The sequence below is a fragment of the Solanum dulcamara genome, chromosome 12, assembly GCF_947179165.1.
Source record: "Solanum dulcamara chromosome 12, daSolDulc1.2, whole genome shotgun sequence".
NCBI classification, from domain to species: domain Eukaryota; kingdom Viridiplantae; phylum Streptophyta; class Magnoliopsida; order Solanales; family Solanaceae; genus Solanum; species Solanum dulcamara.
Window position 1 is genome coordinate 1,374,261 of NC_077248.1, and position 139,916 is coordinate 1,514,176.

The following is a 139,916-nucleotide window of genomic DNA, read 5'->3' on the forward strand; positions in this document are numbered from 1 at the left end:
CCAATGAGTTGCAACAACACCAAAACAGCAGTGAACAAGTGATCAATCAAGTGCAGAATATCAGAGATATGGTACCTTCAACTCAATATAATACTGACATTCAGTTGTCGCGATTAGAAGACTATAATGATGAATGTGATATAAGGTCTAGTTTCCAATCAACATTGACTGATGAGATGATGAACAACATGGCAACACAACCCCAATGGCCTATCTGCACTGATGAATCTGGATATGCTTATCAACTTTCTCAGCAAATCGTCACGTGGGGAATGAAGGAAATAGTAATGCTGAATTATTTATGGCTAATCAGTACTGGTCAACATATTGTGAAGAGCAGGTGAACCAAATGCAGAATATTGAGTCTGGATATGGTTATCAACTTCCTCAACAGATCGTCATGTGTTCAATGGATCAAGGAAGTAGTGCTATATAGTGAATGAAGTATATACTAATGCTGAATTATTTGTGCCTGATCAGTTGTCAATGTATCGCGAAGAACAAGTGCAGAATGTTGAAGAGACAGCACCTAGTATGTTACAATCATCATCAGATTATCACGCTGAGCCAACATCAACTGCTGTTATAAACAACGACGAGTGCTTCTCAATAGATCAATTAGTTGATTTTGAAGGTTTTATGGCAGCAAACGCGAGTTGTTTATCTGACTTGTTGTATTGACTAGAAAGCAGTAGTTGACAGTAGTCTTAGTCTGTTTTGTATAGTCTACTTCTTGTGTTTTTGTCAAAATATATAGGTAGTTTTGATTACACAGATATGTAGGTGAAATTCTATCATATAATGAAGTCAATAAATATGCTTTTATTTCTTACAAGATTAAATTAATTTTCCTTGCTATTAAGCAGAATAAATTAAACAAAGCAGCATCCACGGCAAAGAACTAATTAGTCCAAATCACAATATTTGGCAAGGAAAACTGAAAATTTGAGGCAAATGTATGTATATTCAAGAATCTATATATACCATTAGTTGCCTACATCTTAGTTAAAAGTATCTGTTTAATCTTTTTCCATTATGGCTGCATTACTTGATATGAAGCTCCTAGTTCTGTTTTTATCAATTCTTGGAATATGGGTGTCTCAAACTACAGCGCGTACTCTTCCTGATGCATCCATGACTCAAAAGTATGATTCAATATGGACGTGTATACAGAACCAACGCTGAAAAACAGAGACGTTTCAAGATATTCAAGGAGAATGCAGAGCGTGTCGAAGCTTTCAATGATGCAGGAAACCAACCTTACAGGTTGGGAATCAATGCAAGCAGATTTGACTAATGAGGAATTTAGAGCTGCTCGAAATGGATTGAAGATTCCATTTGTGAACCTAAAATTACATCATTCAGATATGAAAATGTGACTGCAGTTCCAACAACTATGGATTGGAGAGCTAAAGGTGCAGTCACACCTATTAAGGATCAAGGACAATGTGGTAAGTTATATATACTGACAGTGTAAAGATTCTACACGTTATCAATGTTATTTGACATGTAGATACTATTTTTACCAAGTTATCAATTAAACCGCTCTTGTCATAGAAATGAATCAGTAATTAATTTATTCATGACCTTCAATGCGTATAACTTAAACTCTTCTTGAATGGCTTACTATTGGTTTTCGTGTTCTACTCTTTAACATTTCGATGCTAGTGACTTTTCCTTCCAATTCTATACTAGTGGAGCTTTTACAGGCACGTGTGGGACTAAGTTGGATCACGGGGTTACAGCAATTGGATACGGAAAAGCTGAAGACAGGACTAAGTATTGGTTGATCAAGAACTCTTAGGGTACTAGTTGGGGCGAAAACAGATACATAAGGATGGAAAGGGAGATTGATGCTAAAGAAGTACTATGTGGGATTGCCATAGATGCTTCTAATCTAACTGCTTAAGTATATAGAATATGTATAGCCAAATCAAAGGCTTACCGTTTATTATTTCACTTCATTATGTAAATGTGCTAAAGAAACATGTCTAATTGTGTGTACATAACTTATGTTAAAACTACAATATGAAGTACATAGTTTTGTTTGTGACACTGTAGATGAACTAGCCTTGTTTTTATTTATTATAGAAATTCCTAAATTATATATTATAAAAAAAAGGTTGTGAAAAAATGGTTTCAAATTCGGAATTGAGAATAGGCTCAAATATGTCACGACATTTAATGAAATGTCCCACATATGACACTCCTAAAATGGGGTGAGAAGGGTGAAGATCGATAAGTAATGAAATATTTAGATAATGACACGGCATAAGTAATAAAAGGTTGGTAGAGTCGGTCAGTCAGAATTTGACTTTCACTAAATAAATACAAAAAAATCAAAAAATTTCAACATATAATATGTAATTATGTATACATGTATAATTTTTAGCGTGAATGGACAAAGGTGACTCCGCCACAGATCCTACTTCATATGTCTCCGTCAATATCAGAGCCAGTCAGATTGTCCAACACATGGGACTTGTATCCACCATCCACTTGGCCATAGTCAACAATAAATGGATTTGGCTTAATTTTTACCTTTTTCTTCTCCATACGACAACAACTACCCATGAAACAGATCTTCAAAAGTCATGTTCAAAAATTTCAGCCACAAGGATCTCAAAAAACAAGAAACTTCAATTCTCACTGGTAAAGCTCCAAATTTCAACAAATTTATTTAAGAGACATATTCAAAATTTAAATTTTAATAGGTTCAATTTTTGAGATTTTTACTATTGAACGCATTATATTTTAACGTTATATCAAAAATGATACATCCTCGCCCTCACTTATCTTCACCTTAAAGAGTCTAATATCACACATGAGTCAGTAAACTTTACCTATTGAATCACCAAAGTTCACAAAACTATTTTTTGTCTCATTAAAGTCATTGAGCTAAGTGTTAGTTGCTCAAAGAGTTATTGGGGTCAATTTTGAAGAAATTCTTAACGTAACTGGTAAAATTATTGTCATATAACTAGGAGGACATGAGTTCGGATTATAATTGCTATAATAGATCTTTGTTGTCCTCCTTCTCTGCAGGATTTAAAATTTGAATAAGTAGACACACGAACTAGTAAAAAAATATGTTAATTATATATAAATAATAGTAGCTCTGCCACTACTTTTTTGGACCCTATACATAACGAAAATTTAGCACAACGGATTATTTTTTTCATGCTTAAGTCGGTCATTATATATACGTGTTAAAGCACTTGATCGTCATCATATATGACGTTCCTTCAAAAAAAGGAAAAAACGAAGTTATATACACTTATTGTACCGTTTATTCTACGTTATCAATTAATTGCGTAAAATTCATTTAAACTGTCAGTAAATAATCATTAAAGTAAAGAATATTATAAATAAAAGAACATGTTAGTTGTGACGCACTCAACGTCACAAAAACGTCAAGAATCTTATAAGAATTTATGTGAGAGAGAAGTGTCATTGAAATTTACTATATTCAGCATCTAGAAGATTATAAATCACTTTCAATTTTTTTTCTTAATTTCCATTTTGGTTTTAAAATCACGTGGTTCTTGAAGAAGTGATAATTTAACGCAAATAATTAAGATCCTGTTTTTCAGCTATCAATAATGAATCGAAAATATACAATGTGAAATGCTACATTATTTATGTGTTGTACCTTCCTTTTAACCCGATTTTAAAAAGAATAACATCAATTTAATTTATATTTGAGTTTATGATCAAATATTTATATATATTTGGTGAACTTTTTAATGTTATAGTGTTTAATCGTAAATACTAGTTTAGGAGATTTTGAGGGTTTGTTCTTAGCGGAAGCAGATCTACAATGACACAACTTGTATCATCGATCATCGGATATTCTTGCGAAGCCAACCTAGATTTCCTTTAGAAGATGCAGAGTATTTTCTTTATAAATCCTAGCCATTATATTATGGAGGAAAACTTGTTTTCAACATCCTTTATATGGTGTATTTAATCATAAATTGATTTAGGAGGAGGACAAGTTATTAGACTAACGAACTAATTAACACTTTTTATGAATGGATCCAACCAAATAGTTATTTCTAACAAATATATATATATAGAGAGAGAGTGTCTGAGTAAAAACTACTAAGTTCTCATATTTATACATATTAAATGAAGAATTTGAGCAAAAACTACTTAATCCTGGTGAATCTATAGGTTAAACTCTAGATCTACTAGTAACATATGCCGAACTATAATTTAAAATACATGTCACGATAATAACAACAAAAATATCAATATCATATTCCGTGAATTCAAAAAATGGGATCTATGCAATGAAGTAGCCACTTATATAACGAACGGTGGTTAGTCGAACACAAATTATTTTTCATGCATATTATTAACAAAAAATTTGATTTTGACCACGAAATTTGGGAGGTACGTATGTAGATGTAAACACTACCTTCCGTGAGGCAGGAAGGCTAGTTGTATTAATTGTATTTTTAATACAATAACCAAAATCCTGAATTATATCTTTAAGTGAAAAGGTGATAAGGTTAGGAACTATTGATTTCCATTTCATATTTTTCCATAATTGAACTAAGGAAATTGCACACTTGTTTGGCTACATTTTAAACTAATTAGACGCGTGGAAAGTTAACGGTCGCTGTCACAGAGACCCGTGAAATGTTGTCTATCTTAATACAAACGCTCTTATTGGTAAACGTTTGCCACCTAATTTCCCGACAAGACAAACGTGAAGGCACTTAACGGCGTTGCGCCGTTATATTGACTGTTTGAGTCAGGAAAGCCGTACACACGCGGCAATTTTTGTGGAAATTGTGGGGCTAAAAGTTAAAGAATTCCACTATTTGGAAAGGACACGTTTGCGCACTTTCTAATATTGGAATTATCAATATTTTGCCATTATTGATTTTTACTATTTTGACCCCTTTTTTTGGCTTTTACATGTTTAACCATGGTAACCTATATTGAAACATTTTGTTGAGAAAATAAGGATGGACTTAGTTTATCTATTAAAGCATTGTACTTTTTCGTTTTAATTTATGTCATATAATTTAATTTAATATATTTTTTTTAAAAAAATGTAGTTTATAATAAGTTGTAATTATTTGTTTGACTATAAATCATCTTATTAAAAATAAAATAAATATTATAAAGTTAAGTTTGTTAATAAAAAGAGAATTGTGTCATTCTTTTTGAAATTGATTAAAAAGAAAAATGAGTTATATAAATTGGAATAGAGACAGTATTCATCATCTATTTTAATTTACATGTCATTTTTTTTAAATCTATTTCAAAAAGATGTCATTATTTATATTTAGTAATTCATAAATTTCAATAACCTACCTGACAAATTTAAAATCACAAGATTTAAGAATTGGTACACATTATACACATCTTTAAATTTAATACTGTACCACAAGACTCAAAGATCTTTATTTTTTAAAAAAACTACATCTCCGAACTAACTAAGATACATAAAATGAAACAAACTTAATTATATATCACCCAACTACATGGTGGAATAGAAAAAATTTCAAGTTCAAGGTCAGATAAAATAATTTTTTTTGTAAGAAACATTTCACTATTAATGATTACGCAAGAAGAACATGAATTAACCGTTCAAGTGAATTTTGAATATCAAACAGTTATATAAGAAATATAACTTAATTAGATTTCCAAAGTATTATCTTAATCATAATTCAAAGATTCTGAAGCGAATATGGAGCCAAGGTAAAGATGATCATTTTCGTTTAATCAATAATTTAGGAGTTTGACTCATAGAACCAGTCATTAATATTTATAAAAATATTATATACACAGGGTACTTCTGTTTTTCTTACAAAATTCAAATATTTTAGTTGAAATTTTGAACTAATTAGATTGAAGTATTTTTTTTTCAATCTATTATCTGATATCCGCATTAAAATATAATTAATAAGATTCATTTTTATCATATGATAAAAGAAGATTTCATATAGATAATAACCTCTAATATAATTGTTAGTTCACTTTTGATGATCTACCACTTACCCATTTAGGTATAATTCTCAAAAAATCTAACAAAATGACCTTAGCTTGTACCTAGTCATGTTTCTTGTAATTTTATATTCATATGCTCTTAAAAAAAAACAATTTAATCTTCTCATACGAAGAGAACATATATTATATTAGGCACAAAAATAGAGAAGAAGAATATTAAACAAGTGCCTTTTAGTCATTTACTAATAGAATAATGGACACATCATTGTCTTACAGTGATAATCCTAGATTGTGTTTTTATATTTAAGTATTCACACATCACTTTCTTATCTTCTCTTCTTTGATTCTCTCTTTCTATTATTTTATTATTTTTATTTTTATAACTCAGCATGCACAATTATGAATAGACCAAATTAAACCCCATATATATTTAATTTTTATATGGTTGATTCAATAGTTCCACAAAGAGAAAGCTTATCACTAAGATATATTGTCTCTCCCAATCAATTATATCTCATGTGAGTCTTCTTTAATTTTCCTCTTATTTTTCTTGCTTGATCAGGAAAGTTTTGGGAATTTTACTATACGTCCAAATTTTGCTTGATTCATTTTTTTTGTTGGCATAAGGGGGGGAAATTATATTCTTCTTAATTATTTCTTTTCCATGACTTATTATATATTTTTTGGTTGATCTAGCTAGGAAGAATTGCTTGTTAATTTATACTCTACGATGTTAATTTGTGATGATATATCACTAGTGATGAGGATTCATATAATTGATTAGTTCTTCTTCTTCGTATATAGTTGAAAATTTTGGTGATTCGTCAGAATTTATGATCAATTTTTAATGATTACTATAAATGATGTGATGATGAGTTTTGTACATAATATGTTATGATAATCACCGTAACTTGTTGTTAAGATAAATTACCTGATAATTCACTGAAATTTTACTTGTGATTCTTGTAAAATGGTTATTTTTTGCATAATTTTTTCGATGAGGTCAAAATTTAAATAATGATATCGAAAGATCCCCATTTGTGCAAATCAACCTAGTAATAAGGTTCTGTTTTAAATTTTGGTTATTTTGCTTACTCTTGGGGATCATTTGAGGAACTTTAATTTTTAATTATTTTTTTAAAAAAAAAGTATGGGTGGTATAATGAAATTTGTTTGAGTTTAACTTAGGTACGTCAATAAATTAAAAAATATCACCTAAATATTTGTGCATATATTTTTTCGTAAAAGATTAAATGTATAATCCTAAAAATTAAATAACTTATCCCTACAATAAATAAAGAAAAATTTAATAAATAACGTCCTAAATAATTAGAAGGCGGCACTAAACAACAATTATATGGCTAGTGCATCCATATAATAATAATTAAGGACATGTTTTATGGATGAATATATTAATATCCAGCAAAGATAATATTATAAATTACTCCCCTTATAGTAAATATATTGTTGTACCATTTTTCTTACATTTTAGTGTCTAACTAAGACTGAAAATGGACATAAAAAGATTCATAATATGGAAAATAGAGTAATTTATAATATTATCTCATATGTGATTTTAATTTGCTGTAAAAATAGAGTTATATATTCTTCAATTTATAAGTTTTTCATTTATGATCAGAAATGGGAGCTGGTTCTTATGGTGAAGTGGAACGTACAATGTTTCAAAAATCAGGTTTATTATTGCAACTTTCTGTATATTTTTTTCATTATTTTAATTTCTAGTGCACCTTCCATTCCAGAATAAATGTCATTTTTCTTTCTTGAAAATTAATTTCACTAATCTTTGAAGTTAAATTAGATTAAAATAAATAGTAAATATTATATGAATGATACTATAATTGCAATTCTTCTTATGATCTCAATACGATGAACGACCAACATATCCAATGTAATTCCACAAGTGGACTCTGAGAAGAGTAGTGAGTACGCAACCACTACTAAAAATCACTATTTTTCCACTGAAAAATGTTCAGTGGCTATTTCCACATATGATTTAATTGAATCGGTAAGAAAAAAAATAGTAATGTTTTCATATGGAAAAATTAGAAAGTTTTTCACTATTTCAATAAAAATATGTTTTCCGTCATGCATTTCCCAGTGAGCTCGTACGGTGTGGAAAATGAGTGAAAAATCATATTTTATAGCATAAATTTTTGCACTGATTTGCAATGAAAAAAGATAAATAAATGTTTTTTTTCTTTTTCAATTAGCAGATAGTGATTCCAAGAGAGAAGGCAAACACGTAGAATTTATGCCTCCAATCATGGATGAAACTTTAAGAGCAGCAAATCAATTTGAACTGATGGCCCCCTCCTCAATTGTGAGCAATATTCTCCTAATTTTTTTTTAATTATGTGCAATAGGATTGGAATTAATTATTTACTAATACTTATATTTATAATATTCAGGCATTTAAATCATATCCCTATTCAGAAGTACCAAAATATTCTGGTAGCAATGTGACTCTTGCTTGCGGTGAGCCTATGGTATGTCCTCCTCTCTTTTATGTGATTTCATGTTCTCCGTATCGATGAGGTAAAAAATATTTAAATAATCAGATCATTTTTATACGATAATTAGGTAATATTTTATACTAAACATTAATCAGTAACCTGGTAAATATGGTAATTCATAGTCATAACATAATTGATATTCTACACGATCTTAGAATATCTTAGCTTTACGTTTACTTTAATGAACCAAGTTGCCTAACATGTTTCAACTGAAAAGGTAAAAGCAGTAAAGTAAGAACACAATAGTTAATGTGGAAACACCCGGCTCAAAAGGTATAAAAATCAAGACCTGTTGGGGAACAAGAATTTTCTCCCAACTTCACTAAATGAAAATGAGCTTTACCACAAAACGATTACAAACTATGTAACCTAAGGAATAATAAATTAAACCTTATGCTAGCACGCACTTCCTAAGGTATGTGTTCCCAAGTCTTCGAGTTGCCCACAATTTGAAAATTATAATTCTACTTCAGTTTATAATTCACTGAACTATCAATACATCAAATCACAAACTCAAAGAAAAAACTTTCTAAAACATAAGCTTCGTAAAAGGACCCGTTTCTTCAATGAGTCACTTCAAGGTTCAACAGCACCTTCTCAAAGTCAATTCGCCAATTTTCTTTTTGCTATTGTAAGTGCTTGAGTCTTCAGATGTTGTTTTCTTCTATTTAAGTACTATGCCCACGTAATTTTATTTCACACAGAACTCCTTGTTGAAAATAACTCCGATGTCAAAACAAACTCTTGTTACTCTTTGAGTTCTACTTTGAGTTGGACTATTCTTTCCAACTGACTTCTTTTTTTAGTGTTGTTATAGGACTCGAGCTCCTTCAGGTTTGACTTTGTTGGTGTAATATACCACAAATACAATAAATTACAGTTGAAAATAAAATGATAAAAATGAATAAAAATATATTCAGGCTGAGACGCAGATAGTTCGCTCTCTTTAAGGAGATTCAAGCCCACTGCGGCACAGTCTACACTGATCCAGCAGTAATACTCTTGACTTGTCCCCTCCAGAATACAATAGCCCAACAACATAGTGTGACTCAAACAACTCCGAATGAGTTGAAGAGTCCAAAGCTCCACAAAAAGAACACCTTTCTTCAACGTATAGTGAATATAGTTGAAGACTTAGACTATTTTCTTGTCTCGACTCTCTCTTTCACTACTTCATACTACAATATTTTTTCACACTTAAAACATTTTATCTCATCTTATTTGACATATACTAGATGAGAATTTTTTTCTAGTCTTGAATAGGAGTAAAACGGATAATAATGTAGGTAAATGAATGGAGGAATTATGCCTTGGAAGTTACATATGTTACAAGGTATAATGAGGTAGAACATGGTTTAGTGGTTACATAAGTTATACTAAGAATAATTGACCACATTCTTGTCAATTTAGTGGTTACCATATTTTATTTTAATAATAAAATGCATATACACCAACAGACTTATTCACCTTGAATAACAGTTATCCTTTTTTAAATTTCTGCACGTCTGTCTTGATTTTACACTCCAGACTTGAAAGTATACTCATTTTTTTTCATTTTCCCCCTAGAACATGCTGACTGACATGTTTCATCTTCTCGCTTCATTCATCAAACCTCCATGAATCCTAACAATATTTCTCTTTATTACATGTTCCAATAATTTGGAATTAAGTTTCACAAGGAACTTGATCAATTTTTTTCTAGTTCTTTCTTTAACTACTTGTTTCCTTAGAAGACATAATGTAAAAAATAAACATCTTCTCTCTATAATAATTTAAACTTATAATGAATGTGACCGTCACACACTTCAATACAATATCAAAGCGATGAAATTTTCTCTTTTATAAACAGGTAAATCAAAATATGGAGAGATCATCATCAGTTCATCATAATGGTAGAATGATTTTGCCAGTTGAAGTGAAGGAAGAGCCAATGTATGTAAATGCAAAACAGTACCATGGAATTCTAAGACGAAGGCAACTTCGTGCTAAGGCTGTGTTGCAGCAAAAAGTGGTCAAATCTAGAAAGGTATTCTCTCCGTTTCAATTCGTATGTCTTAGTGACTATGTGGACAGTCAAAAAAGTTTATTTTTCTTGATTGTTAAGACTAAATATGTTGCTCGGACTCTCAAAAAATATTGTCACACCTATATTGGATCTTTTAAAAATTCACTACTCATGTGTCTTAATTTTGTCAATTTATCAACAACTATCTTAATTAGAGAAGTGTTCTTTTATGATAATTTGTGTGGATTTTATGAATTGGTTAATTAAGCTCCATCGATAGCCTAGATTAACACGTGTTACTATTAGGCATACTGATGAATGGTTTGATGCAGGTGAATTCAGGATGTAGAGTATGTTTGTCGTTCAACAAATAAGTACTGTTAATTGTCTTATGACATGCGTACATTTAAATATTTTCTTTTCTACATATGTATGTATGCATAGTTTAAGTCGAAAGTAATAGAATAATATAAGTTGAACACACAGACATCCACGACCCTAAAATCGCCTCTAATTGCTTACTCATGAGATACAAAATGTGATTAATGACGTTATTTTGTTTGTTCAAATGTATATCATCAGTATATACATACATATATAGTTTGAGTCGCAAGTAATGGAACCAATTGAACGCACAGAGATGACAGGTAAATTAATGATGTTGTTTTGTCTGTTCAAATGTATATTTGCCCTATCTTCATATGCATATACATAACATAATGAAATCAGTTGAACGCACAGAAATGACAGAAAAGTAATGATGTTTTGTTTGTTCAAAATGTATGTATGTAAATCAGCCTTATCTTCACGAATCGCGTCACCGACACGCGATGAGAAGAGCTAGAGATGGTGGAGGTAGATTTCTCAACACAAAGAAGAAGATCCAATCTACTACTACAACTAATAATAGCAATGCAACTCCAAGTAGTAAAGGCAAAAGTTCATTGGACTGTGATTCTTCTCAGAATTACCTACTCAATTATGAACATGATATTGGATCATCCAATAACAGTAATTCTGTTGAAGGATTTCAGTTCCAAGCTGGAATACATGATACTAAAAATCTTCAATTGGGTTGTCATTATCAGTGGAACCTCAATGACAACAATCATTGCAATTGCATGCACTCGGAACATTTCTAAAGAGAGTTGCTCTGTGAGATATCTAGTAGTTTTTCACTTGGTCTTCGTGTCCCAAGTACCACTTATTTATTTTTCCATCTGAATGATCTATACTATAGTTTAATTTAAACTTTTGGGAGTAATGTAAAAATCCAATATCCCTGCAGTTGTAACTTTTATCTGTAATAAACAATACTTGTAGTATATGTTTTAGGTTTTCAGTGAGGCATGTATGCTTTTAAGGTACTGTCTAACTTTGAGAGGAATTTCAATCATAGATGTAAAAATGTAATAACAACATTAAAAAGAGAAGGGAAAGCAATATCATGGTGTTTGTCTTTGCTTACATATTTTACGTCTTGAAGTTTCACTCGTAGAATTTAAAACTTCATGGTAATGACTATGTTTAAATGAATAAACTTTTAGAAGAAATGAACAAAATAGATAAAAGGCTGAAAAGTATCCTAGCCAACACATGTTTTCTTTGAATGGTCCTCCTGAATAAAGGATGGGAAGGTGACATTGGGAAACTAGCGTGGATCTCCGAATTATAGTTGCAATCCAAGAATGTAATCGGGAAGTCAAAATTATGTTTCTTTCAAAGGGGCTCGAGCCCTCTGCATCGACCTAAAGAAGAAAAGAAGTGTTCAATCAAAATTGGATGTTAAGCTCAGCTGGTTGTCACCGTTTACATCATCAGTCATAGGATGAATGACATACATGCTTAGTCCTCTTGTCCGTCCTGGGGCTCCTCCTTTGAGCAAAGACAAGTCCAGAACGTACCTGCAACAGACGTGCCCCAGATTCTAAAATTCTCATATGGAATGGATAATCGACTATCAAGAAAAAAAGATCACATACGTGTTATTTGATGCATTTTCATGTTCTGCAGCACTACAGTTAATCAGAAGCTTTTGATCGATCTTTGACACTGAATGTTCAATGGACAAGTTGAATAATTCTGGAGCTGCAGTTCAGAAAAGATCAAGAAACCAAATAGTGGTGCACAATTTGATGTTTAATAAAGACAAGAACTATAGCGTCAAACTATTAGCGCTTACATGTCTTACAAGCAGATTTCACACCTTCTCTTAGACACACAGTTTTCTACATCAATTGAAAGATATACTATGCCGTGTTAGTAGATGTCATTATATTCTTTTCATAATAATTATTCTGTTAGATAAGACGTTTACATATAAAATAGGAATATGAGATTTTTAACTAGAATCACCTTAAGTTTCTCATAACAAGTTTCAAGGTCATCGTTTACCAAAATATGATCAAACAGACCAGATGATTTTCCTTGTTCAATTTCTGCCCTAGCATTCCGGAGACGCTTTTGGATATGTTCCTCAGTCTCAGTTGCCCTGTTCAAAATATGGACAATTATTCTTATAACTAAACAGCATGCAAGATGAGAAACTTTGAATTTCTTGACTAGCCCACCTTGCACGAAGACGCTTCTCAAGCTCTTCAAAAGAAGGAGGAGAGATGAAAATGAAAATGGCTTCAAGAGCGCTAGCCCTCACAGACCTTGCTCCTTGAACATCGATATCAAGGATACATCTCTACACAATCACACAGAACTAAACCATTTTTGAAGGTTGCAGAGGAAACATCTAATGTAATGCACATGCAAAAATTGATCCTGGATGTGATGCCATTTGTAGATATCTAAGAACTGATCAAAATGTTCATCTTTTAAAAGAACTGATAGGTAAATTATCAAAATCCTCATCCGCTGCAGTGTAAAACTACTTTTTTCCTTTTTTTTAGACATTGGGGATGGAAAGAGGAAGGTAGGCTGAGGAGGGCAGTGTCCCCGGGGAAAGGTAGACAAAAATAACAATGAGGAACCTTAGCCATTTCCATAGAAAATTCGAGTTGAGTGGTAAAATGAAAAGCCGCCAAGTAGAGTCGAGCTATATCCTCAAAAGAACAATGAAATGGGTTAGTTTTCCAGTTCCTACATTAAATTAGAAAAGATACTTTTCACAGTGCCAGCTTCGAGAACCTAACTTGAATGAAATGTCACAGCAAATTTATAATAAGAAATAAATAATCTACTCTTAAAATATAGTACAAAAGCACGACTATGGTGGCTGGTGTACATAGGTGTGAAAGTACCCAATCATGTGGCTCTCTAGGGCTTTAGGATCTATCGGTTTGACAGAATCCAAAACTTACAGATGTTAGTCATCTTATTTACCAAACTATCATAATGCTGACCATCTATTCTCTGTGGGGATAGAATTAAAAATTTGGGCATTTATTCTCGGGGAGAATCTGAAAAGCAAAATGAAGCGATAGCTATAGGAGCTATCCATCAAAGAGAGAATTTCCCTTCTTTCTTTAAGGTATACTTAAGTGCTCTAAACCTTCAAAAAGAATACCATTAACTAAATTATAAAACAGTTGAAGTTTATGCATTGATAACGATAAAGAGGACCAATATTTAATGGAATAAATAACATGGAAGCACAAATACCTTGCCAGCATCAGCAACCACCTCAACAGCTTCTACACTTGTTCCATAGAGATTACCATGAACAGAAGCAAACTCAAGGAACTTGCCATCCTTTATCTCTCTCTCCATCACATTGCGGTCGGTAAAATGGTAATGAATCCCATTCTGCTCCCTCTCTCTTGGTGATCGGGTTGAGTGGCTCACAGAAAATCCAAACATGGATGGAAATTCTTTCATTAGCTTTGATATCAAGGTACCCTTACCCACACCAGAAGGGCCACTAATGACAATAGGCTTCCCAACATTGCCTAAAACTCCTTTGCTCCAGGCAGCCACTTCATTCCCTAAAGTATTTTCATGTTCTCTAACAAATGGAGTGTCCACCTACAAAAGCATGACAGAGCTTTTGGCAAAACACGGAGAAGAGGTTCTAGAATTTATTCATTAACTCGAATTATTGTACTCATTATTTCATCTTGACATTATTCAACAAATAAAATGATATAATAATCAATATATAAGCAGTTCTCCGATCAAACCATTTCACGCAGAGCAAAAATGAATCATCAGCAAACTCAGCGAGAGATTTTGACATTACAAATCAAAAAGTTAAAGAGATTAGCATTTGGAACATGTGAGCCTGAGATTTACCAACCTCAAGAAACCAAAAGCATTCACTAGAACCGGAGTCCCCTCTAATAACTAACACGCGATCATCATTTAAAAGCACAGCCGAGTGGTGCTTAGACGACTTGGGTTTTGTTCCCAGCACGGTGGGGTTTATCCTGCAAAATCCATTCATACATTTTTCATCCTATCTAATAGCTGCAGAGCAATTGTAAGCAGTTCAAGCGTAACCAGCTACAACAGAAAACTCACCATTCCCCACTAGATTTATCAAAGATTCGAACTCCAATCGTTGACCCCGATTCATGATCAACCCCATCAATCACATACTGATGAAAATAAGGAAAGAAAACACTTCATTGATAGTTAATAAAACGAATAAAATTGCATTAAATCAGTATGTTGAATCATCATACTATTTTACTCCCAACGGCGATAGCCGTTTCATTGCCATTCGATTTCGAATCAACTTTCTTTGGAAAATCTCCCAGAAGATTATCAGCAAAGAAAGCTGGAGCTTCTCCCTGAATACCACCAAACTTGATCAGAACAATCCATTAAGCACATTTTTACCATTGAACTCAAGAACAGCTAAAGTAAAGATTCAATCTTTAGGTACTCACCATAGAGATAATACAAAAAAAATCCCTTCAATCAAAAATTTGAACCTGATAATGGAAAAACACAAATCAAACAAGAAACCCCAGATCAAAAAATCATGTCTTTCACGTAAAACTTCAACATTAACCGACAAATACACAACTTAAACAAGAACTTACAAAATCACAAAAAAATTGCTTCACAAAGTAATAATAACAAAATTGAATCAGGGATCGTTCAAATTAGACATAAACTAAAAACCCCAAATCAAAAAGGGGTCCATAGAAATCAATATGAACTAGAAACATATGAAAAAGTACCTGACAAATCGGCAAATTACGGTGATCCAGAACACTATTTTTCCTTCTTTTTTTAAAATTTTTGCTAATATCTTTTGGTCTTTGTTGCTTCTATGAAGAAATAAACAACCCCAGAAGTTGCATTGCACGAGAAATCCTTGAGGTTTTAGAGCAGAAGAGAAGAAAAAACAGCAACTTTGAATAAGAAGCCGCAAGAAAGGTTAACAATGCCAACGGATCGGTGGAGGCAAACGGTGCAAATGACCAAAATAGTCCCTTGATTTTTGTAATAGCATCAAAATAGTTCCTTTTAAGTATCATCCGAGCAGTTTTGGTTCTTTTAAGTTTCTTAAAAGTGAGCATTTTTAAAATATCGTGTTTTATGAGGGCGTAATTTTAAATAGAAAGATGTGAAAGTTACGTATTACGGTGGAAAGTTATTTTTTCTATTTCATATTAATTAAATTTGTGAGGTAATGTGCATATATTAAGAAAAATATTCAAGGACATAATTTGAATCATATTTTTCACTATTGTCTTTTGGAAAATCATAAATATAACTTTTCAAATAGTATGATTTATGTCCTAGAAAATATAAAACTTCAATAAATGAAAGGACAAATATGAAAAAAGTTTCAAACATTCATCTTGAACTTTGAGCAATTCAATTATTTTGAACAATGAAAAATCCCTCAAAAAATCAATTAATATGGAATAGAAGGAGTAACAAGTAGTAGATGGTTATTTTGCTTTTTGAGGATGTTGGTGTTTGTAGTTGTAGTTGTACTAGTCGTATTATTGTAATTCTACACTGGTTTTTTTCTTTTTTATATTTGAATTTGTTGCATTTTAGTCGAGCGTCTTTAGGAAGCACGCTCTTTATTTCAATAAAATAGTGATAAAATCTTCGTATAGTCTACCTTCCCAAAATCCTTCTCGTGGAATTTTATTGAACATGTAGTTGTCTTAAAAGTGAGGAGTTTTGACATTTACCAAGCTCTAACAATTAAATTTAATCGGAACTTTGACAAAAATGTAACCAGAGACATCAAAACTTTTGTCAAAATTGCAACATAAAAAAGTGTACCAGACTCTTAAAATAAATCAAAAATAAGGTAAACTACAAATTTGTACTTCCAAATATGATACAATTATGATTAAATTTAATAATCTGAGTTTGGTAAATATTTGACGGAAATTAAAAATGTTCATTTTTCGTAAATTTACAAAATCAAAATTGCTCGAATGATATTAAGGGGCTATTTTAAGCCTATTATCAAAGAATATATTTTATTATTTAGATAGACGTGATTGAACTCTTCTCTGATATGAAATATATTATGATTAACTCAATCATCTGACTATAAAATTATAATACTAGTCCATTTCCATCTTAGATATAACCTATACATCTACTAGTTCATCCAATATGTTTAAGAGATCCTACTTGTATGTTTGATAAATATTTGGACAGAAAATCTTTTCTCTTGTTTGATTCATGTTAGCAAATTCCATTTATTGTGCTACCTATGTGAAGTGATTCCTAACAACTTCATATAGCATCAAACTTTTAAAGCTCCTCCGAAATTCCCATCAAAAGTTTGCTTGTTTTTAATAATAAAAAAGGGCAGCCCGGTGCACTAAAGCTCCCGCTATGCGCGGGGTCCGGGGAAGGGCCTGACCACAAGGGTCTATTGTACGCAGCCTTGCCTTGCATTTCTGCCAGAGGCTGTTTCCAAGGCTTGAACCCGTGACCTCCTGGTTTAATAATAACTAGCCAATATATAAAAGTTTCAAAAAAAGTTGGACACAAATGTTAAAACATTATTAAACGGGGGCATGATGCAAAATTTCTACAAGAAATGAGTTTTTTTCATAGCAACTCCGTTAGTCATCACAAAACATAGAAAAAAAGGTAAGATATCGTTGCATCACATAAAAGTCGTTATACAAAGTAACAATTTTAATAACGACCACATTTGTAGTCCCCATAATAAATAATATTGTAAGGATGATTGCATGTAGATCGCCACGAATAAGAACTAGAAGTTTTATTTGGGAAAATATTGAAGAAAAAGACATGGAAATTTCTTTCAAGAACAAGAGTAAAGGACAGTCCGATGCACTAAAACTCCCGCTATGTGCAGGTTCGGAGAAGGGTTCCAAGAACAAGAGTATACACACAAATTCATTTTTTAACCACTTCAATTTTGATCTGCTTCAATGATTGCATTTTCCCCACAATCAAGATTGGAATAGACTTTGACCTAATTTACTTATTTTTCTAACAAAGGGATACCCCACATTTCCATTCCTTTTTATTTGACTTACGGAATTATACTGAATATATTATATATTATCATTGTTGTTACAAAGAATCATACAAGGGAAAATTCCTTTACCTATCCAATGTTTATGCAAGAGTGACATGATAAATTTATCATTTGAATTGAGAAGCTGTGTTAGTGTTTTTTAGATGGTAACTTATATAATTAAATTATTTACTTTGATGTGCGAAAAATATTTTCCTTACAACTTTGTGACCATGTGGCTGCAAAATATCTGGGCCTGATGAGGCATGGAATGGACCTCTATGTCTCATTTTGGCCCAACAAAGCCCAATTTACCCTCCCAAAAAAGCCCTATTGGTTATTTTGGGTTTTTAGATGTCAGAATTTTTTGCGGGCTATGAAATTGGATGTTATTAATGGAAGTTCACAGAAAAGGCATTCTAGCTCAATCATATACTATTTCTTTTAGGAAAAATTAGTGAACTAGTCAAAATTCTCAACTTATTTAATGAAAAGGACTATAATTTAAAAAAATTATTAATAATAACTATATTATAGTTCTATAGCAAATTAATAGTATCCCAATTTAGTTTCTATTTTTTCTCAACTTGTTATGCACACGTTTCTAGAAAAATAAAACAAAATATTAGTATGTATTCAATCCAAATGTATACCACTTATATTTGGAATTTTATCTACATTATTAGGATGTATTCAACCCCAATGTATATCATTTAATTAGTTATCGTAATTTGATGTCTTTTAAATCTATATTTTTTGTTAAGAGTAATTGTATACTTTAATTATATTTATAGTTTAAATAAAAATGATATCCTTTATCTATCATTTATTTCGTATTTATCATTTAGTATTGTATATTTTTCATGCAAATTGTATTTCATTGAATTTTTGTATCCTTTGTGAATATTTATAGGCAAGTAGATCTGTATTTTATTATACATGATTTGTATTTCATTACATTTTTGTATCATTTCTGAATATTTATAGGCTAGTAGATCTGTATTCTATTCAACCTGATTTGTATTTCATTTTATTTTTACATCTTTTCTCAACTATGGTCCAATTTTTTATTATCAGACTATCTTTTTGTTTTATGTATCATTTCTCAACTTATATTCATTTTCAGTAAGCATGTTTGTTGTATTTTTCGATTTATCTCTTTTTTAACAAATAAATTGCATTTACACAAGAATTGAAGAACATTAATGGAGGATGAGGAAGAAGATTGAAGTGCCTTAATGGAGGAAGAGAGAAAACTGATAATTGAATTTGCCTATTTGGATCTCCTAATAAGTAAGGTAATTAGCATTTACCATATTTGAAAGATACTCTTCCATAATTTTCTCCAATCTGTTTTCAATTACTTGTATTCTATTAAATAAAAAACAAAAAAAAAATACAAAACGTGTCTAAATAGCAAGTCAAATTATTGTCATTTTCAATAAATATTAAAATATAGCTAGAGAGTCCTATTAAATATTAAAATATTGTTGTTTTAAAAATTTCCTCTTTGTTTTATGGTAAAAAAATATGAAATTCCTCTATGTTTAAACATGTAGTTAATAATCATCAATAGCTATTTCATTCCACTTCTACTATGGTATTTGAACTCGTTGTAAGGGTCTTGATAGTCTTTGATACTTCTGATTCCGCGTATTCCTAATCGTAAATGAAATGAGACAGAGTAATTCTTACTCCGGTCTGATTCAAGTTAGCAAATTCCATTTATTGCTCATGCAGTGGTCCTTGCATAGCCCATTAGAATACAGTGTGGATGATGGTTAAAATTAATGCTGGTTGCCATGTTGTAATTTCTTGCAACGTGTGCACCACGACGAGTTAATTGACATCCCTTCATCAAAAAATAATATTGTATATAAAAACAAGCGAATTTCGGAGGAAGACTCGTCGAAAATATGAAAATTCTATTGAAAAATCTTTCGACGTGTATATTTCTTACGAAGATTCCTCGGAAATTTCCATCAAAAATTCGCTTGGTGTCTGTATTTACAGAATAATAATAAAACTAAAAATTTAATATGAAAAAAAAAAAATGTTGCGCACAAATGTTAAAACATTATTAAATCAGGGCATGATGCAAAATCTCTATAAGAAATGTTTTTTTTTTTTTTTTGTAGCTATTCTTTTAATCGACCAAAATGTAGTGTTTTATGGCATCTCATAAAACTAGTTGCAAAAAATTATAGTTTTAATAACAACGACATCTATATTATCCCCACAAAAATTAATATTGCACGTAAATCACCACAAAGAAGTACTAAACTTTTCATTTGGGAAGATATTGAAGAAAAAGTGTACACACACAAATTTATTCTTTAACAGATTCAATTTTGACGTTCTTCAAAGATTGTGTTCTCCCGTCAATCAAGATTGCAATGAACTTTGATCTAATTAATTTTCTTATTTTTTCTAGAAAAAGAATGAAATTTAACCACTAGGCTAAAGAATTAGTCAATAAGCCAATTGGATGGGAATCATTCAATTATTTTAGTAGAGTATTGTTTAAGACATTTCTTTGTATTTTTTTTGTGGTATTAAAGAGGAAAAAAGATTCCACAGCATGCCAATGTTTTGACTTAATCACCAAATTAAACAGCTTAATATATGAAATTAGTAAGTGACGTTAATCCAAATTAATCTATATAAAACTAACTATTTGTTTAGCAAGAAATTAAAGATAAACGCACACTAAACTCATTATTCAAACCTTAACTTTGTTTATAATTAAATATATACTTTGTTTTTTTCTTTTTGTTTTTGGGCTTGAGAGAATTGTTGTCATATTATCTACTCGACAAATTCAAAAAATTTGCTTATATCAAACAATATTATTTTTCTCATTTGGTGTTCGACAACAACATTGAGATATTACATATTAAGTTCTATAAAGAGGCAGAAGTGAGTTTTACCATTTTTTTTTCATATTCAGATCTTGAAATCGTAATCTCTGATCTACTTAAGATAAAAGAATTATATTCATCTTATTGCAATTCTTGATGATGTATCACTACTGATGTCAAGAGTTCGAATCGAAGAACAATTACAAACAAGTTGTGGTATGGTATCATACTTTAATTTTGTTATGTATTCTCTTAGAAAAGATCAATATTTAATAACCTAAATTATAATAATATTAATCTAAACTACTCTTTATCTCTCTTTAAATATTTCACTTAATCAAAGATCAACTAATTGGAACAGGAATGATAGATTTGCAAATAACAATAATGAGCCCGTTTGGATGGGCTTAAAAAATGTAATTTTTATGTATGAACTGCTTTTAGAACTTTGAAGTGCTGAAAGTTATTTTTATAAATAAGCAGTTGAGTGTTTGGATAAAAGTGCTTATGTTGAAAATAAGTGTTTGAATTTTAGGGTTAAAAGAATAAAAAGGGTAGTTTGGGAATTTAGTTAAAATATAAGGGATATAAAAATAATTTCCATGGTCAAACAAAATGGCTTTAATCATTTAGAAAAAAAAAGTTAGAAATTCTAACTTTTCATTTTTGACTGACTTTAAGAACTTTATGGCTTAAAGTTAGCATTAGAAAAACACGTCCAAAAGTTAAAAATGAACTTTAAATTTGTTTTGACCAACTTAAAGTCTATCCAAACGGGCTCAATAATTGATAATGAGTGACTTTTTGTGAATTTAAAATATGAAATAATTAATACAAAATTTGGCTTATTGCTGCATTTTTTTTAATTTTTTTTTTAAAAATAAAAAATAGTAAACGATTCATAGTCCAATTCATGTGGACTAGAGTCAGCAAAATATCACTTTTTGTTGTATATTTATTATTATATGTATTGTTTGTAGTAAGTATTATTTTATTTAATATTTTGGAATTATATATGATTGAAAATGTTGTATTCAAAGTCAAATCCCCCAAGTTTGACCAAATCAATGCAACCTACAGCAAACGGAAGGAAATAACTAAAGTACCCTTTCACTTTAAAAATGGCAATCATAAAAGTATAACTACATATTAACAACAGGAGTCAGAAAAAAAAACGCATTTTTATATAATTTAATTATTTTATATTTATGACATACTTTATTTTATAATTGAAATTTTTTGACATTCATAAATTGTAAAGATATTTTTTGTATGTGGTAAGTCTTTTATAAAAAAATAAAAATAAAATTGTGCTGAATAAAAAACAACTCTATAAAATGAAACAGATATAGAGCCCGTTTGGATTGGCTTTAAGTTGGTCAAAACCAACTCAAAGCCCCTTTTAAGCTTTTGGACGTGTTTGTCTAATGCTGACTTTAAGTCATAAAGTTCTTAAAGTCAGTCAGAAATGAAAAGTTAGGATTTCTAACTTTTTTTTCCAAAGTGCTTAAAGTCATTTTCTTTGACCATGAAAATTACTTTTATATTCTTTATATTTTAACTAAATTCTCAAACTACCTTTTTTTATTCTTTTAACCCTAAAATTCACATCATAAGCACTTTTATCCAAACACTCAACTGCTTATTTATAAAAATAACTTTCAGCACTTCAAAGTTTTAAAAGCACTTTATACATAAAAGTTACTTTTTTTAAGCCTATCCAAATGGGCTCATAGTAACAAACAAAGTTATAATTGGGTATCATATATAATAGGACAAAAAGAGTATTAACTAATGAAGAGTAGGAAAACAATATCATAAGTGGTAATTTGGACATTAAATAAAATTGTGAAATTTGAAAAAAAAAAGTAATAATATTGTTTTTAAGTTGAAAATAGTATTGAAAATTAGAGTTGTATTTGGACATGAATATAATTGAAATTGATTCTGAATTTTTATGCGTGATTTAAAGTGAAAGTTGTGAAGATTATTTTTATGGAGTTTTTTTTTTTGAATTTTTAAAATTGGATTTCAGAAAATTATAACAATTTTATGTCTAAATTAATTTTTGAAATAAAATTATCCATGGACAAGAGGGATGTGTTCTTATACTTAAGAAAGGGTTAACAACTAAAATGAAGTTTAAAACATAAAGAGGAAAAAAAATCTGTTATTTCCTTCTACAAAGGGATGTAAGCAATATTATGATTTTATCCCATGAGTAGATAATCTATAATTTTGTTTTCAATCCACAAACAGAATGATACCTAAAGCATGTAAATAAAAAATGACAAAACAACTTTTTTTGATAGAATATAATAAAAATAATGCACATGTTGCATTGGTTTTCACATGTTTTTTACACCATAAATAAAAGAAAACAAAAATAATAATTTGGAAACAGCAGAGACTCTATACTTCATCTAATGGAGGAATCACAAAGTGAATATTTTTTTTCACAAAAAAGGCAACATACTTTACTACTACTATTAATAGAAAATAATAGTAAACTTTTATAGTCTGTTCTAGAAACATATATAATTGTCAACATGCATTTGCTACACTCATTATCTTTTCTGGAATATGGATATACTTAAAAATTAAAAATTGTTTATAAGTTTTAAACAAAATAAATAGATGCAACTCAATTTATTTTTTTAACTTATAAGTTATTTTTAACTTATAAATTGGTTAAAATAAATCTATCCAAACAAATTCAATTATTTATTGAAACTTATTTTAAGCAAAAAATGTTTTTAAGTTGATCAGTGAAACACTCAAAAAGCTAAAAATCACTTATAAGTCAATTTAAAAAGGCATAATTTCTTCATTGAAATTAAAATTTTCATTTTAGTTTTTGTGTTTTGCCACTATTTTCAACCCATGGACATGACTTTTAGATGGAGAGAAACAAGAAAATGCTACAATTTTGTACAAGTGTGACCACAACAAAAGCTCATGCTATACAAAGAAATTAAATTATGAAAAAAAGTTAAAATTCAAAATAATAATAATTTCACTTTATCTCATTTCTAGTCTAATAAACCAGACAACTAGCAATAAGAATATATTCATTTGATAATATCTGAATAACTTAGTCACCAATTAAATAAATTCATAAGGATCATTTTGACAACTGATTGAAGTTATGCAAATATTAATAATATATGTACCTAAATAAATAAAACATAGATTCTCTCATATTCTGTATTTATATTGAATTGAAAATTAAATACATATTAATTTTATACATCAATCATTTATTTATTAATCAACTATCAAACATAATATATTACTTATACATAATTTAATATCGATATAATTCAACTGTACATAATTTAATACCAACATAATTCACTGCCAAACAATATAACAAATCAAACATTATTGGGGTTTGGGGGGGGGGGGGCGGGGATAGGACTCTTGGTGATGACAAAAGAGATGAGATGGAGCACGTTTGTAAACAAATAATTACAATCCCTAGCCAATACTTTTTCACCAATATGCATTTGTAACAAAAGATGACATTTTATAATATGCAAAATATTTTTAAAAAATCCCATTTTGTTTATTCCGAAGTGGGTTCTTGATTTTGGACAATTTGGGAAAACAAGAAGAGGTCAAAAAAAATACACATTCACAAGAGTAATGTTGCAGCCCCAGTAAGGGAAGTTTCCATGAAAGCAATTTTGACCTTTGCTTCTCTCGCTGCTCTTCTCTTGTTTATAATATAAATTGGGTTTCTTCACGCGTTAAATTTCTGTTCAGATCCACTTTTTCATTTACATAAACACTTCGATTTTCATTTCTTAAGATCACCCTTTTACAAAAACCTCTGGGTTTATTGTTCTTTTTTTACCTCAAAAGTTTGAAAATCAAATTGGGTTTTGTGAGATCTGAGATTTTTCTTAGGTAGTATTGGAGTTTTCAAGGATTTAAGCTAACCCACTTGCTTGTTTTCTTGATTTCCTGGATAAATCATTTATAAAAATTGGATCTTGGTTGAAGTTTGACTTAGTGTATAGTTGGAATCTTGAAAACCCCTTTTGGGAGTGAAAATTGCTGCTCTAGCTGTGAAAGTTAAGATTTTGTTGTATTGATTTGGTGGAGAAAACTACGATTTTGAGACCCTTTTAGTTTTAGGTGAGAATTGAAGCTTTCTGTTGTATTAGTTTGTTGGGAAAGTTAAGATCTTGAGACCCTTTTAGCTGAAAGTATTGAAGAACTTGGGTTTTGAGGATCTGCTTCAATGGGTAATTGTTGTGCAGTGCCAAAAACTTCAGAGACAGAGGAGAAGAAAAGGGGGAAGAATAAGCCAAATCCATTTTCTGTCGATTATGCTCATGGAAATGGACATAAGTCCTATGTGTTGGATAATCCAACTGGGCCTGATATCGAGGCAACGTATGAGCTAGGGCGTGAGCTTGGCCGAGGTGAATTTGGGGTTACATATTTGTCTACTGACAAAGTAACTGGAGATGTGTATGCTTGTAAATCAATATCAAAGAAGAAGCTTAGGACTCGAGTGGATATCGAGGATGTAAGGAGAGAAGTTGAGATCATGAAACATTTGCCTAAGCATCCTAATATTGTCACTTTAAAGGATACTTATGAGGATGATAATGCAGTCCATATAGTTATGGAGCTGTGTGAGGGTGGTGAGCTATTTGATCGGATTGTTGCAAGGGGGCATTATACTGAGAGGGCAGCGGCTGCTGTGACTCGCACAATTGTTGAAGTGATTCAGGTGAAGATTTGTTTTTTCTTGTTTTTAATGTTGTGTTCTACCTTTAGTTATTTAATGATATACTATAGTTAACATTGTTATTTAGATTTGAATTTTATGTTAGTAATGTAGAATGGGAGAATTCTCGCAACACCTTAACGAATTGCCATGATTGCTTAATATGCTTTTAGGGTGCTAAATGATATAAGAATGTGTTGAATCATGTAGAGGAATGAGAATACCAATGTCATGCTAAGTAGATCAGCTTTCTATAAAGGGAACTAGCTTGTTGGCAATCAGGATTTGTAAAATTAATAAAGGAGTGAGATAGCACGGGCATTTCCTCATAGATCTTTTTGGACTCATATCAAGTAAGCTCTAAACTTATCATTTCCCAGTCAGTTGGATGGTGTGACATGCTACATTGTCCAATTCAACATGGGAAAACAACCTTTTTGTGGAGTAATTGGTGTGTGATATCTTTGCACCATTTGTCTCGGAGATTTTGTGTCACTTTTCAATAAACTGAGATCAACTCTCTGAGACCTTTAAAGGAAAGATATTAACTGCTTGACAAGATGCAAAATCACCTATATGTTTGAATTATTTCCAATCATGACTGGTTTGTTATTCGATATTTAATTACTTCTCTTTTTGTTTGGGTTACAGATGTGCCATAAGCATGGAGTCATGCATCGTGACCTCAAACCTGAAAACTTCTTGTTTGAAAACAAGAAAGAGACAGCACCATTGAAGGCAATTGATTTTGGTCTCTCAGTATTCTTTAAGCCTGGTAAATTTCCTAATATTTTTGTATCTCGCTGCATTTGAATAATTGAACGTTATATTCACTGTTTAGCTTGTCATTTTGTTTTTTCAGGCGAGAGATTTAACGAAATTGTGGGAAGTCCTTACTACATGGCTCCTGAGGTGCTGAAGAGAGACTATGGTCCAGAAGTAGATGTCTGGAGTGCTGGAGTAATTCTCTACATCTTGCTGTGTGGTGTTCCACCATTTTGGGCAGGTTAGTGTCCTTACCCTTGAAGGGCTAGTTATTGGTGATTCACATTACAAATACCTTGCATGTTGCTATTCTACTGCTGGAAAGATTAATATATTCTCCACCAAATGGCAGCCTGCATCTTATTCTCGTTCCCTTTTCGTTCTCTATATTTCAGTATTAGGATCATCAACTCTTTTACTGGGTGGCCACTAAAGGGAACTTGCTACTCCCTATTAGGGCCAAATTGTTGAAACAGAATGCCCAATAATTGTTACATCTTAGAAAGAAGAATGCACTTTTACTGTCATTTCAAGAACACAAAGGAAATCTACTTCACCAGACTATTTGGTGATGCAAACTCTTTATCCATATTCTCTTGCTGCGTCTAATATTTATCAAGGGAAAGTAATTTTTGCGCACCTACAATCTTGTCTCTGAGGAGCAGTTGTCTTAAAATGAGATTCTTAGAGTAAAAGAGACAAGACTATTATTAGTAATGATTAAAATTTTTGGACCAGGATGCATGGTATTTTTGAATTGACAATGACTTGGGTAAATGCATCTTGGCTTTGCTCTGATATGTCCACATTGATCCTTTCCCTATAAATTGATACTCTGAACTTCCAAAATAGCCTGCCCCAATCTTATAGCATTCTTAAATAAGAATTGCTGGTAAAAGAAATTCTCATTGAAGTTTCTTTTGGTATATCAATTGGTGCTCCTAATAATCTGTTTCCAAGCAAACTGTGATTGACAAATCAATTATACTAGCTCCTTTAGTTTATACTCCATAATAACCTTCAGAAAGAGAAGTTTATCTAGTGGTTATAGTATTCTATGAATCTACTGTTAAATACTAGTATTGATTTTTATTATGGTCAGCATGGTGTTTATATTAAAACATATTCTATCATTGCAGAAACTGAACAAGGAGTTGCTCAAGCGATCATTCGTTCTGTTGTGAATTTTAAAAGGGACCCTTGGCCTAAGGTTTCCGACAATGCAAAAGACCTTGTGAAGAAGATGCTTAACCCTGACCCTAGCAAGAGGCTTACTGCTCAAGAAGTTCTAGGTAAAGCACTGGCTAAAGGAGTTCTCTTCAATTACTTCGTAAGCCATGTGAAAATTCATTATTCCTTGTCAAAGCTTAACATTTTTGCTCTGACTGCTTATAGATCATCCCTGGATACAAAATGCAAAGAAGGCTCCAAATGTTTCTTTGGGTGAAACAGTGAAAGCAAGGCTCAAACAATTCTCTATGATGAACAAGCTAAAGAAAAGAGCTTTAAGGGTGAGATTCCAACTCTGTGTAAATTGAGGAAGAGATTGATGTTTCTTCTTTCCTTTACTGTGAATGTTTTTCTCGTAACAGCTGCTAGTGTTGGGTTGAATTTTCTTTAATTAATTGCCTTTGTACCTCACAGGTGATTGCTGAGCATTTGACGGTAGACGAAGTGGCTGGAATAAAGGAGGGATTCCAATTGATGGATATAGGTAACAAAGGGAAGATTGACATTAACGAGTTGAGAGTTGGGTTGCTGAAACTTGGCCATCAAATTCCCGAATCTGATGTACAAATTCTTATGGATGTTGTAAGTGTTGAATTCTGTGTTTTTTTTATTTGAATTGTGGTCCTCTTATATTACTTAGTTGAATGCTTGAACCGTATCCAAACAATGAAATAGACGAAATAAATCAATATTCTACTGCTGCTGTTTGGTTTCCCGCACCCAGTCAAAGTAGTTAAATGGCATATTCCTTTGATCAAACTTCCCCTCCATGCCCCATTGTCAGGCATCTTGATCTTTGCTAAAAAATGACTTTTATAACTACATAATAGTATTAGACAAGGCATTATAATGTTACTTGGGAGGAACAAAGGAAACTAATCAGTATTAATTTCACAGGGTGATGTTGATAAAGATGGATTTTTGGACTACGGAGAGTTTGTAGCAATTTCAGTCCATCTAAGAAAGATGGCAAATGAGGAGCACCTGAAGAAGGCGTTTGATTTTTTTGATAAGAACCAAAATGGATATATAGAGATTGAGGAATTAAGGGAGGCCTTAGATGACGAGATTGAAACCAACAGCGAAGAAGTTATCAATGCTATTATGCAAGATGTAGACACTGACAAGGTCAGTAATTTACTTATATTCTCTGCGTTCTCTGATCTGTTTCCTTGTGTATATTTCTTATCCCGTTGATTCTATGAACCTGGGATTGGAAAAAAGAAAACGACGTCGTGGATGATTATATGCTTACGTTTCATTCTCTTGCAGGACGGACGGATAAGTTACGATGAATTCTCTACAATGATGAAGGCTGGAACAGATTGGAGGAAGGCGTCAAGACAGTATTCACGAGAACGATATAATAGTCTCAGTTTGAAACTAATGAAGGATGGATCCTTACAAAGCTAGTTAAGTAAAGCCAGAATATGACCATCTCGAGGACTAGAACTCAGCTTTTGGCTTTCTTAATTCGTCTCTTCTTTCCTGTTCAACTATCCATTATTTTCTTAGTCTCTGTTATTTTTCTTCTGGGGGTGGATCAATTAACTTGGGGACTACAACATTCATGTGTTCTTTGAGTTGTAATCATGTTGTGTTTTTTTTTCTTTCTTTTTCGTTTGGACGATCTGAGGAAATATGTGAAGGATGGAAAGGTGATTATTGTGGTTGTATATAGGTTGGCATCGTATGCTTCAATTGTTCAGTTATGTAAACCAATTATTTAATGATAGAACATTTCAGATTCAAAGTTGTACTCTTCATTCATTCTTTTTATTTGTTAAGGTCTGTGTATACTCAACCATCTCTGATATGGTTAGTGTTACACATATATGTGGCCGTTTAATTGAAAACAAAACAATTGTCAGTCGTACAGTTCGGTAAGAAGCTCCTTTTCTTTAGCACATTTACATAATCAAGTGAAATATTATACACCATCGAACATATCTTGATCAGAAATAATAAACATTAAGCCTTTGAATTTGGCTATACATAGTATACATACTCAAGCAGTTGGATAAGAAGCATCCATGGCAATTCCACATAGTCCTTCTTTAGCATCAATCTCCCTTTCCATCCTTATGTATCCGTTTTCGCCCCAACTAGTACCCCAAGAGTTCTTGATCAACCAATACTTGGTCTCATCTTCAGCTTTTCCGTATCCAATTGCTGTAACACCATGGTCTAACTCAGTTCCACACGCGCCTGTAAAAACTCCACTCGTGTAGAATTGGAATGAGAAGTCACTAGCATCGATGGACACTGAAACGGGCTGATGTGCCACAGCGTTGAGGAGTGCTTTCTCGTTGTTTTTGGGTACTTTTTCGTAGCCTTTGATATCTGCTGCAGGGGAAGATTCCTTTTTCATGTTGCAACTTCCATCAGCAGCTTTGTATGGATAAGTTTTTTCAGATGTTATGCCTTTGTTTTTCACTATGAATTCGAACGCGTCTTCCATGTAACCACCTTCACATCCTTGATCTTCATTCGTTCTGTCACAATCCACCAATTCTTGTTCTGATAGAGAGATCAACTTTCCTGTTGAGAGTTTAGTAATCCCCTCTGTTGCTGCTATTGCAGAAAATGCCCAACAACTCCCTGTTTGTAATAGAAATGTTAAAGAGTAGAACACGAAAACCAATAGTAAGCCCTTCAAGAAGAGTTTTAAGTTATATGAATTGAAGGTCACGTAAAAATTAATTACTGATCCATTTCTATGACAAGTGCGGTTATATTGATAACTTGGTAAAAATAGTATCTACATTTCAAATAACATTGATAACGTGTAGAATCTTACACTATCAGTACATATAACTTACCACATTGTCCTTGATCCTTAATAGGTGTGACTGCACCTTTAGCTCTCCAATCCATAGTTGTTGGAACTGCAGTCACATTTTCATATCTGAATGATGTAATTTTAGGTTCACAAAATGGAATCTTCAATCCATTTCGAGCAGCTCTAAATTCTTCATTAGTCAAATCTGCAAATGCATTGATTCCCAACTTGTAAGGCTGGTTTCCTGCATCATTGAAAGCTTCGATACGCTCTGCATTCTCCTTGAATATCTTGAAACGTCTCTGTTTATCAGCGTTGGTTCTGTATACACGTCCATATTGAATCATCCATCGCTCATACATTTGCATCATGGATGCATCAGCAAGAGTACGCGCTGTAGTTTGAGACGCCCATATTCCAAGAATCGACAAAAACAGAATTAGAAACTTCATATCAAGTAATGCAGCCATAATGAAAAAGATTAAACAGATACTTTTAACTAAGATATAGGCAACTAATGGTATATATAGATTCTTGAATACACATACATTTGCCTCAATTTTCAGTTTGCCTTGCCAAATATTGTGATTTGGACTAATTAGTTCTTTGCCGTGGATGCTGCTTTGTTTAATTTATTCTGCTTAATAGCAAGAAAAATCAACTTAATCTTGTCTAAAGACAAATGACATTATTTTCTTCTCTCCGTTATTATTTTCTATATGTTTCAATTAAGGCGAGGTCTATCGAAAACAATCTATCTACCTTCACAATGTAGGGCTAAAATATGCATACATCCTACCCTTCTCAGATCCCACTTGAAGAATTATACGGATATGTTATTGTTCTATGCGTTTGTCTCTTGGGTAGATACCAATCTAACCGCCAATAATTCCAGCTTTGATTTCTTGAACTTTTGAGTAATGTCTATTTGTCTTTTTTTATGTGTGTTGAATTAAACCTTGGGCTAATTAACTAGAGTAAAACTACTTTACTAGACATACATTCATATCATATATATTAATTCTATTTATACTTTTAAATAATTATGTATTTTACCACTAGTTAAGAGTTTATATTGAGAAAGATACATCTAGATACATGTATTTTTGTTACTATACACTAAAATAGGGAGAGAGGTGAGCAAGATGGGGAGGGAGGCGAGCGAGATAGTCATGTATCCTAGATAAATGCGAGTCACACTAGACACACTAAATACATGAAAAGGAGGCGAGTGAGATTTGTCTATGTATCCCCGAAATATGCGAATTCACTTAGATACATTATATCTAGAACAAATAACGTCTAATTTTGACTCCATGTATTCCGAAATACATGTATCTGAATACACCAAAATCTGGTAAGATTCATAATATTGCAAACTAGAGTGTATCTAAGTAATTAGCTCCTACTAGTGAATTTTTGTAAGTTCCCCAAAAGAATATGTATGATTGAGGAAGCCACAACCGCCCCCCCCCCCCAACCAACACACCAAAAAAAAAAAAAACTTAATTCAAAAAATATGAGTTGATATCTCAAATGATTACTCAACTTAAAATAATTCACATAAAAAGTCACTCAAATTTGCTTCATAACTAAAAAATCACAGAAGCGGAAAGTAACGGTAAGCCTATTTCAATATGACTTAGGGATATGTAGGATTTGGAACTTAATTATAATGTCACTTATCATCTATTTATATCTATAATTGACATTTAACATTTTACTCAAATAATTATTATTTAATTATTATCCTAATATTTAAAAATTTAAAATTAATTAAAATTCTTATTGCCTAATATTTATAATTTTGAAATTAATTAAAATCTTTATTTAATCTAAATAAAAAAGTAATAATATTTAATACTTATAAATCAATTAGAATTTTTATCTTGTATAAAAATATAATATATTTAAAATTTGATATATATCTTTATCTTTCTACAACTCAACAACACGATGAGTTGCAACAAGACCAAAACACTGATCAATTAAGTGCATAATATCAAGGAGATGGTACCTTCAGCTCAATATAATATTGGCATTCAATCGCAATTAGAAGACTATAATATTGAATGTTATATAAAGACGGGGTGGTTCAAAGGCAAGACTAGTAAAACGGCTACTTTAGACCCCCAAAATTTTGAGGGCTCAATAAATTTTAATAATAAATTTTATGATTTTAATTTCACTTGAAACAATATTGAACATTATAAAAAAAATTAAAATTAAAAATAAAAAAATGTACTTTTTACCAATAATATTTTAGAACATTGAATTAAACAACTCAAACCTTCGTATTAATAAATAAAGTTTTTACATCAATATCTAACATGATGTATTGCAAACAAATGTCTAACCTCTGATTACCTAGAACTAATCATTATTTTTATAAATAATAATATTGCTATGTGAAGTTATAGATTTAACGTCTTATTATAATTTGACCTAAGTCCACTAATTTTATTGAGATGTACTTCGTTGCAAGTCATCATATTGTTGTGTTATTGAAAACATGCATCAGTAACAACATCAACAACGTTTCCAATAGCAATTCTCGTAGGCATGCGATTTTCTAATTCCTTAATGTAGCACAAAACAATATCCGCGCTTAGAGATGTTACTTTTACAATGGAGGTTTTATGGGTTTAAGGAGATTACTGGAGGGATGACACTGATGGCATGTTTTTCGATGACGGAGTCCGGTTTCTGGCGAGCTTTTGTTTCTTCAGAAACTGGGGAAGACAACGATAACTAAATTATTAAATTTTTAGCCATTTTATAGTTTTGAAAGAGTTGAAATTGACCCAAATACTTTTTAAAACGTCCGTTAAGTCCCCTTTTAAAGTTGTGTGATTATTCGTGTTTTAAAATCTTGAATTTGTGTTAATAAATTACACGACGCCTTTTCGATTATCAAGTTTGGTTTGTGCATTTTTTTTTATCTATTTTTTTATTATTGATTTAAATGTTAGCAAGGAAAAAAAATCTTGAATATGTATTGATTTCTCACGAACTACAATAAAGTTTTTCTTATGATGAAAATCGACTATCAAATTTTGTTTGTGCATTCTTTATATTTTTCTATTTTACTATTAATTTTAAATTTTCGCTAAATACTTAAAGTGATTAGTCTCTCCGTTATAGTAATTTGTGTCATTATTTCACATCACAAAATATTCCTAAATAAAGTATAAGAATTTCCAAAATATACAACAATGTTTAATACATTCCCAAAGGCCTAAAGTATATATTTTTTTTCTCAGCTTCTTTTAATATCTCTGTTTCTAACTTCTTCAATAACTCCATTCAATCACTTCATCATTATAAACAAAATAGTGAGGTTGCATCCCAATTATACACTCCCTTCGTTTGACAAACCCTTACTGATTTTGAACTTAGTTTTTGTGAACTGGACTTTTCAAGGTAAAGTAACCGAGCAATAGAATGTGGCTGCCTAGACACCGAAATATTATTGAGGATGGGATAGATTTGGAAAGATAAGGTTGGGTTTGAATAAAGGGCAAATTACACCCAGTGGCCATTCGGCCAAAAGTAATAACCAAAAAAATGGCCATTCACTATATAAGCATGTATAGTCAATGTATATTTCATATATAGTCAAACTATATTCAATTTTTGAGTGTATCATAATGTATATTTAGTGTATAGCTCATGTATAAGCAATTTATATTTTATAATCAGTATATAATCACTTTATATTTTCTATGATTTTGACTAATTTTTATGTAAATAAAATATGACTATAGTTGTTGCAAACTAATTAGTTTATCGTATATATATTTGAAATTGCCCCTCGAATAAATGCAGTATCGCCATGCTCTACTTCCTCTTTCAGTTCTTTCAACATTGTATTCACCTCTTCGGGTAGCTCAGCATCTTCCTCAACACATCCTTCTTTTCAACAATCTCTTCAGTGTTTACAGTTCCCCGTGCCAATCGAACTGTAATTGATCTTCTTTCTGTACTCTTTATCTGAAAAGGTTAACATGAACACTAGTATCAGTTTTGATGCTATATTTGCAACAACTAGCAACACTAATGGTAGGCAGCTCGTGCTAGATTCTCATGGTCTAATGTTGAACAGTTATCAGCAAAGCTGAAATCTAAACTCAGCCACTAAAATCAAGCACTTTACAACAACAACATACCCAGTGAACTCAAGCAGCTTGAAGAAGAGAAACTCAATAGCATTATAAAGATTCTATCTTCTTAATAAGGTGTTGTGAATTATCGTTTGCTTCATTTTTATGCCCAACTACCCTGAAACTGCACTGGCGGCATTTCAAAAATCCTACTTCTGGCTCGCTATGCTACGCTCTTTAATAGCTTTGCAACACGGACATCATTGAGATTTGATGTATTGCTGATTTCTGTACCACAAAGAGGAGAGGAAAAGATCATTGAGATTTGATGTATTGCTGATTTCTGTACCACAAAGAGGAGAGGAAAAGAGTGCGCGCACAAACTAATTAGCAAGATGAATAGTAAACTTGCACCACTATAAGAATAAATAAGAGCAAGCATTTCATTCACCAAAGCCACCAATAGTGAACTTAACCAGCCCAGTCTATTCATTCGAAACCGAACTTTTCATCCCAGGTCAACCAAAACATTTCATCATGCTGCTATTTCTAGTTGTTAAAATCTCAAAGGCCACCAAAAAGTGGTTGAGAGCAGAAAATTATTTTTTATTCTACAACATTTCGAGCAAAACATAAATAATTAAGAAGTCAGTATTACCATATTATTGATTATTCATCTAAGTTACTCAGACTCTTCATTTTAGGTGTCTCACCCATGTCGAAACGAATGGGTGTGGGTTGGGGTGTGGGACCCGTACAGGATTTGGTCAACCAATTTGGGTTCTGTAATAAAAACAAAAGCTAAGGTGATATTGAAGAAAATGGAATAGCTTGTATAAAAATTTCTATGACAGTCCTTTTTGTTTTTGTCTCCTTCTGAGATTCTCCTCTTGATCAATAATTTCTCCACGAAATACCTTGTATAATGTCTCATAATTTAGACATATAAGTTTATTTTTAGACATTTGAATTAATTTTAGCCGAATCCCCGCACTCATATGTGTACCCCTGAATCTTACCGTATAGATCACGAAGGATGTACACCCGTATCGGACACGTGCATCCGAGTCCGAGCAATTTAATTATTATTCAACAACATTGTGCAATTGTCCTCACAATTTTTTTTTAAAAAAGAGGAAAGTTGGTGACCTGTGGAAAACGAGGAATGCAGGAGGAGAACTTCACAGTACTCCACTGATGATCGAGCACATGCAGCTAAAATGGTCTTCATATGAGTGCCAGAAAATGTCCTTGAAGGTATTGTAGACTGCATCAGAGGACATAATATATTCAGAAATTAATATGTCACAGCTGTAACTTTGAGAAAAAAAGAAGAAGAGATAAACTAGAAAGGTGTAAAAGAGAATATACCTAAGTCATCAATATTCATGGTCACTCAGTTTATCTGTAATACAAATTTTTGAGAGGAGAATTAGATTTAGATTTGTTCACTGTAATCAATCAAACAATATGAAAAAAGATTTTTTTAAAAAATAGCATAGTTATCTGGTTCTTCAATATTTGACAGATGAAACAAAGATCTAAACTTTACAGAAATCCCTAGTTTATGCAGACATGTAATAATTCCGTGGAGTAATGTATCAATAGATAGAGGGATCATCCTAGTGCAATGTAGCCTGCATAATCTAGTATGTAAGCTATATCCTAATTTTTCAAGTACTTCAAGGAAATGGCCTGAACTTTGGAGTTACTGGAGTAATTTAAACTGTGTAGCCCGTATAAAGATCGAGCAAAAAATGAAACCATATTAAAGGATTAAATTCAACGCAAATGGAGTATCGAGAGAAAATTCAGGACTTACCTCAGTATATAGCCACAGATTGAAGGTTTATTTTAATAATGGCAGAAGGAGATATCTGAATATTTACTTAAATAATCACACTGAAGTCTAGGCAAGGTCGTGCAGGACAACAATGGTTTTAAAAAAAGAACATATCGCAAAAGTCATACTAAAAGCTAATTCCAAGGGGAATGGGTTGTTCCCTTGGAAGATCTCATCTTTAGTGAAAGACATTATTCGATTAGGAAATGAGATGCAATTAGTTCCGTTTATAAATTCTGACAAGGCAATGCACTAGAAGATGTTCTAGCTAACAATGTCGTTGATGCTCAATAATATGTTTCAATTATGTCATTTTGCCACTCAGGCGGCAAAACTGAAGTTGCCATTATATCAGATTTAGAATATTGAAATGAAGCCAGACTTTCATTTGGGTAATCTTCTGTCCTTATAGGAGTCTTATGTAACACAAAAGTAGAGTGGTTATCTCTTCTGCATGCTAGATGCTACATATAGGTAGGATATACATGTATCACCAAGGTTGGAAAATGGTGAAGGTATATCATCGGGTACTGCAATTAAAAGAATGAGAAGATAATTACTTACGACATGGCGAATGGAACTCTTAAGGATCATCTATATGGCTCAGACCTTCCAAATTTGAATTTGGACACAGAGGCTTGAGATTCGCATAGGATCAGAGGACTTCATTATCTTCATACTTTTCAGAAGGCAATTATCCACTTTGATGTCAAATCTCCAAACTTATTGCTTGATAAAAATCTCAGAGCTAAAGTTTTTGATTTTGGACTATCAAGAATTGGTCCAGAAATTGATCAAACATGTGTCAGTCTAGCTTACTGCAGTGAAAGGATGTTTCTTATTACTTGATCCGGAGTATTTCACAAGACAACAATTAACTGAGAAATCTGTGGCAGGCCTGTTATTGATCCATCTCTTCCCAAAGGAATGGTAAATTTGGTTGAATTGGTGTCCTATTGGGTAAGGATAGGACAGGACAGTTGCGTATAGTTGTCGATCCTCATATTGTAGGCAAGATAAGACTAGAGTTTTTGCTAAATTTTGTAAAGACTGCCAAAAAAAATGCTTGTTCTGGTGTAAATTGACCCACCATGCGAGAAGTTTTGTGTCACTGGGAATATGCATTGGAATTTCGTGAAAAAGATAAAAGAACAAGGCAGCCCCCAAACAAAGAAACAAGTTCAAAATATACTGAAAAGGAATTAATGCAGCATCTGAAAAGCCGGTAGAACATCAACCTTATAACTTGGCCATAGAGCAGAACATTGGTTAATAAGATAAATGCTAACCTTTCTCAGTAAAACAACTAAACAAGAAGATCCAAGTACGAACATCACTCATCTGGAACACTGAGAAATAATTCATTAAAACGTTATAAAATGATATTTACTCCAAAATCTCGTGCATATTGAGATTTTCATTTCTTTTATCCAAAATGATATGATGAAGTTGTAGAATTGTTCTCCTGGCGAGCTGCGAGGGGATTGATCCTGACGGCTGAGAATTTGAGGGGAGAGGAAGATTAAATGTGTCAGTTGGTGCTTTATCTGTAATGTTCGGGAGAAGACGTGAATCAGCTTCTTATACATTGTCAGGTAACTTCTTGTTTGCGGTGGGAAGTTCCAGGATGGTTTGGTCTTCAAGGTGTCATGCCGGGCTTGGTTTAAGAAGTTACATACAGCTGGACCTTTAGAAGACGGAAAAGACGACGCAGGGGATGAACGTTGCTCCACTTGCAATTACGTGGACCATATGGAAAGAGAAAAATGGGAAAGCTTTTGAGGGAATAGGGAAGGGACTTTGTACACCTGAGGCATAGTCTTTTATCCCTTATATCTTTTTTGGTGCACCCATGAGGTCCCTATAAGCATAGGAGACTGGGTGTTGTTTGTAGAAAAAAACCATATTGTTTTGGTAAGATTTTCTCTTTTTTGGGGTATACTTCTTTGCATACGGGCGAAAGATGCCTTCTTTAAATAAAATTTGTTTACTTCATCAAAAATTGATATGACGAAGCTGTGAAACGAGCTTATAAGGAAATATAGCAAGTCTATTAACCAGTTCTGTCAAATTGTATCTAGTTGAAACAGTTATGTCAAAGAGAGAGAAAGGCAAAAAAATGTGATCTAAATGTTCACATACGGGTTAAAAGTGGCAGAAAACCATGTCAGAATCTTCATTTGTTAGAGACTGTCAAACAACATACCAAGGCCCAAAGCTTTTAACGGAGTGACTGCAATACTGCTGGTTTCTAATAATATTTTTTTTTCACCCCGGTATTAGAACATGCTGCATAATCTGGGAACCATCAACTACTATAAGAAGTCCATCTCACTTTGTTTTTCTTCTTCTTCCTAGTGAGGGTAACTAACCTTAAATCAGATGACCACCGTAAAAAAGTGAATCTCCATATTAACACACTTCTTTTGTTCTGGTTCTTCCATTTTCAAGAGAATAATGTACTGGACGACCTAGGAAGCAATACTGCTTTAAGAACAAACATGTAGAGGAACATTTTGAACCAAATGCCTCAAAAGTTGAAATTACAAACTAAGCAAGTGATGTTCCCATCATGACTTCATAATGAACAACATTTATCTTTAAAGACCACAGTTATTTAATCTCATGGTTGATATTTCATGTTGATTCAAATATTTATTTATATTTTGATAAAGGTAACAGTAAATTGATTCAAATAATAGGAAGTTGCTATATTCTAATGTCATCTGAATACTTACAGATGTCATAGGGCTATATATCTCCAGTCTTCTCAGATCATTGTCTAAATGAAGGAAATCAAGCAGCTTAAATCTGAGCAGCAGTTTTGCTCTTTCTTGGGTCTCAAAGCGATATCAACTTGAGTTTATGGCAGACAATGTCCATCGACAACACTTAGATCTGCAGTAACAAGCTAGGCACACTGAATTTCTGCAGGATGTCCTGCACCATATAATTCATTTTGCTCAAGTAAAACATCATGAAGAAGTGCTAAACAATCTGTATGCCTCCAATTAGCTAAATCTGACTTACATGAAGTTAACGACTTACAAGTTAGTATATCCACAAGTGCAGGGTATGTAAGAACACCGAGTGTTAGACCTGCCTCTATCATCTGATTGTAATATCTGAAGGCTTCATTTGATCAGCCCTCTTTTGATAGGCGAGAATCATCGTTGTGTAATTCACCACATCCAGAACTAAACCCATTGTAGGAATCTCGATGAAAAGCTTCAAAGCAGCATCTACCTTTCCTGATATGCATTCCCGATGTATATAAGAGGTGCATGTATAGACATCTCGGACATCATGACAATCCTTAAACCTTCTTTCATCGTACCTTTCTCACAATAACCATCTTCAGGGCATTGTAAATAATTGTGTTAAGCTTAAATCCCTTAGTTTCCATCTCAATAAGTACCTTTATTGCTTTAGCAATACTTCCCACCTTGCAACAACCATCTATCAGGGCAGTGTACGTTACCGTGTTAGGTTTAACTCCCTTAGTTTCCATCTCAATAAGTACCTTTTCTGCTTTAGCAGGATTTCGCAACTTGCAATAACCATCTATCAGGGCAGTGTACGTTACTGTGTTAGGCTTAAATCCCTTAGTTTCCATCTCAATAAATACCTTTATTGCTTTAGCAATACTTCCCACCTTGCAACAACCATCTATCAGGGCAGTGTACGTTACCGTGTTAGGCTTAACCCCCTTAGTTTCCATCTCAATAAGTACCTTTTCTGCTTTAGCAGGATTTCGCAACTTGCAATAACCATCTATCAGGGCAGTGTACGTTACTGTGTTAGGCTTAACTCCCTTAGTTCCAATCTCACTAAATACCCTTTTTGCTTCAATGAAATTTCCCTGCTTGCAATAACCGTCTATCAGGGCACATGCATTGCATTCTGTTGCGTTAGGCTTAACTCCCTTAGCTTCCATCACTCTAAGTATCCTTTCTGCATCAACGATTTTTCCCAGCTTGCAATAACCATCTACCAGTGTAGTGTACGTTGTCGTGTTAGGCTTAATTCCCTTAGTTTCCATCTCAATAAGTGCCCTTTTTGCTTCGGCAAAATTTCCCTGCTTGCAATAAATATCGATCAAAGTTGTATAACTAACTGTATCTGGGGCTACACCTCGATCCACCATCGAGAGCAACAACCTTTTTGCTTCATCATGCAAATCTAGCTTACGCAGGCCCGTAGCAATTATATTGTAAGCATTTGCATCAGGCTGATGTCCTTTGCCCTCCATAATTCTCTGAAGCCTCAGTGCTTCATCCACATTACCCTGCTTACAGTAACCATCCATCATTGTATTAAACATGACTCGGTCTATGTCAATTCCCTTGCTTTGCATCTCATTAAGCAAAACTTCAGCTTTTTGCATTAGTCCAGTCTTGCAGAAGCCATTTATCAAAGCTCCATATGCGTGACCATCAGGAATGAGGCCTCTCTCCACCATTTCTACAAACGTTGAAAATGCCTTCATAACATTACCTAACTTACTATAACCACTAATCATGGAGGTGCATAAATGAACATTTGGCTCTATGCCCTTCTCTTCTATTTCCCTAAGCAACCTCTCAATCTCTTCAAGATCGCCAAAAGTTGAATATCCTTTAATCAAAAGAGTATAACTTGTCAAATTGAGATTGAAACCATCCTTCTCCATTTTCCTCAAAATCTCATTTACAGCCACAAAATCTTGTGTCTTCATATATGCTTGTAATAGTATGTTATAAGTGTAATCACTTGGTTTCACCCCTTTAATAGCCATTTCATCCATGAGCTTTCTTGCCTCACAAACCTCCCCCATTTTACACAATCCATCAATTACCACCGTCATCGAATAAACTGTAATTTTCACATCAAACTCAACCATCTTGTGGAAAAATTCTAACAACGAGTCATGTCGCCTTTGCCTCTTCATAGCAAGCAAGTAAACCATACAAGCTCTATCATCAATTTTAAAGCCCCCCCTTTTTATATAATCAAAAACCTCTAGAGCATCCTTAAACCTCATATTGACAACATAAACACTAAATAACATATTAAACATCTTCCCCATAAGATTATGTTTTACATGATTCTCACTCAACAAAGAAGCTATTTCTGAAACTGGTTTCCTCAGACCATTAGCAACAACAACAGCATTCAATATATTCTCAGCTTCATCAAACTCCCTGGATTTTAACAAGTGTAAAACCAAGGCTAAATGGGTTTCAAGATTGAAACTTTGCGGGAGTTTGAAGAAATTTGACCGAGAAGGGGGAAATGGGAAGATTAATTTGGCAATTTCTTTAATGGGTCTCTTGGAAAAACATTGTTTTACAGGTTTGTAAAACTTTTGAGTCGACATTTAAAGACAACTCAAATTTTTACAATGAAAATTTCATTTCTAAACTTCAGGAATATAGATTACCTCAATTAACGACGAGTGGAGATAGATGCCATATTTTCCGGCGAGGTCTCTGCTTAGCTGAACAAATTAATAAAGGGTTGGGTGATTTGTTAACCCAGAGTCCCCTTCACCTACAATCCCATTTAAGCATTCAAATCTATTAGCTTGACCCTCCAACAGGATGGTGTGATGCCTGACATTAGAGCCTGGAATAGTAGTGCCCTTCGTGGGTGGTAGACAAAACGGATGTGCTTATAACTAGGTCAATTTAAGTCATAAAGTTGAAAATCTAAGTCATTAAATTTTTAAATAGGTCCAAATATGAAAACTTAGAAAATTCTAACTTTTGTTAGAGGGCCATTTTCATTCATCATAGAAATAATTTTTATATTCTTATATTTTAATTTTCAAAGTATTCTCTCAGCTAAAGCTCTGCATATCTTTATTTTTTTATTTTGCATTTCTATTATTTGATACTCTAATTAATTTTTTCTAATATTGTTGAGTTTTCGAGCAATTTTAGGGAGAGATAGATAGCAAGATGAAGACGGTGAAGGTGAATTTGAAGACGACGAAGTCTGACTTCATTTGAGAGCTTTCACTTACAAACAAATTACGATAATCTTTGAACAAATTTCAATGAGTGAGAAAAACGTAAAAACTGTGATAACGCAATTTTTTTTTAGCTTTGAAAAATTCAACCGGTTAGTTTTTGAATTTTTTAACTAAATAACGGTGGCAGGCAAATGCGATTCCAGATAAGGCCATGAAAGCAAAAGGTACTAATCTGGCATTTGAAAGTTAGTGGTTCAACGAGAAACCACCGCTGCTGCTGCTGCTGCTGCTTCCGTCGTCGGTTGAATCGACTTTATTGTGGTGTTAACATCTTTAAGTGTATTTCAGTCATTTTGACAGAAAATAAGTGCTTAACAACACTTATTTGTCAAACACATCAATAACTTATTTTCAGCATAAGCACTTTTATCCAAACACTTAACTGCTTATTTATAAAAATAACTTTCAGCACTTAAAAGTTCTAAAAACACTTCATACATAAAAGTTACTTTTTAAGTCCATCCAAACGAGCTCGTAATTTGGTGCTTTTACTGGAACTTGGAGAAGACAAATTGGTATATTTTGTTCCCGTTTGTACCTACAATTAAGAAATTAAATCAGTTTTGAATACGTAATTTGATATCGTGATTTAGCTTATTTGTTTATATTATGTGAAAAGATTATATCTAATAATAATTAATTATTACTATTATTGATTAGTGGATTTTATATTAATGAGTTTTTATGAAATTACTAATATACGAAAGTTTGTAATCACAAATATCTAGTTATATAAGGAACATGAAAATAATATGTGATTTATCTATGTTATGTATTATTTTAAGGTATATTGATACTCTAGTTGTTCTATATTAGATGGACATCTTACTAAAAATATTTATTTTATATTATTTGATTACTTATTAAATCATGATAAAATTAATTAAATTTTCTCCATATTACCCCTTCAATTAATATGCTTTGGAAGTTTAAAATTTTTTTGAAGATCCAAAAAATTTCATTTTCAAGAGGCTAATTAATATGAGTAAAAGGTAAAATAGTAAACCTAATTAATAAAAAAGACAACTAACTGAGTAGAATTAATTCGTATAAGTAAATTTTAATCCCAAAGTAAATCCTACAGGGTTTTAGTTTTTTCAATAAAATAAGTTATTGTGTATAATTAGGATTGCTATAAGTTGATAATATTTAATTGACTATTATTTGAGGAAAAGGGTGAAAAGACGATTTTGCATTGACGATTTTGTCTAATGCAAAATCTTTTAATGAAGAACAAAAAGTTTAATCAACATTTTAAAAGTCTTCGTACTTTTAATATAGTATAAATGTTGGTAAATATAGGGAAATAATAATTGTTGAGAAACAATAAAAATTTCACAATAATAATATAATTTATTATTTAGCAAAATAGAAGTACTGAAAATTAAATAGATCTTTCTATTTAATTTATTTTAATATCAAAATAATAATATGAATATTTAGATAAATACTACTACAATAATATTATAAGTAATATATACATAAATAATACTTGAATCGTGCTAGACACTATCCTAAGAAACTATTTTAACGGTGTGAAATATTTTTCCAGAATTAAAAAAGTCTTCTCTAATTAATCACTACACTATAAAATTTGGAGCCAAAGGAAATTAGAACATGTGGACAAAGGAAAATCATATACTTAATCATTAAGTAGAAACTTGAGTGTATTTGTTATCTTGATGACATAAGCGCTTAAATCATAATTAATATGTCTCAAATTATTTTAAAATATCCAATAATAGATAGATTAATAAAAAAAAAATAGATAACAAAACTTACAAGTCCTTGCTTCCAAATCTTACCAAAAGTCTATTTTTTTTCGATTTAATTGTGTTAGCGAAAATTTGGATTAGTAAATCATTCCTTATTGAAGTAGATAGCAAATTCTAATATTTAGAACTTTAGACTCAATTATAATTTTATATAAAAAAAAAAAAGAACTTTCTAGCTATTCTAAATAACGTGTCCATGAAGAAATATATCATTTTCTTTATTTTTTTCCTACAACTAATATTGTTCTCTCCTTTTATATTATAGCATCTTAAAAATGAGGCGGGGGTGGGGTGGGGGGTGGCGGTAGGGGTGCTTATCGGGCGGATCGGACGGATTATTATGCTTAACGGTTTGACTTAACGGTTATCGGCTTTTAAAAGTACTAATCCACTAGCCAACCTATAAGATATCGGTTGGTTCGGTATCGGATTAGCAATTATCGGACGATTATCGGGCGGTGTATCGGTGGTATGGTAACATGTAAAGGAAAGACAAACAACAAAAAGTAGTCAAATGAAAATGACATACACAAGGGTTGCCAACAAATTCTTAAACAGTGAATGAAATCAATTCAAATAAATTAAGGAAAATTAACTGTGAACCAAGTGGAGCAGCAATACAAATCCAACGTTGTTAAAAAAAATATCACATATATTCATATATCTTAAATGCAGAAACAAAAGCTAATCTAAATAGATCACCAACACGTGATTTTTAGAAGATGAAATGATAGAAAATAATATCATGAAATAATGGAGGACAAGATGAGTGAGAAACCAATAATAAAAACTGGTACAAGGAGGAGGCACGATAGCGAAGATGGGAGGTTTAGCCTAGCCTTCAGGTCCTATAAAAAAAATGAGAATAAAGACAATTTAACAATGCATAACTTATTTGAAGATTAAAAAAAATTAGTAAACTAGTCACTGAAAATAGACTTGGACAAAAATAATAAAATTAAACTATAACAAATATAATCCAGAATATCTAGATAAACACAAATCTTAGAAAATAAATACATATTTATAATATCTACCAAACGAAAAAAAAAGAATTTAGAAAGAAGATACCTGACCCATCTGGTTGTTTTGTGGTGTAACAGGCACGGGTGGGCAGAAACGGCGCATAGCCTGTTGTTAGCCGGAGTTTGGAGCCACAACGTTTCTGTTGACATCTTGGAGACCAATCAATGCTCAAGCAACATCAAACTAGTTTAAATTATTTCAAGCCACCATGGCAGTCAAGAAGAGTACACAGTATACACAACTTAACACTACACTGAGCTTTGAGAGAGAATGAGAGAATAGAGATGAGACAGAGGGCAACTGGCAAAGTGGCACTCTGAATCTCTTATACTCTTATTTAGGTTTAGGAAAAATTATGTTTAGTAATTAGTTGCTGAGTATACTTTAAATGGGCTTGGCCTGTTTAATTAAATGAGTTTGGTCTATTGAGGCTTATTTTAGATTTATAAATTATAATTATCATACATATTTTATATGTTTAGGGATAAAAATATAGTAAAATATAATAAATTCTTAACGGGTTAACGGTTTACCCAATAACAAAATTGAGTAATCCGTTCCCCACACCGATAAGCCGTTAATTATAAAATTTAAATCCATTCCCCACCCGTTAATCCGATAACTCAATACCAATAAGCCAATAAGCCAATTTTGCTGTTGGGTTATCGGTAGCGGACGGTTTTGAACAGCCCTAGGTGGCGGGGGGGGGGGTGTATATGAGAGTCCTAAATATTGATTTATAGTACGAATGTAGTCAAAATTTTGTGTTGTTTCGAAGTATTTTTATAATTTTTTATTTGACTAAAAGTCTGCAAGTTAATTATTTAAAAAAATGCATCGGATGAAAATGAGATTTCTTGGATATTTATAAATTAAATAGAAGAAGCTAATTTTTTTTAAATCTTTTATATATAAAAATGTAAATATCCTATAAAAAGGCCATAAAATTAATTTTAAAAATAGTAAGTAGCCTATAAAATCAATTCTTATTCATCTTATTCGAACAAATATTTTATACGTCAAACTTTTTCTTTCTTTTCAAAAGTACTTGTTTTAGAAAATTCAATTGTTTGGCCAAGTTTTTTGGAGAAAAAAGTAATTTTGAGTGTCGTAGAAATTATTTTTCAAAAGCTAAATAAATTAGCTTTTTCCAAAAGTACTTTAGAACATTGGTCAATCACAAGGTACACCTCTTATATTGACGTATTTTTTAAATTATTTAGTCCAATAGAGTCACTCAACAAAAATACTTTTGTAAAAGCACTTCTCACAAAAACACTTTTTAAAATAAATAAAATTTAGACGTTGGTTAAATAAAAAAAAATACACATTTTCTTGAGTGATTGTTCAATTGAATTTTGTTTACATGAGATCTTCGTGCAAAGCACGAACATAAATATTAGTATTATTAAAAGTGATAAACTTCAAAATAAAAAATTGAATTATCATTGTGCTTACTTTAAAATAAAATATTGTATGAGCCCGTTTGGATGGGCTTTAAGTTGGTCAAAACCAACTTAAAGCCCCTTTTTAGCTTTTGGACGTGTTTGCCTAATGCTAACTTTAAGCCATAAAGTTCTTAAAGTCAGTCAAAAATGAAAAGTTAGGATTCCTAACTTTTTTTTCTAAGTGCTTAAAGTCATTTTATTTGACCATGAAAATTACTTTTATATTCCTTATATTTTAACTAAATTCCCAAATTACCCTTTTTATTCTTTTAATCCTAAAATTCACATCATTTTCCTCATTTAAGCACTTTTATCCAAACACTTAACTGCTTATTTATAAAAATAACTTTCAGCACTTCAAAGTTCTAAAAGCACTTCATACATAAAAGTTACTTATTTTAAGCTCATCCAAACGGGCTCTATATCTACTTAAAGTAAATTTCTTCTATTAAATATTAATAATTTGAACGTTTCAATGTTAACATATATACTACTTAATTTGAAGAACTTTTAGTCTTCTTATAGTTAATGCCAACATTCTCAGAATCTCATTTATTATATCATGTAGTCTTTTCATTTTCTTTGTGAATTTTATCTCATTCTATTTATTAACTCGTATGTTGGTTCGCGAAAAGGTTAAATATATTTTTAATTGATTAATATATTATTTGATAAATATTCTAATAAAGATTGTAATAAAAAGAAAAAATACAAAATAAGTTGCAATTCTGAGATTGCCTACTTAGAAAATTTTCTAAAGAGACATTTTCAAGCTACAATTCAAATTTAAAGTTGTTGATAAAAAAAAAGAGAGGAAAATATAATAGTTGATGTGAAAAGTGTCAATTTATTGACAATCTAATCATCATAGCTTCATAGTAATTTCACTAATTATTATAGAAATACGTGGTTCAATCAACAATATCATAACTTACATGACTTTCTTATCATAAGTTACATGACTTTCTTATGTATAAATGACGTTGTAATAAAAATAAATAAACAAAGATATATTGCGGTAAATTAGGTGGAGAAAAATATTTAAATTATATTCCAAAATAATTATGCACAAAATACAAAATTTAGAGAGGTTTTATTTTGTTTACCTCTGAAATTTGCTAGAAGAATCTACTATACCCTTACATGGATTTTTCTTAAATAAAAAATTTAAAATTAATTTTTTCATTTCCCATTAAATAAAAAGGGTAATTCTGGCCTATTTGTGCAATGATAAAAGTATATATGAGCCATCTGTGTAATGGGTATATGTGAGTCACTTAAATAACGAAAGGTATATCCGTTCTAAATCGCAAAATTGAGGATATATCATGCCTTTTTCCTTTTATGCAATTGAAACTAGGGTTGTGGTGGAGTGGTAAATACTCCTTCATCCTTGACTAAAGGTCTCTGGTTTGAGTCTTCCTGGTTACGAAGTCGCCTTTGTTAGGGAGCACTTTCTCCCCCACTATGAAATTTTTCGGCGCGAATTCAAATTTAATCGAGCTTCAATATGAGTGTCAAAAAATGGAAAACAAAAAAAAATTAGTAGTAGAAAACATTGTAAACACAATAATAATAAGATCTACACCACATCATGAAGAAACGAGTAAAAATTAGTCATGATCATAGACAGAGTTAGAGTTCTGGCAAGTAACTTTACCCAAAATTTTATATAAAATTATTAAGAAATTCACTTAATATATACTAATAATTTCTTTAAAACCCAATAAAATATCCTTTTTAAAATTCAGAATCTATAAACTCAAACCTATGAATCTACTATAACTGTAATGTTGAAAAGAAGTGTCGGTGGAGTGTTTGTGCAACGAGTTCAATCGAACCCGTATTTAATTTCTAACATGGAGTACATATATATATGTGTGTCTGTCTGCATGTGAAAAATCACTAAAATTTCAACAAATATTAACTCTAAATTCATAATTTCAAAAGTATAATAACTTCAATGCAGAGAGTTGTAAAGATTAAACGAAACAAGTTTAAATCTTGAATTCGCTGCGAAAATATACCTAGGACGGAACTAACTGGCCCATTAAAAAAAGAGTCCAGCCCAGTGTTCCTTTTGCTCTCTTAGGCTTCCTCGCCTTCCTCAGCTTTGTCATTATACATTGTCGTGTGCCGCAAAATCCACCGGTGACCGGTAAGTTCGACAATTTTTTTATTTTTTTGTGTGTGTTTTCTTTATTTGAGAGTTGATATTTGGATTTTGAGATTCTGATTGGTCACCCTGAAAAATCGAGTAATAAATAGAGTAAGCATAGAAGAAGTAGCTAATTCTTGTTTCGATAAATTTAGTGTCTTTGATCTTGGATTGATGGTTTTAGATTTTTTTTCTGACTGTCTGTGAACTGGGTTTAAAGCTTACGCTATGTAATGGTAAATCTTGTTTCATAAAGTTTGTGTCTTTTAGTTGGTTATTGACCTAAAATTGATGATTTTGGGTTCTTTCTGACTTTTTGTGGATTGGGTTTCTGTTTCTTAGTAGAAATGTGGAATGAGCATTTAAACATTGAGGAATTGTGTAATGTTATACTGGGAAATTCTTAGTGTGTGTACTATAGGAGTAGCTTAGGCTATGCAATGGTAAATCTTGTTTCATAAAGTTTGTCTTTTAGTTGTTTTTTTAGCTTCCATTGATGGTTTTGGATTATTTTTTATGAATTTTAATGGAGTGGAGTTTTGTTTCTTAGTAGTTAGCATTTGAACATTGAGGAATTGTATGATATTATACTAAAAAATCATAGAATATGGAGTACATTTTATGGCATGCAATGGTAAATCTTGTTTCATAAAGTTTGTGCCTTTTAGTTGGTTTTTGAGCTTCCATTGATGGTTTTAGATTGGTTCTTGGATTTTCTATATTGGGTTTCTGTTTCTCAATAGCTGGCATTTGGAATCGGAAGTTGTGATATTCTAGTTGAAAATTCTTTGTACATCAGGGTACAATCTCTATTCCTGATCAATTGGCGCTTCAAACATGTTAGAATTGATTCTTTTGTACTTAGAAAATATTCCTCCAAACAATAGCCTCATGTTGGGTAATTTGTTCAGGTTCTTTTGCCTCTCAGTAGATAAACGTATGGGTTGTTCAGCCATTGCCATATTTCAAGCTCATCAAAAAGAAGTATAGGTGCAAAAAGGTGAGGCAGACAGTATAATATAGTGGCGTCTAAAAGTCCAGATGATCAGTAAAGTGCATTAACCAGCTATCTGTTAGCTTGCCGCAAACAGCAAAGATGATTGATGCTTTCCTGCTCGTCTAAACTGCGTATTCTTAGTAGTTTTGGGCTCAGAGCACAGGCCAAGAGCAAAGTATATATAACTCAGTGTGTGTTTATTTTCTAGTGAATATCAACCTGCTGCCTCTCGCAAGACCTGAAAAGCCACAGTCGAACAACACGGAAACACATAAAGAAGTTGATGACAATGATCGTCAGGAGAAGCAAGAAGTGTGTATGTCTCTTGCATGAAGTCCTCTTTTCCAGCCACCCACTCCCTTGTGCATACACCCAGAGGCAGAACTATGTAGATGTGTACATGAAATGGAAGAAAGACTCTTTCTTTGACTCCATCGATACCATTCACAGATCAGTTCAACTCAAGCCTTTAATTGCTCTCAAGAACTGCATAGTCTCCTCTTCGCCTGATGATTATTGCATCCCTATATCAACTATTTCAAAGAAAGGCTTAGAGTTAGGAATATCCATTAAGGTTGCCAGGTTCTTAAGGTTGTACCCATCTGTTTTCGAGGAATTTACTGGCCCTAACTACAATTTGCCTTGGTTTAAGTTGACCCAGAGGGCTATTGAGCTTGATAGAGAGGAGAGAGAGGTGTATGTAAAATTTAAGGATGATATCATTATGAGGCTGAAGAAGTTGATACTGATGAGTGGCAGGGAACAGATGCTTCCTGTAAAGATAATTCAGGGTCTGCAATGGTATTTGGGGTTACCCGACGAATTCTTAAGGAAACCGGAAGATAATCTTGATGGGTGTTTCAGAGTTGTAGAAATGGAAGATGGATTAAAAGGACTGGCTGTTAATATTGATGGGAGTGAAAGGTTTTTATCTGTGATGCAGAGGAATGCGATGAGGAGGGGAGTGTATACTGGTGTGGAGGGTGAGGCAATAGAGTTTCCACTGTATCCATCAAAGGGATTGAGGCTTAAAAGAAAGATCGCAGACTGGTTTGATGAGTTTCAGAAGTTTCCATATGTTTCACCCTATGAGGATTATTCAGGTTTGGATCCAAATAGTGATATAGCAGAAAAACGAGTGGTGGGTGTGCTTCATGAATTGCTTAGTTTGTTTGTTGAGCATGCTGCAGAAAGGAAGAAACTTTTGTTTCTTAGGAAATACTTGGGGTTGCCGCAAAAAGTTCACAAGGCATTTGAGAGGCATCCTCATATCTTCAATTTGTCATTGATGAATAAGACTTGCACTGCAATACTAAAAGAAGCTTACTGTGATAGAGGGGCTATCGAGGAACATCCATTAGCAAAAGTTAGAAAAAGGTACATCAAATTGATGAAGGAGTCGGAGGGTATACTGAAAAGTAGAAGGTTAAACAACAGGCCAATTGATCGGGGTGATTCAAATATCAAGGACTTGGATTGTACAGATGACGAGGATAAGAAATTTACAACTTAACTCTGCTCTTTATGCTTGAGCCACTATAATCAGGTGTGTGATTGAAAAGAGATTATAAATGAGAAGGAAAAGAGAAGTAAAAGAATTGTTCAATCAGGATTTGTACGCATTTGGAATGAAATGAAAAGACTCTTTAATCTGTATAGCCTCAGAGGTATGTTTCTCTCATTCATTCTGCAGTTCTGCACTGGCCACAATCGTACGAAGGAATAGTCATACTATTACCAATGGACCCTCAAACTCTTGATCAATGGTACATGATTAGCTTATGTGATGTATTATTAGCTGACTGATGCCCCCCTCTCATATATTCTATATATGAAAAGCATGGCACTGGTATGTAACAATATTGGATAGTTTTATGTAGTTTTTCCTCTACATATAATTGCTATTCCATGTGACCTATATCTTACTTTTTTTTCTTATTTTCATGCTTTCTTTTATTGTTTCTTCATACGTACCTTCCCACCTGACTATGTGCCATTGCTTTCTGCTCGGTTTTCTCAAGTTTGAAATTATTGAAGTGGGAGCATCATTGAGTCTGTGCTCTTTCAAGTACCCAACACCACATGGAACTAAAATGTCCTTGTTGATGCTTTCATGTTTAGTTCCAAGAGTCGATGCTTTGTCTAGTGTGGGAGTGAACTGTGGATTGTGCATGTTTAATCGTGCTCATTACAATCCCCTATCAGGAACCTCCTGTGACTTTTTTGGTGTAGTTCAAAACAGATAAGCGTCCATTGCAGACTGCAGAAACTATGATGGATGGCTTTCATGATTAAGAAGAAATCTTTCTGACTGGAAGATAGAAGAATATGCACGAACAATTCAGGATCATCAAAAGCAGCAATACAGAGCTGGCATGATAAGGAAACTACTTAAAGAGTTTAAAATTAAGCATAGATCAATATATGTAATGAAATAAAGTGTCTTATAATTGCCGTATTCCTGGTTTGAATTGTGCTTTACAACCAAGATGTAAAATATTGTGTACTTTTTGGTTTCCCTACATGTTTAAGGGAACATAAAGTCCTCTTTTTCTGTACATTTTTGGCACCTTCTTTGTGCAATCAATGAATTTATATCAGTAATAAATAAAATTGTGATCATTATGATTCTCAGTATATCAAGCATGCATGCAGACAATATTTTAGATTTTTTGATTTGAAAAGTTGTTATCATGAGGTGGTCGTAAGGTCTGCAGACCTCACTTGTGGGATTTCACGGGATATGTTGTGGAGTTATCATTAAATTCCCAGGTTGGGCCCATTGTTACTTATTAGACTGGGTGAGTGGTGACACCTCAATTCCAAGCAAGTTGGAGTCGACTATGTGAGTCTCCACTTTACTTTACATGTTGTACCATTTAAGCCAATGAAGCAAAAACAGTAACTATAGATTTACAGTAACAAATTAAAGCTGAAATAGTCTTTTCCGACAACTTATCAGCTCGTGAAGCATCAGCTTCATTGTACGAAATCTCAGATTTAACCAGAGATATATAGGAGTATAGTATATGTGTATAACATCGAAGAAGCCAGAAGAACTGTTGTTTCCATAATCTATATACACCAGAAGCAGCAGCAGGATGAATAACCTCTCAATATCTTCCCTAGGATAAAGGTCTTGCCCTTCCTAATATAAAGGGAAGTAAAATACAATTGAGAACCCTCTCTATAGAAGGCGAAGTTAGAATTTTCACCAAGAGGGTTCAACATCTACTATATATATAAGGAGGTTCGGATGAACTCCCTTTTGCCCCTCAAGCTACTTGCAAACATACCACTCCAGTAAGAAAATGCCAAACCTCCATTTACACATGGACAAGAAAAAGAACTATATATGATTGAAGGCCTAGTACAAAATGGTACATATCACAAACCATATTAAGAACTGCTTCTGGCTTTTAAACTTTCCCATCTAACCTCCTGACTCTCTAATGTGAAAATCGAATACAAACTTGGAGCTGATCATCAGAGAAGAACAGCAACCTCAGACAATATACATAGTTTAACTATTTTGACCACTAGTCTAGGCTAAGAACAGTGAATTTCATACGGTTTTTGTATTTCTACAGGGGTTTTCATGATCTGAAGTTCTGAGATTGAGCAGAGACTTTTGGATGATAGGAGTTTTGATTCAACTTTGTGTAACCTCTTGAAGCATTTCTACCACCTTCTTCATTCTTGGTCGTTTTGCTGGAATGGTATCGGTGCACATCAATGCGACTTTTAGAGCTGCAAGCATTTCTTTCCTCCAAGCAAAAGAAATGGTGCTAAGTCTCGCATCGAGTATCTGCTCTGGTGTTTCTCCTCTTGCGGATGCACCGTGAACCCACCTGACCAAATCAACTCCTTCACCAAAAGCTTCATCAACAGGTAGTCGGGTGGTAAGGATCTCGAGCAAAACAACTCCATAGCTATAAACATTTCCGGGAGCTGTTACTTGCATTGTATATGCATACTCTGTTGAAGAAAAAGGAATTAGTCAGACACCAGAATTACAATTTCAACATAAAGAAAATACTCCCTCTGTTTCAATTTGTTTGCCCAATTTTGACTTGAGACGGAGTTTAAGAAAATAATGAAGACTTTTTAATTTTGTGATCTTATACCAAAATGCCCTCCAATCTTGTGGTTTTAAAAATGTCCCGTGGAAAGTTAAAATCAAAGAGTTACTATAAAAGGAAAGAGACTTTTCTTTGGTACTAATAAGGAAAATAAGATAAACAAATTGAAACAAGGGGGAGTAAAATGATTAGCCAAGTCTTTCAAGTCATAGAATATACCTGGTGGAATGTATCCAAATGAGCCAGCAACAGCACTAATACTTGCAGTCCCTCTAGATGGATCAAGAAGTCTGGATATTTCAACTTCAGCAACCAAAGGGGTGAATTTAGAATCAAGAAACACATTCCCTGAAGAAACATCAAGATGGATTATGGCCACGTGATGAAGGAACGCTAATCCTTCTGCAACTCCAATGGCAATGGAAAGTCTTGTAGGCCAGTCAGATTCATATTCAGGTTTCTGGCTAAACTCATGAAGAAACTGAGCTAATGTCCCATTGGGATAGTATTGATGTAAGAGTAGAACAACATCCTCATAGATTGCAAACCCAATAGGCCTAGTCAGATTATCATGACACAGTTTACTTAGCTTTTCAAGCTCTCTGATCATCTTGCTCTGGTGATGAATTATAGTCTTGTCCATCGACTTCAGACTCTTAACTGACAAAATCATCCCAGAAGGCATGTCTGCTCTATACACATTGCTGAAAGTGCCAGTGCTAATCTTATTTGTATCTTTCCTGACTGCCTTTACAACTGCATCAAAATCTATTGCTTGCTTGAGATTTTCATCGAAAACATTCCCTGCTATGATCACTGGTTTGGTACAGTTTTCATCGATGGTATTTCCAGCTTCCATGGTGGTTTTCTCTTGTTTCTCCCTCATCATGTACAGTAAAACAACCACTGTCACAGATATAAAAATTGCCAAACCAGAACCAACAACAGCCAAGATGAGCCGGTAGGAAATTCGGTGATGATTACTGTTGTGCTCAAAACCATATCCACAATCACTACTCAAAGGCTCACCACAGAGCCCTTTGTTTCCAAGAAAACTTGAATTTAAGCTCTTCTCAAATGGAGCAAAAGCAGGTATTGGTCCTGTGAATTGATTGTTCGAAAAGTTAACCTCTATCAAACTCAACATGCCTTTCAATTCCAATGGAATATTCCCTGACAGCTGATTATTAGATACATCTAAAGAAACCAACTTGTCGAGTTTCCCAAGATCCTTAGGCAACTGTCCATGGAGATGATTATGACTCAAATTCAATGAAATCTGTAAGTTCTTCATATGACCAATCTCAGAAGGGATGCTTCCAGTAAGATAATTACTCCCCATTTGCAACTCAAGAAGTTTTACACAGTTCCCAATCCCATGAGGTATTTCCCCTTTCAAGGAGTTCTGTCCCAGCAGCAAGAACTGTAATTTGGTTGTGTTGCATATATCTCCTGGTATGGTTCCATTGAACTTGTTGTTACTTAAATCAAGCTTGTTGAGATTCTTGCACCTCAGAACTGAAGTTGGAATCTCTCCATAGAGGTTATTCCCCGGAACAATAAACTCCTGTAGATTATTGAGATCGCCAAACTCCGGAGGGATAGTTCCAGAAAATCCATTTGAAGCTAAATTAAGAAGAGTAAGATTAGTGCATTTTGCAAATCCTGAGACAATTTCCCCGGAAAGTGTGTTATTATCTGCTTCAAAATAAGTAAGACTACTTATATTTCCAATTGCTTTGGGGATGCCACCTATCAGCTTGTTATTCCCAATTCTAATGTTTGAAAGGCCTTTGCAATTCCCAATTGAATCAGGAATAGTGCCAGTCAACTTATTATTAGTCAGAACTAAAAATTCAAGCTTTTCCATAGCAAAAATACTCTCAGGAATTGTCCCTTCAAGCTGATTTGAATGAAGATTCAACAACAAAAGCTCAGAATGTAAGCCTAAGTTAACTGGAATATCACCACTAAACTCATTCTCATAGGCTGCAAACACTCTAAGATTAGTCAAATTACCAATCCACATTGGAATAAAACCACTCAATTTATTGGTAAATATTTGGAAATAGTGCAAACTCTCCATCCCTTCAAGCTCATCAGGTACTGAACCAGTGAGCAAATTGTTTGAAAGATTCAATGCTCTAAGGTTCTTGAGCTTACCCAATTCACTAGGTATAGAGTTTCTAAACATATTAAAAGACAAATCAAGAAACTGAAGCTCAGACAAATTCCCAAATGCTTGTGGGATTGAACCTTGGAAATTGTTATTAGAAAGGTCCAGCCACTTCAATGCTTTGAGCTCAGATATTAGAGTCAAATTACCTTGTAATCGAAAACCTGAAAGATTCAGCCTTTCCACCATTGAACTGTTTGAGCTGCTGCAACTAATGCTATGCCAAGAACAGAAATCAGTGCTATTCAGATCCCAACCAGGTATTGCTAGCTCTTTACCAATTGCTTCCAAAATGACTTGTTCATGAATAGCCTGTACAGTCCCAAATTGAGACCTTAACAACAACCCCACCAGCAAAACAGTGAACAACCTCAAAATTACCATTTTTAGGTTGTTTTCCAAGAAAATCTTTAATTTCTTCCCTTTTTTTTCCCTAAAAAGAAAAAAACCCAAATGGTACAATCAAGAAACCATAAGGAACAAAATGCTAGAACCCAAGAAAACCCAAAAAACAAAAGAACCAAGGAAACTTGAACAGCTTAAAGAAAATGACCCATTTCAAGAATCTTGAAAATGGAACAGAACAATAAAGGTGCAATCTTTAATACTTAAGAATGAACCCCATGTACCAAAAGCAACAAATAAGTTGCAGAAACAAACTTTTAAGTGAAAAAATTTCAGTTTCAAGGACAAATAGAAGAAAGATGATGAAAATGGGGGTACTTATTTTGATTTTAGGAAACTGCTTACATGGGCCAGGTGTTTGGAGTTTCTGAAAAGAGAAAAGGGAGTTTGGGAGAGAGAATCTATGCTACTAATGACTACTACTTATTTGAGTACTCAACTCAAAACTGACAGTGTCACGAGAAAAGAGCAGTGTGAGTGAATGAAACTCTGTATATGAATCTCTGCAACTGCTACTTATGAATACTTCCAATAAATTGTATTATTTACGCTGTGCAAAATTAGTTGTATCAGTAAATTTACGAATAAAATATTTTAATGGTTTGATTTGATGTTGCAATTCAAATAATCTTATGTTATGAAATATTTTAAATAGTTTTTCTTTGTTTATTTAACACTTTTTTTTTTAATTCGTTCAAAACAAATTACTGAAGTAATTTTCATCTCATGTTGTCCAAAGATGAAAGTAAAAGACGGCGATATTAATAAGTTAATTAGGATTGTGATGAAGTGGTTGATAATTATTCTTTCATTCTTAATTAAAGATTTCGAATTTAAGTCTTTTTGAGTACGGAACCGTCTTTATTAAAAAATGCTTTATTCTCAATATGTGACTTTCTGATGCAAATTTAAATTTAGTTTGTCTTTAATACTTGTACCGGACATGAGATTGAAAACTAAAAAAGAAGAAGAAAGAAAGACCCATGATAATGACAATATCTTTTAAATAATTGTCTCATTTGCCAAGTAGAGTCTCTTAAAATCTTCTCTCGTTACCTTTTGTTACATCAAAAATGACTTGTAAGCTTTATTTTGATTGTCCTTCATTAGTTATTCATGAATTTTATTATTAAGATGTGTACTCATAATTTCTTGTACTAAATTCTCCCGATACATATATATTCAACAACCAAGCTAGAAATTTTGATAAAGAAATTTTAAAATAAATAAATTATGCTAATAAAAGCGGTTCAACTCCCCCTCCGATGTATATCTACTTGTTGTTAATAGATCTATAATAATACTATTCTTATAGATAATTCTTCTAAAAAGTTCATTAATACGTGAACTCATTAGTCTATGTCATCTAATTATAAGGTTTTTAATTCTAAATTTCTCATTTAATAGTATGCTCTTATCTTCTGACCAATATATCACAATATATTTGACATCATAAATTTTACAACTTTTAGTATGTGTCATAAATTTGCATATAATTACATATGCCTAGGATTCCGTCCCATGTGAGAAATGTCATGTTGCTCTTCTGCCATGTCATTCTTGAAATGACATAACACACCAGGAGAAATGGGGATGATGTTTTTTTTTTGTTATAAAATAATGGGAAAAAACTCAAATATGCAATCGAATTTTGAGAAAAGGCTCATTTATATCATCCGTTAAAAGTTTAGTTTATTTATGCTATTTTCATTTTAAAAAAAAGCTCATTCATGCCATTATTTGTTAACTGGAATAGCATAGATGAGCCAAATTTTTAACTGATGAGCCTTTTCTCAAAGTTCGATGACATATTTGAACCATTTTCATTTTAAAAAATAATTTAGTTAACGACATGACCGAATCATAATTGACCACGTGTACAAAATAGTTTTGCAAAAAGAAAAATATTTTTAGTTTACAAATAATGGCATAAATGAGTCTTTTCTTAAACGAAAATGACATAAATGAGCCAAACTTTTAACGGATGACATAAATAAACTTTTTTTTCAAAGCTCAATGACATATTTGAGTATTTTCCCTAAAATAATTAATATTTCATATGTTATAATATTACGATCCGTATCGAAATCGTATTTTACCCCCTTCAATGTCTATTATGCTCCAATGCATTTTAGGGAGAACCAATTAATTTTGGATCGAGTGTGAATGACATTTCATACGTAATCGAAATTTGATTCTGTCTGCAAACAAGTGAGGAGCTAACGTAAGCTTAATCGATCGTCATTTTCAGGGAAACTAATTTTTGTTTTTAATCTTCGCTGATTATGCATGTAATCTAGGAAGTTGATGTAGTTAAATAATTTTTTATTATTATATGATCAACTAGAATTAAATTCATCTAGAATTTCTTATAACTATCTTACAATTGACTTGATTTATATTAATAATCAGAATAAATAATAAGAAGGAAAAAGCTATCAATACTAACAATAGATGAAATATAACAAAGAGTAAGTTACAACTTATTATTATTACTATTATTTGATATTCAGTATTCTGACTGACAATTAAAATTTGCTTCACATAGGAATCATTAAAGGAGAAACATTTTTTATTAAAAATTTATCAATTTTTATGACTAACTCAAACTCAAAATCTAGGATTAATAATGAAAAAATTATATCCATCACACTAGGTGGATTTGCATATCAATATAATATATATATAAAGTTTAAAAGGGGGGAAATTTGAAGGAAAATTAATTGAATTATTTCACAAGAAGAATGGACCCACTACTAATGGGCAAACGGGTTACAAGTAGGGCATTTGCATGTTGTGAATAAATTAAATTAAATAAAAAGTACATCACCGCCTATTAAAAGATAAAAATATGTATAAATATATGAAAATGTAAATATTTTGTGAAATTTGATCGATGAGTGGAAAATATTTTTTTTTTTAAAAATAAATTAACCAATAGGATAGTTCTTTATGAACTTTTTAGTATTACTAATGGATTATCAGGTCTAAATTGTGGTTAGAACAAGGGATATGAAATTAAGTATTAAAACAATAATCAGCAAATGTATATGTTTTGTTTATTAAAATAGATATATAGTATACATAAAATATATATTTTCGATAATATTTAGCTGGTGAATATAATAACCTTGAATCGATTAGTCATATTTTTTAATTTTTTAATTTTTTAATTTTTGAAGGATTTAATCATAAATTCAACTTTTGTACATTTGACAATTATGAGCTCGACACTTCCTTTACCATTAACCAAAAGACTGAATCATTTTTATTAAGCTTTCTGCTGCTTACTTTTGGGATTAATTAATTAACCAGAAAACTAATCACCACTTAACAGAATCATTCACCACGCCGTTTCTTTTGACTATTTTGTTCTGCTGTTAAGTTAAAGACGAACATTAATTAAGTTAAATTGAAAATTTAATTTATTGATTAATTGCTTAAAATTATAATTATTGTTATGTTTTGAATTGTATGCAATTAGTTTGTCTTTCGTACATTAAAGGAACTAAGAGTATCATTACAAGTCATTAATTACCTTATATTTCTTTTTAAATTATTACTTTAGGGGTACCAAATCATGTGTACTTTAGTAAGATTCTTGTTTAGTTTTTTTTGTCAATTTATTTTGACATTTTTTGGGTTTCATCATTGCGAATAATTAAACACGTTAGCTATGTGCAGTGGAATTTTGGATGATGAATAACAATAACAACATATTCAGTAAATTTTTATTGATAATAGAGTACTACACACAAATATTATTTCTCTCTCGTGAAAATAGAAATAATTTTCTCTATGTTAGTGTTCCAAAACACTTATAAATTGGTGAAATGTTCTCTGTTCTCAAATTATCTATCGTGCTTTCTAAAAGTAGTTATTTCAAATTATTTATCGATTCAGAAGTTCAAGATAACTATCTTTTTTTGCCCATTTCACTCTTGTAGTTATTGTCTTTAAAACTACAAACCTCTCAATTTTGAGGTAATGTTATAATTGTTTAAATATAAATGAAGGCTAAAATAGTTTTTAAAAAAATCTTTTTCTTATATTAATATTTATTAAGAAATGTATAAAAAGAAATTACGATAGATAATTTGAGACGGTGAGAGTGAGATATTTTTTTTTTTATATTGTTCCTTGAAAAGTTACTACAAGACAGTCCGAACAAGTACTTCTAGATTTGTCCAAAAATGTTTAGGCAGAATTGATTTCTTTGAGGCAAGAAAGTAAATGTTTAGGTGAAAACTCACAATTATAAAGTAAAATATTGAATTAAACAACAACTAATAAAACATTTTCCTTGTGTGTACATAAGAACAAGTAAAAGAAAACAAATCCCACCTTCCAAGTCATTTTCACTACAATTTACTAAGGCAAAAGGACTATAGACATTACTCCACTCTTAACCAATTGCATGTGCATTAGTCATGGTGAGGGTGGCCACTTTTCCTTATTTCCCATCTTTTTCTTTTCATTTTAATCCTTGAGTATTCGAAATTAATCAATATGACAAAATATTTTTTATAGAGAAGTTTCTCGTTTTTAGATTCAAACACAAGATCTCTCTAATCTCAATTGTCCCACTAATTCTTTGGTGTTAACATATGATTCAAAACTCGATGGATAATAGATTCACCTATCTACCCTTTTTTCACTGATTAGTTAGGATGTGATTTCTAAGCATATTTTATTTTTAATTTTGTTGTCACCTTTAGCTTTTAACCGATCAGTTCTCTAACTGAGACTTTTGGCTAGAAAAAATGTTTTTGTTGCAATGATACTTCCATACACATTTGTCAAAATGAAATTTCTATCAATTATGAAATTTTGTTCGACAATAAATTACATTTTATCATTCTAATGAATTTATATAAATTAATATGGATACACGTGCAATATGCGTGTCCAAAACTAGTTCATTAAAAGAGATGAAATGCTTTTTATGGAGAGGATCAAATTCATCAAGATCTTTGGTTAAAGATGGAAAGAAAATGTCCAACCCCACACCCTTTGACGGTTCTTGTTTTTGTTGTTGACGGTAATTGAGAAATCTCAAAGTGCACACAATATACTGTTAAAAACTCGACAGATAATAGATCGCCCTTGGATACTTCTCCACCGATTAATTTGGATATTTGTAATGTAGTAGAATCATTAAAAGATGAATTTTGTTATATGAAGAAGTTTTTCATTCTAGAGATCAAATTCAAGATCTGTAATCAAAGATGGAAAGAACTCGTGAAATGCCCTACCCCATATTCTTTGATGGTTCTTATTGTTAATATTCTTTTTTATTGATAATTAAGAGATGTCGGCGTGCACGTAACCTATAGTCCAAAACTAGACGGATTATAGGTCGACCCCTTGATTCATTAAAGGATGAAATGCTTTTTATGAGGAGGTTTCTCATTCTAAAGATCATCAAATTCAAGATCCTTTGTTAAAGATGGAAAGAACTCAAACGTCCTACCCCACGTCCTTTGACGATTTTTGTTGTTATTATTCTTTTAGATTGATAACTAAGAAATCTCAGAGTGCACGCAACAGACAATCTAAATCTCAACAGCTCATCCCATTCTCTACTTAAATGATGGATTGGATTCTTTTGTGCCGACAATGTTCAAACTTGTAACGTATATATCATTATTCACACATCACGTGTTATGTTCTTACCGCTAAACTAAAGCCCCATAGGCCTTCATTTGTTCTTATTCTCTTCTAAATAATATATCACTTAGATATGAAAAACCAAAAAAGTAATCAAGGAAGTCTTGTTACCAAACAAACAAGATTTCTCCATGGAATCTAAAATTGATTGATATTTGAGCTCTCACTTTACTAGACATGCATCATGACCCTTGTATTATGCATTGTCTCAATATTTAGGACACCAAAGGTCCCCCACCCTCAAAAGATAAAAAGAACAAAAATACCCCACTACTTTAGGCTCTAGAGTAAAATGCTCTCTTGCTTTATGTTACATCATGGAAGAATTCTGCAAATGTTGCACTACATTTTCTATCTACTAATTTCTGGATACGTGTATTTTACGTTATTTTTTATATATTCCTTAGAATGATTTGATCATTAAAAATATGACAAGGAACACCAACTGAGGGGTGTATTTTAATATTTAAAATTAAATCTTTTTAGCAACTCAATTGCAAATCAGCAAACTTTTGATTTTGATATTGAAAAATCTAATCAAACATTTAATTTGTAGGATCATTAAATTATTGTTTCAATAGTCAAATAGTGTAATTACATACAAACAGTGTAATCACATTAAAAAAGAACTATATCAAAATAATTACAGTATATGTTACAAAAGTTTATTTGCTCTTCAAAAAATAAATCTTTACAAGAATCTTCGTGGAACTTTAAGAGAAATGATGATGATGTTTTCTGTTTTTCTTTTTTAATATCATGAAGCGACATATAGATTTGGGGTCTCCTAACCATTGTGTCATTTCTCTTTTCTTTTCTAACTAAGAATTAAATATATATATATATAACTAATTCCCTTCATATGAAGGGGCGGAGCCAACTTACAGGGGGTTCATCCGAATTTTCTTTGAAGAAAATTTATATTATTTATATATAGTTAAAATAATTTTTAATATATATAGTAGATGTCGAACCCATTCGGCTAGTTCATGTGTTACTTTTTCAAATTTTGAATCCTCTTGCTAAATTTTTCGACTCCATCACTATTCATATAAATTCGAATTGACCCACATGAATGACCCATTCAATTTCTTTCAAATATAGTGGAAGCTGGACTGTTATTGGTGACGACATCTATTGGACTAGTGGAGCCAGGGAAATTCGAAGTTAGTTTATAAGTTTGCTAATGATCTTACCACAACTTTCAGTTTATTGCACTAACAGAAGTATTTTGATTCATGTGAACCCATAAACTACTCTCGAGATCAAGTGTTATATAATTTTAAAAATATTCGAATATAAATGTGTGAATTCATACTCGAAGTATCACATAATATGTAATATTGATTAAGTGCATCTCTCTAAGAAAGAATAAAAATTTAAATCTTATATCTTATCTTTTTCGTTTTAAAATTGGGTAATATCTTTTTAAGTGATTATTGATAGCACTTTTGCTGTTTTAATTAATATTTTTTCTTTCTTTTTTTGCTTTAACCTTTCAAAAAAAATTCAAGTTTATCCAATTAGAAAAATATTGAAGCAGTGTGTGTGTTGCATTGGTTACATTTGCCTCTGTTAATAGATGTTTTCTACTAAGCTCTAATTGTTTCTATTTTCTTTTTCAATCATACTACTGTTGAATGTATATATATATATATATATATATATATATATATATATAATGAATCTTGCAAATACATGAAATAACAAAAAAGCAGAGTAGCTTCACTATACTATTAACTATATATGCACATTTGCATTATACAATAAAGTGTGCACATTATTACATTTTGTGCTTCATAAGCAACGTATAAAGTACATTCAATTTTTCTACTCCATCTAAATTTAATTATTATTGTATATAAGCAACAATAACAGTAATATCATCAATTCTTCCTCCTTTATGTCGTCCCTTAGATGCTCTTGCATATGGTGTATCTGCAAATCTATCGAATGAGTTGTACAATGCAATGTTTCCAATTTTCTTAGCCAACTCCTTTGCCTTCAACTTCTCATCGATCGCTCTCCGAACAATTTCCTCAATTTCACTTTCATTCATATTATCAAGCATCCCGTCCGTTCCAATCATCAAAATATCATCTTTTTCGACGTTTAATTCCATCTCCTGAGCAACGCTAGGATTATCCCTGCAGTTTCCCAATTGATACGGACATCCAAATGATCCCCGTTGTTGTATCGGCGACTTATATATAATTTTCTCCTTTCTGGTTAGGAAAAATCCACTATCGCCAACATTAGCAGCAACTATAGTACTTTTTTCCGAGTTGAGGGTTATAATACAAGCTGTAGACGATCCTTCGGGCTTTGTGTTTTTGTATGCTTCTTCAAGAACCCTTTTAGGGTTCACGTGACCTTTCGTCGGTTCATTATCTGTAGCGATAAGTGAATTCTTCATAAGCTCTCTCGCGTATATTCCAGCGTCAATCCCATGTTGAGCCCAACCACCAACGCCATCAGCGACACCAATAGTTTGGTATACTTCATGGATGAAGTGTGCATCTTCACCTAGCGGCTTCTTTGGATTGTCTTTGGGTATGTATAAAGATCCAGCTACCATTTTTAGACATGGTAATTTGTTGCTACTAAATTCGAGTACTTTCTTTTCAACGTTGTCATCCAGTACTTTCTTGAATGATGGAACATCATCATGACTAAATTTGAATCTCTTGTTGCTGTGATTTTCCAGATGATCATTAACTTGATAAGAAGAAAAGTCGTAGTACCTCTTGTAGCGTGGCAGGTTGAAAAGTTCATCAAAATTGTTGGAAGAATATTGATCATGACCTAATGATGATAAGCATGCAGCCATTGTGTGTTGATTAAAAAACTTATATAACTTTGGGAAGTTAAAAATTATGTGATGAAAGTGAAGGGTTACTAATATATATATACACTTGCATTATGTTGTAATCCTAGTTAGAATAGGTTAAGGAAAAACAATTTTTGGAAACTTTTTAAATGGAATATTTAGAAGAAAGCGTGTAGTAATTAATCCCAGTTAGAATAGGTTTGGGAAACAACAGTTTTTGGAAACTATCTAAACAGCTTGAAGTAAGTAATCCTCCTGCGTAAGGGAGTGAAAAGAAAGTGAAATTTTACTTGAAAAATAATACTCATGGACGGAGAAATAATAAATTTTCCAACTACAAATCTATTAACAAAATGTTTTCTAATTGTGTTCAGTTAGGATGGCGATGGTCATAACTCATAAACTTTCATTGATCATTGATTGTGTACTTCCAAATCAAATGACATGCCTCTACGAAAAAAGAAAGAAAACGATAGTAACGTTTAGCAAGTGTGCTCATGCACAACGCACAAATGTAAAATTCATAAAACCGCGGGGAACTTTTTTTAAAGGGAAAAAGACGAGGGCAAAATGCAATTTGCTCAAATGATGAAAGGTTTAAATGAGATCATAGTGTAGCAAATCGAAACTCGAAAGGTTGGTAGAGACGAACCTAACACAAAAGGTTTTCATCTGGCAAAACAGAATCGACACTTGATTCAAAATGGCTACACGTTTAAACATTGATTCTTCTTCCCATTGCAGATGCCTGACAAAACTGCCCAGATTAAGGCTGCTGTGTGGTTGCTGCTGCAGCTGGCTGAGGGATCTGCTGATGCGCGGCTTGCTGACCCCTAGGTGGTGGGGGTGCTGTAGCTTGATAAGGTGGAGGAGGATACTGCTGATAAGGTGGAGGAGGTGGTTGCATATACCCATAGGGTGGATGATAATAAGGCGGGTAAAATTGACCTTGAGGTGGTGGCCCTCCAGGTGGATATGCATAACGTTGTCCTTGTTGATGCTCAGAACCGCTCTTGTTTTCACCAGGACCAGATCCTGTAGTTGAACTAGAAGACCCTTCCTGGGATGCAATTACGGCACCCATCCTTTGTGGATCCATTGATGGATAATATGGTCTGTCTTGCTGAGGCATCGGGGGTATGTTGAAGTAAGGCATGGATGGAGGTTGGTCCTGAGTGCCTGGAGGCTGAAGAGGTTGATTCTGCTGCTGTGATATGACTGCTCTAGGCAACAAACCACTGTGAGTCAAAGCAGCCTGCTGTCTTGCTTCATCAGAGACCTCGGACTCTGGCTTGGGAACTTGAGGTCTCCCCCAGAGTAGCTTCAGTCTCAGGCCCTTTATCACCAGCTTGTTTGCAAGTTCCTCAGCTGCCTTCACCGCACCTTCTCTAGTCGTGTAAGTCACGAAAGCACAACCACGCTGGACCACCATTTTAATGGACTCAATTTCACCATGTGCATAAAAATGGTCCCTAAGGTCCTGCTCAGTGATTCTTGCATCAACACCACCCACATAGAGGGTTCTAATGCTCTCGTCATCAGGGGGCTCCAATGAAGGCATTTCACCTGCTTTATTAAGTAGCTTTAAAGCCACTGGATCATTGACTCTGCAATCATTTAAGGTACAGTATAGTGAAAACTTCGTCAGTTGAGATCAGCAAGATAGTAACACAGATCATTTCTTCAACTTTAAGTAGGCGAACAATGTAGGATAAATAGATCTCTGTAAAAGAGGACAGGTAGATAACAAGCAAAAGAAAAATGACCAGCAATTAGATGTCATCAATAATCGGCCTAGCCATCACGTAATCATGGAGAGACAAGGTAAGGTAAGTTTCAAAAGTGCATAGGCTATTTAATTGATTGGTCATGAGGAAAATGGTATCTTTCTAGAGTTATGTGTCTTAACTTAACTATGTCCATAACCATGGAGTTGACTGGGTTCTGGGTTGTAACAACCTTGCCAGTTTCGGCAATTATTTGAACCTCATCTAGATGTTGAATCATATGAAAAAGCATTCACCAAAAATTTTCTTCTTAGACTTCCAATGGTTGTTGAGTGCAAGGATTTTGAACAAGCATGGCATCTAAAGATATATATTTAAATAAGGCATACCTCAAATACAAACAGAGGGGATTGAGAAACCAGAAAGGAATAAGTCACTGAATAAAGTATGGGAATGAAGACTGCCACTAGTAGAAAGCAATTACACCACACCAGCAACTTTTTTAGCTGCAAAACTATGAAAAAGTGATTATAATATATTGACAGCAGGACTTTAAATGTCAGATCTGAGATAAATTTACATGTTCATAAATGTTTTTGTTTATAATTTCAATGAGGGTAAAAGAGCAACTCAATACAAGCTATTCACCTCCTAAGTCAGTTGACCAAGTTCACGTTACTGTCTTCACACATTGAGATACATTTTACTTGAGTTGTTTTGCTTCTTTCTTACATGATAAATGAGAACATAAGCTCCAGGTCAATTCCCATTTTTTTCTCCCACTTGTTGTACTGACGTATTATTTAGTTATACAACAACAACATACCCAAAGTAATCCCACAACGACGTATTATTTTAGTATTTTATATAATATCTTGTGGCCATGCATACAACTCTGGCCTTCATCCTATATTAGCATTGCAACTAAGGAAAACAGATAATATGTCTACCGTGACTAATTAGTCTTCATGGACATATCAACAGAAAAGTGAACCAGCTTTCTCACACCCCAACCGCTAAATTAAAGATCAGAAACCCTATCACAAATATGTCAATACAAATATATGAATTTCATTGGAAAGAGGAGAATTTCAGATCAGCAACAAAGAATCAGATTGACATACCCATAGTAACGGTCTTTGATATTTTGCTGTGACAACTCCCCTGTTTCAGGCATCTCATGCCGGTAAGGACACTCCAAACCTCTTGTACATTGACCACGTATATAGAAACTGCAAACATGTGCCCGATTTCTCTTGTAGTATGGAGTTGTTCTTTGAAGCTTCATGATAGTATCATTTGCACGGACTTTCCCATATGAAGATTCATAATCAATACCAGCTCTTGCCTGGTCAAAAAATTAAGTATTACTTTGGGGAAAACCAAGAAAACAGAAAAAAAACATCAGCTTATTTTTGTTGAGGTGCTTCTTGTAAGTTCTAAACTTGGTTTCACCAGGTTTAATTTCTCCTCCTAATTTAAAACTGCACCTCATCCCTAAGTAGTTCCCAGCAAGATTTGGATGCGGGGGAAGGGGTTACCTAGAAACAAAGCCTCGAAATTGCCTAAACGTCAGCTTATAGGATAGTTTCAGCTCATAATTTGGCAACTCATCAATTAAGTTGTAGCTTTGCAGTATGTTCTCTTTAAGAAAGTAAATTAAGTTTAGAAAAAACAAAAAGAAGAGTGGCCAAAAGCTTCAGCGAAATATTTTGTTGTCCTTATTTATGTATAAGTAAATTAAATGGTCCTACAAGCAATTAGTAATGAAACATTTCATTCATAACTATAAGTTGGGCTTCCAGTTAGTAAATCACATACCCTGCGGTCATGCTCCTCTGCAAAATATTCTCTATTTACGTCACTCTTTGGGATGGCATCATTTGAGTTGATACTGAGAGCAGTGTCTCTGACCTGAACTGGCAAACCATATTCAAGATCTAACAGGCAAACTTGACAAACATTCTTCAATTTGCTGCAGGTCTGACAGATCTCAGACTTTTTGTATCTCGCATCCCGACCAGGCCTCCACCTGAACACTGTGAAGGGTCGCGTGCAGATCTTGCACTCCTTGTCATAATCTGCTTTTGTCTGTACGAAAACCATAACAAAATCAAATGTCTGATAGTGTAATTGGAGGAAGAAAGATTATAGTAGAGGATGTGCAGCTGAAACCGAAACAAAGTCAGAGACCAGACTAATCATACTGCCAAACTGGAGATACACTTTGAGCAAGAAATCAATTCCTACACTGTATGAAGACAGTAAACATCATAACAATGTTCCAAAAGTAGCAGTGGATCAGGAGAAACTGTCAATAGATAAGGTCCAAACAAAGAGATCTTCAGAAAGCCACAACGATTATAATGTAAGTGGTCTCACCTAGCTACACATAACTGGAATTTAAAATACAGTTTACTGAATCTAGCACAAAGACAAGCAATTACATAAATGCTACCAGAGATTAACAGTCCTTACAAAAAGGCTAACAGCCTTTCCTGTAGAGCAAATCTAACGAGTACCTTACTTAGGAATTTGGAAAAACACCACGATGGTGCCTTCATCAAAGGATCCAACACATCCTTCACAAAACTTCACATTCTTAAGGAACACTAATACATATTACATACCACTTAGACCCATACACTTAGGAATTGAAGTCTGTGATCTTTCAAGGTTGAGAAATGAGAGACTTTACCGGTTTAAACTTCAATAAAGGCACACTTCTTTATTTAATTTTGCACAATGGAACACAAATATTCTACAATTACTAATTATTCCTACTGTGGTTGAAATAAATGATGAATTCTTAAAAATTCACCCGAAAATATTACTATATTCACCTAAAACCATATCAATCAACCAATCATTCATCTACGCCACATTCACAAACTTTACTGTTGCCAATATGAATCCTCAATATCCATCTACTCTAGCCTCTTTGCACCTATATTCACCAAGGGCGGAGCCGGGTAGGGCCAAGGGGCTCATCCGAACACACTTCCACGGAAAATACTATTATTTATACATGGTTAAAATTATTTTTTATGTATATATAATATATGTTGAACCCCTTGGGTTTCTTTGCGTGTTTATTTTTCATATTTTAAACCCACTTAGCAAAAATCTTGCCTACGCCATTCCACCTAAACTACAACCAGAAATATCTCAACTTCTTCACCCAATGAAGTTTCCTACACTTGCACCTCAATAGCAGATAGGAGCAATGCAAATATGAAAACATTCAGCTTCAAAGGTACACGAGAATATAACAAACCGTAAGACCATTCACGACCTTTACAACAACAAAAGTTTGAAACGAAAAAATTTACCATTCGCACATATGGACTATCACCGAGACACGACTCGCATATAATAGGGAAATCAGATCGTTCCCATCCATCAGCTTCAGCATCTCTCAGCAACCTATGCGCCATCGATTTCTAAACTTCAATCTGCCAAAACAATAAACCTCATTCCAAGCAATTTATTACAGATTCTATTTGAATTTTAGCCTAAAGAAAAAGAAATCTGAAAAAGGTGCGAAATCAATAGTACCTGATTAAAGCAATTTAAGGTAGTGAAAGTTGCTGTAATGGTAAAATCTTATATATATATATATATATAGAGAGAGAGAGAGAGAGAGAGAGCTCTAAAGAAGGCGGATACGGAGGTTGTCGGCGGCGGAGAGAAGAACCTTCCGATGAACGAGAGCGAGGCAAATAGCCCAGTTCAGCCGGGACGAAGAGAGATAAGAAGACCTTTTTCAAGTTGATTTCCGCTATATAAATTTAAATTTTATAACAGTATCGATTAATTAAAAAAAAGATTTTTAATTTTATTATGATAAAAATAGAAAAAAATATTAATTGAATTAAATCAATATATATATATATATATATATATAATATTACAACAACATACCAGAGAGATCTGGGGAGTGTAGAGTGTCCACAGTCCCTACACTACTGTGAGAAGTAGAGAGGTGGTTTTCGAAATCAGACCGAAAAAAGAAATAATGTGATATATAATGTGATCATTATATATAAAGAAGCATGAAAATGACTATAAGCGGCGATTCTCATGCTAAGATAGAACAATATTTGTTACTAATTTGGGAGATCTCGACTTAAGAGAGAACAATTTGGAAATGGAAATCCGACAAGAGGGGGTACATTGTTTCATTTAGGGGCGGAGAAACATGGTATATGATATTTATGTGTATATATTGCATATTGAACCCGTTGACACGGAGTCGAGAATCTACATCAATGGTTGTTGGTCCATTTGGTGAGCTTCTTGAAGTTGCTTACTCTCAACTTAGCTATATCGGCCTCCTCGGGAGTTATCTCCTTAATTACAATGGTCAGTCTGCATTCTGGCCTCACTATATTACATTCGATCAAAGTAGGCTTATGTTAGAATTGAGATATTCTATGGCTCGAATCTTCTAGTCCACACTTGGCATGATAGGAAAAATATGGCCAAACAATCATTGAAGTAGCATGTTGTGTCATGCTTGAAGCCAAATATGGACATAAAACATTCCTGTGCTATGAATGGAGAATTTGTCTTAAAGATGAAGCACAATTGCTCAGCTGGAAGTTGAACTGGAATAACAGAATTTCAGCAGATGTTAAGTTCAAAGAATTATCAATAACAATGTCTAAAATCCTTCCCCATCAACAATGAATTATCCCAAACTAGACCTAGTCATCTCATACGCCAAGAAACATGCAGCATTTGCTGGGACACTACGCCCCATAGCAGGTCCAAAGCCCTTGTAAAGGCCTTTGACTCCCTCCGATGCCAAGATCTTTTTGAAAGCATCGAAAAAGCCAGAGAACTTTGGGTTTTTATAGTCATCGATCTGGATTACACTCTTGATGACATCTGTTGGATAAACAGAGATCCAGAAGGAACCGCCAGCCAAGCCACCTGCTACAATAAGAGAACCTCTTCCCAACCCTGAAGTGTCTGTGCCTCCTGCAAAGTACTGCTTTAGCGCTTCATACATGCCAAACATAGCAGCATTTCCGGGTATTTCACGTGCCATGGTGGGAAACAAACCCTTGAAGAGACCCCTCATGCCTCCTTCGGATCGAAGAACATGTCTTGCTACATCCATTGGCCCTGCATATTTCACTGCCACAGCAGCTGAGCCTATACTTGCCAATGCACCCTGGGCTTGCAATCTGCACTCATGTAATTCAACCAGTAAATTGCCTAGTACAGAAGTTGCTCCGTAATAGTTCTGATCATTTGACAAAACAGTGGTAACAAGAAGTTGAAAAGTACACGTGCTTTCTTTTTCTTTCCATCTATAATGCACATGTCACCACTTCAATGGAAAGGAAGGATACAACATGGCAAACATCTAAAGTTCATTTATTATACAGTTGGGCCAAGCGAGGGCAACTTTGTGAAGGCTAGATTATATACTACATTTAAATTTTGATGCACTAGAAACAAACCTGCATTTTATAAGCTCGGTTGGGCAAGCAAGAAAAGACACAGCAGTTCCAGCAACAGCCCCGCAAACGATTTGCTGGTTCACAGTAAGAGGGACTCCAGGTTCAGACCTCAAGAATGCCTCTGTTTGACCTCTCACTGTGAAGAGCACAGCATTAAAGGCTGCCACAGTGGCAAGCGGGGCTCCCATGCCTTTGAACAGCCCCCTGGCACCTTCCGCAGCTACTGTTTGCCGGACAGCATCTATAGCACCAGAATATCTTGGAGGCTGCCCTGGAAGTGGGGTAGGCTGGCTTTGAAGCTTGACCTTTATGGTATCAAAAGGATGACCAACTATCAATTGTGCTGCGCCACCTACAGTCCCAGCAGTTAAATCCTTGGCTATATCAGCCATTGGCAAATCTGGAAAAAAAAAACGGAAAAAGAATTATTAGTCTAAATGTAATGTTATTAACAATTGCATTGACTGTTTACAATTCTCAATTGTAGAAAAAGAACGATTTGGTGGGAAGAGAGGATTGCAAGAGTATATTATCAAACTTCAGCTCAAGGCTTCAGCAAAAAGTTGGTGCAGTGGAAAAGAGAACATTAATGTCTACAGTCAATAGCCATGAACCTACATAGTAAACAACACTAGGTGTCCTTGATGTAATGAAAAGTCTAGCTTGGGTGTTTGTGGAGCTACCATACTGTTGGGGGTAAATAGCACCAAAAAGAATCCAGGCACAGTTCTTCTAAACGAAATCATTCACAATTTTCAACCTGCCGACATGAGGCACTCTGATAATCAGAAACTCATATGGCAGATGACAATAAAAGAACAGATAAAAAGTTTGTATGCTAATTTGACTTCTCTAGATAATTTTGACATTGGTGTCCTATGACAGCCAGCTACTTTAGAACCAAAGTGATCAAACTGCTTCTGCCTAGAAATTATCTACATACAACGACTGACAAAACGAAAGAGTGAGACGGCAAATTAGAACTCCAGTACTATCCCATAATCGTTTTGCTTATTCATAGTAAAGAAGGATTAAAGGCACAAATTTCTCTCAGTATAATCGCCTAACAAAAAAAAAACAAAGAAAGAATAGGCATGTACATGATCCTCTTCCTTTGATTCTCACTTTTCTTCTCCTCGATAAACATACTGAAATGTAAGGATTCAAAACATGTATTAGAAGAGAAGAAAAATGGAAATCCAGTAGTGGTGATAATACTCTTCTTCAGATAGCAGCAAAAATTCTGAAAGCTAACTGAGATTGAAGACCTTGTGAGAGTTAAACTAATCTGATTCTATTTGTTAAAAGCTCAAGCTGAAAGCTGACTCTGAAGAACAAATTAGTTCTAAGGAAGGGGGAAAAAACCATGAAGAAGATATTCAAGAGACTTCTTGTGGTTTTGAACTTGATAAATCATGAATTTGTCTAAAATCTAAATTGTTCTCCTCATGTTCGCTCACCAACTTTGCAAAAATCCAAGCAGGGAGCTTTTGGAGAGCATTTCAGCCCTTACAACTTATAATAGTCCCACAAGACGAATGACACCCCATTAACCAAAGGTTGTCCCTTAAGCTAATTCCAGAATCAAATTCAAATATAACAGAACCAGACAACATGTCCTAAATTAACTACTCATATTACGTTATTCACAAATGCCTCAGATTTCAAAGCTGCTGAAAAGTAGCCATTGGAGAGGCAATTCCCTCTATTGAACTGTATATAGTCAAACCTCGATAGAGATTCAAAACATAAAACAATTACCATCAAAACTAAATAGCTATATCAAGAAAACTAAAGTGAAATTACACAATCTTGATGCAAAAATACACAATACATATTCAGTGGAAAGGCAATCCTTTTTCCTTTTTGTTAAACATTAACAAAAACCAATAGATTGCATTCCATCAAACACCTCAAAGTTCAAATGCATTCCTAGGCCACAAGCAACCAATTCGCACAACCATAGCATATGAAAAGAAATTCATACAAACAATGGAACAGGGGTTTAGAGAAAGACTAAAACAATAATTCTGATCAAAGAATAAGCCTTAACCTGGCTGATTTCTCTTTGTACAAGATGAATATCCAACCAAATGGATCCTCAACTTATCAAGATCTAGGTGCAATCTGAAATCAACAGATGAACAACGTAACAGTCAATTAATCAGATGAAAAATACCAAATGGGATATCACTCCATGCCCATTTTTCAGCACATCAACTTCATGTTTTCTAAAAGGTAGATAATTTCTTATACTAATAAAGATTCTTCTTGTAAAGAATAAGCCTTACCCTGGTTAGTTCCTCTTTATACAGGAATGAATGTGCACCAAGTCAACCAAATGAATTTCAAACTTATATCAAGACCTAAGGGTTACAATCTGAAATCTACATAAGAATAATGTAACAGTCAATTACACAAACAGAGCAAACACATACATCAAGATATCACATGGAGAAACAAATCCCAAAAAGGAATATTGGAAAAGAATAAGCAAAAGGGGTTTGATATAAAAGTAAAAAGATACCAAATGGCATCACTCTATGCCCATTATCAGCACATCAACATTCTAAAGATAGAGACTTTCTCCACATTTTTAACAAAGTTATAAGCTTTATGCTAATAAAAGAATCCTGTGGTATTTGGGTGGACTAATATGTACCTGATAAATCTGATGAGTTAAAAAAATCTTGTATTGAGTTACAGCCACATGAATGAAATTCAAGAAACGACAATAATGGGATGTGGATGATTTAGAAATTTGGTGGCCAATAGATCTTACACACTAGTCTAAAGATACAATTTTTACTCACACAAACATAGATAGGGGAGATGAGGACACAAATTTTGAGCCAATTTCAGCCTCTTTTCTCCTCCTAACACAAGATCTTGAGAGAGATGGATGGGAGCTCCTATAACATTGTGACTCTTTCGATATAAAGGGAATATACAATCGCACGGCTACCACCAACCCCATTTACCTATAATACCATCCCCTCATTTTGACATATTTGTTGTTTGCCCATTTTAATTTAAGTGACATCATTGTTTTAATTTAATATTTTAATAAAATAATTTATAATTTTATAGATATTTATATAGTTTAGTTTAAATTACAAATTTTAAAAATATTTTTTTAAAATAAAATTTACTATGGATAGAATACATACATGATTATAGTTTAGAGAAGCAATAACATTTTACCTTAGAATTGTCATATTTTATTTGATATAATATATAAATATGTCTTTTAATAAGAGGTGTGCAAGAAACGATAAATCGAATCAAAAAAAGTGTTATTGATTTATTGCTATTAGGTTATTGGGTTAATGGTTATTTAATGATCTTATAAAAAAAATTATTGAGTTATCGGTTCGGTATTGATTTTTTAATATTGAGTTATTGGTAAATCGATAACCCATTAAGACTATAATAATTTACTATTTTAATTTTTACTCATACATAAATATCAAAGTATCAAACAAAAGATATTAATATAATCACTATATCAGATTATCCTTACCCTACGCAATTCACCGTTCACACTGTATTACTTTTAGGCGTTAGTATTACTTTAGGTTCACAATGTCAAAATCTAAAGAACTAAGAACGGTGACGGCTAAGATTTGCAACGACAACAGCAAGGGTTAGGCGATGACTAAGGTTGTGAATTGTGAGTATTCACAACAAAAACGTCTGATTTGCTTGCTTCGTTGTATGCATGTATTGCGTCAAATTGTTGGAGAAGTCGTATATTTATTTTAAAAGCATTTTCTTAATGGCTAAATCAAAAATTGAATCGTTAAATACCAAAATCGATAAACCAAAAATCGATAACAAATATCTTATTGGTTTGGTTATCAGTTTAACGCATTTAAAAATTGAAAACCAATAAACTGAACCGATAATACTTAAAACTAAACCGAACCAACCGATACACGCCACTTTTAATATGCCCTTAGTTGATATCTATACCCTCCAATTTTGGATGTGCGCAAGTAGATCATTAAGTTAAAGTTGAAGAAATACACACACGCGTTCTACGTGACATAATATACGTAAGATAACGCATAAGACGTGGACTGCCTCGTAGGATATCAAGTAAGGCGTGTGTGTCTACTTGTTCAACTCTATACAAGTTAAAGTGTCTACTTATGTACACCCAAAATTAAAGGTGTCACAATCTATCCCACCATGCCATGCGGGCACCTACTTTAACACTTAGATAGGAGAACCCTTACAAAATATCATGCGGAAGTATAACAAAATACCATTATAAGTCCTAAAAGAATTAGGAATACACCAAAAATTGAATTTTTAAAACTCCAAGGTTTATTACAAGAAACACTTAACATCCCCAAGGATACTAGTCTAAACAGGTACAAGAGCTTCTAAAGATACATAATATAAATAAAAGCAAGACACAGCTCCCACCATAAGGAATGACGAGTAGAAGCTGTTGGAGACTCATCTTCGTCTTCACCTATGAAACATTACTGACCCTACAATCAGATTATGCCAAGTGGCATAACAAGAGTAGTATCAGTACAAACAACACGTACTGGTAGGCATCATCGGTCAACCTGATACCCACCGCATAATATAAAGGAATCGATAAAAAGAAAACATGCTCTTAAGAGATTTACCGCCAAACCTTATGCAAAACTCTTATCATTCTCGTTAACCTCATTAGAGTTATTCAAGCCTAACTTTCATCCTTTCTAGTTGGTCCGCTGCCAATTATAATACAGATCAAGACCTAGCCTTTTTATCACATAGAAAAGTTTTCAAACTATAGGTCAGTACTAACTTTGTCTAACCCGTCTACTATATTTAGTTTTCACACCATCACATGACTTTAGGATAATTAACATCTCACTTGGAAGAGGAAAATATTAGGGAAACTAAAGCTCACCTCCTAACCGTTGCTATCCTGCCATGGCGGGACCTATCCCACTTTGGCGGCCTCGCCACAGCGGGATTCCTCCCGCCGAGGTGGCCTGTTCGGAGACAGAATCTTCAAAAACCTTTCAATCCTCTTTTTAACCCATGTGCCTATAGGACATCAACAATAACTGATTTTAAGTCATTAATCTCCCTTAACAACACACTGACTGTTTTTCACTGATTTACCCACAACCTCATATCTACTATGCGGATACATCTAGCACTCATATCATAATCCAATCAGGTATATATATGAACATATTATCAATTTACCACTTCAGGAGAAATATACAGTTTCACAAGGTAAATCTCAATTACAACAGTCAACATGAACATTGGGACCTTCAGTCCTTTCATATTAGTTATTATAAAGAATGGACATGCTCAGTTATAATTTGATTAGTTTCTCTATCATCACACCTATAGTCAAGATCAATTCACAGATGATAGTCACACATTGGTTCTCTTATGGAACCCATACCCAAACCATATATGTGTCGGAACGTGATGTCCGATCCTATATATGTGTCAGAATGTGACACTCAATCCTATATATATATATGTCAGAATGTGACATCCTATTCAATATATGTGTCGGTATGTGACACCCGATCCAACATCACAATCACAGTCCACAATGAATAGTTCACATACTTGCACAATCAAGTAACAGGTTCATTGCATGTAATTGTTCACAATAGTCATTTCATTAGTTACATTCTATCTTTCCCTTCATTAACAATATTTCATCAAGCCTTTTTTATTTAAGGCATTACTTTTGGTAAAACAAGTTTAAGGTTATGGATTTCACAATCTTGGGATTGTAGACCCATTACAACAACATATCAACCATTCAACCACAACAATTAATTACATAGAAGACGTCATAACCTTACTCAATCACTATTGAGAGTCTCTCTATGATATAGACTAACCACAACCTATAACCATAGATAATTAATAGGTTCATTCAAGAGATTTATCAATACTAGATCAATTACTTCCTCCCCTTACTTTATGATTCACATTATTCAGATAATTCACATAGAACCATCAATCATATCAACAAGCAGTATTACAGTTATCAACCAAGAACTAGACTATCATCATTACTCACAGGTTAATCATACCCACATGGTACATTCCTATCCTAAACAACAATAACAATACATTCAACCATTCAAACTCCGTGCCCGAAGGCTGAGGCATGAAATCTCATGTCAATTACAATATATAATGCGTGGGAATAGATTTACAACTAATCAATTAGAGAAATCTAGCCTACCTGGGTGCCAAGCAATTTTAGAATGATTATAGCACGATCCTTGACTTTTGAAAAGAGAATCTATGGAGACGGGCCTGAAGCCGTGGGTTGTAGCCTTTCTTGCGTTAGAAATCTCTTCTCCCCTTCTCTCCAAGCCTAGAATAGCTTCTTGGGGGTTTCTAGGGTAATCCTCATCTATTTTGGCACTTAGGGGAAGAAGGAGATAATAAAAATACGTCACTTTTAAGTTTTGGCCCGTCGAATTCTGCTACAGCGGCCTCAATCCCGCTCTGGCAGCTTGACCCGGTCAACGTTCAGTAAAGTAGGTATAACTTTTTACTCCGAACTCCAAATGAGGAAAAATTGGTGGCGTTGGAAAGAAGACTCAAAGACCTTTAATTTTATAGGTTATGGGCTACCTAATTCATTATAGACCGAGAGATATGGTTGTTTGAAGTTGACCTTAGTTTAAACTTAAGTCCAAAACTAAATCGGAAAGACACTTTCAACTTAACTTTGAGATAGGAGCATATTACGACCTTAATTCACAACTAATGCACTCGTATATCAAGAAATTGATCCTAGTATTTTGACGAAAGATATTCGTATATCTTTACCACATATATTTTTAATAACGACGGGTCAGGTCGCTACTAAAGGACATAATGAAAGCAAGTTAAAAATACACGTTTTATGTACTTTTTATTTTGTTTCTTTAAATCAAGTAATGTTCACATCAAATTGTTGCTGCTAAATGTGTTTGGTACAATGGTTTTTTTAAAAGTATTTTTTCCAAAAGCATCAATCAATTTCTCTAAGGACTCTGTGTTTCACACGAATGCATCATCTCACTAAACTTGTCACCTACCTCTACGTATTGGTAGAAAAAAAAACATATAAATGCAAAATATTGAATAGTACCTAGTGAAGAAGATCATTAGAAATTACAAAATTAATGTGTATCTTAAAAAAATAATCAAATCAAATCAAATATTAGGATGCGTAATTTTAGCATGGATTTCTAAAATTTTGTGATAGGATTGAAATTTTGTGAATAAAAATTACAATTCGCTTCTGATCTATAATGCCTCATCATATTGTCATCCTTATTCGTAGCTCAAAATTAGAGTCCATAAACATGCTAATCAATCAATATTTACCATACTATAAAATTTTAACAATGTAATTCAATTCATCACAACCTAATAGTGTTTGATTTGAAAGTGAGTAGAAATATATCGTTATAAGTAATCTATATATACTATGTATATTAAAAGCATTATTTTCACACTAGTCATTTAATTATTTTCAACATTCAATTATATTCCTAAAATTTAACATCAATAGCATATTCAGTACTCCCTCCGTCCCATATTAGATCAACATTTTCTATTTTATATGGTGATTAAGAAATCATTAATGTATTAATCAACTTTACTATTTTGTCATTTGTTTATATTAATGCACATAAAAATAAGTTAGCCTTTGTCCCATATTAGATGGGCACTTTCTATTATACACGGTGATTAAAAAATCATTAATGGATTGATCAACATTACTATTTTGCCCTTTGTTCATATCAATGCACATAAAAATAAGTTAGAAAAAATATACATAGAGTATATGAATAGCTAGTATTAGAATTATTCACATTAAAAAGGCCATATCAATTGTAGGGGCAAAATAAAAAAAAATTAATTAATTCTATCCTGACTTAGTAAATGATCAAGTAATATAAGACAACTTTTTTTAATAAGATGTCCATCTAATATGAACGGAGAGAGTATAATTTTAAGTGAAATTTAGATAAGAGAAAATATACTCAAACCTTATTCTTATCTCGAAAAAGTTGTTTTGACTTCTATTACACATATTAGAAGTTAGAACTTAAATTACAATAAAAATTTACCTTGTATGTAATGAATTGTGGAATTGAGGTATTCTACCGTATAGTAGTAAAGGGTCATTCAAAGTATTCCTTAAAATGAACTAGTTGTATTACAATAAAAATTTCTTATCTTAGTAATTTAAGTATATATTACTTATAAAATACACAAATTAGTATTTGCAAAATAAATTTTGCTCCAAGAATGTCATCATTCACGAGCTAATTCTGATCATCACTTCATGTTGCAAATATTCAAGTGAATATTATTATATTAAAAAGATGAAAATTAACCTTGAAAATAACGTAAAAGAATTTTTTTGTATGATCGCGTTGTTACTTCATTAACAAAACTAAACTTTAAGATTCAGTATAATAACTTTATTAACCAATAAAAATTGATACAAAGATGATAACTTCGTCAATCTGAAACTATAGGAAGATTTAGCATAATAAGGTCACATTAACTAATCAAATTCTATAAATCTAATAATTTAAACTTTAATTTAAATTTATGTTTGAAGCTGATTCAAACATTTCATTTTAAGAGTGAAACTATTAAAGATGAGATTCGAATCTCGATAATTTTAAATTACGATGGAGATATACTTACCACACTTCACCATAGCCTTACAATTTGTTTCAAAGGTTGTGTTATATATTGTAATGTACGTATTGTTAATTTATATATAATATTTATTTTAATTATAAATTAAATTTTATTATATCGTATCTCTAACTTTATATATTATTATATAATGTCAAAATTACATTTTATGAAATAATCAATTTAATGTGATTGCGTTATCTTTTCCTCTTCTTGTTTCTTATGTTGCCTTTGCTATTGTTTAATGTAAACATACTATCTTTTTTTGTAATCATAATTCTATCTCATATCTCAATTTATGCAACTTAGTTTTCTTTTTAATTACCCCTAAAAAAGAATAAAATATTTAATGACATTATCAAATTTTTATCAATATTGCATTCTACTTATTTGGAAAAAATATTACAAAGCTCTATTTGTCTATTTAAAACTTCAATTATTTTAAAAATAATTTTAAAACATTACAAAGTGTTCCTATACTTTTAAACTCCATACATAATCAATTCTTGAGATGAAGAGAGAATAATACAATAAAATAACTTATCAGATACAATTTCTCTACTCCTACAAAAATAAAGGTAACATATGCCTTATTCGCTGTGCTCTAACACCTTTGTTTGAATGGTTGTTAGTTTACCATTTTATGTAACGATCAATTTAATGTGATCACTTCGTTACCTTAATATTTCCTTCTTATTTAATCTCTAATTATTTTTAAATAATCTTATTTTGTCTTTTATCATACGCGATTCAAATAATTAATGTGTGACATTATATAACAATAAAAAATAATACAATATACCTAAACATTATATTTATTACAACAATACAATATTACACAAGACATTATAAAATAATACGTAACAATCATCCTATTGATATTTTATCATATACATTATAAAACAATAGTAACAACCATCCAAACTGATATTTTATCAAATATGATAACCATATTATAAAATTTCAATCGATAATCCTTATGGAATTATCCCAATTGACGATGAGAGATTACATGAATTCGGAATTATCAAAGCAAAAAATGTCTCCTATAAAGCTTCAGTTTCAACTCTGCATGAACCATCTCTCTCTGTGTATATATATACAAAAAAAAAAAAAAACCGTTTCTTATAGAAATTCTTCATTTTCTTTGAATTCTCCAATGGCGGGTGTTTTCTCTACTCTAAAACCCACCACCATTTCTTCTTCTTCTTTTTTGTTTCAATCATCCTCTGTTTTTGCTTCTCGTTTGCTCTATTTACTCACAATTATCTCCCTATCGCTTGCCGCTTTCGCTTTCGTTCTTCAATGGCGTGGTGGGTTACCCGACCCGAGTAGCCGATGGATACCCGAAGATGATCCAGATAAGTTTCGGGGCGTGGGCGGGTCGAAACCCGTACGTGTATCGTCTTCTTCCTCTGGTTGTGAAGATATCCTTGGACAGAGCCGTACGCCTTCGTTTCCGTATTTCAGGGATTGGAAGTTTAATTCCGGGTCTTCTTCATCCGAATCGGAACTCAGGCCCAAGGTTCGTTTATAAATTCTTTTGGGATCTTTATATAAATAGTCGTACAAATTTAATGTTTACTTTTTTTTTCATAAACATATATTATACATTTTTCGGTTATTTATAACTTCATGTTGAAGTACTGGTTAAACTTTTTGAAGAAAAATGGACAGGTTTATGTCCTTATTAGCCAAGTGTCTTTGCTATTGTGGATGAATGGTGAAAAAGTTCATTTGATGATGCTGGGGTCCACCTTTTTGATAAACTAAAGTTATTAAGTTCTTGGCATTTTATGATTGTATAGAATTTGGTTTAATTCTATGCTGGTATAACTGCCAAAAGATACATGTTACGGTATTCTGAACTCACTTTATAAGATTACACTATATATGTGTTAGTTGTTATTGTGTTGGTGTAAATGCTAGACTACATACTTTTTTGTATGTGTGTCATAATTGTTGTTACCTTCAACTCTCATATTCATGCAGTTGATAAATAAAATAAAGCATTTTGGTTGATGATTATAGTTATGCATATATTAGTAATGTAGGTATTACTTATGGAAGATGTAGTTATTCCATTTTCTGCGTTGCATGAAATAATGCATATATTCCCTGATAACTTATATTTTGCGTGATTCTAAATTGCTAACCAAACATGATATTTAGTGTGTTGAAATTTATGCATGACAAAAAAAAAATACTACCAAATATGGTACAAAATATGCATGATTTAATACATGAATGAATCAAGAATTTTCTCCTCATTTTTCCTATGTATTAGTCTAAATCAAGAATTGCAATTGTATATTTACTTTAAACGTCTCAGATATTTAAGTTAAGCTTTATTATTCTCCCCCCTCCCTTTCTTTTCTTGGACTGTATCAGTACCCTAAGGGACATGTTACCTTTGCTTGATGTTAGATATCAATCACTACAAGTACGTCCGCTGGTTTAGAGCAGATCCTACCCTGGATGTTTTATCATAAGGTTATTGGCATAACAAACTTTTTCCTGTTTGTGGAGGGAAAAGCTGCATCTCCCAATGTATCTAAAGTGCTAAAATCCATTCCGGTAAGTGTTCATATCTCATTAATATTTCCATTATTATCATTATTTTGTATTGAACATTCTGTTTCATCACTTCTACTGTTTTGTGTATTTGGACTTGACGTATTTCATCTCGTGATTAATATACAAAATGTGTATACTCTGCAGGGAGTAAGAGTTATATATAGAACAAAAGAGCTAGAGGATGTACAAGCCAAAAGGTAACTGATCTTTGCTTTTTTTTTTTTATACATCTGTGCCTAAACTATGAAGATGAGGACTCCTTAAGTAGAGTAGATATTATTTCCTATTGCTTTGAGAAATGTTTGTTATCCCTTCTGTGGGTTTCATTTTCTGTATTTAGCGTAGTATCGTTCAATTGCATTATGTTGCTAATGGATGCAAGTAATAGTCACACTTCAAAACCCAAGGAGCAGAGAAATTATATTTCCAAAGCTAGACGAGGAAAAGCAAAGCTGATAAACTAACATATGTTAGCATGGGTTAACAAGTTTCCAGAACTTGTTGGGAGTTCCTTACATAGTAACCTATTATATATCAGAAGTAACTACAATGCGTGGGTGGAGGGGGTTGATGTGGACCGACTCATTTACCTATTAAAAGCAAGCAGTAATTACCCAGGGTAGCAGTGACAACAGATTCTCTATTCTATTTGTGTCTTGAGACTTCTTGACATTGTTATCCTCATTCAACCACTTATATTATGCTTGGTTCCTAGAAGGGAAAGAGGGAAAGGTAAATGAGAGTGAAGTTCATTGATTTATTTCCCCTACGTGGAGCACCGAGCATTTAATTCCTTTATATGGTATACTAGAAGGTAAGTAAATAAGACACACTAAACAAGAGAAATTACTCTTTCACCTCTCGTCTTCCAACCCTTCCTCCTTTCAACCCAAGCGACATTGTACTGACGTATATCTTAAGTCATTCATCTTGAGTAAGCTTGGATCTGTTGTGAATGTTGTATGACTAATGTACAGAAGAATTGGTCTCTGAGTATAAAAAATTGAATATAAAAGTGGATCCTACTATAGCTTTTGTCTTCTTGTCTTCTTGTTATTTATAAGTGAGATCAATTCATCAGAGCTTGCTAAAGAAGAGACTTTCTTTTCTACAATCTTGACTTCTCAATTTCGAAATTCCTGTTAAAGTTGAAGGCATTTAATATCAGGTTGTAATAGACTTTAATGAAGAATTGATTATTCAAGTTACTAACTTAAATCAAACTAAATTTAGAAAGTGAAATTTCCGTCTGGGCTAGTAGACATGCTCTTGTTCCCTATTTTTCATCTTACATCTCTATTAAGTGAATGTATTATTTGATATACTGATCTATAATGTCTTGTGTCTTAGTCGGATTTGGAACGAAACTTGGCTGGCTGGATTCTTCTACCAACCATGCAACCACGAGTTATTTGTTAAGCAGACTCTTAACATGGAAATGGCCATCGTCATGGCAAGGGTATGATTGCAATAATTTCATCTGTTTCCAGTTATGGTTGCCTTTTGATCAACTTCATTGCCTTATAACTCTACAGGAAGCTGGTGTGGACTGGATCATTCATCTTGATACCGATGAGCTAATACATCCAGCTGGAACTAGTGAGTATTCTTTACGGAGACTTCTGGCAGATTTACCCAAAGATGTTGATATGGTCATCTTTCCTAATTATGTAAGTAATTGAGCTTGCTCTAGGCTGTCTGCTAACTGTGTCTAAGCGTGTAATTACATGCACGAATATAAAAAAAAGCATGCATTTGCTTCCTTTTTATTTTCTACTGTCTTTTTTCTTGTTGATATCTTCTCTGATGATGGCAAATATTTCAGGAGAGCAGTGTTGAGACAGACGATGTGAAAGAACCTTTTAGTGAAGTAAGATATCTTTCACTGTATCCTTTTTCTTATCTTTCAAGTTGTGGTGTTAAATACTTAAATTCAATCATTTGGATGGAACATCCTCCACCGCTATACATGAATAGGTTTAGATTTTCTTAAAACAAATTTGGATAATTCTATTACCTAATCCTTGAGAATGGACCAATAGCTAATAGTCAAAGAGTCATCTCTTTCCAGACGAATGAAATAGAAGGTTGCGTTGGAGTAGACACTGTGGAGGCAAGAAAGTAAAATTGTACCTTACAAATATAAGGAGCTTGGGTGTTAGACTTTGCTCTTTCTTTGTAGCAGCCAGAATTTCTTGTTTTCTTGGAGAAAGTTTTTGTAGTCTGTAATTTGTATTTATTATGCAACTAAAGTTCTTTTAGACTGTTTACCAGTAATAATACATCTGTATCATGTGGTAGGTCTCGATGTTCAAGAAGAATTATGACCATCTCACAAAAGAAACGTACTTTGGAAACTACAAGGAAGCTACTCGTGGTAATCCTAACTACTTTTTGACTTATGGAAATGGCAAATCAGCTGCACGAGTTCAAGATCATCTTCGTCCTAATGGTGCTCATAGATGGCACAACTACATGAAAAGTCCAAAGTATGCTTGTTCGGCATGTAATTTCTAACTTGTTTTCCTTTTATCTCTATTTCGTTTCTTATTTATTCCCAGTCCTCTAGAATCACTGTTTTATCGAAGTTGAAAAAACACTCATAATGTTTGTCATGCTTTTTCACTTCTTCTGTGTGTTCTTTAGAGTGATCTATTTTATTTATCATTCTTTTAGCTATCTAGTTTACTTATTAAATTTATGATACTGCAGTGCAGCAGCACACATTCTCCTTTTAATTGTTTCCACTTGTATAATGAAAATGTATTTTCTTATTATTGTAGAGAAATCAAACTGGAAGAGGCTGCTGTTCTACACTACACATACCCCAAGTTTTCAGATTTAACTTCACGACGAGATCGTTGTGGATGTAAACCTACAAAAGAAGATGTGAAAAGATGCTTTATGCTAGAATTCGACAGAGCTGTGAGTAATAGGCAGGCTGTTGTGCTTAATCATGTCAATCTGGATTACAATCATAATTTTAATTAAGTAAATAAATTTTTTGGGGTCAAAAGATGGGCTGTATAGTTTCTTTGTCGAATAATTTTCATCCTTACATTGCAGGCTTTTATAATAGCTTCAACTCTGACGGAGGAGGAGATGCTTCGCTGGTAATAATTCTTTTAACTTTCATTCCTCTGAATTCATGCTAATCCGTAGAGTACTTATTTCACCAAATCCTTCCCTTGTTATATGGCAAAATCTAATTTCATACTGATCTGTAGTCCGCTGGTGCTTGGTTTCTTCTTGGTTTGTATCTTGGAAATGCTGACAGAACAGTTATTGGATCAGGTACCGTGAACATGTTGTTTGGACAGATAAAACACTCATCCGGAAGCTTATCAAGAAGGGCATATTGACGCGCATATATACTCCCATGGTAAGATCAAATAATATTTGGTTGTCAGTTTATTTTGAGGGCCCAGACCCCACTTGTAGGATTTTGAGGGCCATCAACCCTCAAGACACATAGTTACAAGAAACTGAACTCATAATACCTTTTTTCTGCCTGTAGGCCATTATACAGGGTTTGAAGGAATCTGGCATTTTCGTTTCTGTTATTGCTTCAGCACATAGAGATATCATAAAAGAAGAGTCATTATCTTCTACTGGAAACAGAAATGCTTCCACATATCCTCATATTACTGACACTTTTCCGAGAAAGATGGGTCGTATATTGGAACCTCAAGCAACTACAAGGAAATTCCTGGAATTTAGCGGAACTGATCGTCCAGCAATTCCACCCGAATCACCTCCTGGCATGGATGGAATTCTCACCTATACAAAATACCTTCTGAACAATAGTTCTTCTTGAAGAAGTATACTTATATACCCTTGGGGAAATAGCTGTACATGAGTTGTGTCATACTGGAAATTGGTTTCCATAGAATTGTTCGAGTATCTAGTCCAGAATTCAGACTCACACCTTAGAGTCACTTGGAATCATAGAGAAGTATTCTTCATCTTTTTCTACCCCAATGAGAGCTCGGAATTTTTTGAAAGTTCGATATGTATACATGACAAAATGCTTTGGAGAACGAAAATTTTATTCATGGGGTACATTTATCAGTTTAGATGTACAAGAATAGATCTCTTCCATGCCTCAATCTTTCAATGATTTTCTTACTTTTTACTCGTGTGTACTGTCTGTCCGCGATTGAGCTGTTTTTTCTTTATTCAGTGTGGAACGACTATATTCGATTCTACCTTCTAGAACTGAGTATGATTCTTAGATTGTTGTTTAAGTACTTTGTTTCTCAATCCAGTTGAAGACCAGTAGATCTGGTCCAGAAAGGGTGATGTTATATTTGATTTGCTTTCTGTCCTAGACTTTGCATCTTCTCTGTTGTAAATGGCCATGTGCTATGTTTCGCGGACTCTAAAGATACACTACTTTTGGAGGATCAAATATGTAGCCGCTGGTATTTTTAGAGAGTTCGAACAATATAGTCTTATGTGTACCATGAGAGTTGGGGTTCGCAACTTGCAGAGACATTTTTTTAAATAATTGGTTGGATGAAAGTCTTGAGTATTTTGTAATATATTGCAATTGTACTATAACAATAAACTATTTTCTGAGAAAACTAAATAATTGACTTGTCAATATCTTATCCCTGGGTTTCATCTTCTCATGATACCAAAAGAATAATCAAAATTGTACTATAACAATTTAAAATTAATGGGGATGTTGATGCTAAATTTGCTAATATTCTTGACATTTATTTTATCCTTTCTTTTCATTTATCATATCAAAAAGAAAATATGTGCACGAAACATTTCCCGTTCACGTATAATCAAGGGAAAATGGTCACCTCCAAAAAAAATTGATTATGTAAGGAGCCTATTAAACACAAACATTAGTCGTTGATTTCACGACTCGGGAGTATAGTCACATGGGTTGTGTCCAAGCTCCCTTCTTTCTTTTTATTATATATTGAGAAAAAAATGTAATTCTTAAATTTTTTTGCCTCTAATATTTTTTCTTGACCATTATTATGAGTGGCAAAATATAGTGCTTTGCCTGTAACACAATTTTGTAATATCAGTGGACTTCCTCTAAACTATATTATCAAATGGAAAGGTTGTGTAGAGATTTTTGATTGGGTAAAGTATTTTATTTCTTCAAAATAAATATATTATAATCAGACCTAGTAAACAAATAGGTAATGTTTTACATCATTTATTTATTTTTAAGTATAAAATCAGCCTAACCTATTGAAAACTCAGGTTTGCTTCATGTGAACATTGCCAATCTTTTTATTTTTGTTACTTGTATCAATAGAAAAGGACTACTTCTCCATGTTTATATTGCCACATCAATCAGAAATAAATTGGTCTGAATCAGTTACTACTATTAGAAAAAATAAAATATTTGATTAAAGAAAATCACCTAAGTAGGCAATTTTCATGCCTTAAACTTCAAATCTCAAGATTGAGAACTTGTATAGAGACTCATTATATAAAGAAATTACAAGATGTAGTTATAAAAGTAACGTGAGACAATAACCAATATCCACGGAGTGGTAAGTACCCGTTCATCATTAATTAAAAGTTTCGAGTTCGACCCTGAATATGAAGTCGTCTTTATTAATCGGCCCCCTATGTAGACACCGGACACCTGGTGGAAAACCAAAAAAAGAACATGAGACATGAGAATTGACAAGTGAGCTAACAGAACAAAAGCAGATAGATGAAGTGCTGACTTTGACAACTGCTAAATCTTCTTCAATATTCTTGTGAATATAATAACAACTTCATGGTAGGCAACTTTGAAGTTTGACATTCTTTGATTCCTCAAGACTTGTTCAAGTAACTATATATGATTGTTATTCAAAACCTTACTCCAAAGTCCATATATATGGAGTTCCACACTCACTAGCAAAACCCCACAAAACAAAAAAAAGAAAGTCTTTTACTACCTCAAAAACCAAAAAAAAATGGAAGGACATACAGGACAACAGGAGGACTTATTTGTAGAAATTGATCAAAAAACAGATGATCAAGCATATAGTGATGGTGAAGCAGCATCCTGTACAACAGATGGGAATGAAATAGTGAATATTATTGTCACATCTGATCCAATTTTGCAAGCAGGATCTATGCCAAGACGGTATACATACTCATGGAGAAGGCGAATACAGAAAGTTCTACCTCTATTGAAGATGGATGAATACAACAGACACGAGTATGATCCAAAAGTAGTTTCATTAGGACCTTACCATCATGGTAAGCCAGAGCTGCAGCTAGCAGAGGACTTCAAACATATAGCCGTTGAAATGTTTGTTTCGGGTAGCAGCAAAGACGTAGCTTATTTCTATAACAAGCTACTAGAAGTTGTTGACAATGCAAGAAGTTGTTATGTTGATGGCTCCACAGACAAGTACAATGATCATGAATTTGCCATAATGATGCTTCTTGATGCCTGCTTTATTATCAACCACATCGAGCTCAGCACAACGGATAGGTATAACAAACTCAGAACCACCAGGCACCATCTTGGAATGTTGGCGTTATCAACAACAGTTCGTGACATGTTTTTGCTTGAGAACCAAATCCCATTTTGGATTCTGAAGCTCTTGATCAGCTTACGATATGACAAAGATGAAGGAGAAGAATTGCTCGAGATGTTCTTGAATTTCACCCTTTTTGGTGAATATGAACAAAAAGGGGAAATGAGTTACAACCACGTCGAAGAGCCTCTCCATCTTCTTGAAGCATTTAGAACAAGACTTGTCTCACAACAAAGTGAAGTCAGGAACTTTCATCGTACTTGCACACCTCAATGGCTAAAAAGGAAGAAAAGTATCAGCAATGATCGCGTTAATATGAAAAGTTACATTCACTCCTTTCGTTCAGTAACCGATCTCAAAGCAAAAGGTATTCACTTCAAGCCTAGCTGCTCTCATTCACTAAAGGACATAAAATTCAAATCAAGATACTTCTATGGACAACTTGTACTTCCAACCTGGTATGTTTCTATCTACACAAAGGCATTCTTCTTGAACATGATAGCCTATGAGATGTGTCCAAATACTGTTACTGATCGCGCTGTGACATCATACGTGTACTTCATGAAATCACTAATCGAGAGCCCAAGGGACGTTAAAGAACTACGCGAAAAGCAGATACTATTCAACATGCTTGGTAGCGACGAGGAAGTAGCAAGAATGTATAAAGAGATCAATACATATGGAGTGAACAACGCGCATATTTTCTACAATGTGAAAGAAAAAATTCAAGAACACTATCATAACAAGGCAAAAACATGGATAGCTGAGCTGATACACACTTACTTTAGGAGTCCATGGACTGCTTTAGCATTACTTGCAGCTACTTTCTTGCTTTGCTTAACTTTTACTCAAACCTATTTTACAATAAATCCCAATCTTAGATCATGAGCAAATGACAAATGTTGTGGTACAGTACTAGTTTCTTACCTTGTTTGCTGTCACAACAAAATAAAGATGCTTCAGTAATATAGATTTGGGCTCGAAGCCCCCTTCGACAAAAAATACCCTACTTATACATGATTAAAATTATATTTTATGTATATATATAATTGATATTGAACCCTTAAACTAGTTCATGAACCCTTAAACTAGTTCATGCTCCCTTCTGTAATTGTCTAGTTTCTTTACTTTATCAGTTGGTCTATACATGTTGATGGTTCAATTTCTTTCATCAAATTCAAGAAAATATTAATCAGAATTAATGTACCTTATTAAAATAGACCATACTCAAAGTCTGTATAAAAGTATAAAGAATATTTGCTGCTCTGGACAGACTCAAATAGGGACCTATCATAATTCATAAGTGCAACCACAACTTATAAGTAATCATAGTTTTTTTAATTAAATAATGCCAGTTATCTTATATTTAATTAATGTTTAAAATAATTGTGTATTTGTAACTTTCTGCGATTCAATCCATGCTTAAATTCTTTTTATCATTGCACTTTAATTAATTTTCCAAATTGTTTTTGCATGTTATGATCCTTCATGGATTGGTCCCCATTGTTGAACTCAATTGTTATTCATCTCCAAATCAGACATATGAATGGGACATGTGATGTTATAGCCAGTGACAACTCTGCATATCTGAGTTTGTTTATATTATCGGTTTTAAATCTGAATAAAGAATAACGGTTGTTGTGAAGGAGTATATATAAAAAATAAGTATAATATATAAACTTGTCTTTTAACTTGATTTCAATTGATATTTATGTCCTTCAACTTTTGGTGTGCACAAATAGACACGTAAATTTGTATAGACTTAAACAAGTCATGTGTCCTATGTGGTGTCCTGCATGTATGATATCACATAGGATGTGTGTGTCTACTTATTCAATTTATACAAGTTTAAGTGTCTACTTGTACACACCCAAACTTGAAGTACATATAATTCAGTTGAGGTCAAGTTAAAAGTCATGTTTATATATTATGTCTAAAAAAGATAGAGAGAATTGCTAATGCTTTTCATTTGTATTTTGCATAATATTGCTATGTGAAATGAATTTAAATGAGTCCGATTTAAATAGTTGATCTCAACTTATTTGAGATTGAGGTGTAATTGTTGTTAGTTATTTTCTCCATCTCATATTAGATATGCACTTTTTATTTTACATGGTGATTACGAAATCATTAATAGATTGATTAAGGGTGTGCAAAAATCGAACTGACAGATAAATCGAACCAAAAAAATGTTATTGGTTTATTTCTATTTATTTATTGGGTTAACGATTATTTAATGATTTTATTCAAAAAATTATTGGGTTATCGATTGGGTATTGGTTTTTTAATATTGGGTTAATGGGTAAACCGATAACCCATTAAGACTATAACAATTTATTATTTTAATATTTACTCATACACAAATATCAAACAAAAAATATTAATATAAATATATAATTACTATATCATACTACCAGTGTCCTATACAATTCACACTACTTCACAGTTCACACTGTATTTACCCTTTAGGCTTCGCCGCTTTAGGTTCCCAACATCAAAATTCAAAACCTTAAGCACGGTTGCGGTTAGGATTTGCAAATTGCAATGACGACAACAAAAGTTAGGCGACGACTAAGCTTGTGAAGTGAGTTTGATTTCTCTCTTTTTTTATTTCTCTTCTTCTCCTTTTTTTGATTTATCCTTTTCTTCATATTCACTTTCTCGAAAAAAATTAACTTCGATGGTAAACAATTAGGAAATCATTTCATCCTAATTGGGTTTAAATCTGATGAGCATTTGAATATTTTCCTTAAGAAACTTTTTTTCTTTTCACAGTAATATTCAAGATTTTCAAAAATTGTTGGAGAAGTCGTATATTTGTTTTGAAAGCATTTTCTTATTGGTTAAACTGAAAATCGAACCGTTAAGGTCCAAAAATCGATAACAAATATCTTATTGGTATGGTTATCAGTTTAGCGTATTTCAAAATCAAAAATCGATAAACCGAATCGGTAATATTTAAAATCGAACTGAATTAGATAGACCGATACACACCCTAGGATTGATTACTTTTACTATTTTATTCTTTGTTCATATCAATATAATATACATAGAGTATAAAAATAACTAGTATTGAAAATTGTTCACATTCAAAAGGTCATATTAACTGTACGGGTAAAATGGAAAAAAATTAATTAACTCTGTCTTGATTTAATAGGTAATCAAATAATATGAGACAACTATTTTTCATAAGATGTTCATCTAATATGGAATGGTTGGAGTATCTTATATCCTTTTTTTTAATTATTGAAAGAAGCATTAAAAATCCATTTAAGGGTTTTTGCAATTATGACCTTTCACATTTCTCTAAAATAATATATAATTAACATGCATGAAGAAGAATGTTACCTTTTCTCTGTCCTTCCTTTATCTAATGGAAACTTATTTTTTTTAAAGAATACATATAATAACAACATAATTCCCAAAATGAAAAAGAAAAAGAAAACTATGAAAGTCCACTTTTAAAGGCTTAAAACTTCAATTATTTTGGACTATACATTACCAGAATTGAGGCCATTAAACAGCTCAAAAAGATACTATGCTACTTTGTGCTCCTTTCCAAAAGTTGGATAGATGTTCACGTGGTTTATCTATGACTAAAAAATATATGAGACCTGTAACGACTCAATAAAATTGATGATCTAAAATTAATTTTAATGGGATATTATATTTTTTCTACTTAATATTTTTTAAAAGTAAATGAAACTATAAATCTATTATAGGTAATAATTGGATCTCATCCTCTCTTAACTAAAGATTTTATTAGGGAGCGCTTTCCTCGACCTTGGGTGTCTCAAAATCGAAAAATTTAGTATAAGTACCAAACCCCATGTAAAAAATATTTGGAAGCCTAAAGTGCTCGCTTTAGTGGCTTGACCCTCTGATCAGTCCTGCACAAAGATGCGTGGCTATATATATATATATTATAATTTTTTGGCGAAAGATTTTAATAGCATTTTTTATCAGCTGTCTCTTCACCCCTGACCAAGTGATCAGTGATGAGTAGTACTTGGAAGCTCAAAGTATACTGTTGAATTTGCTAGATGGGAAAAAAAGAATATGCTTGAACAGTTCTAACACATTGTGAAATTTTACAAATTTTGGGTATCATTTTTTATACATGAAGTAGCAAAAAATTATCATAAGATGTACTACTAATTAAAGCTTTATAATAAACAATAACAACAAGAAGTAATTACCCAACATGTTGCACCAAAATCTGTTCAATTTAATGTTCTCTTCATGTCTTAATTCTTTAGAGGGATAATTCCTGATACAGATATCAAGAACATTAGCCTTTATTAGGAAGTGTTTTACTCCTTACATAGGACTTTTCGACATGAATTCAGATTTAATCAGACTTTAATACTAGTACGGGATATACATCACTAAAGAAGGAAAAATACAAAAACCACCTAATCCAATTCTATTTGGCTATTGAATGCACAAAGTAAATTCTCAGGTTAAATAAGTAAATTCAAAGCATAAAGAGACATTTGAAAAGGTCAGTTCACAATTAGGAAAATGACAGTTAGAAAAGAAGGGAAGATGCAGCAAAAGAAGAGGGCCCTTTATAAGAAGTATATGATGTCAAAAGAGACTTCCCATAAGTCACCTCCAAAAGTACTTAAAAATAATTGAAACATCAATTCTTTTCTTTTTTTATGATCTTGGTGATCGGATCAATTTTCACGCACCTCGATTAATTTCATAAGATACTGTCACCTTTTATCACCAACACGTATCAGGTAATTCTATCCACCAATACTAGGACAGATAGAAAAAATCACTAGTATTTTTCGTCTTTGCTAGAAATTAAATCTGAGATCTTACAAGTCTCAACCACTTTATTGACCACTGGCCCTTGCTTTTTTTTTTTCTGAAACTTTTGTCTAAAGGTAGCTTTTTTCACTCTTCAATATTTCACATACTCCACAGCACATGGTGTGCTTCTCAAAGCATAAGTAAGGTCAGTGTTTCTTATTGGATATAAAGAGACATAAACTTGGGACAAATGAAACGACATGGAACAATAGAACATCACTATTATTCAAGAATCACTGGCAAGGCTTCTTGTTGTTTGATGTTACCAAATTTTGCATGTCCTTCAAGTTGATCTTTTTAGTCACCCTTTCTTTCAACTACTCTAGGTATGTGTTTCAAATTTTCTGATTACTCATATTATTTGATATATGATTCCAAGAATGCAAGCTCATTAATGATCTCATTTTCAGCTGTCAGCACAAGAATGTCCTTTCTGTGAAAATGACCAATTTTGCTGATGTGAGACAATTGTTGTTTTCCGTTAGAGCGAGCTAGAGTCTCATATTGGTTGGGGAATTGACCAGTAGTTTGCTTATATGGACTTGGACAATCCTCTCCTCATGAGCTAGCTTTTGGGGTTGAATTAGACTCAGATACCTTATAATTTACATAGTATCAGAGTCACGTCCATCCCTGTTTAAGCTATTGGTCCACGCTCTAGTGGATTAGAGTTCCATGTTAGTCGAGTAATGGACTGATGGTTTGCTTATACAGACTTGGGTAACCCTCCCCTCATGCTCCAATTTTCTTATATATTATGCGGGATGCTTTGTGCATCGAGCTGTCCTATTGAGGCAGTTCTTGTTTTCATATTGTAGCTTTGCAGCATTTTGTTATATCCTCTGAAACTCTTCTCTCAATCTTTCAGAAAACAGAAGGTGACAGCTGTTTGATAAATCTGTTTGTTTGCTGAAGGACTCATGAATTTCTAAAATGGGAAGGATGAGAAACTGGTTTACCTTTGTCAAGAGACTTTCCATTCCTGAAACAGAACCAATAGCTGATCAAAAGGTTTGAATTTCAAGATTTTGTTGCTTACAAGTGAGTAATCTTTGGATATCTAAACTGGAAATTATGAAAAATCTTTCAGAAACCAAAGAAATGGAAATGTTGCTTTTTGAAAAAGTTCAAGTTGAGGAAAGTCATAACATCAGCTCCTCAGCAAACATTAACTGAGGCGAAAGAACAACAAAGAAAACATGCTTTTGCAGTTGCTATAGCAACAGCAGCAGCTGCTGAGGCTGCTGTAGCTGCTGCCAATGCTGCTGCTGATGTTATCCGTCTAACGAATGCTCCAAATGAATTCAAAAGGAAACGCAAACAAGCTGCCATTAAAATCCAAAGTGCTTATCGTGCTCACCTGGTAAGACATCCTCTCTGGGGGTTCTTGAGTTTTCCATAATGCATAGTGTATCTAGTGTTTTCGCTCATATAATTTCACTGTGAACTTGTCGCAGACACGCATTTGAATGTAGAAGGTTGAAAATTAGTTAGTAATTCACCACAAACTTAAAAGGGTAATAAGGAAAAAAACTGCAGTCATTGCAATAATAGTCTTGAAGATCTTCATACCATCTATTGATAAATTAATTAAACTAATTATTTTCAAGATTATTCAAACATATAGTTGAGAACTTAAGCAGTATCTTGTAACTAAAGGGCGAAGTCCCCTACACAAGTTTAAGGCCAAAGAGTCATCTTTGAAGGTTACTATGGATCCTTGTTAATAGTATTAGAGTGTAAGGTAGGCCAGTGCTCTACCAACTGAGCTACACAACCTAAACGAGATAATGTAGTAAATAAGGATTGGTATGGAAATGAGGCTTGCCTCTTTCTTCCTATCATATTAAAGGAGCAAAACAATGTATGAAGCTCGTAATGCAGAGCAAGCAGAAGAATTCCCAAGGGTAGGTAGTCTTCACCTTGGTTGGGGAGAAAAGCTTTTTGGTCGTCGGAAAACCCTCCGCGTATTAAACTCCTCTTAAATAGCAAGGCATATTTTTAAGAAGTTATGTTGGTGTTTATGGCTACTTACTCTGTTAATTTTTCTAAAAAAATTCTGACATTTGCTGAAATGGACTGGTGCCTAATCTCTGACATTGTGAAATGTTGTGGAGGCCAAGAAAGCATTAAGTGCTCTAAAGGGTCTTGTGAAACTTCAAGCAGTGATTAGAGGTGAAATTGTCAGAGGAAGACTCGTTGCCAAATTGAAGTTCATGCTGCCACTTAATCAAAAGCCAAAAACAAGAGTTTATCAAATTAAACTCCCTACTTTAGAAGATTATCATGACAATAATGACAAGAAACTCATCAATAGTCCAAGGGAAATTATGAAATCTAAAGAACTAAAGGTAAAATCAATCATTCAGCCTTTGTCTAATTAATTTTCCAAACATTGGTTCAACTATAAAAGACACCTACTAACACATCTTATTTTGACTTTTATGGTTTGAACCTCCAAATGAAAATTAAACTTGTTTATTGTTTTTATAACTGTAATATGGTTTTGTTTTTTGGCAGCTTAAATGCAAGAGACTTAGGACTTCGGATTTCAACTTGGCTTTAGAACAAGACAGTGAAGCCTTATGGTCAAGAAGAGAAGAAGCCATTGGCAAACGAGAGCATTTGATGAAATACTCGTTTTCACTCAGGGTAAATTCATTTGCACTTGCATTAACTCACTCATTTGTTAGTAAAAGTAGGAATTCACTTGTCGATACAGACAGTGCAAATATTACACTTACCAATGTATTTTAACATGTTGTAGCGGTTAACCTGCCTTATTTTCTAGATTACTAATCTCACTTTTTATGAACGATTACCTATAATATATTTTGAAATTACCTGATAGTATATTACTTCTTTTCAGGAGAGAAGAAACGATCGAACTTTACAAGAAGTATTAACCAGCAAGCAAAACAGAAGAAGCTACAGATTTGATCAGTTGGCAGAACTTGAGGCACCAAGAAAAGCAGGGTTATTTGAGAAATTGAGATCATTTAGAGACTCAAATGTTCCTCTAGCTGATATGAATGGGATGACACAACTTCAAGTGAGAAAAATGCATAGAGAAGATTGTATAGAGGACCTATATTCTCCTTCTTCATTTCCAAGAAGATCATTTTCTAATGTAAAACGAAAATCGAACGTTGATGTCAACTCATTACCAAGTTCTCCTATATTTCCTACTTACATGGCTGCCACAGAATCTGCAAAGGCAAAAACAAGGTCAATGAGCACACCGAAGCAACACCTAAGGTTACACGAGACATTGTTAGGTCAACATTCTCCTTATAACCTCAAGATTTCTTCTTGGAGATTAACTAATGGTGAAATGTATGACTGTGCCAGAAAGAGCAGAACTTCTAGCAGGTAGCTGTGAATATAAAAGTGTTCTACCAGGATTGAAGAACATGAGTGCTGTACATTATTACTATCTTTTTTAAGGATAGTGTTGTAACTCTGGCCACCAAGGATGAGTATGTACATTATCGACCTGTTTATCCAGTACTTCCAGCAAGGGAAAGCACAAAATCCTAGATTTGCAGCATTACTTCTGGACATGAAAACAATCAGAAAAATGGAGCTATAATTGGAACTTCAAATTTCTTGAGTAATCTATCTACAGTTGATTGATGAAAGCCAGTGCACATCTTTTATTACTGATTTTAACACTTCCATAGACTTGCCACAATGTGTATATATATTTCAAATTTTTCACCCTTTCCCTGTTTGTTTTCCATTGTTTTATTATTTATTTATTGATATGTAAAGTTGTTGCCATGTGAGCAGGAGGTCACGGGGTTAAGACTGCATACAAGGGTTAAGACTACGTAGAATAGACCCTAGTGATCTTGGTTGGACCCCGCACATAGCGAGAGCTTAGTGTATCGGTCTACCTTTTCTTGGGTGCTTCTGTGTTGATTCTATTGGAGGAAGAATTGTTGTTTGATGACCTTTTACCTGGAAGCATTTCAAAGTTTGGTTATTGCATAGAGTTTTAGTCTTTGCCTGTTGTATTTACATAGGATTATTTCTTTTGATTTCTTCCTTCAAACCAACCTCTTTATTATCTCATGTAAAATCCTTTGAAGAATAAACTTGGACCAAAATTTAAGTCTTATCTTTCTGATTAAACCGTTGATGTTGAAACTAAGGAAAATGGATTGGACCAACCAAATGTAGAAGAAATAGAGCAAATTTACTCCAACATCCACTAATTAAGTTAACACACGGAACACTAAAGAAACAAAATCCATTGAGAGCTCCTCATTTCTACAGGCTTAAAAAGTCTATAGTACATCCAAATGTAACAGAATAAAACATGTGAGGCACAATGTTTTCACCTCAGATTGACAGATATCACATGCTACAAATTTGTAAACCTGTGGAACATAACGCCATCAGCAAGATAATGACATTTGACAAGAAATATCAACTGTAATGCTCGAGTTACCAGATAAGAGAACGAGATAGTCGGAAATGTCTGATCCATGACAATAAAATCTACACCAGTCGAAGTAGCCCTCCTGTATGTTTTGAACTAATGATAACACTCAGTCCAGTAACAACTCTGCTGATCTCAAGTCTCAAAACCAAATAAAATTTAGTTAACCAGGAGTCAGAAAGAAGATTTCACAAATTCTAGGACAGCATTTGCTCGAACCATTATTTGCAATGGCCAAAGACGAAGATTTGTATGTCCACCATCAAAGAGAAGTCGTGTCTTACGTATAAGCATGTCTTGCGGACCAGTAGCAGATGAAAGTCTATAAGCAGGTTATTTGAGTAGCATGGTTTGAGGTTGCAGATGCCTGATAGAGGAAATAAACTCCCATTTGCTTCTGTCCACGGAAACAACTTTCCTTCAAAGGGCTTTAGCAGGAGGAGGAGGCAACACAAATCTTGGAGTTGATTTAGACCAGAAAATAACTATCTAATCAGATTTCTTTTGTCCGTTATTGTTCACAAATAGCTGATCTCTTAAAGTTTCAACTATCTTAGCTAAAATGTCACTATTCGAAGCTAGATAATCTTCAGCGTCCTGCCTACTATTTAAAACCTGTCCATCTATGAAGTAGCTCCCTCCTTCTTTCAGAATGACTTCACGTTCACAAGCCAATTCCAAAACCTCAGATTTAATGCAAAAGCCTCCGCCATACTGTATGCTCAGTTCAGCTTCTGTAGCTGCAGGAGCTAGCTTATTTTTAACCACCTTTACACAGATCCCAAGACCAGTAATCTGGAGAACATTTCAAGCAAACACTAGTTTATTCAAAGATAATTAATAAGGCTAGTGAAAAAACAACATGAAACTCATCTCAGACTAGCCAGTGAAAAAACAACATGAAACTCATCACAGACTAGTCCATCTGACAATAAAGAGAATAAGCAAAACAAATAAAAGCAGGTAAAGAGCTCTCTTTTTAATTTTTGATGCTGGGTGAATATTAGGACAAACGATACAGACATGACACCAGATGATTCATACTATAGAACAACACAAGGGGCTCAAGCTCTTTAAATTTTGCTAGATGGGAGTAGTACAGTAATAGCAGGTCTGCACAATTTAAGCAAAACCGTAAACCAATGTAACTGGACACAGACTGAGAAGTCTTCCAATCGGAAATCAGTACACTCTGTAAATGAGTTAAACTGCAGACCAATAGCTCATAGTCGTGTAGATTAATTAGTTCCTATTCGATGAACATCTCAAATATCCAAAATGAAGTAGCTTCGTATCTTCTCTTCAACAAATAGTACACGTACTTGTCTGGGTCCAATGCGCAACTTAAATGACTTTAAGCTTTTTGCCATGATGATTTCAGTTGTTTATTTGGCCAATTATGTTTGTGACAAATTTAAAAAATCAGTTGGGAAATATCATATTCTCTTTCTCACGCTCCAAAGAAAGAGAATGACAGATTCAGAATAATTCATACAATCTTCTGAAAGAATCGTGACATCAAGAATCTAGGTTGTAACATCTAAGAAACAAAATAAACAAATTTTAGTATTTGGAAGCCCATATAGGATAATTATCATAATAGGTTAATAAAATATATTTCTGAAGTTACGAGTCAATGAGTCAGAAACATGCAATATCTACCTTATCCCTGGTCGTAAGCAATTGTTTTCTAATAGTTCTAAGCCGTATGGCAGCATAAAAAGGCAAAGCATTTCCACCACAAGTTACTTCATCCATACACGTGGAGCCTCGAACTAATCCTTTGCTAGATCTTCTTACCTAAATAGAGGTCAGATCAGTATGCCAGCTGTTACAGAAAGCAGATTACAACGTATAATGTGTTCTAGTAACCAGATCAGACCTGATTAATGAAAATAATTAGTGTGCTAGAGTTGCCTAACGAATAATGAATTTTACGTAGTGCTTGTGTCATAATCTTTGATTGCAAGCCTTTAGGAGAGTCACATAACGTAGCATCAAGCTCAAGTTGGGGAACAAGAGCTGCCACCTGTTAAAAGAAAAAAATAATTAAAACCTTCAGAAGCAAAGATGATGCATCATTTATAAAAGGGATAGATGATCATCCTTGAATTACAAATGGAATTGTTGAGATATACTAAGATAATTGGAGCAAAAGGAATCAGCCTTGAATTATAAAGGGAAGCACTTACACTATCAACCACGATTACATCCATGGATCCACTTTTTGTAAGGGTATTGACAATACTCAGCAAATTCTCAGCAGAATCTGGCTGTGAAATAAGGAGATTTTCTACATTAACCCCTATTGCTTCGGCAAGAGAGGGGTTCATTCCATTTTCGACATCCAGATATGCACAATAACCTATCAGTACAAAAGAAATAGGATGAGAGGAAACACATTTGAAAATTATAGAGGAAGGAAATACTGAAATGGCTATAAAGATTTCATGCTGTCTATTCTGGATATCATTATCTCATGATAAACATTGAAATGTTTCCTTCCAAAAGGTAAATTATCTTTACCTTCGAGAGTTAGAATCACTTTCTTGTTTACTTTTAAATTTATTTCTTTACAGTAGTCTAACTAAAAGAATAATGGACTGTACAATGCCCATGAGTATATCTGAAGATAAGCATGTTTAGTATCACGACTGTCTAAAGTCTTTTCTTCCTAATCATCCTATGGTGCATCTTGTTTTAAGGCTTTAGTGTAAATAATCTAGAAAAGCATCACGTTAATAGTAAAAGCTCAGTATATTTCACCTCCAAGCTTTTGAGCCTCTCTAATTACATGAAGGGCAAGTGTTGTCTTCCCAGATGCTTCTTGTCCATAAATTTCAACCATTCTTCCCTTTAGAAGGAAATTCAAATGAACTGCAACTGTTAATACCAGCAATATCCTTAAGACGAGAATAGTATCAGTAATTTGATTCAGAGAAGCACTGGGAACTAAAATCATTTTACAAATTAATACAAATTCAATACACATAAAGAAGTACTCTGATTCAGAGCAAGCACTAAAATCATAACTTTTATAACTAAACATCTCATGAAACTACCATGGCACCTGAAGACTCTCACCCTTCCCCAATGGAGGAGGAACAATGGTTACAAATGGCACTTTCATAAAGCATAGCATCAGTTCCTATTGTTCAATGACATATATCCATTTAGTGAAGCCTCACAGAAGAAAAGAAGGAAAATGATAGGCACATAATTATACTCAGAAATTATGCCATTTTAAACCTTTAAAAGATCACATTTAATTGGATGCAAACCTTAAACAAGTCGGTTGAGAACAGCAGCTGATTTACAAATCAAATACAGGTATAAGTTAAGACAGGTATAGACTATACTTTCCTAATCCTCCTCCCCTTTCCCCCTCAAAGAAAAAATGAACCCAACTTCTAATGAAGGAAAATTGAAACCCTATCAACAAACTTATTTCAAGAGATCATAAATCCATGGCCCTTTGCACATACAGAAGATCAGCCATTACTTGTTTGGGATTACAAAATTTAGACAACAGCACGTCAGAACCAGATGAAGACCACATTTTTACAACTGGCATCAATGACAAATCTACGTTTGGAATAAACACATTTAACATAATCACTTTATATAAAATCACCTTGGGTAGTCCTCCAAGACCAAGTGCTAGATCAAGCCTCAATGAGCCCGTAGGTATTACATGAATACGTCTGGCACCAAAGAAGCGCTGCAAGGACAACCTTGATTCTTTGCAAAAATCGCCTTCAAGCTGCGAGAGGGCCGAATGCAGTGCAGTGGCTTTCTCTGATGTTTTATTGTCATCTTGGATTTCATCAAATTCACCTTCTGAAGATTTCAATAGATAACAAGGTTGGAATTATCTAGCTAAAGACAATGAATGCTCCAGAAATATGATAGAGGATGGAACCACAAGAAGACTTCAAGCAGTTTAACACCAATAGGTTGCTCCAACCCAAGAACTGTATGTTGGAGACAAGCTACTGGATTTCAGACAACAGAACATTATTATACAAATATTCACTAATCGAGAAAGTAATCTCATCCTATCTCCCTATTTGTCCAATTTTCTGCCAATTGTTCTTTGCTTTGCAAGTATATTGATATCTTTACCTCAATAAATATGATGTTCGATACTACGTTGAATTTTGAAACATACAGAATATACCAAATAATTAGTAAATGTAAGATATATTTCACCAAGAAAAGTTGTGGATACGTGAGGAAGTTACGTCACTGACAATGATTTGATATGCTAAAAAAGCTATCAACTGCACAACATCTTCATTACTCTTGGAAAAACTGAATAACTCCTTCTCCCTAAGTCTAATATATTAAGGGTTGATGTCTATGATTGACCTCTTTTAATCTTTGACTAATCAGCAAACACGATACTAGGAAGAATTAAATCCGAGATGCAGGTAGAATGGAGCTGGTCTTCTATGTATAACTCTCTAACCCACATTATTCACTCTCGTTTTCCCCTTTCATAGGCAGATTATTCGGATAAATCAAATAATAGAAGAAAGCAAAGCCATAAGTTTGGATTATTTTTGTTATTTTAGCTTAAAAACAAGTGCTTTAAAGCGCCTTTTTTTTTTATCTTACCCAAACACCACAAAAGTACTTTAAAACTATTTTGGTTTAAAAGCACCTGAAATAAGCTCCAAACAAGTTCTAAGCATACAATAACCAAGAAGGGGACTCAAAGAGAAAACCTTCTATAAAATTCTAGCCTGGAAATATGGTACAACAAAAGTCAGCCATAATAGAGTTTGGAAAACTAGATAAAGATGGTTAATATAACACAGAAGCACCAAACACTTAACAACTTGCAAACAAGGACTAATACCATCCCTTATATCCACCCCCACAAAAAAAAAAGATTTGAACTTTTTTATATGACAAACGAAAAATAAAAAAAGATTTGAACTTTACAATCATAAGAATAAAACTAAAAAAGAAAAGCTAGTTTTAAACCACCTGCTGAAGATGCATAAGCACTAAGCATCCTTCTCCAAGCCATTCCATTCTGATAACAATTAACCCCCAAAACAAAAACATTAGCAGAAAACTTTTGACAAAAACAGAACAACTATAATTATGACTGAATTCTTAGTTAAAACTAACAAACCCCATAACTCCAAAAAGAATTCTTTTTTCTTGTGTATATGTAGAGACAGAGAGTAAAAATTACCTGGGGTTTGTGGGAAGAGAAGGGGAAAACAGAAAAGCAACGAGAGGAGGAGGAAATGAAACGAAGAAATTGAAGCACCATGGTTTGTTCAGTAGGGCATTTGTGTTACTTTGGAGCTTTTAGTAGCTGTATTATAGTCCCGCCATTAATCTACAAGCAGAGCTTTTCTTTTTCAATTTTCAAGAAAGATAAGGGGGTAAAATTAAAAAGAAAAAATATTGCTACTATTGTTTTTCTTTTTTCACTTTTAAGGAGCATTTTACAAGATTTATGTCAATTTTTGTTAATATTAGATTATCCCTTAGTAATTATCTCTAAAGCTGATGATAAAAAAAAATTTAAAAATCCTCTTGATAACTTTTTGTGGTTTAATAACTAAAAGGGGTTGCATTCTTCAAAATTGTTGGGCTGTTAATCAAGGTATACATGTGTTTGTAAGCTTAAAATTTTTCTAGCTTACTATCTAATATAGGATCAATTTGCAAATTTATGTGTGTGTATTCATGGTTTAACTTAAATACCACAATATATATAATTATGATACATGTTTAAGTTAAAAAAAAATTAACCTACTTAAACTCATCTTAATATTGTATGCGTACAACAAAAACATTCACTTAGCTTGGTGTTTATATTAAAAATCATATTTTATCGTTATCAAATGATAAAGTTTTATCTATTTTTTTAATTTTTTAATTTTATTTTAAATCAAAAATATATTGAAAATAACCTTTTTATCTCAACTATGAAATAAATATAAAATCTACTTATATTTTATCCATTCTATTCGAATGAGAAGCACCGAGTATGTTGTTGTATCAAATGATGGATTAATGTGAAAATAAATATTTAATAAGTATTATGCTTAAGTGATGAAAATTTAATGAAAATGTGTCAGGAATTCTTGTCTTCTTTTCCCCTGCCCTTATTTTCTTTACCCACTAATTATTCAAATGTAATTAGGGAAAAACCAGATCTGAAGGAACTGTTTGATTTTTAATAAGAATTTATCTACTGCTTCATGGTCAAAAACAAAAGCCTAATCAGTCAAATCAAAGTTTATTAATTATAGGCACCTAACATCATTGACTTTCTCAAACTCAAACCACAGAGTTTTCTTGATTGTTGTAGGCTGAGAAATTTTTGGAAGCAAATCAAGAATCAAAATCCACAATAAGCAACCATGTCTTTGGCAATCTCTCAGCTTTCTTGCTTTTCTTCAATCAATCGCAGATTAGTACAGTTTCACAGTAGACCATTGCACCCATGTTCTACTTTTCCCCTAAAGGTACAATCTTTTTCCCTTTTTTCAAATCAAGAATTGATTTTTATGAGACCCCAGAATTTTATTTATCTATTATCTGTTACCAAGACATGTTTTTTCCTCATAATATCATTTGGGGAATTGGGAAACTAGTGTTTTCTGTTGAATGTTGGGGATGCATCCATTACTTTTGAGCTTGAACCATATTATAGATGAAATTTTATTTGAAGACCCATAGTTTCAAAAGTGGTGATGTACCTCACAGAACTAGTTGATCCTCCTTCTCCCTTGCTAATTACCAATAACTTAGTTTCCACTAGTAAATTAGAATATCCTCACAAAAAGCCTAGTTTTTTAAGTCGCTTATTTTTTCAGGTTGTATATGTCCGTGTCCGTCGGTTGTCTATATGAAAGATCTTCATTCCTTTAACCGGAAGTAGCACTAGTCAAAGGGGGAGACTTTGCTCAAAGGGGTATGGGTTTCCATTCGAACTAGTGCCTTACGGAAGAAGGCAAATGAAATTATGTGGTATGTTATTGTACATAAGAGAAAGCTTGTATCTTAAATCTGCCTCTACCTGTTTGGGGGCTAATGCTGGGAAAATGAAAGAATCTTTAGATATTTTGTGTCGCTCTGTTTGTTGAGTGATCTTGTACGTTTTTACTCTACTGATATATGGTGTAACGTTTATCGTGGTGTAAAATGTGATCAGTTAGAGCTTCAATCATCTTTTTTTTGTCAATAAGATTTCATCTTAAGAGACTTATCTTCTTAAGTAGTGTCTCTTGATAAACTGACAGGGCATATTCAGCAATCATATGTTTGGACACAAAAAATTGAGTCCTAGTAAATTGGAATGGTCTTACAAGATTTGTATAGTCGACCCCAACTAGTTTGTGATTGAGGCATAGTTGATTGATTGGTTGATATGTTTTGACCAATAAAATTACTTACTTTTAATGTGATTATAATTTATTCGGCCGAAGTTTGGTGCATTCTTCCCCTTCTGAATATAATTTTGCTCATAAAATAGATGAAAGATGGAGCTTGAAACTACTTCTATATTTATCTTTATAAAACAAACCTTTGACATCTAATCTTAGGCGAGAGTGGACCTCTGGGAGCCAAGATTTTCAAATCTGCAATACTCTCAAAGCTTCAATGATGCTTCCATACAAAGTTATGCTTAATTGCTATCTTATTGTTCTTCTGATTTTAGGAGTTGCACCTTCTCTAAGTTAGTGTTTTACTTTCCCTCTCGCTCTTTTTCTTTCTATTTTCCTTGAAGCGAACTCAGAGTTAAATTTTTTGCTGATAGTAGGTATTTGACTTCAAAACATAACTGTCTTTTTCCCTTTCTGATATATTTGCTCCTTTAGTTTGACTTTTTTGTATGGTGCCTGACATTTCGGTCTCTAAGGGAGCGAGTCGCCATATGGAATCTGTATTCCTTCACTTAGACAACTTAGTTTATCATCGATTTCAGGTTACTGCTATGAGTAACGATGGGCATGGCACAGATGAATCCAGTTTAAAGAGCAGGACCACTTTAAGTTATGCAACAGATTCATCAAAGCCACTTAATGGGACTTCATCAAACTCATATTCTACACCAGAAGACTATGTTACTGGTAAAGAAATAAACGAGCCAGTGCAAGAGAACTCCAGCAGCCAGCCAAAAAAGGCAGCAAAAATTCATGATTTTTGCTTAGGAATTCCCTTTGGTGAGTATCATCTTATACTCTGAGGAGGCAGAGGAACATATAATACTTCTCTATTTAAGGGGTTCCATATTTCATACTTCTCTTCATAATGCAAATAGTGGTACAAACACGTGGCAATTTTTTATCTTTGCCACATGACCAAATCATCTCCCCTTTTTTGTTAAATTGGTCCCCTGTCCGCTGGTGAACTCAGCCAGTGTAGAGGTTCTAAAAGCTCTTCAAATTTAGCCCATCACATATCAGTTTTTCTTTTAAAAAACTTTCCCCCGTAATCTCGCTGATTACTGAAGAAAAAGATGAAGGTGACACAATATGCTCACCGCCATTCTTAAAATGAAAGATTAGTGCATTTCCTTCAAGTATTTCTAAACATGTTCAAGTCAAGAATGCCACTTATGACTTTGACAATGAGTGATGACTCAATCCTTGGTCCTTTTCTTAAATCCAAGAGTCAGTTGAAAGTAAAACTTTTGAAGATTGATTTACTAACAGGAAAATGCAGAAAAGTTGACTATAGACTAGTATCAAGAGTTTCCATGTAAAGGTCTTTTCTTTATTGGAAATTTAAGCCTCTTCGTTCACTTCTCATCTGTCAATTCTGTTATGAACATCAGGATATATGTTTAATATATTTCTTTTAACCTGCAAAATCTCCAATTCTATGAGGAACTAACCATGCTTAGTGGAGTCTCCTGTGTGTCATTGCATCCAGAACTAAGCTCATTATTCAGCCCCGTGTCCAGCAAAACTGATGTTTAAATATTCCTTCCAATTCTTCTTATAATAGTGCCATTTTTTTAGATGGAGAGGAATATTTTACTCATTTTATCTTTAAGAGCCTTATGTAAAAGACAAATAGATGCATTTTTGCCATTTGTAACCTGTTTTCATGAGTCCTGCGCATAATTAGACCAACACTAGGTTGGGAAAGTCCTGAAATTCACAACCCACAAAACGTTCCATGCACTTTTCATGTTACACCCAAATTCTTGGATTTCTGGAAAATGTATCCCACACGTGAATGGGCAACACTTATCTGGCTATGTCCATACTAGGTGCACATGTAGTAAACTTGGTACATATGATTTTTAAGCATTTCCTTGAGTGGATGCTCTAAAATATAGGCACATCAATGTACAAGTGTTTCAATTTTCTATTGTTCTGTCACTAGACTACAGTAAACTATTGTATTGTACATGGCGTCTATAAAAGCACTAGACATAAGACACAATGATTTGACATTTTCACAATCTCTTCTGTTACTTCTTAGAGATATGGTTCAAGCCGAATATCCTTCGGGTCTGACTTAATCTTTATCTACAGTAAGAAAGGTGTTTTAGTCTCTTGCACTACTCAATTGATTGTAACAACTCATTGATTCTCTTCACAGGTGGTCTTGTTTTCACGGGAGGACTTATTGGTTTTATTTTCTCAAGGAATCCTTCCACATTAAGCAGTGGTGTTCTTTTCGGAGGTGCATTATTGGCCCTCAGCACTATTAGCATGAAGGTGTGGCGAGAAGGGAAAACTAGCTTTCCGTTCATATTGGGTCAAGCAGGTATTTGCCGGTTTTTCTGCCTCATCTCTATGTGGCTGTTGGACAGTCTATATGTTATTGGTTGTGAACAGGGAACACTTCCTTTGGGCATAAATCGTAAATCTCTTCTGTTCTGATTGTAGGTTAAAATTGTATGTTATCATAGATATGTTTATTACTCCATAATACAATAACAACAGCATCCATAATATGATGGACCTATGAACCGATGTCACATTGATATCAGTTGCCAAGAATAATTTTTATTTTTAGCGCAATTCAAATCTTAACAACTTCCATCCACAGCTCCCTCCTGAATCCTGATATGAGTAGATTGTGGTCCATAAGGACATTTTTCATGCTACAATGAAAAGGGAAAAGAAGGAATGGAGTAAAGAAAATTTGCCAAACAATCCCGAGAGCTGTCTCCCCTTTCTCGAGCCTCATTTTGAAGCAAATGGATACTCATTCATTTATCTTTTGGGGTTGGAAAGAGGGCTGAAAGGGAGAGGGAAGCTGACCCTCGGTGACTGCTTAGATCTTGATGAAAGAGCTTAAAACAGAAAAATTAACTAAGTGTTACGGTGAACCTTTTAACCTAACAAATGTTTAAATATTCATTTTCATGTTCCAACCTGGCTTGATTGAAACAAATAGTTGTTCGATCTTACTCAAACTTTGACTGCACAGTTTAGTGCCATTTTGCAGTGCTGCTGAAATTTCGCCCTATCATGTGGGAATGTCTAATTGGGTGACACTACACTTCATAATTTTTTAGATTTTATCTTTTTCTAAAGCTTGTCTTTTTTTTGAGAAATATATCACCTGAACAATATAAAACAAGTGAAGTCTTGCAGTTGGTATTGCTGTTTGATCAATGTTGTACTGTTATAGTCGAAATAGTGGTAGTGTATGGTATTACTGACGGACAATGGTGCGCCTTTGAATTATTATTGGGCCGTGGATGTCCATATTGCTGTGACCGACCTTGAGGTTGTTGCTGTTCACATTAATACATCAACATAATATCATTTTCAATATCTACTACTACTGTGGAATCACAAGCAAAGCTAATTTTCTAACTTTATTAAGTATGCAGTTTCTCATATTTTCTGAAGAGCTTAATATAACACGTTAATTCAAGGCACTGCATTCAAAGTTCTCGTTATTGTACATGATTCTCTGTTAGCTACCATTCTTCTTTGTTAATTGGTAAAGCTGTTGCCATGTGACCAGGAGGTCACGGGTTCAAGCCTTGGAAACAGCCTCTGGCAGAAATGCAAGGTAAGGCTGCGTACAATAGACCCTTGTGGTCAGGTCCTTCCCCGGACCCCACGCATAGCGGGAGCTTTAGTGCACCGGGCTGCCCTTTATGACTGCTAGGAAAATATTTCTCCGCAATGGAAAGTTTTGACTGGATTTATCGATTTAACCTTTCAAAATATGATGCTACCGATTGAAAGAAATACAGGGTTTAGATTCACTTTTACGTATTGTGTCTATACAATTGAAGATTTTAATGAACTCGATCTTTTCTGGTTCCTTACATGCTAAAACGAATAGTAGAATATATCGTTCTATAACTAATTCTTTGTTTTCCCCTTTTCTTGTCCTGCAGTACTTGCTGCTGCCCTTCTGTGGAAAAATATGCAGACCTTCTCACTGGTAGTTCTTCATATTGCCAAAGTCTTCTGTTGGATTATTCCCAGGCTTGCATTATTAAAAAAGTCTTTTTGTTTTGTTTTGTTTGTGCAGACGGGAAAATTGTTTCCTACTGGCTTCTTTGCTGCCCTCAGGTATTGCAACGTCTTCTTTTCTTGCTTCTCTTCTCGAGTATCCATTACATAGGTGTACACGTGCAATATTATCTTCACTTTGTTGTTAAATTTTGCAGTGCTGCAATGTTCTGCTTCTACTCTTATGTGATACTGTCTGGGGGTAATCCACCACCCAAGAAGTTGAAGACATCTACATCAGGAGCATATTAGTGAAAATCTCAAAAGTCCTCGACAAGTTTTACAGTGAGCAAATCCATTAATCTGCTCGAGTTACATGTTGGCAATGAGGAGGAATGAGCAAAGTTTCGATAACATTGGTCTTGGAATGTACAATGATTTTGCTAAAATATCATAGGAGTTTGTTCATTAGCTACTTGCTGGTGGCACAATGAATGTTATAATAGCTTGGATTATACAAATTGTTATGTATGGATCATTTTAAGTACTTAAGCATAGAATACAGTGCTTTTTTTTCTTCATAATTTCTCTTCCTATTGTTGTTTTATAGAGTAGTCTCTTTCAATTCAAAGTTTTTCTTTCTTTTTTCTTGTTTGGGAAATTTCGAGTTTTTGTTGATTGATTCGAATACACAACATCATCAACTGCGTCTCAATTCCAACCTAGTTACATTCAAACGTGTTTTTACAAAATTTCCATGGGATTGAACCGGATTGACCGGCTGGTAATAAACTCTTGTAGAGAAATAGTCATTTATACCGTCCGTTATAAGTTTGCTTCAATGACCTCGTCGTATTATATATAGGATCCTCACGACATAATCTGAGTGAGAGCTTTGATTACAGGCAAATGCCTCTCCAAAGGCGATCTTTTCGAGGTTCCTAGATTGAAGTAGTTTTTCGTCCCTCTACCAAACTAAAGAAGTCATTATGAAATTCAAACTGCTCGTCTTATTGAAGTACCAAAGGTACATTTAGCCCGGTAACTAGAAAATGAATTTGGCCTTGAATTAAAGTGATGAGGTCGGAAAGAAGGTAGTAGGGCTCCAGTTGACTAAAGATTAGTTCTTCAATTTCCTTTAGAATGAAGGTTGTTATTACTTTGCATGAGTTTAAGTTCTATATAATAATGCACCAAAAATGTTTTTTTTAAAAAAGAAGTTTATAAATCAAAAATCGCTTATTAAATAATTAAAAATAAACATGTTTGATAAACAACTTATTAGCCATGATAAAAATAGTAACTAATTCACTATCGTATGATAATATTCGTGGTAACTAATTAATTCCTATTTTAATGCCATACATCCCCCCACAAATTCCTAAAATAACGCATCAATTTTCTATATAAAGTTCACTTATTTTTCTTACACTTTTGTAGTTGCTGGTACCTTTTTGTAAATATAAAATCTCATATAAAAATATTTATTAAAAGGTCCTCCAGCACCACCACTATCAGCGCCGTGAACTGCCGCCGTATATCGGCTGAGCAGCCTAGTACAACCACCAATTATGGCCAAGACAAATTTTATGCCAGTTGTATTTACATTTCTTTTCCTTTCAATTTCATCATACACAATTTGCAATGCTCGTGATGAAAATGAAGTTAGTAAGTATTATTTTCTATTAATTCCAATCTCATATATATATGAAGTTTTAATTGATATGTCTTCGTCGAAAAATTACACTAGGTCAAAAGGAAAGAAATTTATGTTTGTATATTATATGACTTAATTGATACCCCTTTTATTTTCTTTTATGCTTTTTTTCTTGAATTTTCTAGGTGAAATTTTTGATTCATTAGGTATATGTATAATTAGATAAGTGTTGATGATTCCCTCTTGATATTTTATTTCAAAATAGAGTTAGAGTTAGAGGCGGTTTGAATTGTCTTATAAGCTGCTTATAAGTTGTTTTCAGCTTTTTTTTGAGTGTTTGACTGACCAACTTAAAGTCATTTTGTGCTTAAAATAAGCCCCAATAAATAGTTGAGTTTATTTGGATGAACTTATTTTAATCAGTTTATATGTTGAAAACAGCTTATCAAAAAAAAGGTTGGTTTGCACCTATTTTTTAAAAAAAACTTATAAGCAGTTTTCAACTTATAAGTTATCCAAACAGGCTATTACTCTTAAATTATTAGAAATAGACAATTTTATCGAATAGGTTTTTGCCGTCAAAGAAATGGATTGCTAGGTGGACAACTATTAGCTTTGTGGGCAAATGTGACTCATTTCTTTGACGGCAAAAACCTAGTTGATACAAAAAAACGAACTAACATTAAAAGTGCTCTATTTTTAATAATTTAAAAATAGGTCTAGCTCTTTTTTGATTTTAATTTCACCTTTCTTAACCATGCTGTTTTGTATTTTCATGCTAAAATTATTGGTATAATATTTAGTTACAATTCTTTTTTTCTTTCTTAAACTAAATTTGAATTTAGCCAATAAGTTTTTCATTTTGCATGACAATTATTGTATATACTTTATGGTTGTTGAATCATGTTTTTCTAATACTTGAACTTTGTATTAGTTTGGAGATGAAAGCCTCCAACATTTTTCCTTTCTTGTTGATATTCATTTACTAGTTTGACATAATTTTTCTTTTCTAATAAAAAAACACCACCAAGGAGGAAAAAATTATAAATTAATAATCACGTTTCTTTACATAAAAATATGTTTATTTGGATTAACCTTCTTTTCTTCTGATTTATCCTTCTCAATGTAGCTCTTTTATTATACTATCAAAATTAGAAAAAGATTGAAGTAATCATGGAAAAATTGAAAAACATCGGTTATACTAAAATTTTTTGGGTGGATTTCATAAATGAATTTTTGATTTATATTTTCATATCAAATATTCTTATATCATGGTATCTAATTATTATTATTTTTGTGACACAATATTAACAGATGATGAAACAAAATTCACTTACTTGTTGGGAACAACAGAAGGACCAGAACATTGGGGTACGATTAAACCCGAATGGAAATTATGTGAAATTGGAAAATATCAGTCTCCCGTTAATTTCCGTAATAAAACTGTGAAAATTACCACTGCTATCCCACATTTGAAACCAAATTACAAAATTGCACCTGCTGTGATTGTTAATAGAGGTCATGATATCAAGGTACGTAACTCAAAAAAAAACTATGCTACATTTCATATTTGTAAATATTTAAATTATTTAAACCCCTAATAATTAATTGATAATTAACCCAATATTTTTAATACTTAATATAGTTATATATACTCACACTCACTTGCAAAAAATAAATAGTATTAATAACAACATATATAAAAGTTGCATCATCAAATATAAATTTTGAACTCCTTCGTTATAGTACATTCATCTTCTCGAAATTTTGGATCCGTCTTGAATTAGATTCAACTAATGGTGAGTGTTTTGGGCAGTTGCAATGGGAAACAGATGCAGGAGGTATCAACATAGATGGTACTGAGTACAAATTACAACAATGTCATTGGCATACTCCTTCTGAACACAAAGTTGATGGAAAATGGTTTGTATATATATATATTATAGTATATGGTTTTAAATTTCTATCTCATAATTATACAAATGCATGGACTCTTTAACTTATTTACTCCTCCTACTATATAGTAAGTGATTATTATTTGAGTTAATTAGAGATCTAATCGCGACTTAGATTTATATTAATATATTAATTAATTGATATCAGAAGTGAAAAAGTTGACACGAGTAACGAAAAAATCTTTGTAGCTTTGCTATGGAAGCCCACATGGTTCATCAGAGTGTTGATGGTAGAGTTGCTGTGGTTGCTATACCCTTCAAAATTGGAGCCCCTAACCCTTTCCTTGATGCGGTACCTAATCCTCTCTCTCCCTCTCTCGATTTTTTACTTAGTCTGATATTCGCATTAAGTCCTGATTAATCTAAATTCACATTATATATTTTAATATTTTTTTCATGTTCGAAGCTCGAACTCAAAACAACGTCTAGTTATCTTGTTGGTTCTCTTTTGTCTTTCTCTTACTCATGGTTAGAAGATTGTTAGTATTACCAGTATAATTAAGCTTTGGTAGTTGATTAAATTTTATCAAATTTAAGTCATAATTGATCATTTATCAAAGAACGATTCTGAAGTTGAGGTAAAATTGTTAGTAATATAAAATATTACAAAAAAAATTATTAGCTAATTTGAAAGGTAGTGACAAGTGTCATGTTCACATCACCTAACTTGCAATCAAACATTTTCTTTCTACTCAATTACGTAATTACATATAATGAATGATACATTCTTTATTAAAATAAAATATATATATTGTTTTTTAATTTTAAATATTTTAACAAAATTTCTGATTTTACGTCAGTTAATAGGCCAAGTGAAGACAGTTGATGATAAGGGTCTGAAATTGGGACTAATTGATCCTCAACAACTTGGAGTCAAAGCTGAACCTTTCTATAGATACATTGGTTCACTCACTGTTCCTCCATGCACTGAGGGTATAATTTGGAATGTATTATATCAGGTATCCATTTTTTTTTAAAAAGAAAAATCAATATAACAAGTCATATAGAAATTAAATTGTTAAATAATAAAAAAGGGTAGATGATCTTTTAATTTGCAATTACTGACTATTTTATTGGCTAATTTAGGCAAGGACTGTGTCAATGGAACAAATGATGGCACTAAGAAATGCTGTTCATGATGTAAGTATTAAACTTCTCCTTTAGATACTTATTATTATTATTATTATTATTAAAATGAATGAAATTTCCTTAAAGCCATTTATAAATATAAAATATATATAAATTTTAAAAATATTTTTACATAAATGAGGATGAATGATGAAAATAGAATATCAAATGAATAAATTAAAAAGAATCGTTTTAAAAGGAGCGCTCTCAAAATTACAATAGATAAATGTTAATTAATTTGGTATCATATGTTAAACTATTTTAGATAAAACACTCGTGAGTAGATCGAAGGGGTGCTTTGGAATAACGTTAAAGTTGGGTTATGGGTTCAACCTTTGAAAGCAGTCAAAAATATACTATTTACATTACACTCCTTAGGATGCGGCCCTTTCCTGAACCTTGCAAATGCAGGATGTTTTGTGCACCGAGTTATCTTTACTCATGAGTAGATCCTAAATTTTACATAATTTTTGAATGTTATATTTTCCTTTTAACTTTTTTTCTTGTATGTATGTGTTTAACAGGGATTTGAAGCAAATGCAAGACCAGTTCAGGGCTTACATAGAAGACCAGTGTACCTTGCTATGTAAAATAGATAATGATGGCTTGTAATTATAAAAAAGAAGCATTGTTTCTTCATTGCAATATTATATTGTACCTTAAAATACTCTTATGGTGGTCAAGTATTGGAAATTTCCTATTGTATATATAGATATATTTAGAAACCAAAATGTCAAAATATTTAAACAATCAGATCACTTATAAATTAATTAAATATAAAGTGAATCTTAATAAAAAAAATACAGAAAAAACAATCATCTTCAGAGACGGATCCGGAATTTTGAATCTTTGAGTGCAACTCTATTTTAAATAGTAACCTATGGCAAAATCCCCAACGTAGAATAAAATAAAACTTAATATTTATTAGCAAATTTGTATGCAAAATTTAGATTTTTTCTGTTTGTTCAGTTAAAATTTTGCTTATAAGAGGTTAGTAGGGCGCAAACTTGCATCCCTGCAGTGGTAAACTTGAGCTTTAACCACGGGCACGCACCATAAGACTCATTATTTATAAAGGTGTCATGTATAATATTTATAATTTTCTTACAAATATATATATATATACAAATATACATGTATATACAGATTTTCAATCGAGATCACGGAGTAGCATGACACCCCCTTCCAACTACATAGATCCGTCCCTGACCATCTTGTATTTAACTTAAGCTTTTGTGTAGCTAATCGGTTTTGTTTTTTTTTGTAATTGAGAAATTCTTGAAGATTAATGACGCTTAATTTGAAATTCGTGATTAATGAGTATGTTCTTTCATTTTCTTTCACTTGAATATCAGAGTTTACTTTGTAATAGTCTTGTTGAATTTGTGACATATGATGCCTAACCCCCATAATACGTGTAGCGCTCTTTCTAGTAGTGCAATTACGTTGTACAAACGCAAAATGTAACATTATTAGCATAAAATAATTGACCAATTCATCCCTTTGCTTTCATCAGTAGTCAAAGTTTAAATCTTTGTTCATACAATACGTTCCCATTAATAATTCATTTTCGTTATTATTGACTTACGAAAATAATTATTTAGACATCTTCAAAATTTATTTGATACATATGTCGGTGTTGGATGTCCTCGACATACAATAAAACAAGTTAAGATATCTAATGTACATCTTCAAAATTGAAGTGTTTACTTAATTAAGATGTGTATGTATGTATTATGCCTTTTTTTAAAACTCATTGTCTAATATTTGCTTTCTAATTTAATTTCGAAGATTCAATTCAAAAGAAAATCGAATCTTTTTCCTTATTTATATTAGTAAAATATTAAGGGTTTGATTTCAAATGATGATTTAAAAATTATATTAATTTAAAGTTAAATTTTGTTTGAATATGTAATTTAAATTTTAAAATTTATACTTTTTTTTCTAAATATGAAAATTTCATAATTTGCGAAAAGTACCCAAGCTTGTCAATCCTAACAATCTTATTAAATTAACAAATTATAATTCACAAATAAAGTATCATAAATATGATTTATAAAAGTAGCAGATTTCCAATAAATATGATTGGTAAAATAGGAAGTAAAGTAAGTTTGACTATTACTTTTGCATGTTAAACTATTAAAAATGCAGATTGACTAATTCTCAAACTTGACTCATAAGTAATTTAATGAGGTATAAATATATGTTTAATTAATTACAATTAATGTTAAAATGTCTAATATGTAGGACTTAATCCATTTTGACTTATTGTTCTTTTGTGTAATACAGAGAATAAAGTAATTTTGGGCCTTTTTCACTTTTTTTTTATGTTTATCTTTTCTTTTTCTTTTTAATTTTTTCTTGTCTTGTGTGAAAAATAAAGTACCTCTTATTAATTCTGAAATTTATTTTTCTCTTTTTATTAAATTGTCTTTTGTTGAAAATTATAAAGAGCCAGTAAAAAAGAGTGACACAATTTCACATAAATGAGAATTGAACTTATAAGATAAAATAGATCGATCATCCTTCTACGTATGAAATATATGTTTGTTAAGCATAATTAAAATTGATTTTGCAAAATATTAATTTTAAACATATCAAAAAAGCGTCTAAATACAAATTAATTAGGAACGTTCAAGAATTAATAGCTAATTTAATTTTTTTAATATAATACAAACACATGTTATGCATTTATTTTGCTTGATGCAAACATGAATGTGTGTAAATTTTTTAACCCTATTCAATATTTTCATTGGAGAGTGATTAATTCAAATTCGTGTCGAGGATCATCTCATTCAGACGAAATGCTTTCTATCAAGCATTTTTTGATGCCCAAAATCTCTAATTAAAGAAAAAGCAACCTCTATATCCTGTGTAATTCAAATTTATGAATTTAATAAAATTAAAAAAAAAACAAATTTCTAATTATTTGTTTCTCTTTCTTCCACCTACACACATCCAACAAAAATTCCAAAAAAACACACACATATACTAAAAAAAACCAAATCATGAAACATACTTCAAGATTTCCTCAATCTGAGGAAAAACAACACACACATTTCCATTTTCCTCACTGAAAAAGTTTCTTGAAACTCCTTCACAAATTCAAGAAGCCACTCACCCACTAACCCCACAATGTCATCTTCACAATCAGAAAAACAAACCCTTTTCATTGCTTCACTCATCATCTTCTGGTACTCTTCCAACATTGGTGTCCTTCTCCTCAACAAATTATTACTCTCAAACTATGGTTTCTCTTTCCCTATTTTCCTAACAATGTGTCATATGTCAGCTTGTGCTGTTCTCAGCTATGTTTCCATTGTTTTCTTAAAGATTGTACCTTTTCAGAGGATCAAATCAAGGTCTCAATTTTTAAGAATTGCTACTCTTAGTATTGTCTTTTGTGGGTCTGTTGTGGGTGGGAACATTTCTTTAAGATACCTTCCTGTTTCATTCAATCAAGCTGTCGGTGCAACGACGCCGTTTTTCACAGCTTTGTTTGCTTATCTGATCACTCAGAAGAGGGAAGCTTGGATTACTTATGGTTGTCTTGTTCCTGTGGTTACTGGTGTTGTGATTGCTAGTGGGGTATGTTGAAAAATGTTTAAAGATTTGATTTTTGGGTCAATTTTTTATTTTTGTTTGTTTGATTTATATTGATCTTGCTGTGATTTGTTTTTTATGAATAAAAGAGGAATCTTGGCTAGTGGGGTATGTTGAAAATGTTTAAAGATTTGTGTTTGGGGTCAATTTTGAAGTTTTGTTTAATTGCTTTCTGTTGATCTTGTTGTGATTTGGTTTTTATGAAAAAATGAGGAATCTTTTTCTTGTTTTATGACTGACCCTTTTGGGATCTTTTATCTTTTCCCCTAACTGTAGTTGATCTACACTTGCTAGTACAAAATTGGAGGATTTTTGAAGGTTTTCTTTTGAAGTGTGAATCTTACAGCTTGAGATTATGTTGAAAGATTTGTCTTTTTGGTTCAATTTTCAAATTTTGTTTATTTGTTTTCTATTGATCTTGCTGTGATTTGGTTTTTATGAAAAAAAGAGGAATCTTTTACTTGTTTTCTGATCCTTTTGGGATCTTTTTATCTTTTTCCCTAACTGTAATTGATATGCATTTTTGCTAGTACAAAATTGGAAGAGTTTTGAAGGTTTTCTTTTACAGCTTGAGTTCAGATCTGAGATTTGTTTGCTCCTTTGATACATTCTAATATATCAAAGCAAATTCTAATGTTTTTCTCTACAATGCACTTAGATTGTTGAAATTGATTTCAAATGTAGTCACCATTTTATGATTAATAGACTTTTAGCAAACTGAGAGATCCAAAGTCTGCCGGTGAGAATTTAACAGCTTGTTTAGATGGTTGTTACTTATTGTATTGTATTATTAGTTTAAAAACAATGTTTGGTTTTGATTGTTTCTCGTATTGTATTCCATCATTACATAAAGACAAAAAGTCCCTTTTAATGTAGCACTGATTTGGTGTGATCGTATTCGTTACGTTTTTTTTTGACCGTTCTTTGCTTATTATCTAATAATCCTACATTATCCTTTAACCTATCTAATAATAGTTTCAAGTTATACTTTCTTGGTTACATTTAACGTAAAGTACCTTTTGAGAAGAGAGAAAATGGAAGAAAGGTTTATATACAAAAAAAAAGTGCTTCAGGGAAATTACTTTCTAATTCTTAAGTTTTATCATAGATGCTAATAATTAATGGAGAGTAAGCTAGATTAGCTTACTGAAGTTGCAAATGTAGTTTGAACAGTTATTGGTTCAAAGTATGCCCAGTCGGGAGTAAGTGAATGATATTAGTGTAATGGTTGTGCACTAGCAGGAATTACCTCTATGTAAGATAATTTGTCTTCTTAAATCGTTAGTCTTTACCTGTTTGGTTCTGGAAATCAGTTATGGTATCATAAGGAAAAAAATTCAACTTCTTTAATTTGAAAACTCTTCGACTAGTTGACATCCGTAATACTCTTTCCCATGACTCATTTACTTGATGTGATCTTTTAGTGGTCTGATAAGTATCTTAATTGTTGACAGGGTGAGCCAAGCTTCCACCTTTATGGATTTATCATGTGTATAGGTGCAACTGCTGCTAGAGCTTTTAAGTCTGTTCTTCAAGGAGTCCTCCTTTCCAATGAAGGGTCAGTATTTTCCTGCTTCCTTCCATCTGTTTAAGTTTTTAGTGTTGTAATTCTTGTTGTTCTTTTTTTATCTTTATAATAGTAGATGCAACCATGTTCCTTCGGGTCTATGTGAACTTTTTCACTCCAGAACTATGCATTTCTATGTATTTGCGGGGCTTGTAAAAGCTGAAGTGGAATGAGGTAGCATATTTGCTGTGCACTTCTAACGGCCTTGCCTTGGGACATATTCGCATTGTGAAAAATAGTTTGACTGCAACGGCAATGAAACCACCTGACTTTTTTTTTTTGGCAACTCCTTTCCCTGGATCATACGGCGATACGAGGGTGAATAAGGAACTTTTGTATGCAAAGCTTGTAAAAAGTCGAGCAAAATGGCTACCATTTTAAAGTCCGTCCTATATGGAGGTAGCAGGTTGGCCATCCATCTCCTTTAGCAGTGACTGTTGCTGGAACAGTTTTCTTGTATGTCCATTAGTAAAACACACAAATATGAGTGCAAAAGTTCGATATACTTTACTTCAAACCATTGAAGAGTCTGTGGTACAGAGGAGGTGTTAAGTTTTGAAGTCGATGAATTGAACTAGAATGGATAGGTTGATTGTCTTGCGGAGATGTCACCACAAATCACTTGGAAGGATACACACAGCAATTTGAATATCAAAATTGTGCAAGATTATGAGGCCTTATCATGGACATAGACAGGTTGAGTGAACCTTACAAGTCCATCAGTACAAGCCATCCAAGGATAACCACATATAAAGTTTGGAAATGAGTGTGAATCCAGTAGCTGACAAGTTAGTATCACAAACGTAAGGGCCCAGACGATAAGGAGGCCAAACCGGCATGTCTAAAGCCAAATGCCTCCACGGAGATCCAGTACCCTAACTCAGGTACACAAGCACACAGCGAAGTTTAAGTATCATGACTCTCGGTGCTTGAAACTGGTGCTGGAGGAGAGTGTGAACTGATGTTTGCTGCCTTACAGTTTTTCTATAGAGTTATGTTCGTTAGGAAATTCTTTCTTTGATATAGCTGGTACTTCCTAGAACATTGATGGAAGCTGTAGCGAGGTGAAGGGTGAGAAAGGTGGATGTCAGGAAAAAAACCTACGAGATGTAGCTCCTCTTTTCGCGTATTGGATTATTTGGAGGGAAATGAATGGTGGTAAGTTTGAAGAAGTTGAAAGAGACCACAATGGAGAGTCAAAAGTCCTTTGTTACTTATTTCCACTTTTTGTATAACAAGAATATCCTCTTATCCTTTTCAGTTTAGATGGTTGGACATTTTGAGGATTATGTTAATACGTTCATACTATTTGTAAAGTTGGCACTGTCATATCAATAAGCACTAATCTATCCCCCCCCCCCAAAAAAAAAAGGCAGAATGGAAGTCTTATTCCATTTCATAATGACATTATTATGTAAAAATTATATGTCAAGATCATGTTGTTCATTGGTAATTGAAATGGGGAAACGACCAGACCGCAAATGAATAACATGATCTTCAATTTGCAAGTTTGCAAAAGATTGGAATATGAGAGAAGATAGCTTTTGGTACTTCCATATGATCAAAGGTTGTGGTTAATTTTCATCTCCAACACTTAAAAGATCATTCCTTCAGTATTTGTTATCATACCTAGAGCCTTGTCATGATTTTGATAAATTATAGCTTATTCATCTGTTTCGCTGTTACATGTTGTAGTTTTCTTTTGTGACCTCATTTGTAACCTGTTGTTATTTTTTTCTTAGGGATAAATTAAACTCCATAGATCTGCTGCTTTACATGTTAAGTCTGCCTCTTTAACCTGCTGTTATTTTTTTAGGGAAAAGTTGAACTCCATGAATCTACTGCTTTACATGTCGCCAATTGCTGTTCTAGTTTTACTGCCTGCAACACTCATAATGGAGCCCAATGTGATAGATGCCACTATTACACTTGCTATAGCACATAGATACCTGGTCCTGCTTATTTTGATCAATTCTATAATGGCATATGGGGCCAACTTGTTAAATTTTTTGGTAACCAAGCATACTAGTCCATTGACACTTCAGGTTTGTGCTCTCCTTCTCTTACCCCCTTCCCCTTTGTTTCCAATTTGTAGTCATATTTTTAACTTACTTTTACCTATTTTGAACAACTCTAATCTATGTGCATGACCATTTGTAGGTCCTAGGGAATGCCAAGGGTGCTGTGGCTGTTGTGATCTCAATACTTCTTTTTCGCAATCCTGTTACTTTTATTGGCATCGCAGGCTATGCAATGACCGTCATGGGGGTTGTTGCATATGGGGAATCCAAGAGAAGAATCAAATGAGCTTAGACACAGGCTTCTTTTCTAAAGTCGTGAGTCCCCAGTTTTGTTTCTTGAACATTTGATGCACGGTAGAGTTGGTGATAGATGGATCATCATTGCAATGTAATGAGCGGACGATAGATCAAGAGATGAAATGGAAAAAGGGTCAGGGGGCTGGGGAATCATTTCCTTTGTCCCATTTGTCCAACATGATAGGATGTATGCAGTTGTATCGGTTTCTCTGTTGTTGCACTAACATTTTAGGGGATCGGGTATGGGAACTATTAAAATTATTCTCTTATATTCTTTTGCAGACGTGATAGGATGTATGTATTTGTATCAGATGATATGTTAAAATAGAGCATTTTAATCTCTTGATGTTTTTCTGTTATTCTTATATATATATATATATTGTATACAAACTTCTTGTTAGTGATAAGAATGTCAGGCCTTACAATTATATTTGAAGCAAGAATGCAACTTTAAAAAGGGGGATCATCTTGTTTCTTTTTTCTCAACAAGTCAATGAGAATACACCACAATTCATATATTGACATATTGTGTTCATTTTCAAATTTCTGCTTTGTTACTTCCATCATCTGTAACCACTGGAAGGTGGCAAGAAATTAATGAACAATATGATGGCTCACTAAACATTTAGATCAATCACATTTTGTGTATAAATAATATTGCAGATCCTAATAGTATCAGTTCCTTAGGCCAACCCCAAAGTGAAACCTCCCAGTCCGCTGGTCATTGAAGGCGTACTCCAGTCTTAATGGTCCCAATGGAGAGTCTACGCAAATACCAACCCCGCATCCATATCCACTTCCAGGTTTTCGTCTTGGTCCAGCAGGATCACCTGATAAGGAAAAACAACAATTAAATGGAAAGAATGCCAATGTACAATGTTAAAATCCAGAGTTCAAGAATTCTTTTTTGGGCTAGCTAGCACACGGTTCAAAATGGGTTCGCCCCTCTACCCCTCTCCACTGAACTCATGACATGCATCCAATCCACACATAACGCGTTACACTCTTACCACTAGACCAAAGCCCGGGGGAATCCATAGATCAAGATTTTGGCATTTTGTCAATGATATAATGCTTTAGCATGACAGAACGATAAAATATGTTACAACTTACATCCCCTTACAAGCAAAATTTACACTAATTTGAGTACAATTGCTTGTCAATGAAGCCTCAAGTCTAATAGACAAATTTGACACTGAATCTAAATATAGTTTACATTTCCCGTCATATTTGTGAATTTAGTAGCTGTTGCCTATTATCCAACAAGAATGTGATTTATTCTACCAATTTGGTCGCAATTGAGTACAAAGCATTCAGAATAATTATCTTTCAACAGAGGGGGCAGGGGTGGGGGCCATTAGCCAAAATAGTAAACAACATCAGACCAGGGATACATACCAGGAACACTTCGACCAGATCCAAGGTCTGAACCATAATCAGCAAATACAGCCCCTTCTACTGGCCCCATCTGCAAAATGTGGGAATATGATAAGAAAGATGATGCATAGAGCATTCATGTCAAAGACGTTTATCAGAGAACTAATATATTGTAGAGAAACCCAAGGGTGTGGCTTAATGGTCTTAATGGTTGGTGAAGCTGGAACAAAGACCATGGGAGACTGGGGTTCATATAGCAACATAGAGGCAAAAAAGTTTGGTCAATTCCTTCTCATCTATCTAAGCCTTGGGGCAGTGAGTTATCTGGTAGTTGACCTGGTGGAGTGGAAGGATGTAGGTCCCTCGTGGTGTATTCAAGCTGTCCAGAATCCACAGTTATCAACAACAGAGAGGAAGAGGTGAGAGAGAGAGAGAGCTAAGAAATTGTAGGGAAAGACAGCAGTTTTCTAAAAATAAAAGAACATTAGCAACAACCATCTTGGTAGAGTCGAGATAGCACCCCACGCATCATTGAGATGGATGAGAAAGACGGCAAAATCCACCAATATCTAGAGAAATGAGTTCAACTATCAGATTATAGTTTCCAACTGCCTCCACTTACCAGAGGGAATGAAATTTCACCACAGCCAACCACATAAGACCGGCTGGAGCCGACTGCCCCTTCTTCATATCCTCTTACACTGTTGGTTCCACCAATCGCAAATGCTTCATGAGGCGGAAAATTACCGACCATATGACCACCAGAGAAGCTGCAAAAAGACTCACAATAACCAGCAATTTAAGTTACGGGAATTTAAAGAATGCAGTTGACGGTAGAAAAAACAAATTTAGCATCTTTTGAGCTAATCATCATAAAAACGGGAGACTGTACCTTAGGAGAAGATGCATAGGACCTAATACCAATCCTTTTCTAGCACGAGCATTGACTCTGTTGAAAACTAACCAGTCTGACCACACAGGAAGGCCCTGATCCATGTTGAAAACAAACTGCAAAACAGGGAAAAATATTGAAAGGGTGCATCAAGATTTTTTTTCTATCCCTTTATTTACTAGACAGAATCTGGCAGAATATTAGGAAACTAACCACTGAAGAACCAGGGCCACTGGAACCAGTATAGACAGTCTCAAGTTTGGCAAGTAACATATCATCGTGAGTGTTGCCACTGCAACAGTTCAGAAAGGAACACATTGGACACTTTCTTATGGTCAGATATACAACACTTTAGGCAGCATAAACCACCATCAATCTATACCTTGCAGTAAGTGGACTACTGTAGTAGTCCCTTATAATAGGACTCCCCTTGTCATCCCGAGCACCAGCACGCTGAGAAATTCAATTAGGAAGGACAAATAGTAACAGCATTAACATAAATGAGAAACAAAGAATATCTCAGACACTGGGAAGAATAATCAAATAACTCTGTTGATTCCCAAGACTAGAAACAAGAAAAGAGTCTTCATCCTCTTTGGCACTCTTAACAATACAATCTTCACCTGAAAAGATTATTCAAACTACTCATCCCTAGCTCCTGCTCATTATTGCATTAATGACTCAAATTATTCCTAGGGCTTGTCATCTTTGCATCGCTAAGCACGAGTAACATTTATCTTTTATATTTTAGACAAAGCATAAGTAATGTTTCTCTTTAACAATGAATACTCCAAACTTCATGTATAGGAAATACTCTTCGGTCCCTGAAACAACAGTGGTTCAGTGAAATTTTATTACTCCCTCCGTCCCAATTTATGTGAACAAGATGACCGAGGTGAGTACCCCGTGGGCCTTACGAAAACAACAGTTGAGTTTCTCACAGGCAGAAATTGTCATTCTACTGTTTTACTCTCAAAATATCAATAAAGATCTTTATCACTACATTGCCCTATATAACCACATCCGAAAATGCATAAATTATCTTAATACATTAATATAAAAGCTACCTGAAATATGATTCCAGCTGTCCCGTTCCACTTTGGCCTGAATGGCCTACTGTATTCAATCCCGGCAGTGACACGTCCTATTGTCAGGCTACCATCGGGTTGACTATGAACAAGTGTGCCAGGTGTCCTCGAATTCTAGTCAAAATAGGAAGTTGGGTAGACATGAGCTCTCAAGAGCTGTCATGATATATACTATAGGGAACTTTAAATTACCTGTATCATAATTGATCTTGAAGTTCTCTTATCATCTCCTTCAATCCATGGATCTGTGTAATTTATCCGAAAGACTGAGTCAACTTGTCCCCGCTCTAGTGACAAATTCAGCTTTTGATTTCTTCCGAAAAGATTCTTGTGGTATATAGCACAACTGAAATGAAAGGGCATAATGAACAGCATATCCTTGGGAGAAAACTGAAAGTGATCCTTTATTTGGGAAAATAATTCAAGGTGGAAATTTAGTAGACATATAGACAATAATTGATATCTACTAACACTCAGTAGGTTAATTACTCGCAGTGATGTCTGCTTATAGAGATCTAAGGCTTTCTTCGAGAGAGCTATACTGTCTGCTTATAGAGATCTAAGGCTTTCTTCGAGAGAGCTATAATTGATATCTACTAACACTCAGCAGGTTAATTACTCGCAGTGATGTCTGCTTATAGAGATCTAAGGCTTTCTTCGAGAGAGCTATACTGTCTCTCAAAAGAAGTCCATGTAAGAATTTCTTTCCTAGCAGTATTTTAGCTAAAAAGTAACTCATTCTACAGATTTCATTTCTGAGAAAAGATAGTCACATTGGCCACTTCATAATGGCCTTCTCATAAAAGCTATTTAGAGTAGATTTGCAGCTTGTTAAATAAAAACACTAAAAGTGATAGAAATATATAGATTTTGCAGAAGTGCTCTCCAAGGAATTAAACTTTTCATAAAAGTGCTTCTCAGAAGAGCACTGAAATATGCTGCTTTATTTAGAATAGAAAGAGTCACTTTAAACCCTTAATGGTTTCTTCAGAAGTTCTCCCAAATGTTAACTGAACTTAATACATAAAACTCTACATACTTAGCATATGTATAGGTTTCACCAGTACACCAAGTTAATAAAGCACAGCCGGAGTATGTGATATTAAGAAATTTCAATTCAACCACCTAGAAATGTAAACAACAAAGTATTGAACAATCTCAAGAACGACGGAAGAAAGCTATGCTGTGACCATTAACACCACAGAGAATTTCATACTATCGCAATTACCTGCCAATCAGTCCAGCAAGGGGTCCACTTGTGATCCTGAAATTAAAATAAATACCAATAAACAACAGTGGAGGAACCAAAAGAGACATAATGACAAAGTGGTTTTCCAAGAAAAATAACTTCTCAAATATCACATACCCACTTGAAATTCCACCACCGGCAGAAATACCACCCCCAATCTTACGCTCGACAATGTTCATAACTAAGTCTACCTTACCAGTGTCTGCAATATAACATCAAAAAGTTACTCTACAGAAAGAGCAATGGTAGCACACACAGTAGATGACCAGAAGGGTAAGGAAGGGCCCTGAGTCCACCAAATATTTTGTTGTGCATACAGTCTCTTTTATATATACGACATTTTATATAAAGCTTTTGCCTAATCACTGTTCACCCCAGCACAACCAACACACCCACAAGCAAACTAGCTTTTTTAGTTATTACTAAGTGCTAATCTGTAAATTTGACAGCGCAGGCATATTTTTCCATAACCCCTAATGTCTTCTCTAAGAACAAACCGCTTCTTTAACAAATCAGTTTAATATTTTTTATTCTTTCTCGGATCTAATACATGATGTATTTTGCCTCTTATTATTTCAAGTTAGATTAGACTATAATATAAAGGTTACTTATCAAGAAAAGATGTTAGTTTTTAGGCTGAAGTCCAGAAAAAAACTAGTAATTAAAGAATAAAGTACTTTCCATGTTTCCAAAAGAAAAAAAGAAAGAAACTTTTACAAGAGGGAATACATTCATTTGCCTCATAATGCATCTCTTAAACTGAAAGTGGTATCCTTTTTTTTTTTAAACCAAGACAAAGTGGTGCCTGTTAGTAGTTTTTTTAATCAAGTGATCTTATTTCAAGTACGCCCCCCCCCCCCCCCCCGGGGAGGGGGGGGGGAGGAATGTACAAGACATTCAACTCTGATTATAGACTTAAGGAGTCAATTAAATCCAGCAGATTCTTAATTCCTTCACAGCATCCCCACCCTCCTTCCCAAAAGAAAAAAGCAGACAAGCATTGAAGACTTCTCTTTCATCCCATAAACACCCACAATTTCTATCTAGCCATGTAGTCCAAATTATACAAAGGGGATGAAGAACTAGTGTTTGTTAGTTTATTACCTAATAAAGGATTTTCCCTGGTATCCTTAACTTTTTCTTCCTTGCAGTGACCTGCAAACACCATATCTCTACAATTTCATTATTATGATATTTTTTTCTTTCGATACTATAGTATCATTTCAACCTTGATTTCTCTCATGTAATGCCCCCCCCTCCGGTCTGCAAATCCAAAAGAAAAAGAAAACATCCCTGCGGTGCCCCGTTTAACAAACATAAACATGCATTTATACACAAGGAGAAGTGCAACAAGATTAGACAGTTGAAACGATCTTCACTAAAGCACCTCCAGCAGGTTGGGGAATAATGCTAACATCTTCCATAATGCCCATAGCTAAGACAGTGTCCACATCTCTTTTCCCTTGAAGCATGCTGTAAACCTAAACAAGAATAGACAAAATTTGACATTCAAACAAGCACAACAATAGTGGATTTCCCAGGAAGAAATATGGCATACAATTTGGAAAACTCTATGCAGTTGCAGAATCAGCAATTTCACTTATGCCAATTCACAATTAAGAAGTTACAGAAGCGGCAAAGAGTATATAGACTCTTTTGGTCATTTGATACACTATGTGAATCTCTCAAAGAGAAAATCATGATTAAGGACCTCTCCTCTTGCAATAAACAAAAAGAAAGACAATGTCAACTCTGTGACTTCTAGATTGAGATGTATAAAAAGATAAACTAGAAAAAGTTGGGGCTTTTATGTTGTACAACAAGCACAAACGAGAAGACGTTGGAAAAAGAAACGGACAGGAGGGTATGTGCTAAGCACTTACATACTTTACCTACTTTAGTTCGCTACTCTTATATATTGTAACCTAGAGCCCGTTTGGATGGGCTTTAAGTTGGTCAAAACCCTTTTTAGCTTTTGGACGTGTTTGTCTAATGCTAACTTTAAGCCATAAAGTTCTTAAAGTCGGTCAAAAATGAAAAGTTAGAATTCCTAACTTTTTTTTTCTAAGTGCTTAAAGTCATTTTCTTTGACCATGAAAATTACTTTTATATCCCTTATATTTTAACTAAATTTTCAAACTACCCTTTTTATTCTTTTTAACCCTAAAATTCACATCATTTTCCTTATTTAAGCACTTTTATCCAAACACTCAACTGCTTATTTATAAAAATAACTTTCAGCACTTTAAAGTTCTAAAAGCACTTCATATATAAAAGTTACTTTTTTTAAGCCCATCCAAACGGGCTCCTACTTATAGAAACACAAAACTACTAAGAATATGTTTCAAATTGTAAAAGTTCTAGGTATAACAACATGTATATTAGAACACAGCTTAACACTAAATTTTTAAGAGAACAAAAAAAATAACAAATGATGTTAGAATAGAAAAGACTTGTTTAAGTATACCTGCCCTTTCTTTGTAGTAAGTTGCCGAAGTATAGTTTCAGGCCTCGTTTTCCCTACAGTTGGCTCACCACTGAGACATGCAAACAAGTATAAGATATTGCTAAGAGTTATTGCATTCACTAAAAGCATAGATATGAGAAAGTTGGGTCCTTACGTCTTATCAAGGAAACGGATGGCTATGTTATTCACCTCTGCTTCAGAAACCTCTAGCCTAATCATACCTCCAGAGAGAATTTCTACGCCCGATACCTACAGGACAAGAATCTTAACTCAGATTTCCGAAACCACAGTGTAAGGCATTCAAAACAAAAATAAATAACACCAGGTTGCATATTTCATAATCAAGTGCTAACCGCTCCAAAAAGACCCCGCTCCATGTACCAACCATTTATAGAGCTTATTATTTCATCTATCCACTTGATATTGACAATTTTTCCTGCATTGATTGACACCAAAATAAGCACTTACCATACATAATGTAAAATATAGGCTGATTATTTAAAGTACTTGAAAGAGAAAAATATAAAAAAGAAGCTTTTGCATGTGAAAAGAAATGACAATAGAGTGCGTATAGAGAGTATAAGGAAGGTGTACCATATCCATCTCGAAAAGAATCCTCTATAAACCTCGCTGGAAGCACATTGGCTCCTTCACACACCAAACCATGGAACTCTTGGTTTGGTTCTACCTAAGCCAAAACCTAATGATATAAGCAATTACACATCGGCAAAAAATGATGAAATAATATATTTTAGTTTAATTATTACAACCATTTTGGAATGCAGGGAATACTACTTAGAAACTCTTAATTTGATAATACAATCTACATTTGCTTATAAAAAGAAACTCCTTTCATTTGATTGAATTTCTATCCAAGTTGAATATGCCTATTGTTGTTGAAATTTCAATAAATAAAGTGAAATAACACCATCTGTAATCATGATTCTTTCTAACCAATGCAAACACAATATCTTATACACCATATTGTTTATCATTTTTTGCTAAAAAAATCGACTTTTGAGCTAAATAAGATAAATAACTCCTGCAATTCACTCAAATGGCAATGACAGATAATCCATTTACCTTGATAGAGACAATCATTCTGAAGCATAAGTAGTACTTAGAAACTAATACAACAACTACTAGTCCGCGTCGGCTATACAAATACTCACCATCTATTCCTCTCACAATAAGTACTTAGAAAACTAATCAGAGTAAAAAATGTACCTGGAATACCAGACGAATACCATCTCTAGTATCCACAGCAATAGGCATACAAGAGCAAAAGTACCCACTAGCAATGATCCTATGCACATCCTCTTGTACTTCTTGCACAGTAAGCGCCGAATTAGGTCGACACGCTTTGAGTGCATTCAATACCTCACTCTCCAAATCCTTCCTTTCAAGTTCTTCACCATCTTTGCTTCGAACTAAGACTTCACTTATCAGTACTCTCTCCTCGTTCCCACTCCCCGTTTTCGGACTCAAACTTGAAGAGTCATCGAAGTTGCTCTGACTCAATGCGATTGATGCACAGCAAAGTAAAGGTGGAGTATTTGATAAATTCCAGGAAAATGGGTTGATGGGTTTTCTTAAAAATTGAAGAATTGCATTTTGGGGATTGAACTTATGATGAAATGGGTGTTGGAATTTGGATAAGGTTTGCAAAAATGAATCTTTGGGATTGAGATTTTGACGAAATGGGTGTGGGAATTTGGGGAAATTTTGTAAAATTAAGTGAAGATTGGTGAAGAATGGGTTAGGGGTATGGTGGTGTAGAGGAGGAGGAGAGAATAGAGGGAGTTTTATAGCAGATGAAGTGAAGCGAACGTCTTCGTTTTGGAGCATAGCTGGAGGTTCACCGGTCTGCCGTGCCGCACTCCGGCAGAAACAGAGAAAGAGCCGTCGTGCTAAAACCCCTTTGGAATTTATAAACCCAGACGGTGTTTTTTTTTTTTTTTACCCGTATCCCATACCCATATATTGAAGCCAAATTATTCCGAATTCGCGCTCTCTTAAGCTCTGGTTTGATATAGTATAGTATAATATTATGTTTAAGATAGATCGTATAATTTGTTATTATTTAATAATAATTTTATTATTTGATTTAATTTTATGATAATGTATCGTAATTGATAAATTTATGAAAATGTCCTTAATTATTATAAATATTAATAATAATTGAAGAGGAAATTTTAATTTGAAATTCCTAAAAGCTTCAAAAATTATTGCGGAGGAAAATGAGTAATACGACAGTAGAAACAATAGATATATTAGGATAACATTTAATAAAGTATAAATTAAAATTATTTAAAATTAAGTAAGGATATAATTAGAAAAAAAATAAGTAAACCATGGAATACCACCAAATTGGTGGTTTCAAAAAGTGGAGGTTTTCATGGTTACAAAATCATGAAATCAAATCATACCATACCTTATAATTAAAGAAACAATTAAAATAAATATGATTCTTTTACTAACTATACTATACTATATCATGGAAAATCACTATCCAAACAAGCTATTAGACTCCCATTCGGCAAGAAGCGACTTCCTACCAACGTGTTAATTGTATTGCAATTTAAATCTTTGAAGTATACCTTTATATTTCTTTTGTAAATAAATGTTTGTAATTAAATGATACTGCAAACTTTGCAATACACATGATTTATATATTCTTTGAGTAATTCTTCTATATGATACATCAGTCTATTCACGTCAAGGATTTGGTCTAATTTTACAAAATTTATAACGATGAGAATTTTTTCTTCTTAAAAAATATAAACTTATCGGTCAAAGTTTTAGATTTTAAAAAAAATTACAATTTGATATCTTACTTTATTGGAGAGTTTGAAAATATGTGCGTAAACAAACACTGATTTCAAATCAAAATTTGAAATTGAGTTTTGAAATCCTATGACCAAACCCTACCTAAAAGTAAATATTTTTGACAGAAACTGTTATGAACCAGCCTTGGCTCAAGCCTCAATGTCAATACCTACACGGATGCCACACAACTAGTTATTGGGACGAAAAGAAGCAAGAGAATTGGAAGGCCTTTGCAAAGGTTGATTTGGGACTCAGACCCAATTAACAACTAACTAAAAGGACGGCGGATGAGAAAGAACGGTTTATGTCAGTTGTGAAGAAATTGTTTGTTTCTCTCATCTTTTTTCTAGAGTCTAATCTTCTCATCTCATTCTTATATCTATCTTAGTTACTTTGTTATTTCAATATTTTCATTGTAATTCAGTAATTTGAGTAGTGTTAGTTACGAATCTAAAGTTATAATCGCATTCCAACTCTCTTATTAATATAGTGAAGAAATCGGGTTTGTTATAGAAACTCAATAAATGATACCAAGGTCGTAACGTAATGATTAATTTAAGTAGATTGAATTACAAGATTTCAAGTTTAAATGAAAGATTCTTTATTTGGTGACGAGTTAGATGCAAAATCTCCAGTAATATAAAGTGCAGTCCGGTGCACTAAGCTCCCGCTATTCGTAGGATTCAAAGAAGGGACCAACCACAATGATCTATTGTACGCAGCCTTATCTTGCATTTCTACCAAATGTTGTCAAATGGCAAGAACTTCACCAATTATTCCAGCAACATAAAGTGCAACGTTTAAAATTTGCACTCAAGCAACTTTGTCTTCACAAACTAAAAAGAAGCTTTTCCTTTTTCTATTGAAAAAAAAAAATCGTTCTTACAATAAATGATTTTTCAACATCTCAAACACCAACTAGACAACTACAAAAAATGAGTAAAAATCAAACAAAAAACTTTCCATTGGTTGAATTTGTACTATGAGCTTTTGTTCAAGTCTTCAATTTGTATTTTCTTTCCATTTGGTTGTTTCTTTTCCTTTTTTCACCATCAAAACCGGATTTCACAGTACTTGAACATGGACCATTTAAACCATATATAGGCGTAGACGGATCTGTTTGGAAAGTAGAAGCCCCTTTGACTTCTTGATGTGAAAACACAGAGCCAGGGTGCTGATCTTTGAATAGGAAAAAGAGCCATTCCATATTACGTTGGCGCTTCCCTTCTCTTAGGCAAGTTCTGGACCATTTGGTAGTAGATTATAACCATCATGATGTTTGGTATTCTTATATTCAATAGGTATCAACTTCAATATTACTGCAACAAGCAGGCTTGCAGCACCAATTAAGACACTGAGCAACCATAGTTCCCAGCTGAGTGGTGTAGTGCTTGCAAATGTGCCTAAGAACTCAACGATTATAACTTGGAAGACAACAGTGGCAGTTATGACACCTAGGAATATCCAGCTTCCAAAAATGCCACGGAAAACATTTATCTTCTCCATGTCACGACTGTTTATTTCATTGAAGACCTGTATCAAACCCCGAAAAATAAATGACAACCTCTTCATAAAGGTACATCTCAGTGACAATATTACAAATACAAATCCATAGCACGGAAAATGCTCATTCTTTTTTGAAAGAGCAGAAGAAAGCATCGAACAAATGTATCATCTACTGTACTAAAGTTCACAGTAAATACCTGACAGAACACAAATGTGTTGAAAATGAAAGTATTGAGAACTATGGTAGCGTCTGAATCTTCAAGGCTCAGAATATGCTTTCCAGTGAAGTTGAAAACTAAAAGTATAGCAAGTTGGAATATACTTTGTCCAATTATATTTCTCCACATCGTCTTGGAAATCAAACTCACTTCCCTACCAACAGGAGGTCTGTTCATTAGTTCTTCATGAGGTGGTTCAGTGGCCAAGGCAATTGCGCCTAAAGTGTCCATAATAAGGTTGACCCACAGCAGCTGAACCGCAGTAAAAGGAGCGGATCCTGTTATGTTATAGCAACAGGTAAATATCAGCTATCAATTTAGAAATTTGTTCTCACTTTTTTTTCCAATGGCACACACTGATCACTAACAGAAAAACAAATGAAGAACTCGTATAGAACATTGAATACCTGAAATGCATGCGGAGATAAAATTGATCATCAGAGCCACAACACAGACTGTCAGCTGGAACTGCACAAACTTTTGAATATTTATATATACAGAACGACCCCATTTAGCCACATTAACGATTGTGCTAAAGTTGTCATCGAGCACTATAATGTCAGCACTTTCTTTAGCAACCTGATAATGTATTTAAGAAAAGAGATGTCAAGAACAGCTTGAAATTATCTATATCAAGAGATGGTAAATTGTCATTTGGAAGCTTTAATACAAGAAATCGTAAATTAACATATTAACCTATGACAGGACTCGGGAGCAATTTACAAACCTCTGTGCCTGCAATACCCATAGCAAATCCAATATCTGCCTCGTTGAGAGCAGGAGCATCATTTGTGCCATCACCAGTAACTGCAACAATCTCGTTAAACATACCTCTTAGATTATTTACCAACACAAGCTTGTCCATTGGTGATGATCGAGCGATCACCTGCATTCAAGATTGTAGCATTTCAGGAACAATTTATTTACACCAAATGGATCAGCAAGAGTGAGATAAAACAAGCAAGAGCATACCTGAATTCTAGGAATTATATTCCTCATTTCATCAGAAGTTCTGTTGCGAAATTCTGGGCCTTCAATGGCCAAACCATCAGCAGTTAGTATCCCGCATTCTTTAGCAATGGCTTTGGCTGTCTTAATATTGTCACCAGTGACCATTCGCACAGTAATTCCAGCAGCTAAACAAGTTTTTACTGCATTTTTAACCCCAGGGCGAACTGGATCTTTAATCCCGACCACAGCAACCAATGTGTAGCCACTATCAGGAATACTATCTTTTTCATAACCATCCTCAATGTCTTTGTAAGCCAAGCAAAGAGTACGTAAGGCTTCGCTGGTGAATTCATTAATGACATCCATTATATTTCTCGTCCGATTTTCTGTCAAATGAACAATTTCACCATTAAGATCGATAAACCTGTCACACATCTTAAAGATTATCTCGGCTGCACCCTTGCAGAAAGATCGGCTGTTTCCATCTGGTAGAGCAATAAGCACAGACATTTTTTTCTTTTCTGAATTGAAAGGCTCAACCTTCAGCAGTTTGCAGTCCCTTCTTTGCTTATCAATATCACCACCAAGAAGCAATCCATATTCTAATATTGCTGATTCTGTTGGTGTACCAAGAATAGATTTTTTTCCGCCCTTATCCTTAACAACCTCTGCCCCTGTATTGTGAAATATTGCCTGAAGAAGCAATGCCAATTCTTTTTCTGGTATATTTAAAGGTATTGCATCCCCACCTGCATCAGTTTCTACCTTTTTCGTTTTTTCACAAATCCATATCTTATTAACTACCATTCGGTTTGTTGTAAGTGTTCCTGTCTTATCAGTGCAGATGCAAGTAGCGGATCCCATCGTCTCACATGCGGACAGATGTCTCACCAATGCCTTGTTATCCATTAGCTTTTTCATTGCAAATGCAAGACTCAAAGTCACTGCCAGAGGCAGTCCTTCTGGTACCGCAACAACAATTATAGTTACTGCTGTCACAAAGTAATTTAGAAGAGTCATTGCATCGCCAGAAGACCATTTCGTGAGCTCATGGTGAAGTACTTTCTCTACCAGAAATCTTACAGTCAAAACCATAAATGTCAGAAGAGCAAATGCCAATCCGATCTTTCCAATAATGGTAGCTACACCACTCAACTTAACTTGCAGAGGCGTCTCGTCTTCTACACCATCTGCTAATCTCTCCATCAGCTTACCCCATTCAGTTTTCATTCCAACAGTTGTGATTAACATCTTAGCTGAACCATCTTGCACTTTGGTTCCAGATAGAAGAAAAGGTCTTCCTTCGTATATGCTTATTGGCGCACTCTCGCCAGACATGCTTGATTGATCAATTAGCAAGCTGTATCCGGATATGAATATTCCATCTGCAGGAACCAGATCACCGATAGATAAGTGAACTACATCACCAACCACCAAGTCATAAATCGGAACCTTTTGCCTGGATCCATCTCTTGTGACCTGGATAAGTATCTTTTTCTTCTCCTTATCCAAATCCCTAAACTGCAACGACTGCCTGTAGTCACTAATTGCAGTAACAACGACTACCAAGAATACGCTCAATAAAATGCCTAGCCCATCATACGTTCCTTTTGGCCAACCTTCAGTGGCAAATCCCACACTATTGGAGACAGCAGCACAAACCATGAGGATGATGAGAGTTATATCCTGCAAAGCCTCCCACAGGAAAGTCCAAAAACTCTTAAAAGGCTTCTCCGTATATTTGTTCGATCCATATATATGTTGTCTGGCAGGTACATCACTAGTTTTGACTCCTATATTCAATGAGACTCTCAGCCTACTCGCGACACCTTCAACTCCTCCAAGTTTCTTTAAGGTTTCAAGGTCATATGAACTAACAATCAATGCAAGTTTTTCCAGTTCAGCCTCCATGATACCATATCCCTTACCAGCTCTGGAGGCTCACTGTAACCAGCTGAAGAAAAATAGAAATCACATTAGCAAAGGAGAAATAAAGAGTATAAAACTTGAATGTCTGAATGAAGGCCTTCACACGTTTGGCTATAAAATTATGGAATATTTTCAAAAAGGCGTTTTCACTTTTTTCACTCCAAATTACTCACAAAAAGTCAGAAACAACTCCAAATTGTATTCATGGCCAAATGCCAGCTTCAATTTGGCAAATATCATTTCTCACTTTGAAAACAAAAACTAATTTTTTCAAATTTCACAATGAAGCATGGTCAAGCTCCCACTAAATCAGCAAATTATTCCACCCATGAAACCAATTCAAATCTCTTCCTGACTCGATAAAAAAAAATGAAACTAGACAATTGCTTGCCTCTCCATAATATTGATCAGCATACCATTTTTTTCTCAAGTTCCTTAAAGCCATGCTATTAACAACAACAACAACAACAACATACCCAGTATAGTCTTACAAAGTGGGACGTGGGAACAGTAGAGTATATACGAAGAAAGTGCTCTAGGTCTATTAGGATTTAGAGTTAGTAGATTCAAAATAAGCATGATCTTATTATATGTATACATTGTAAGAACTGCAATTCAGCCTCTCAACTTACCTAGAAAAAAAATAATCAAGTCATACAATAAATAAATAAATAAATCACGCTATCTGTTACGAATTGATGAAGAAAAAGCATTCGAAAACTCACACTGGATCCGATTACATCTTGAGAATGGTAGTTACAATCTTATCGCAGTTTAAAAAGGATGAAAGAATATAGTTGAGCTTGATGCAGAGTTGAGTAACTTTAGTTCAAATCTGATATTTTATATCTGACAAACAAATTATGACTACTCTGCCTATATTTTACGCTCCAGATCACACGGGTTGTGGAATTTTACTGAATTATTATTGTTGTAAACAAATTGTCACTACTCTGAAATCAGTAACTCAAGAGAATTATAATTCCAAACTCATAAATTTTAAATTACGAGTAGATTCTCTCTTCATCTTCCTCCTGTCCTCTGCTTTTGCCATTACAAAAAGAGGTTAACTTTTCTGTTGGACACATTTATTAGTAATTATTTATTTACAACAATGTAGCGGCACAGACGGACGGACATTTTATAAAAATAAAACCCAATAATGGCAAATGGACAAGGAGATCCAAGATGTGAAAAAAGAATTTATAAAAGTATAGTACAGTAAAAGTACACATAAAATTTATAAAGCTAGTTTTTTTAAAAAATTATAATTTAAATTTTTATTTGAAGGTCCAACTTGGCCAGCGGTCCAAGTGGTGTGACTTAAATAAGAAAAAAAAAATACCAATTTGAATATCATCGTTATTAGTATAAGAAATAATTATGCATTTGATTTTTCAAAAAACATCTCAATTATATCATATAAATACCTTACACATATAAAAATATTCAAAATAAAGTACAAATAATTCTTTTAATTAATCAATCACCCAAAAAATATATATAAATCAAGATATAATAGTCAAAATTTCAACATCTACATAATCCGTTATACATATATATAAATTTTATATGTAATTATGAACTTGGATACAATATTCGATATTTCAATATTTTGTTTATAAATATGAAATATCCTATCGAATGCCAAACTTTTCTTAAAATGCACATAAAATATCATAATATTCAAATCCCAGTGTTAAAAGTTTTGATCATCCAAACTAACTTTTATCGCATGGCCCTCACATCCAACTGTCGAGCTAGCAAAATGAAGTTGATCCAGCAAAAAGAAAGGGACCAAGAATTATGACAAATGAAAATACTCGTTTCAATTTATTTATTTTATTTTTAAAAAAAATATTTTTAAAAAAATATTTTAATAAATTTTTAAAAAAATATTTTAATAAATTTTTAATTTTAACTTTTTATATTAAGAATACAAAATTAACAGACTTTTTATTATATTTAATATATTTTTAATTTAAAATTATAAATTTAAATTTTATTTTATTTTTAAAAACTTATATCAATAAAAAATCATATTGAAACAAAAAGAGCATGAGATATTATCAGATCTTCGACTGATGAAAAGTCAAACAAGAAAATTCTATTTAATATTGATTAAAAATGGCATGATAATGCACAAGGAAATTAATACTAATAATAGTATTGTCATGTAATTATTAATAGCATTGTCATTATCATCATTTAATCTTTTTCAATAGTCATATGCTCTTTAAATGTTCACGTTAGCCATACCATTTATTCACGATTTAAATTTAATAAATAAGCACGTCTTTTCACAATTAACTTTATTTTATTATAAAGTTGAGATTTATTATTGCTAACGTGCCACCTTGCACAAGGACCCACTGAGAAACCTGATATTTTAGTGGAAGAATTGTCACCCACAATAATAATTAAGATTATTCTAATATCCTATTTATCAATTATGATTGATTTATTTTGTAAACTTGTATTATTTATAATACATATATATAATAGTAGCAATGTATCTGCTTTAAGTGTACATGTATATAGTACTTAATAATGTGTCTAATTAAGTATACACGTATCTAGTACTTAGCAATGTATACGATTAAGGGTACATGGATTTAACAAAATCTATATATGTATCTGATTAATAGTATATGTATCTGA

General features: G+C 33.2%; 19 protein-coding genes and 1 pseudogene across 30 annotated transcripts; 10 read left to right on the top strand and 10 right to left on the bottom strand.

Moving 5' to 3' along the window:
- Positions 1–1,035: 1,035 nt before the first annotated feature.
- LOC129876780 (senescence-specific cysteine protease SAG39-like) lies at positions 1,036–1,790 on the top strand (annotated as a pseudogene).
- A 4,581-nt stretch (positions 1,791–6,371) lies between these two features.
- Positions 6,372–11,852, top strand: LOC129876857 (nuclear transcription factor Y subunit A-7-like). Of its 2 annotated transcripts, none has more exons than XM_055952337.1 (6): positions 6,372–6,485; positions 7,607–7,660; positions 8,199–8,308; positions 8,397–8,474; positions 10,351–10,527; positions 11,304–11,852. In XM_055952337.1, the coding sequence occupies exons 2-6, from the start codon at positions 7,609–7,611 to the stop codon at positions 11,646–11,648; spliced, it is 762 nt and encodes a 253-aa protein (XP_055808312.1). In that variant the 5' UTR covers positions 6,372–6,485; positions 7,607–7,608; the 3' UTR covers positions 11,649–11,852. The 2 variants fall into 2 exon arrangements, with proteins under 2 accessions (XP_055808312.1, XP_055808313.1); XM_055952338.1 differs by having other exon boundaries at positions 6,375–6,485; positions 8,202–8,308.
- Positions 11,853–11,893: 41 nt separating this feature from the next.
- LOC129876856 (guanylate kinase 2-like) lies at positions 11,894–15,896 on the bottom strand. 2 transcript variants are annotated; one of them, XM_055952336.1, is made up of 12 exons: positions 15,645–15,896; positions 15,348–15,392; positions 15,141–15,248; positions 14,977–15,053; positions 14,753–14,882; positions 14,119–14,481; positions 13,077–13,198; positions 12,862–12,997; positions 12,689–12,734; positions 12,489–12,594; positions 12,348–12,410; positions 11,895–12,254 (listed from the first exon to the last, which is right to left on the bottom strand). In XM_055952336.1, the coding sequence occupies exons 2-12, from the start codon at positions 15,348–15,350 to the stop codon at positions 12,215–12,217; spliced, it is 1,194 nt and encodes a 397-aa protein (XP_055808311.1). In that variant the 5' UTR covers positions 15,351–15,392; positions 15,645–15,896; the 3' UTR covers positions 11,895–12,214. The 2 variants fall into 2 exon arrangements, with proteins under 2 accessions (XP_055808310.1, XP_055808311.1); XM_055952335.1 differs by having other exon boundaries at positions 11,894–12,410.
- An 8,487-nt stretch (positions 15,897–24,383) lies between these two features.
- Positions 24,384–29,288, top strand: LOC129876088 (calcium-dependent protein kinase 32-like). Its single transcript, XM_055951398.1, has 8 exons — positions 24,384–25,543; positions 26,192–26,315; positions 26,403–26,546; positions 27,445–27,597; positions 27,701–27,816; positions 27,950–28,117; positions 28,433–28,663; positions 28,808–29,288. The coding sequence occupies exons 1-8, from the start codon at positions 25,046–25,048 to the stop codon at positions 28,946–28,948; spliced, it is 1,575 nt and encodes a 524-aa protein (XP_055807373.1). The 5' UTR covers positions 24,384–25,045; the 3' UTR covers positions 28,949–29,288.
- Positions 29,289–29,543: 255 nt separating this feature from the next.
- On the bottom strand, positions 29,544–30,787 carry LOC129877223 (senescence-specific cysteine protease SAG39-like). Its single transcript, XM_055952711.1, has 2 exons — positions 30,358–30,787; positions 29,544–30,136 (listed from the first exon to the last, which is right to left on the bottom strand). The coding sequence occupies exons 1-2, from the start codon at positions 30,785–30,787 to the stop codon at positions 29,544–29,546; spliced, it is 1,023 nt and encodes a 340-aa protein (XP_055808686.1).
- A 2,955-nt stretch (positions 30,788–33,742) lies between these two features.
- Positions 33,743–41,916, bottom strand: LOC129876616 (pentatricopeptide repeat-containing protein At2g32630-like). Of its 5 annotated transcripts, XM_055952098.1 has the most exons (7): positions 41,686–41,914; positions 39,312–41,446; positions 39,002–39,203; positions 35,792–35,825; positions 35,570–35,687; positions 34,487–34,708; positions 33,944–34,310 (listed from the first exon to the last, which is right to left on the bottom strand). In XM_055952098.1, exon 2 carries the CDS (start codon positions 41,329–41,331, stop codon positions 39,592–39,594), a length of 1,740 nt encoding a protein of 579 aa, XP_055808073.1. In that variant the 5' UTR covers positions 41,332–41,446; positions 41,686–41,914; the 3' UTR covers positions 33,944–34,310; positions 34,487–34,708; positions 35,570–35,687; positions 35,792–35,825; positions 39,002–39,203; positions 39,312–39,591. The 5 variants fall into 5 exon arrangements, with proteins under 5 accessions (XP_055808070.1, XP_055808068.1, XP_055808069.1 ...); XM_055952095.1 differs by having other exon boundaries at positions 33,743–34,310; positions 39,294–41,916; XM_055952093.1 differs by having other exon boundaries at positions 33,937–34,310; positions 39,312–41,916.
- Positions 41,917–48,447: 6,531 nt separating this feature from the next.
- Positions 48,448–52,320, top strand: LOC129876538 (protein WHAT'S THIS FACTOR 9, mitochondrial). Its single transcript, XM_055951995.1, has 4 exons — positions 48,448–48,686; positions 49,598–49,686; positions 49,892–51,532; positions 51,705–52,320. Exon 3 carries the CDS (start codon positions 49,967–49,969, stop codon positions 51,194–51,196), a length of 1,230 nt encoding a protein of 409 aa, XP_055807970.1. The 5' UTR covers positions 48,448–48,686; positions 49,598–49,686; positions 49,892–49,966; the 3' UTR covers positions 51,197–51,532; positions 51,705–52,320.
- Positions 52,321–53,016: 696 nt separating this feature from the next.
- LOC129877184 (leucine-rich repeat receptor-like tyrosine-protein kinase PXC3) lies at positions 53,017–56,844 on the bottom strand. The gene is made up of 2 exons (XM_055952669.1): positions 53,985–56,844; positions 53,017–53,661 (listed from the first exon to the last, which is right to left on the bottom strand). The coding sequence occupies exons 1-2, from the start codon at positions 56,323–56,325 to the stop codon at positions 53,336–53,338; spliced, it is 2,667 nt and encodes an 888-aa protein (XP_055808644.1). The 5' UTR covers positions 56,326–56,844; the 3' UTR covers positions 53,017–53,335.
- A 7,024-nt stretch (positions 56,845–63,868) lies between these two features.
- LOC129876784 (probable protein phosphatase 2C 55) lies at positions 63,869–64,846 on the bottom strand. The gene has a single exon (XM_055952278.1). The coding sequence runs from the start codon at positions 64,844–64,846 to the stop codon at positions 63,869–63,871; it is 978 nt and encodes a 325-aa protein (XP_055808253.1).
- Positions 64,847–65,232: 386 nt separating this feature from the next.
- LOC129876181 (zinc finger CCCH domain-containing protein 49-like) lies at positions 65,233–70,332 on the bottom strand. The gene is made up of 5 exons (XM_055951530.1): positions 70,132–70,332; positions 69,906–70,028; positions 68,395–68,664; positions 67,698–67,921; positions 65,233–66,453 (listed from the first exon to the last, which is right to left on the bottom strand). The coding sequence occupies exons 2-5, from the start codon at positions 70,008–70,010 to the stop codon at positions 65,613–65,615; spliced, it is 1,440 nt and encodes a 479-aa protein (XP_055807505.1). The 5' UTR covers positions 70,011–70,028; positions 70,132–70,332; the 3' UTR covers positions 65,233–65,612.
- A 792-nt stretch (positions 70,333–71,124) lies between these two features.
- On the bottom strand, positions 71,125–75,002 carry LOC129876260 (mitochondrial carnitine/acylcarnitine carrier-like protein). Of its 4 annotated transcripts, none has more exons than XM_055951641.1 (5): positions 74,710–75,001; positions 74,339–74,434; positions 74,101–74,174; positions 72,048–72,447; positions 71,125–71,768 (listed from the first exon to the last, which is right to left on the bottom strand). In XM_055951641.1, exons 4-5 carry the CDS (start codon positions 72,437–72,439, stop codon positions 71,267–71,269), a joined length of 894 nt encoding a protein of 297 aa, XP_055807616.1. In that variant the 5' UTR covers positions 72,440–72,447; positions 74,101–74,174; positions 74,339–74,434; positions 74,710–75,001; the 3' UTR covers positions 71,125–71,266. The 4 variants fall into 4 exon arrangements, with proteins under 4 accessions (XP_055807616.1, XP_055807615.1, XP_055807617.1 ...); XM_055951640.1 differs by lacking the exon at positions 74,710–75,001 and adding an exon at positions 74,575–74,682; XM_055951642.1 differs by lacking the exon at positions 74,339–74,434.
- Positions 75,003–81,705: 6,703 nt separating this feature from the next.
- LOC129876765 (glycosyltransferase-like At2g41451) lies at positions 81,706–87,535 on the top strand. The gene is made up of 11 exons (XM_055952260.1): positions 81,706–82,275; positions 83,178–83,327; positions 83,472–83,524; positions 84,678–84,786; positions 84,863–84,997; positions 85,153–85,197; positions 85,629–85,816; positions 86,111–86,252; positions 86,394–86,440; positions 86,622–86,709; positions 86,845–87,535. The coding sequence occupies exons 1-11, from the start codon at positions 81,730–81,732 to the stop codon at positions 87,142–87,144; spliced, it is 1,803 nt and encodes a 600-aa protein (XP_055808235.1). The 5' UTR covers positions 81,706–81,729; the 3' UTR covers positions 87,145–87,535.
- A 1,731-nt stretch (positions 87,536–89,266) lies between these two features.
- On the top strand, positions 89,267–90,727 carry LOC129876786 (UPF0481 protein At3g47200-like). The gene has a single exon (XM_055952281.1). It carries the CDS (start codon positions 89,267–89,269, stop codon positions 90,725–90,727), a length of 1,461 nt encoding a protein of 486 aa, XP_055808256.1.
- Positions 90,728–94,875: 4,148 nt separating this feature from the next.
- LOC129876727 (protein IQ-DOMAIN 12-like) lies at positions 94,876–98,405 on the top strand. 2 transcript variants are annotated; one of them, XM_055952218.1, is made up of 6 exons: positions 94,876–94,989; positions 95,532–95,674; positions 95,754–96,026; positions 96,781–97,014; positions 97,184–97,315; positions 97,533–98,405. In XM_055952218.1, the coding sequence occupies exons 2-6, from the start codon at positions 95,597–95,599 to the stop codon at positions 98,037–98,039; spliced, it is 1,224 nt and encodes a 407-aa protein (XP_055808193.1). In that variant the 5' UTR covers positions 94,876–94,989; positions 95,532–95,596; the 3' UTR covers positions 98,040–98,405. The 2 variants fall into 2 exon arrangements, with proteins under 2 accessions (XP_055808193.1, XP_055808194.1); XM_055952219.1 differs by lacking the exon at positions 94,876–94,989 and adding an exon at positions 95,096–95,383.
- A 499-nt stretch (positions 98,406–98,904) lies between these two features.
- LOC129877541 (DNA repair protein recA homolog 2, mitochondrial) lies at positions 98,905–104,543 on the bottom strand. The gene is made up of 8 exons (XM_055953059.1): positions 104,320–104,543; positions 104,106–104,154; positions 102,745–102,950; positions 101,877–101,964; positions 101,303–101,475; positions 100,993–101,139; positions 100,773–100,910; positions 98,905–99,905 (listed from the first exon to the last, which is right to left on the bottom strand). Exons 1-8 carry the CDS (start codon positions 104,398–104,400, stop codon positions 99,600–99,602), a joined length of 1,188 nt encoding a protein of 395 aa, XP_055809034.1. The 5' UTR covers positions 104,401–104,543; the 3' UTR covers positions 98,905–99,599.
- Positions 104,544–105,280: 737 nt separating this feature from the next.
- On the top strand, positions 105,281–111,128 carry LOC129877230 (protein FATTY ACID EXPORT 1, chloroplastic-like). Its single transcript, XM_055952718.1, has 6 exons — positions 105,281–105,607; positions 107,071–107,308; positions 108,699–108,866; positions 110,464–110,510; positions 110,601–110,641; positions 110,740–111,128. The coding sequence occupies exons 1-6, from the start codon at positions 105,503–105,505 to the stop codon at positions 110,831–110,833; spliced, it is 693 nt and encodes a 230-aa protein (XP_055808693.1). The 5' UTR covers positions 105,281–105,502; the 3' UTR covers positions 110,834–111,128.
- Positions 111,129–111,990: 862 nt separating this feature from the next.
- LOC129877776 (alpha carbonic anhydrase 4-like) lies at positions 111,991–115,851 on the top strand. Its single transcript, XM_055953307.1, has 7 exons — positions 111,991–112,189; positions 113,493–113,710; positions 113,995–114,101; positions 114,323–114,425; positions 114,934–115,092; positions 115,220–115,273; positions 115,786–115,851. Exons 1-7 carry the CDS (start codon positions 112,093–112,095, stop codon positions 115,849–115,851), a joined length of 804 nt encoding a protein of 267 aa, XP_055809282.1. The 5' UTR covers positions 111,991–112,092.
- A 2,383-nt stretch (positions 115,852–118,234) lies between these two features.
- On the top strand, positions 118,235–123,095 carry LOC129875904 (UDP-URONIC ACID TRANSPORTER 1-like). The gene is made up of 4 exons (XM_055951142.1): positions 118,235–118,849; positions 120,319–120,422; positions 122,248–122,476; positions 122,592–123,095. Exons 1-4 carry the CDS (start codon positions 118,397–118,399, stop codon positions 122,736–122,738), a joined length of 933 nt encoding a protein of 310 aa, XP_055807117.1. The 5' UTR covers positions 118,235–118,396; the 3' UTR covers positions 122,739–123,095.
- A 97-nt stretch (positions 123,096–123,192) lies between these two features.
- On the bottom strand, positions 123,193–131,791 carry LOC129875903 (outer envelope protein 80, chloroplastic-like). Of its 2 annotated transcripts, XM_055951140.1 has the most exons (17): positions 131,050–131,791; positions 130,417–130,510; positions 130,176–130,258; positions 129,977–130,071; positions 129,823–129,892; positions 128,743–128,836; positions 128,460–128,510; positions 127,473–127,557; positions 127,335–127,370; positions 126,299–126,452; positions 126,086–126,220; positions 125,401–125,471; positions 125,232–125,310; positions 125,019–125,134; positions 124,749–124,896; positions 124,148–124,217; positions 123,193–123,579 (listed from the first exon to the last, which is right to left on the bottom strand). In XM_055951140.1, exons 1-17 carry the CDS (start codon positions 131,668–131,670, stop codon positions 123,425–123,427), a joined length of 2,157 nt encoding a protein of 718 aa, XP_055807115.1. In that variant the 5' UTR covers positions 131,671–131,791; the 3' UTR covers positions 123,193–123,424. The 2 variants fall into 2 exon arrangements, with proteins under 2 accessions (XP_055807115.1, XP_055807116.1); XM_055951141.1 differs by lacking the exon at positions 128,460–128,510 and having other exon boundaries at positions 131,050–131,790.
- A 1,726-nt stretch (positions 131,792–133,517) lies between these two features.
- Positions 133,518–138,082, bottom strand: LOC129877570 (putative calcium-transporting ATPase 11, plasma membrane-type). The gene is made up of 6 exons (XM_055953088.1): positions 137,981–138,082; positions 135,348–137,280; positions 135,103–135,261; positions 134,783–134,954; positions 134,355–134,653; positions 133,518–134,184 (listed from the first exon to the last, which is right to left on the bottom strand). The coding sequence occupies exons 2-6, from the start codon at positions 137,235–137,237 to the stop codon at positions 133,882–133,884; spliced, it is 2,823 nt and encodes a 940-aa protein (XP_055809063.1). The 5' UTR covers positions 137,238–137,280; positions 137,981–138,082; the 3' UTR covers positions 133,518–133,881.
- Positions 138,083–139,916: the final 1,834 nt, after the last annotated feature.

Bases quoted from the DNA above. Each gene is read 5' to 3' on its own strand.
- LOC129876857 (XM_055952337.1), top strand. From the start codon at position 7,609: ATGGGAGCTGGTTCTTATGGTGAAGTGGAACGTACAATGTTTCAAAAA. The intron at 7,661-8,198 runs GTTTATTATTGC...TTTTTCAATTAG, and splicing joins TACAATGTTTCAAAAATCAG to CAGATAGTGATTCCAAGAGA. The intron at 10,528-11,303 runs GTATTCTCTCCG...TATGTAAATCAG, and splicing joins AAGTGGTCAAATCTAGAAAG to CCTTATCTTCACGAATCGCG.
- LOC129876856 (XM_055952335.1), bottom strand. The intron at 14,883-14,976 runs GTGAGTTTTCTG...TGGATTTTGCAG, and splicing joins GATAAATCTAGTGGGGAATG to GATAAACCCCACCGTGCTGG. The intron at 13,199-14,118 runs GTATTTGTGCTT...GTGATTGTGTAG, and splicing joins TGGTTGCTGATGCTGGCAAG to AGATGTATCCTTGATATCGA.
- LOC129876088 (XM_055951398.1), top strand. From the start codon at position 25,046: ATGGGTAATTGTTGTGCAGTGCCAAAAACTTCAGAGACAGAGGAGAAG. The intron at 26,316-26,402 runs GTAAATTTCCTA...TTGTTTTTTCAG, and splicing joins CTCAGTATTCTTTAAGCCTG to GCGAGAGATTTAACGAAATT. The intron at 27,598-27,700 runs GTAAAGCACTGG...GACTGCTTATAG, and splicing joins TACTGCTCAAGAAGTTCTAG to ATCATCCCTGGATACAAAAT.
- LOC129877223 (XM_055952711.1), bottom strand. From the start codon at position 30,787: ATGGCTGCATTACTTGATATGAAGTTTCTAATTCTGTTTTTGTCGATT. The intron at 30,137-30,357 runs GTAAGTTATATG...TATTACAAACAG, and splicing joins TAAGGATCAAGGACAATGTG to GGAGTTGTTGGGCATTTTCT.
- LOC129876616 (XM_055952095.1), bottom strand. From the start codon at position 41,622: ATGTCGACTCAAAAGTTTTACAAACCTGTAAAACAATGTTTTTCCAAG.
- LOC129876538 (XM_055951995.1), top strand. From the start codon at position 49,967: ATGACAATGATCGTCAGGAGAAGCAAGAAGTGTGTATGTCTCTTGCAT.
- LOC129877184 (XM_055952669.1), bottom strand. From the start codon at position 56,325: ATGGTAATTTTGAGGTTGTTCACTGTTTTGCTGGTGGGGTTGTTGTTA. The intron at 53,662-53,984 runs GTATATTCTATG...TTTCTTCAACAG, and splicing joins ATTTGGATACATTCCACCAG to AGTATGCATATACAATGCAA.
- LOC129876784 (XM_055952278.1), bottom strand. From the start codon at position 64,846: ATGGCTGCATGCTTATCATCATTAGGTCATGATCAATATTCTTCCAAC.
- LOC129876181 (XM_055951530.1), bottom strand. From the start codon at position 70,010: ATGGCGCATAGGTTGCTGAGAGATGCTGAAGCTGATGGATGGGAACGA. The intron at 67,922-68,394 runs GTATGTGATTTA...TTTTTTGACCAG, and splicing joins CAGAGGAGCATGACCGCAGG to GCAAGAGCTGGTATTGATTA. The intron at 66,454-67,697 runs GTATGTCAATCT...AAATGATTGCAG, and splicing joins ATCAAAGACCGTTACTATGG to AGTCAATGATCCAGTGGCTT.
- LOC129876260 (XM_055951643.1), bottom strand. From the start codon at position 72,439: ATGGCTGATATAGCCAAGGATTTAACTGCTGGGACTGTAGGTGGCGCA. The intron at 71,769-72,047 runs GTTTGTTTCTAG...ACATGAGTGCAG, and splicing joins ACCGAGCTTATAAAATGCAG to ATTGCAAGCCCAGGGTGCAT.
- LOC129876765 (XM_055952260.1), top strand. From the start codon at position 81,730: ATGGAATTATCCCAATTGACGATGAGAGATTACATGAATTCGGAATTA. The intron at 83,525-84,677 runs GTAACTGATCTT...CTTGTGTCTTAG, and splicing joins GAGGATGTACAAGCCAAAAG to TCGGATTTGGAACGAAACTT. The intron at 85,817-86,110 runs GTATGCTTGTTC...TTATTATTGTAG, and splicing joins AACTACATGAAAAGTCCAAA to AGAAATCAAACTGGAAGAGG.
- LOC129876786 (XM_055952281.1), top strand. From the start codon at position 89,267: ATGGAAGGACATACAGGACAACAGGAGGACTTATTTGTAGAAATTGAT.
- LOC129876727 (XM_055952218.1), top strand. From the start codon at position 95,597: ATGGGAAGGATGAGAAACTGGTTTACCTTTGTCAAGAGACTTTCCATT. The intron at 97,015-97,183 runs GTAAAATCAATC...GTTTTTTGGCAG, and splicing joins TGAAATCTAAAGAACTAAAG to CTTAAATGCAAGAGACTTAG. The intron at 97,316-97,532 runs GTAAATTCATTT...ACTTCTTTTCAG, and splicing joins AATACTCGTTTTCACTCAGG to GAGAGAAGAAACGATCGAAC.
- LOC129877541 (XM_055953059.1), bottom strand. From the start codon at position 104,400: ATGGTGCTTCAATTTCTTCGTTTCATTTCCTCCTCCTCTCGTTGCTTT. The intron at 101,476-101,876 runs GTGAAATATACT...TTGTACTGATAG, and splicing joins AGAGGCTCAAAAGCTTGGAG to GTTATTGTGCATATCTGGAT. The intron at 99,906-100,772 runs GTAGATATTGCA...AATGTTCTCCAG, and splicing joins TGCTTACGACCAGGGATAAG to ATTACTGGTCTTGGGATCTG.
- LOC129877230 (XM_055952718.1), top strand. From the start codon at position 105,503: ATGTCTTTGGCAATCTCTCAGCTTTCTTGCTTTTCTTCAATCAATCGC. The intron at 107,309-108,698 runs GTGAGTATCATC...TTCTCTTCACAG, and splicing joins TTGCTTAGGAATTCCCTTTG to GTGGTCTTGTTTTCACGGGA. The intron at 110,642-110,739 runs GTATTGCAACGT...TAAATTTTGCAG, and splicing joins GGCTTCTTTGCTGCCCTCAG to TGCTGCAATGTTCTGCTTCT.
- LOC129877776 (XM_055953307.1), top strand. From the start codon at position 112,093: ATGGCCAAGACAAATTTTATGCCAGTTGTATTTACATTTCTTTTCCTT. The intron at 112,190-113,492 runs GTAAGTATTATT...CAATATTAACAG, and splicing joins TCGTGATGAAAATGAAGTTA to ATGATGAAACAAAATTCACT. The intron at 114,426-114,933 runs GTACCTAATCCT...ATTTTACGTCAG, and splicing joins CTAACCCTTTCCTTGATGCG to TTAATAGGCCAAGTGAAGAC.
- LOC129875904 (XM_055951142.1), top strand. From the start codon at position 118,397: ATGTCATCTTCACAATCAGAAAAACAAACCCTTTTCATTGCTTCACTC. The intron at 120,423-122,247 runs GTCAGTATTTTC...TTATTTTTTTAG, and splicing joins GTCCTCCTTTCCAATGAAGG to GGAAAAGTTGAACTCCATGA. The intron at 122,477-122,591 runs GTTTGTGCTCTC...GACCATTTGTAG, and splicing joins CTAGTCCATTGACACTTCAG to GTCCTAGGGAATGCCAAGGG.
- LOC129875903 (XM_055951140.1), bottom strand. From the start codon at position 131,670: ATGCTCCAAAACGAAGACGTTCGCTTCACTTCATCTGCTATAAAACTC. The intron at 125,311-125,400 runs GTATAGATTGAT...GAACTGTTGCAG, and splicing joins AGTAGTCCACTTACTGCAAG to TGGCAACACTCACGATGATA. The intron at 123,580-124,147 runs GTATGTATCCCT...TTTCCTTATCAG, and splicing joins ATCTGGTCGAAGTGTTCCTG to GTGATCCTGCTGGACCAAGA.
- LOC129877570 (XM_055953088.1), bottom strand. From the start codon at position 137,237: ATGGAGGCTGAACTGGAAAAACTTGCATTGATTGTTAGTTCATATGAC. The intron at 135,262-135,347 runs GTATGCTCTTGC...TCTTGAATGCAG, and splicing joins ATATAATTCCTAGAATTCAG to GTGATCGCTCGATCATCACC. The intron at 134,654-134,782 runs GTATTCAATGTT...ATAACATAACAG, and splicing joins TATCTCCGCATGCATTTCAG to GATCCGCTCCTTTTACTGCG.